The following is a 144179-nucleotide window of genomic DNA, read 5'->3' as shown; positions in this document are numbered from 1 at the left end:
AGGCCGTGTAGTATTCCCTGAAGAGCTGATTTATTGCCAGAGCATCATGGACAGGTTGGTCGTTATGGTCAAGAATAGTAGATATATGTGGGATAAATCTTTCCTGACCTATGAGGTGCGCTAGTAACCTACCCGTGCTATCCCCTTGTTCATAAATGCGGACTGTTTTAAGCTTAAGAGCTGATTGCGCACTGTTAACTTGTCTAAATTTAAGGGCGGAGAGAGCTAGTTGCCATGCAGAGTAGGATTCTGAGGTTTGGGTAGAGATATGGGTTGTCTCCGCCTTTTTGGCAGCCTCTTCCGCGTTAGTGAGCAACATTCTAGTTTGATCTCTTGCGTACTTGATGCCTGCAGTAAAAGAGCCTCTCACGACGGCCTTGTATGCATCCCACACCACACTCAATGTGGCGGATGTCTCGTTTTCATGCCAATACTTCTGAAGGGGAACCCTAATCACTTCTTCCACGAACATGCTGTTTAGCCACCTGGGAGAGAGCCTCCAGACGGGTCTGGATTGAAAGTTCTCCGTTCTAATTGCTAGCTCCAGGGGGGCGTGATCCGAGACACCCCTAGGGAGGAGCCTGAGACCAGACACCCCGGGAGCCAGGTCAGGAGAAGAGAGGAACATGTCAATTCGAGAAAGAGTTTGGTGCGTAGTGGAATGGCATGTATAGCCGCCTTCATCAGGAAATCTCTCCCTCCAGATATCCACCAGGCCAAGAGACTCAATCCAGTGTTTCAGTATTAGTGAGTCCCTGTTAGAGGGTGACAATCTGTCCTTCCGGGGAGAAATCACCATATTAAAATCTCCGCATAGCAAGGTCTTGCATGAGGGCCATTTGTTAATGTGCTCCAGTATATCTTGGAGAATCTGAATGTCAGCAGGGGGTGGGAGGTATAACCCTACTATGTTCATCTCCATGCCGTGTACCACGGCATGTATTATTACGTACCTGCCGAAAGTGTCTATTTTAAGGTGGAGTAATTGAAAAGGGCACTTTTTGTGAATTAAAATGGATACACCGCGTGCGTAATTTGAAAAGGTAGAGGAGTAGTATGCAGAAATGAAGGGTTTTTTTAATGACAATACCTTACTGCCGGTGAGGTGAGTCTCCAGAAGGACAGTAATGTCTGGTTGATAATTACGCATAAAAGAGAAGACAAGAGCTCTTTTTATCTTGTCATTGAGACCTCTGACATTCCACAGGATCACCTTTAGTTCAGCGGAGATCAGAGACATTGCATACAAGTAGGGAACCTTTGTACCAAGTAAAGTTTAAACCTTTGGGGAGGGAAAAACCCTGGGTGCTCTGAGCTGCTGCAGTAAAAGGGACATACACACACATATACAATAAACATAATATATACAGCCCATGAAGATCTGAAGATCATCTTCATTTCCCGAAACCCTATCCCACCCTGCCTCAACCTTCTAACTAGCTGAAGCTTTGGCCCCTAACTAAGCTATACTTAGGTAGCTTTGCACTTCCAAGGGTGCAGACTGGCCGTTAACTAAAGGCGGCGGTAAGAAGTGGGGGATAGACCTCGGACGTCTTCACTCCTTCACTCCTTGGGAAAGCAAGCATTTCGGCCGGTGAGGGAGGGGGGGGGGTTGCAGTGGTGCAAGGAGGGGGTCAGGGAATGTACACGTAAGGTGGCAAGTGTTCAAGTCCGTCCAGAGGCTGGAATTCGGAGAGGATTAGTCAATGTACTAGGCCCTGGGAACGGGGAATCAAAGGGTGGTAGCCTTGCATACAGTACTCACTGCGACCCCATCAGGTGTTAGGTAGTCGTGGGTGAACCTAGGCCGACAAGCCGGAGAAGCAAACTGCAGCACACGTTCGCCCGCATCAGGCAGGAAGGGTATCCAGCCAGGTCGAAACGGCCTCAGGGGTGTTGAAAAAGCGGGTGGTTTCCCCGTCTTGCACTCTCAGACGTGCCGGAAAGAGCATGGCATAAGGTATGCCTTTCTTGCGGAGCCGAGGTTTCACCGACTCAAAGGTTTTCCTACGCTTCTGAGTCTCCGGTGCGAAGTCCGGGAAGAACATCAAGCGGGTGTTTTCATAGAGGATATCTTGTAATTTCCTGGCTTCGCGGAGGACCGCATCTCTGTCCTGGAAATTGAGAAGTTTGAATATGAAGGGTCGAGCAGGAGAGCCTGGAGGTAGAGGTTTAGACGGTATGCGGTGCGCCCGCTCCACCACAAAGCACGAGGAGAAGAGGGCCTCAGGCATGAGGCGTCTAAGCAGGGTTGTGGTAAAGGACACTGGCTCGTCTCCCTCACTGCCCTCAGGGAGGCCCATTATGCGTATGTTACTGCGCCTGTTGCGGTTTTCGGAATCTTCGATCCTGTCTTCCAGACGCTTAACTTTTTTCACCAGGTCGGCTGTGGTCGCCTTCTGTGTGACACTAGAGTCCTCGATGTCACTTATGCGCTGCTCCGCTTGAGTTAGCCTGTTTCGGATGTTAGAGACATCTTGGCGCAGAGTCGTCATCTGAGATTGTAAGTAGTCAATTTTAGTGCCCAAAGTGTCGCTCGTAGAGCTGATTAGGTCTTTACATGCTGTAATGGCCGCCATGAGTTGAGTGAGGTCGGGTTGCTCATCTGCCGCCATCGGGGCTGGAGTTTGTGTGGCCTTCACTTTAGCTGAAGGCAAGATGGCGCTGGTTTGAATGCCGCGTGACTTAGCTGTTTTTTGCTTCCTCTCCGGCTGGTCCGCACCGGCACCTCCCTTCGGCATAATCACCTCACCGGTATCAGGGGTTGTTCCGCCGGCTGGCAGGGTATTATAGAGGGTGAAAAATAGGATTTTAAGCCGGGTAGACGAGAGGAGATCAGGAGCTCCGAGAACTAGCGACCGCTCAGTCTGCGTGCATAGCCACGCCGCCTGGCAAAACTGTTTACTGTATGTATTGGCAAGTTTTGTGTCACAGAGCGGGCAACGCCTCCTAGGCCTTGATGGGTCAGCAGATTCTGTGCCCTATAATGAAACACAGAAAAAAACCGAATGTCAATCCCTTGCCTCTAATTGCCGCTTATAAGGACACCCAGGTGTATGATTTCAGAGCGTGATTTTTATAATGTCTCCAACACCAGAACAGAAAAAAGGTATAAGTATAAGAATAGCAGTACATAAAACCTTTACTGAGGCTCCCTGAGAAATTTCAGAAAGAACAGGGTTTATCAAATACATAAACTGAGGTATGTGATAGCAACTAAGTAACACTAATGTCACACAACCTGCCCATATACACAACCTCTATGTATTCAAACCTCAGACAGACGTAATATATATATACATATGGATATACTCTGTTACAAATAGAGACCTCAGATCAGACGCTAAGCAGTATAATATGCCTTGCCTTAATTTCTATTCTCAGATAAGACCTCAGCATAGACGCGGCATAGGGCTCCTCGGCTCATACCATAAAGGTCACCAAGCCTTCCGCCCATCTTACCTTTCCTGGCTCCTGCTTAGCGTCCATCCTGCTCTGCTCGCACAATGAAATGCCGAGCTCTGCAGGCATCCGGCGTCTCTTCACTCGCGCCTTCCGGAAATGACGTCATGTATGGGCGGAAGTACGCACTCCGATCGCCGCCATTGAGGGCAACTCCACTGCCAGTCCCTCCGGACGCCCAGGTTTGCCCCACGTCACTTCCGGCGCGCCACAGCCTCCGCCACGAGTGAATCATGGACGCCGCTCGCGTCCTCGGAACCACCACCACCCGGGCAGCCATAACGCGTAGAAGAAGGTAAACCAGCACGCCTCAGACAGCTCTCCTCTCCGGGCCGGTCCACCATACATCGCCAACCAAAGGTCCCCAGCACACCTGGCTAGACGGACCGGCGAGCGACCTAGAGTACTCTTTCCTGGAACAGGAAACGTCAACTGAGGTTAGAGGGGTCAGTTGAAAATTTATAGAGTGCTCAATTGGTACGTTTCCTGTTCCTGGGAGGAGCCTAGGTCGTCTCATGGTGGACCTGTCCTGGAGGTTACTGGAAAAAAGGTGGGAGTTGCTGCCTGGAAATCTGGACTCTCTTGGGTGCTGGTCGTGGATGAGCTGGACCCTGACAGCGGTGGCCCATATTGACTGCCTCTGTAGCCGGTGTACATCTGTGATGATTGCCAGGTGGGCACCGCTGTTGGTTGTGGGGGTCTAAAAATTGGTGGTTGCAATAATGGCGTGTCCATGTGCTGTTTAATCACCTCCAGCAAATTGGAATGGCACGCCATCAGGTTTTGTGAAGGCACCTTTTCAAGATATGGTATTAGAGACATCACAGTGTGAAAACACGGGTGTGCCTGCAATTTCAGTAGTTCCTTGCTTTGTTGATGCATTTGCTGCATCATGTTCTGCAGCTGGCCCACCGACTGATGATGCTGCGCACGCAGTTGGTCGATTTCTCCTGTGTGCATCTCATGCATCATTTTAAGCTCGTCCCTGTAGTGCCCATGTACAGCGTCGAGCTCACATTGCAGTGTAGTGATGTGGGACTTGTACTGCTCCATGATATGGCCCCTGTCCTCATCTTGCAACTGCCGGGTTATGAGAGTTTGGTGGCTCTGAAGAATCCCGAGAAGTCCGGAGACAGCCCCGGACATCTCGGACTCTGTCTCTCTCCTTGTTGGGGGGAGGGTACCTCGACGCCTCACTGGTGTGGTGGTCCTCACTGGTGGTGTGGCAGCATCTTCCCGTCCTCTGGCCTGTGTCGGGGTTGCCCTGCGCGCTGGTTGTGCTGCAGTCTCTCGGTGCTCCTCACTTTGTTCTTGTTCCCCTGGAGCTTCCATAGCGGTCGATTGTGGAGGTTCAGCTTCTTCCACACTCGGTCCTGCAACCTCAACATCCAAGCTCTCTTCTGCCAAGTCATCATCAAAGGACGGAGTTGTGATTAAGGACTCCCTCCTCCTACTCCTCGCCTCGGGGCAATAGGTTACATCGGCGACGTCATCATCCACCAAGCTCTCCTCACTGCTGAACCGTGCCTCCTGGGTCGGTTCCTCTTGCTCCAAATTGTCTTCAGTCCTGTAGATAAAAAAAATATTTATTGGTGTGCCAAACAGCATGTGGCGTCAATTCACAGAGCTAGCAAGCACTAGCAATCACTTTATCACCAGTTTCTACCCAACATTTGATAAAGCTTGTGAGAAAAGTTCGCTAGCCATGGGAATTGAGGCCATAGCAATACATGGCCGAAGTCATGGTAATGAGCTCTCAGTTCCTGCCCACAGTAGTGGTACTTACAGTCTAGGTTCCAGGCTTGCATTGATGAAAGACAATTGCTTGGCAAATTGGTAGTCTTTTTGTCGCCTTCCCCCGCCACTGCCACTTCGTTCGGCAAGTTTTTTCTTCCGTAGCCATTTCACATATGCATCCCGTATATTGCGCCACCTTGTCTTGTACCTTTCTCCTGTAACGACATGAAAAATTGATTTCGATTATTTCTCTTGTAGGTACATCGCAACTGGACAAACATATACATCGCTACATGTCACATTTCGTATTGGGAAGAGCACGGTGGCAGGCATCGTCGTGAGGACTTCGAGGATCCTTTGGACGCGACTGAGGGCCAGATACATGCCTGTGCCGGACACCACGAAATGGGAGGAGATCGCCCAGGGCTTCTGGACCGAGTGCAAGTTTCCTAATTGTGTTGGCGCACTGGATGGGAAACACATCCGGATTCAGAAACCCGTGGGGAGTGGCAGCCATTATTTCAACTATAAAAAATACTTCAGCATTGTTCTAATGGCAGTGGCAGATGCGGACTACAAGTTTGTGTACGTGGATGTGGGGTCGTACGGTAGTTCCAATGACTCTGGAATTTTCCAGCGTACGACCCTTTGCCGGCTGATGGAGGAAGGCAGACTGCGTCTCCCCCGTGACAGACCCTGGCCTGGGACAAGGGCACCGGCCTACCCCTATGTGTTTGTGGGGGACGAGGCCTTCGCCCTGTCCGACCATGTAATGCGTCCGTACCCAGACAGGGGACTTGATGCCAGCCAGCTACACTTCAATGCTCGGTTGAGCCGTGCAAGGAGAATGGTGGAGTGCACATTTGGGATCCTGGTGTCAAAGTGGAGGGTGTTCCACACGCCCATGCTGCTGAAACCGGGCAACGCAGTTGTCGTGGTGAAGGCAGCATGCATCCTCCACAACTTTGTGCGGCAGGAGGAAAGAGAGACTCCGGAACCCCCGAATGTGCTTCCACTAATGCCCCTGCGGAGGTATGCAACCAGGCCAAGGGTAGTGTCACTGCGGAACAGGGACCAACTGAGACTTTATTTTACCACACCACCTGGACGAGGGTGAATGTTTGGTTTTTAATTTGTTTTGTTGAAATGTGTTTATTTTGGAGTTTCAAGTTTGAGTGATTTTAAATGTATTAATTTTTTACAATAAATTGATGTATAATAATTGGTCATTGTGTATGTTTTATGTGCACAGGTGGGGTACATCGCAGGTGGGTGGGATACATCACAGGTGGGTGGGATACAGCACAGGTGGGTGGGATACAGCACAGGTGGGGTACAGGTGGGTGGGATACATCACAGGTGGGATACATCACAGGTGGGGTAGAGGTGGGTGGGATACATCACAGGTGGGGTACAGGTGGGTGGGATACATCACAGGTGGGGTACAGGTGGGTGGGATACATCACAGGTGGGGTACAGGTGGGTGGGATACATCACAGGTGGGGTACAGGTGGGTGGGATACATCACAGGTGGGATACATCACAGGTGGGGTAGAGGTGGGTGGGATACATCACAGGTGGGGTAGAGGTTGGTGGGATACATCACAGGTGGGGTAGAGGTGGGTGGGATACATCACAGGTGGGGTAGAGGTGGGTGGGATACATCACAGGTGGGGTACAGGTGGGTGGGATACATCACAGGTGGGGTAGAGGTGGGTGGGATACATCACAGGTGGGGTACAGGTGGGTGGGATACATCACAGGTGGGGTACAGGTGGGTGGGATACATCACAGGTGGGATACATCACAGGTGGGGTAGAGGTGGGTGGGATACATCACAGGTGGGGTAGAGGTGGGTGGGATACATCACAGGTGGGGTAGAGGTGGGTGGGATACATCACAGGTGGGGTAGAGGTGGGTGGGATACATCACAGGTGGGGTACTGGTGGGTGGGATACATCACAGGTGGGATACATCACAGGTGGGGTACAGGTGGGTGTGATACATCACAGGTGGGGTAGAGGTTGGTGGGATACATCACAGGTGGGGTAGAGGTGGGTGGGATACATCACAGGTGGGGTACAGGTGGGTGGGATACATCACAGGTGGGGTACAGGTGGGTGTGATACATCACAGGTGGGTGGGATACAGCACAGGTGGGGTACAGGTGGGTGGGATACATCACAGGTGGGTGGGATACAGCACAGGTGGGATACATCACAGGTGGGATACATCACAGGTGGGGTACAGGTGGGTGGGATACATCACAGGTGGGGTAGAGGTGGGTGGGATACATCACAGGTGGGGTACTGGTGGGTGGGATACATCACAGGTGGGATACATCACAGGTGGGGTACAGGTGGGTGGGATACATCACAGGTGGGGTAGAGGTGGGTGGGATACATCACAGGTGGGGTACTGGTGGGTGGGATACATCACAGGTGGGATACATCACAGGTGGGGTACAGGTGGGTGTGATACATCACAGGTGGGTGGGATACAGCACAGGTGGGGTACAGGTGGGTGGGATACATCACAGGTGGGATACATCACAGGTGGGGTACAGGTGGGTGGGATACATCACAGGTGGGGTAGAGGTGGGTGGGATACATCACAGGTGGGGTACTGGTGGGTGGGATACATCACAGGTGGGATACATCACAGGTGGGGTACAGGTGGGTGTGATACATCACAGGTGGGTGGGATACATCACAGGTGGGGTACAGGTGGGTGGGCCACGGGTGGGTGGGCCACGGGTGGGTGGGCAACACGTGGGTGACACAAATCCATAGCAAAAGTTGAATACATCACAAGCTTAAACCACAAGCCCCCCCCAAAAAACTTCTAGTCAACATACCCTCTGTGCCTTGCTGTCTCTTGCTCAAGTTCTCAAAGTCCTCCACATACAGCTTGGCAATTTTTTTCCACAGGCCTCTGCATTTTTTGATGTTGCTGTGGTCCGCATCCCCCTTGTCCCACAGGGCTGGTACCTGCTGCACCTGTAGGATGAGGTCTTCTGATGTGTAGGGCCTCACCCCCTCGCTATCAGACAGATCCTGCTCCATATTGCTGCCAAAGAGCTCCAGCATGAAGTCACTGCTGCTCCACTCTGTGAACGCTGGTGCCATGTGGTCCCCATCCAAAATGGCCACCATACCATAGAGTCAGCATAGGAAGTGTGGTACAACATCCGGTTTTTATAGCCAGTGTGTTGTGCGCTCTCCGGTTCTCATTGGTTTCCATTGGCCGGATGCAACATTCCGGCTCCGGTCCGGATACGTCAGCCGGACCAAAAAATAGCGCATGTTGGAACGGACGCCGGAGTCCGGATCCGGTCCGGCTCCGGTCCGGACGAAACGGACGCATGTGAACGGTCGCATAGACTTTCATTGCTATGCCGTGCGTCCGTTTCGTCCGGTCCGCATGCGGTCCGGCTCCGGCACGGCGATTCCGGATAGCAGCCGCTAATGTGAACCGGGCCTTAGATGGTCTGTTTGTATTAAGGCATCTTAATGACGTATTTATGCTTGAAAAAAATATCTGTTTTCCCTTTTGATGTTGCATGTATATAAGCTGTCTGTACCACCAGCTTGCAAACTAACAGGATGTAAACCTGACGAAGGCTGCAAGGCCGAAAGCTTGTTTATTCTTATTCATTTGTAGTTAGCCAATAAATGGTATCATCCTGATTTAAAACTTCTTGCTATTCTCTTTCTTCATCCTTTCCCCCCTTTTTCCCTCTCCCCCACCATTTGTGTCAATCAGCAGACCTGGTTATGAGAAGGATGTGGTTTATCTGGGGTTTGAGATGGAATCATGTAGTTTATTTCGATCCAAATGGCTACACATGTTGATCTAGAATCACTCTCCATTATTTCACATAATGTCCAGGGCTTCAATGTCCCTCAAAAGAGAATAAAGGCATTTCAGTTTTACAAGTCCTGCAAGGCTGATATCGTATGCCTTCAGGAAACCAGGTTCTCGGCCTCCTCCCATCCTTCCTACCTTAGTTACCATTACCCCATGGTGTATCATTCATTGACACGTGAGAAAGTGAGGGGGGTAACAATAGTCTTTAGAAGAAGTTTACCTTTTAAATGCACAAAGAAAATCTCAGATCCTACAGGGCGATATCTTCTATTGACAGGGACACTGTATGATGCCACTATTACGGTGGTGTCCTACTATGCCCCTAACAGCTTCCAGGAACGCTTTCTGTCCCACTTGATCCAGGTCACAAACAGCCACTGTGAAGGGGCATTGCTCCTAGCAGATAGGTCACGTCCCTCTCCCCTAGAGGCGAACTCGCAAAACCCAGGGGCTTCCCACCCAAACGCAGTAGCAGATCTTTTTAAAGCACAAGGCCTCTTTGATGTATGGAGGGACCTGCACCCCAACACCCGTGACTACACTTTTTATTCTAACCCACATGATAGTTTCTGTAGGATAGACCATTTTTTCCTGCATCAGCCCCTCCTACCTAATGCCCACGTGGCCAAAATCCTTTCGTTAACCTGGTCGGATCATAATCCCTTAATGATTCGCCTTTCATCCTTAGTCCCCAGGAAGACCAGCTTTAGATGGAGACTAAATGATTCCCTTTTATCAGACCCACCCACCATGGAAAAGATTAGATCTTTCCTTACAGAATTTGCAGAGGATAACAGAGGGTCAGTAGAGTCACCCATTACTTTTTGGGAAGCCTTAAAGGTCACGGTACGGGGTCGGCTCATCGGGCTAGCTACATACCTAAAAAAGCAAAGCCTTCAGAAGAGACAAGACCTCACCCTAAAACTGGAAAGGGCGGAGGCAGATTGGAAAGCACAACCCACACTCGCGCTGAAACGAGAGAGAATCTCTTCGAGCTCAGCTTGACTCGGTGTTAACTGAGGCGGCTGAGAAACCTCTCCGCTGGCAGAAAAATAAATACTATAGATGGGCGAATAAATCCAACACTCTGTTGGCAAATAAGCTCAAAAACAGAATCTATAAGCCACCTACACTAGCTGTATGTCTATCTAATAGTCAGATTACGTGCAACCCCCAAAAAATAGCCCACGGTTTCCAAGAGTTCCTAAGTAACCTCTACAGTCGCCCTCCAGACACTCTGGCACCCCTATTAAATCCTTTCTTGATAAAATACCCCTCCCCACAATTCCAACAGACCAAATTGAGAACCTGGACCGGGCAATTACACAAGAAGAGACCCTGGTGGCTATAAAGTCCCTTAAAGGGGCACTATGGCGAAAAATTGTAAAATGTAAAATATTTGCAAACATTAACAAATACAAAGTACGTTTTTTCCAGAGTAAAATGAGCCATAAATTACTTTTCTCCTGTGTTGCTGTCACTTACAGTAGGTAGTAGAAATCTGACAGAAGCGACAGGTTGTGGACTAGTCCATCTCTTCATGGGGGGATTTTCAGGCATTTATTTATTTTCAAAAGCACTTAGTGAATGGCAGTTGCTCTGTCCAACTGCCAAAAAACTGTGTGGTGAGCAGGGAAGCTGGCCAGCATCATTGTTTAAATCCTTTTTAGGGAATATCTTTATAAAGAATAAAAGCCTTGCTGAGAATCCCCTATGAAGAGATGGACTAGTCCAAAACCTGTCGCTTCTGTCAGATTTCTACTACCTACTGTAAGTGACATCAACATAGGAGAAAAGTAATGTATGGCTCATTTTACTCTGGAAAAAACGTACTTCTTTTTTGTCTGTTTGCACATATTTACATTTTATAATTGTTCGCCATAGTGCCCCTTTAAGGTCTCCAAAACCCCAGGGCCAGACGGCTATTCAGGTATGTTCTACAAAAAGTTCAGCGAGGAGTCAACGCCTCTTCTGACCTCAGTTTTCAACGAGCTCAGGAAGGGAGTTTATCCTCATGCTGACTTACTTAATGCAAATATAACAATGATCCCGAAGACGGATAAGGAACCCCTGGAACCCCACCAGTTCAGGCCCATCTCACTCCTAAATATAGACCTTAAATTACTTAGTAAAATTTTAGCAACACGCGTGAATCTCTTCTTAGCTTCCATAATACATAAGGATCAGGTGGGATTTGTCCCAGGCCGGCAGGCGTCCCACGCGACCCTCCGAGCTCTGCAGTTGATAGAGTTGATGCATAGCAGGAAGATCCCAGGACTATGTTTAGCCCTGGACATCTATAAAGCTTTCGACACTGTCTCCTGGGAGTATTTATTTAAGGTTCTAGAGAAATGGGGTTTCAGGTAGTCATTTTTGACCGGGATCAAGGTACTATACTCTAGACTCTCGGCCAGGGTACATTACGCGGGCTATATGTCGGAGCTCATTCCCATTGATAGAGGAACGAGACAGGGGTGTCCTTTGTCTCCTATTCTGTTTATCCTAGCAATGGAACCCCTGGCTATTGCAATAAGACAGAGGGACGGGATCTCGGGATTGGAAGTAGCAGGTATAACACACAAGCAAAACTTGTTTGCTGATGACCTCTTGCTCTTTCTTACAAAACCTGATTCCTCGATTCCCGAGTTAATGTCCCTCTTGTCGGATTTCTCTAAGACCTCGGGACTACAAATAAATCCAACCAAGTCCCAAGTTTTGAATGTTACCTTGGGCCCAGAGTCCTGCTCCTCTCTCCAGTCTCAATATACGTTTAAGTGGCACTCGGATTCTATAGAATACCTGGGCATACAATTGTCTAGCTCATATAAGTCACTATTCAAACAGAACTATTACCCCCTGTCTCGTTCCCTCTCTAGATGGCTCTCACAATGGTCCACCTATAACCTATCCTGGCTGGGCCGCATTAATGCGATAAAAATGACACTTTTGCCCAAGATCCTCTATTACTTTAGGATGCTACCAGTGAAGGTCCCCCCTCACTTTCTCATAATGCTCCAAAACAAATTAGCCAAGTTTATATGGGCAAACTCTCGCCCTAGGATCTCTAAATCTATAATGCATACCCACAGAAGCAATGGAGGCCTGGTGGTACCACACCTAACCAGTTATTACCAGGCATCCCAGATAGTACACCTGATAGATCTATACAAAGGTGAGAGAATGCCCCTCTGGACTTACTTTGATATCCCAGCATCATTTCCTCAGTCAGTTCAGACTCCCATCTGGCTTTCTAAATCTCACCGACCTACTAACCTAAGTGCAGTAATGCAACACTGTCTAGCGGTTTGGGACTCAATCCGATATTCGAAAGGCCTGATGTCCCCTTCTCTCCCGCTCATGTCTTTTATCAACAATCCTTTGTTCACACCAGGTCGATATAACTCCTATAGCTTCAGGTGGTGGAGGGACCAGGGCCTGGAACAAATTCAGAAATTGACAGACAGCTCAGGTGTTCTCTCCTGGGAGGGGCTAGTTGACAAATTTAAAATCCCTAATGCAGAACGCTTTCGCTACATGCAGTTGCGCCATTGGCTCAGGTCCTTTCTGCCGCCCCAAACAACTTATCCGCTATCCCTTACCAGATTTGAACACTTCTGTTCTAAGGATCTCTTCTCCAAAGGGATTATATCTGTCCTTTATACTTTATATCTTTATACTATTTTGAATGAGCCCTCCTGTCCCCCTACTCATTCGTACATGGCCCGATGGGAGTCTGACTTACGAGGGTCTAGGCCCAGAGAAGGATGGGAGAAGGCTTGGACTCAGTGGCGTAGCTACAAACCTCTGGGCCCCGATGCGGAATCTGGATGTGGCCCCCCCCTCACGGCAACAACAGCCCCCCTCCCCCGGCAACACCCGACGCACACACATATCCAAATCCCTATAGCCAGCTATAGGTCCCCCCAGTATAGGTAGCCAGGCATAGGTAAGCCAGTATAGCTGCCCCCGGTATAGGTTAGCCAGGTAGGTGCCTCCAGCATAGGTAGCCAGTATAGTTGCCCCCAGTATAGGTTAGATAGGCAGGCGCCGCCGGTATAGGTTAGATAGATAGGTGCCCCCAGTACAGGTTAGCTAGGTGGGTGCCTCTAATATAGGTAGCCAGAATAGTTGCCCCCAGCATAGGTTAGATAGGTAGGTGCCCCCAGTATAGGTTAGTTAGGTAGGTGCCTCCAATATAGGTAGCCAGTATAGTTGCCACCTGTATAGGCTAGCTAGGTGCCCCGAATACAGGTTAGACAAGTAAGTAGCCCCCAGGTTAGATAGGTAGGTGCCCCCCAGTATAGGTTAGATTAGGTAGCTGCCCCCCAGTATAGGTTAGATGAGGTAGGTGCCCCCCAGTATATGTTAGGTAGCTGCCCCCCAGAATAGATTAGGTAGCTTTCCCCCAGGATAGGTTAGAGTAGGTAGCTGCCCCCCAGAATAGGTTAGAGTAGGTAGCTGCCCCCCGGGATAGGTTAGAGTAGGTAGCTGCCCCCCAGGATAGGTTAGAGTAGGTAGCTGCCCCCCAGGATAGGTTAGAGTAGGTAGCTGCCCCCCAGGATAGATTAGGTAGCTGCCCCCCAGGATAGATTAGGTAGCTGCCCCCCAGGATAGGTTAGATTAGGTAGCTGCCCCCCAGGATAGGTTAGATTAGGTAGCTGCCCCCCAGGATAGGTTAGATTAGGTAGCTGCCCCCCAGGATAGGTTAGGTAGCTGCCCCCCAGGATAAATTAGGTAGCTTTCCCCCAGGATAGGTTAGATTAGGTAGCTGCCCCCAGGATAGGTTAGAGTAGGTAGCTGCCCCCAGGATAGGTTAGAGTAGGTAGCTGCCCCCCAGAATAGGTTAGAGTAGGTAGCTGCCCCCCGGGATAGGTTAGAGTAGGTAGCTGCCCCCCAGGATATGTTAGAGTAGGTAGCTGCCCCCCAGGATAGGTTAGAGTAGGTAGCTGCCCCCCAGGATAGATTAGGTAGCTGCCCCCCAGGATAGATTAGGTAGCTGCCCCCCAGGATAGATTAGGTAGCTGCCCACCAGGATAGGTTAGATTAGGTAGCTGCCCCCCCCAGGATAGGTTAGGTAGGTAGCTGCCCCCCCCCCCCCCCAGGATAGGTTAGGTAGGTAGCTGCCCCCCCTCCAGGATAGGTTAGGTAGGTAGCTGCCCCCCCCCAGGATAGGTTAGGTAGGTAGCTGCCCCCCCAGGATAGATTAGGTAGCTGCCCCCCAGGATAGGTTAGATTAGGTAGCTGCCCCCCCAGGATAGGTTAGGTGGGTAGCTGCCCCCCAGGATTAGGTAGGTAGGTAGGTGCCCCCCCATAATGAAGGGGGGAGCCGCAGCTGCGGGGAGGGCAGCCCGACCTCTCCCTCCCTTCCTCTCCCCGGGCCCCCCCCTTAAAATGCAGAGTGCGCGGCGCACAGAAGCGCTGTAGTAGGCTGAACTCACCTCCGTCCCTGCGTTCCAAGCGCAGCTGATCTCCTCCCGCTCTGTATAGATGTTGTTACACACTGCTTCCTGTTTAGCCAGAAGCAGTGTGCAACAGCATCTATACAGCGGGAGGAGATCAGCGGCGCTTGGAACGCAGGGACGGAGGTGAGTTCAGCCTACTACAGCGCTTCCGTGCGCCGCGCACTCTGCATTTGAAGGGGGGGGCCCGGGGAGAGGAAGGGAGGGAGAGGTCGGGCTGCCCTCACCGCGGCTGCGGCTTCCCCCTCCCAATAGCGCGCACGGGCACTACAAAAAGACATGGGCCCCCCCGGGCCCCTCCTCCGCCTCTTCAGGAGCCGGGCCCGGTCGCCGTGGCGACCGTTGCGACCACTGGCCCTACGCCCCTGCTTGGACTGCACTCCCGAAACTATCAATCAACCTCTCAATAGTAGAATCTGCATATAAAGTATTCTTACGTTGGTACTGGGTCCCTACTAGATTAAAACACTTTTCAAGTGCAAACTCTGGCCTATCTTTCAGAGGCTGTGGGGCCCCAGGCAACATGGTCCACACCTTTTGGTCCTGCTCAATGTTCTCCAGATACTGGTCAAAAATTTTCAGGCTCTTCCACACCCTGTTTGGGGTCCAGATAGCAAAAGACCCTTGGGCTGCCCTTCTGCACTTCAGAATAGACACTCTGAACAGAGACCAACAAGTGCTAGCACATTTTGTGTTTGTAGCAGCTAAGCAGAGTATTGCTAGAGCCTGGAGGACACAATTTGTCTCCTTCCCGGAGATGAAAAGAAGAGTAACTGCCTTTATGATTCAGGAAAAGATGGCAGCCACCCTTGAAGACAGGGTGGACAGATTCAATAGAATTTGGGAACCCTGGCGACTGTCAGAAGGCCTCACCTAAAGAACTCATCTGTCAAGGCCTCGAAGGCCCTAAACAACACCCCTTTAGGACCTTTCTTTTTGACACACTTCCCCTCCCATCTCCCCCCCCCCCACCCTCCTCTCTTCCCCTTCTTCCTTTTCCTTCTCCTTTCTTCTTTCTCCTTTCTTCTCACTCTTCCTTTGTGGCCAACTGGCCACCTGTATACGCTCCTGGTCATGTTCGTGACCTAGTTGGAAAGTTTCCGTGAATATATTACGTTACTCTGATTGAGATGCCACGGCAAGACTAATGGAAACTTCAGTAGTTAAACTTACATAACAATCTATGTTGGTTCACGAGCTGTACCTTTGTTATAAGTTTGTCTGCGACCATACATAACTGTAATCGCTTTTCTATACAAAATGTAAAATTCAATAAACATGTTGAAACAGAAGATTTTATTTTTTGTCACAAGTTAGTGAAAAATGACACTTTGTGAAAAAAAACTATAAAAATCAATTTCCGCTAACTTTTGACAAAAAATAAAATCTTCTATGAACTCGTCATACACCTAACAGAATACCTTGGGGTGTCTTCTTTCTAAAATGGGGTCACTTGTGGTGTTCCTATACTGCCCTGGCATTTTACGGGCCCAAAACCGTGAGTAGTCTGGAAACCAAATGCCTCAAAATGACTGTTCAGGGGTATAAGCATCTGCAAATTTTGATGACAGGTGGTCTATGAGGGGGCGAGTTTTGTGGAACCTGTCATAAGCAGGGTGGCCTCTTAGATGACAGGTTGTATTGGGCTTGATCTGATGGATAGGAGTGCTAGGGGGTGACAGGAGGTGATTGATGGGTGTCTAAGGGGGTGGTTAGAGGGGAAAATAGATGCAATCAATGCACTGGGGAGGTGATCGGAAGGGGGTCTGAGGGGGAATCTGAGGGATTGGCCGAGTGATCAGGAGCCCACACGGGGCAAATTAGGGCCTGATCTGATGGGTAGGTGTGCTAGGGGGTGACAGGAGGTGATTGATGGGTGTCCCAGGTGTGATTAGAGGGGGAAATAGATGCAAGCAATGCACTGGCGAGGTGATCAGGGCTGGGGTCGGAGGGCGTTCTGAGGGTGTGGGCGGGTGATTGGGTGTCCTAGGGGCAGATAGGGGTCTAATCTGATGGGTAGCAGTGACAGGGGGTGATTGATGGGTAATTAGTGGGTGTTTAGAGGAGAGAACAGATGTAAACAGCGCACTTGGGAGGTGATCTGGCGTCGGGTCTGCGGGCGATCTGATGGTGTGGGTGGGTGATCAGATTGCCCACAAGGGGCAGGTTAGGGGCTGATTGATGGGTGGCAGTGACAGGGGGTGATTGATGGGTGATTGATAGGTGATTGACAGGTGATCAGTGGGTTATTACAGGGAAGAACAGATGTAAATAATGCACTGGCGAATTGATAAGGGGGGGGTCTGAGGGCAATCTGAGCGTGTGGGCGGGTGATTGGGTGCCCGCAAGGGGCAGATTAGGGTCTAATCTGATGGGTAACAGTGACAGGTGGTGATAGGGTGTGATTGATGGGTGATTGATGGGTAATTAGTGGGTGTTTAGAGGAGAGAACAGATGTAAACAATGCACTTGGGAGGTGATCTGACGTCGGGTCTGCGGGCGATCTGATGGTGTGGGTGATCAGATTGCCCGCAAGGGGCAGGTTAGGGGCTGATTGATGAGTGGGTTAATACAGGGGGAATAGATGCAAACAGTACACAGAGGGGGGGGGGTCTGGGGAGAATCTGAGGGGTGGGCGGGTGATCAGGAGTCCCCAGGGGCAGTTTAGGGAATAAAAAAAAATAACGTTGACAGATAGTGACAGGGAGTGATTGATGGGTGATTAGGGGGGTGATTGGGTGCAAACAATGGTCTGGAGGGTTGGGCAGGTGGGGTCTGAGGGGTGCTGTGGGCGATCAGGGGGCAGATCAGTGTGTTTGGGTGCAGACTAAGGTGGCTGCAGCCTGCCCTGGTGGTCCCTCGGACCTGTATAATACACTTTGTATACATTACAAAGCGTATTATACGCTTGGTGTACGGCAATCTGTGAGCTAGTAACCCGCCGGCGCTTCCGAACGGCCGTCGGGTTACAGCGCGAGGGGGCGGAGCCTGTCGCTGGTGGCTGATCGCGTCACAAATGACGCGATCGCTGCATAACTACGCCTGCCGCCGATGGGCGTGTTGCGGTCATTTGGGCCCAACCCTTGCCGCCGCCCATCGGCTGGGGGCGGTCCTGAAGTGGTTAAACTGATGTGTAATAAGCTAAACATAGCTGCATGTAGTACTAGTCCTACTAAGGAGTGAATTCTTTCTGTTTTGCTGCATTGTAAGTTAAAAAAATGAAAAAAAAAGAACTCGTAAAATATAGGTAATTATACATAATATTATACACACACACTTGTTTTGGAGAGGACAGATTGACAGTACTGAAAATAGTCACTGCTAGATGGTGCTGTTCTGCATATGTAGCCATATGTTTATGTATCTGTAGATAGATGGAACAAGATGCATGTAATGTGCATTCTGTATAACCCTAATTTATCCTCCTTGGCAAATTTTATCGCACAGCTGCTGCTTCTGGGACTTTTTAAGCAGGGTGTTCAATAATTTTTGATATACAGTTATGTATTCTTGCAATTTAGATGGCTGTATATTAAATAGAAAATTTTTTTTAATTCAGGAGAAAAGATTGACTAGTGTAAATAGGCCCTTAGTCAATCTTTTCTCCTGAATTTTTTCCCAAGACCTAATTTTTCATTTTATATACAACCCCCCCTTTTATTTAGCAAATTATAGCATGTTAAAAAGTAGTATCAAACTTACTTTGAGTACAGATAGGCCCCTACTTACTAACAGTGGTGCTCAGCAGAGCTCGAATATTCGAGTAGCTCGAATATTCGAGCTCTTTTTCAGCTATTCGAGCTCGGTATTCGAGCTCCGAATAGCTGCAGCTATTCGAATGGGCTATTCGAGTAAACGCGAATAGCCCATTCACTATTCGAGCTATTCGAGCAAACGGCGCTATTCGAGCTCGGGTACCGAGCTCGAATAGCGTCATAGCGCAGATTGATGTCCTTAGAGCCAATCAGAGGGCTCCCAGGCCCTCTGACGGCAGCCAATCACAGAGGGGGACCCTGGCCAGCCCCTACCCTATAAATAGTGGCCGCCATGTTAGGTTTCTCCGTCCTTGCCTGAGACTTGCATAGAGAGAGAGTTGCTCCTTTGTGCTTTGGCTTAGCAAGAGCTCTATTGTGGTCATTTACCTAGCGTTTTTGCTCACATACACCTCCTATACACACCTATATTGTTGTTAGTTAGATAGACATTGTATTTTAGTTAGTAGCTTTTGTGTTACATAGACAGAGACAGCTGCTGCAGGCAAGCTTACAGCTTTAGGCCTCAGGGCCTGCTTGTGTGGGCAGCTGTTCTCTCCTGTCCTCTGTTAGTATATTTCTCTCATCTATACCAGTATTTCTGCTGTCCTTTACTACTGATTGATTCTGTATTTAGTATTGTAGTTATACTGTACTAGGACACTCACTGTCACTGTTCATAGGCTAAGGCTAAGGCTACTAGCTCCTGCGTGTGTGCACTCACTGTCTTGTACACACACACTCTATTTCCTTCTGATTACTGATTGATTATTGTAATTAGTTGTACTTACTGTTACTACGTACTTACTCTTACTGTACTAGGAGTCTAGGACACTCAGTCACTGTTCATAGGCTACTAGCTCCTGCGTGTGTGCACTCACTCACTGTCTGTGTACTGTAGTGTACACACACACTCTATTTCCTTCTGATTACTGATTGATTATTGTAATTAGTTGTACTTACTGTTACTACTTACTCTTACTGTACTAGGAGTCTAGGACACTCAGTCACTGTTCATAGGCTACTAGCTCCTGCGTGTGTGCACTCACTCACTGTCTGTGTACTGTAGTGTACACACACACTCTATTTCCTTCTGATTACTGATTGATTATTGTAATTAGTTGTACTTACTGTTACTACTTACTCTTACTGTACTATAGGAGTCTAGGACACTCAGTCACTGTTCATAGGCTACTAGCTCCTGCGTGTGTTTGCGCGTGCGTGCACTCACTGTCTGTAGTGTACACTCACTAAATTTACTTGTGATTACTACTGATTATTGTAACTTCTAGTTGTACTTCCTGACTGTTACTACTTACTTACTGTACTAGGGACACTCACTCAGTCACTGTTCATAGGCTAGCTCCTGCGCGTGTTTGCGCGTGCGTGCACTCACTGTCTGTAGTGTACACACACTAAATTTCCTTGTGATTACTACTGATTATTGTAACTTCTAGTTGTACTTCCTGACTGTTACTACTTACTTACTGTACTAGGGACACTCACTCAGTCACCTCACCCACCAACCCACTCCATTGAAGTACCCCACTTTTAACCCGCCCTTTTAAAAAACTTTTGTCTTTACGCCCCAAAACATCGAAGATGTCTGGAAGTGGCAGCCAGCGCAGTTTGGGCAAGGGGAAGGGCAGCAAGGGAATCAGGAGGAGAGGGAGCAGCATTGTGGCAGGCCGCGGCCGCGCCACCATGCACAGTTCCGCAGCAGCAGCGTCAGTGGCTAACATTCCTCCCATAGCCACTGGCCGTGGACGCCTTGGGCGCCGCCCAGCAGGAGCATCTGCAACTCACGCTGCAGAGACACAGCAGCAGCAGCGTGTAGCACCTGCTCCGATTTTCCTCCAGCCGGGTCGGAAACGTCCCATTGAGGAAAAGCATGCAGACACTGTGGTGCAACTCATGACGGAGGATGAGCAGCCCGCCATCAGCTCTGCATCCGAGGCCTCCACCCTCACCACCACCACCCCTGTTCGCAGCAGCCGCCCAGCAGGGTCTGGGGAGGAGGCCAGTTCACGTCACAAGTTGGCGACCTGTCACTCAGCAGTATTTTTACCCCAGGCACCATCAGGGTATTGTCTGCTGTTGTTGGCGATTTGGAGGAGGAGATGCTGATGGGCACTTTGGGGGATGAGGGATTGGACAGCAAGACTGTGGCGACAGTCAAGCAGCCCATCCATGCATCAGGAGAGGAGTTTGGGGGGTCATCATCCCAGCAGGACATGTTTCAGGAGGAGGAGGATGAAGATGACCCGGTGACAGACAGAGACTGGGTGCCACCACCTCCAGGGGATGTCGTCCTCAGCAGCTCTGAGGAGGAGGAGGAGGATGCGCTTGTGGGCCTTGCAAGGAGGCGCATCATTGCAAGCATTGGCAGCAGTAGGCAGGTCCCACAGCCTGCTGGTGTCTCAGGCTCAGCAGCAGCAGCAGCAGCATCTGCCAGTACCACCACCAGCCGCACCCAAGCCCCCCCCCCAACCACCACAGGGAGACAGGCGGCAGCAGCGCTTCCATGCCGTAGGGGGATGTTTCTGTCACCAATCTGGCGATTTTTCACCATGCCCACTGTGTACAGCAAGTACGCCACTTGCAACCACTGTCAGCGGAAGTTGAGCAGAGGTGCAGACCCCTTAAAGTTCAGCACCAGCTCGCTCATCAACCACCTTGCTGCAAAACATTTCCACCAGCATGAGGAGTTCCAGAGGCTGAAGGCATCTGGTGCTGGCAGTGGCACCACACCCATCACTGCACAGCCTTCAGCTGCAGCAGCAGCAGCAACAGCAGCCACCCGCCCTCCTGCTCCTCCAGCAGCACCAGCAGGAGTGCGGAAACGCACTGCTCCTCCCCCCTCTGCAACTCCTGCCGCCGACACTGAGGCCTGTTCTGGCAGCCAGTCCTCAGTGGCCTCCTCCGCTGTGTCTGCTGATTCCCGTGCCAGCAAAAGGCCACGCCAGAGCCTTTTGAGCGAGTCCTTCCAGGGGGTGGTTAGGGCTCTGCCTCCCAGCAGCCGTCGCGTGCGGCAGCTGAACAGCTTGCTGGCACGGGCCATGTGCTCCCAACTCCTGCCGTACACGCTCGTGCAGGAGGGGAGCGACATTCGTGCGCTGCTTGCTTGCGCAGCCCCAGACTGGCAGCTCCCCAGCAGACACTTCTTTGCCCGCAAGGCCATTCCTGCACTGCACCGCTTTGTGATGGCCAATGTGGAGCGAGGGCTGGAGCACGCGGTTGGTGAAAGGGTCCACGTCACCATGGACTCCTGGAGCAGCCGCTTCGGGACAGGCCGCTACCTGTCCTTCACTGTCCACTGGGTCAGCTTGGTGGAAGGGGGTGAGGATGGGAGAGCAGCAGCGGGCACAGCAGCAGCAGCAACACAGTGGGTGGTGCCACCCCGCAGGGTCAGGGGAACTGCAGCAGGTTCCTCCGATCCTCTGCCATCCTCCGGCACACCTGGCCAAACCCCCCGCCTCAGCAGCAGCGTGAAGGCCCGCCACTGCCAAGCGCTGCTGCACTTGGTCAGCCTTGGGAAGACCAAGCTGACGGCAACCCATGTGTTGGCCAAACTCCAGGAGCAGGAGAGGATTTGGCTGACCCCCAGAGGCCTCAGAGTCGGAGAGGTGGTGGCCGACAATGGGGCCAATCTGGTTGCCGCAATAGACAGGGGAAACCTGACCCACATCCCCTGTCTTGCCCACGTGCTGGACCTGGTGGTGCAGAAGTTCTTGCGCACCTACCAGGGGATGGGCGAACTGCTGGAAACGGCAAGGAACGTTGTGCGTCACTTCCGGCACTCGGCTGCAGCCTGTGCGAGCCTGGAAGACGTGCAAAAGGAGCTGGATCTGCCACGCCATCGGCTGATCCTTGACGTTCCGACTCGCTGGAACTCCACCCTGGCGATGTTGGAGCGTCTGGTTGAACAGAAGCACGCTGTCAACCAGTACCTTGCCCTGGCCACTGTTTCCGCCGCTCAGAGAAGGGACAAGACCAGCAACATCCCGTCCATCGTCCCCGATGATGACTGGAGGCACATGCAGCAGGTGTGCTTAGTGCTGGCTCCCTTTCTGCAGGCCACTAACATGGTGAGCAGGGACCATGCTATGGTCTGCGAGTGGGTGCCCCTGGTTTGTCTGCTGAACAGGGCCCTCGATGCTTTGCTGGAACAGGGAGCGGCAGCCTTGGACCAGCAGGAGCGGCAAGCAGCTGCACAGTCCACCTCTGAGGGGGAGGAGGAGGAGGACTTGGTGGAGGTCCCTGACCTTGCTGCTGATGAGGGGGAGCAGCACAGTGCAGCTGAGTTGGTGCGGGGGTGGAGAGAGGATGAGGCTGACGAGGCAGAGGAGGAGGATGAGGACAGCAGCACTGCCGTCGATGTGCCAGCAGACGTGGCCCGCCTCTTCCCAATGGCAGCGCACATGCTGACGTGCCTGCGCAGGGACCCCAGGGTGATCCAGATGAAGCAGAGGGAGGACATCTGGATCAGCATGATGTTGGACCCACGCCTCAAGGGGAAGTTGAGCCAGTTCCTGCCGCCTGCAGGAGGAGACCCAGCGCAACAAATAAGGAGCTTGCAGCAGGCCCTTGTTGAGCGCTTGGAGGAAGCCTTCCCCCAGCCTTCCACCCCCACTGTCCAGCAGCCAGCACAGAGGCAGCAGCAGGTGCCTGCATCCAGCAGCAAGCGCCCCACAGACCTGCTGTCTCTCAGCCACGAGCTCTACAGGACTGTAGAGGCTCCGGCAGCAGTGACTAGAGAAGAGGTGCATGCAGCAGCATCCTCCTCCGGTCACAGCCAGCGCCTGACCCGCATGGTGGCTGACTACATGGGGTCCTACAGCGGGCTTGACAGCGATGCCCCTGTTGATCTCATGGAGTATTGGGTCAAGCGCCTGGAGATCTGGAGCGAGCTGGCGCAGTACGCCCTGGAAGTGCTGTCCTGCCCCCCTTCCAGCGTGCTGTCCGAGCGCTGCTTCAGTGCAGCTGGTGGTGTGGTCACCGAGAAACGCTCACGTCTGTCTCACAAGTCTGTGGACAGACTGACGTTTCTCAAGATGAACCAGGCGTGGGTGGAAGGCGAGTTCCTGGCCCCTGCTGTCGGCGAGAGGGGGACATGAACTGGCTAAGAACCATCGTTAATGTGCCTTACCACCCTTTACCACCTCCTGGCTCCTGCTCACTAAGCCAGCCTGGTTCACTTTGACTATTACGTCGCCTGCAGCCACACATTTTACACCTACAGTGGGCTGCTGTGTACTGCCCTTCTGCTGTCTGTCTGTCTGTGTTTCCCACTGCCAGGGTACACAGATTTACCTTCTGCTGCCACTCTGCCACCAGCTATTACGTCAAACAATAGCTATATATCTGTGTAATTTGTTTTACAAACAAAACCAAAAAACCATTAAAAAAAACAAAAAAAGGTTTAATTTTTCTGAGGTGCCCGGGTTGAAAACTGTGTTGTCCCAGTTGTGTATTGGACACGATGTGGGCTGCACGACCGCTGTCTGGGACCTCCTGTTGTGTTCATTTACGGCCTGGTATCACCGCTAGGTACCAGGGCTATTATGTCACGCTGCCTGCCTGCTGCCACACTCACACTACTCCTCCATTACTCCTGCTGCTGCTGTCTGTCTGTGTTTCCCACTGCCAGGGTACACAGAATTACCTTCTGCTGCCACACTGCCACCAGCTATTACGTCAAACAATAGCTGCTCACATTACTCCTCCATTCCTCCTGCTGCTGCTGCTGTCGGTCCGTTTTTCCCAACGCCAGGGTACACAGATTTACCTTCTGCTGCCACTCTGCCACCAGCTATTACGTCAAACAATAGCTGCTCACATTACTCCTCCATTCCTCCTGCTGCTGCTGCTGTCGGTCTGTGTTTCCCAACGCCAGGGTACACAGATTTACCTTCTGCTGCCACTCTGCCACCAGCTATTACGTCAAAAAATAGCTATATCTGTGTAATTGGTTGTAAAACCAAAACTACAAAACCATTACAAAAAAAAAGGTTTAATTTTTCTGAGGTGCCCGGGTTGAAAACTGTGTTGTCCCAGTTGTGTATTGGACACAATGTGGGCTGCACGACCGCTGTCTGGGACCTCCTGTTGTGTTTATTTACGGCCTGGTATCACCGCTAGGTACCAGGGCTATTATGTCACGCTGCCTGCCTGCTGCCACACTCACACTACTCCTCCATTCCTCCTGCTGATGCTGCTGTCTGTCTGTGTTTCCCACTGCCAGGGTACACAGAATTAGCTTCTGCTGCCACTCTGCCACCAGCTATTACGTCAAACAATAGCTGCTCACATAATTACTCCTCCATTCCTCCTGCTGCTGCTGTCTGTCTGTGTTTCCCAAGGCCAGGGTACACAGATTTACCTTCTGCTGCCACTCTGCCACCAGCTATTACGTCAAAAAATAGCTATATCTGTGTAATTGGTTGTAAAACCAAAACTACAAAACCATTACAAAAAAAAAAGGTTTAATTTTTCTGAGGTGCCCGGGTTGAAAACTGTGTTGTCCCAGTTGTGTATTGGACACAATGTGGGCTACACGACCGCTGTCTGGGACCTCCTGTTGTGTTTATTTACGGCCTGGTATCACCGCTAGGTACCAGGGCTATTATGTCACGCTGCCTGCCTGCTGCCACACTCACACTACTCCTCCATTCCTCCTGCTGATGCTGCTGTCTGTCTGTGTTTCCCACTGCCAGGGTACACAGAATTAGCTTCTGCTGCCACTCTGCCACCAGCTATTACGTCAAACAATAGCTGCTCACATAATTACTCCTCCATTCCTCCTGCTGCTGCTGTCTGTCTGTGTTTCCCAACGCCAGGGTACACAGATTTACCTTCTGCTGCCACTCTGCCACCAGCTATTACGTCAAAAAATAGCTATATCTGTGTAATTGGTTGTAAAACCAAAACTACAAAACCATTACCAAAAAAAAGGTTTAATTTTTCTGAGGTGCCCGGGTTGAAAACTGTGTTGTCCCAGTTGTGTATTGGACACAATGTGGGCTGCACGACCGCTGTCTGGGACCTCCTGTTGTGTTTATTTACGGCCTGGTATAACCGCTAGGTACCAGGGCTATTATGTCACTCTGCCTACCTGCTGCCACACTCACACTACTCCTCCATTCCTCCTGCTGATGCTGCTGTCTGTCTGTGTTTCCCACTGCCAGGGTACACAGAATTACCTTCTGCTGCCAGTCTGCCACCAGCTATTACGTCAAACAATAGCTGCTCACATTACTCCTCCATTCCTCCTGCTGCTGCTGCTGTCGGTCTGTGTTTCCCACTGCCAGGGTACACAGAATTACATTCTGCTGCCACTCTGCCACCAGCTATTACGTCAAACAATAGCTATATATCTGTGTAATTTGTTTTACAAACAAAACCAAAAAACCATTAAAAAAAAGGTTTAATTTTTCTGAGGTGCCCGGGTTGAAAACTGTGTTGTCCCAGTTGTGTATTGGACACGATGTGGGCTGCACGACCGCTGTCTGGGACCTCCTGTTGTGTTTATTTACAGCCCTGGTATCACCGCTAGGTATCAGGGCTATTATGTCACGCTGCCTGCCTCATTGACTGCCTGCTGCCACACACTCATCCTCCTCCTCCTGCTGCTGAATTTACCTCCTGCTGTCTGTGTGTTTCCACTGCCAGGGAGCACATACAATGGCGCTTCCAACATGCGTGCGCCACCAGCTATTTGTTACGCTCAAAAATAGCTGCATTTCTTTAAAAAAAAAAATTGAAAAGAGAAATAAGTGAAGAAGAAGACGATATAGAAGAAGATGAAGAAGATGAAGAAGAAGAAGATGAAGAAGAAGAAGAAGAAGAAGAAGATGAAGAAGAAGAAGATGAAGAAGATGAAGAAGAAGATGAAGAAGATGAAGAAGATGAAGAAGATGAAGAAGAAGATGAAGAAGAAGATGAAGAAGATGAAGAAGAAGATGAAGAAGATGAAGAAGAAGAAGATGAAGAAGATGAAGAAGAAGATGAAGAAGATGAAGAAGAAGATGAAGAAGATGAAGAAGAAGAAGATGAAGAAAAAGAAGATGAAGAAGAAGAAGATGATGATGAAGAAGATGAAGAAGATGAAGAAGACAATATAAAAGAAGAAGAAGAAGATATAGAAGAAGATATAGAAGAAGAAGATATAGAAGAAGAAGATATAGAAGAAGAAGAAGAAGATATAGAAGATAAAGAAGAAGAAGAAGAAGAAGTATATACAGTACTGAACAAAATTCTGGACACAACTTCTCTTTTCACCTTTTTTTTTTTTAAGGAACATCCCCACATAATCACTTGCTGTTGTTACTTGGAAAAAAAGATGTTTCTTGCATCATTCACCCTCAAAACAAGTGTAGGAAGCTATTTAAGGCCAATTCGAATAGTCAGCTCGAATAATGAGCTCGAATACCGACTCGAATAGTGAGCTCGAAGTCCGAGGTCGAATCGAATAGTAAAAATTATTCGACTCGAATATTCGACTGACCTCAAATAATTTACTATTCGAATTCGACCAAACTCGAATTTTGAAAAGGGGTATTTGAGCACCACTGCTTACTAATGACTCGCGTTATAAAAGGTCTCCAACATACAAAGCTGTCCTCGTATACAAGTATATTGTACTGCTTCATTACATATTTTTGTTACAGTATTGTTTGAAGCAAGCCTGAACTGAAATAAACATAATATAATTGGATGCGTAGTATTATTGGTGAATAGAACCTTAGTAACCTAGAACTTAAGATTGCATACATGATTCTAGCTAATTGATTTTTTTTTTTTTAAATAAAAATTGAATGCATTTTTTTTTTTTTTTTTTTTTAGATTTTTGTAAAAATCTAACGGATAGTTTTATTGGTTAAATTTTTCAAATTATTTAATTAAGTGTAAAAATTTGGTAAAAACAAAATGAATTGTGTATGGCCACGTTCCACAGTAGCCATGACAGTTTAATGTAAAGTCTTCTTCATACAACTGCAAAACAAACAGGGGTAATAATGACCCCTTGAACCTTTTTTTTTTTTTTTTTTACCCCTAAAATTTTTATCCCTAAAATTTTTATCAGCAATGTTTTCTCAGACGAATAAGTGATTTGCCATCTATTTCAATTCAAGATATGGGGCTATATTCCCCAAGCTGTTCCAAAGCTTAATTTGCATCACACGTTTCAGTATATATATATAACCCATTACTTACAAAACAACCTCACAAAACCGAACATGAGGTCTTAAAAGTTATTGTATTAATAAGGGGTTAAAATCTCTCCTGTGAGGAAAAAAAAGAAATGAGAAAATGTCAGTTAATACAACCCAAAAAGAGAGCTCTGCCCTTCCGGCCCTACAAAAGAAAAAATGGTCAAAAGTGAGACTTGAACAACACCTAAAGCGGACCCAAACCAAACATTTTTTTAATTCAAAATATGTAGTTGCACCACTCTGACACATACAAAGATAAATAAACACTCCTTCAAGCCTATGAGCATTGCAGTGCATGCTTTTCACCCTCCTCTTTGCATAACTAGGGTTATACAGGTGGCAGCCATTAGCAATTCCTCCTTTGCTGGACACTATCTACTCCACAAGTTTGCCGGATTATTTGCCGGCAATATGAATGGAAGGGAGGGGTTTCTCCAATAAATGCAAAATATTTTATATTTGTCATCATGCAGCTGAAAAAAAGGCTGCTATTTATTATTATTATTATTATTATTATTATTATTTAGAAAATAGATTTTATTTCTGAAATCTTGTATTTTTAGTTTGGGTCCACTTTAATTTGGAGGGGACATCACCCATGTTGTAGGAATACTATTCAGTCTGTTGCTTTAAGCTACGTGCACACGCTGGTTTGAAATCTGTAATGGTGGACGAAAAAGACCGCCGAGAATCTTGAAAGAAAACAGAATGTACAGCAGCCACTCGACTTCTTCTAAATATTTGGCTTTCCTCGATCTTTAGCAATCACCGTTGCCCAAGCCCTGTTCAATCGAATTGTTCTCCCCATTCGCCCATGGCAAACTCCTACATCACTCACTGCTTGTCCCTCCACCCCCTTCCCCTCCTTACATAGCAACACACATCACTAGGCTGGAGGCTAGAGACACATCTCTCCAGCCTCAGCACTTTACTGTGGCCCAAGGAACAAGTAATGCTCCCTGTTGGGAGACAAAAATGCCTAATTTCTTGTTAATGTGATGAAATTGAAATTATTTGATAAAAATCTAAAAATGTAATGAATTTGATGTCTTCCTTCCTAGACTATAACTACCTGTGACCTGTGACTGGTACAAAATAAAGTATAGTAGGAAAGAATTATTGTACACTTGGACAAAAATTTCACTAGGATTCTCCAGCAACAGCAACATACAGTACACATTATGCAAAACAGACACGTTCTGAAATTCCTAAATAAAAAGTGTCCCAGTCACACACAGACAATGAGGACAACATGGACATTATAGACTGATTAGTATTTATCACATTTTGAATTTCACGAAGAACAACATCTTTCAGTTGAAAGCATATTTCTAGTTCCAGTGTTACATGGTTAGGGCCATTAATATATTTGGACAGAGAACTTTTTTTTCCTGATTTTGGTTCTGTACATTACCACAATGAATTTTAAATGAAAGAACTCGGATGCAGTTGGAAGTGCAGACTTTCAGCTTTTATTCAGTGGGGTGAAAAAAACTACTGCATAAAGTTGTGAGCCAACTAAAGCATTTTTTTAGCACAATCCCTTCATTTGAGGGGCTCAAAAGTAATTGGACAATTGACTTAAAATGTCTTGTATTTACATATTAGCTGTGTCTGCTAAGGACTGCTGAATTTCTGTGCTGACAAATTACTTGTCATTACTTTAAGATGAGGAGGAATTAGACGACCTCTTCTTTTTAAAAACACACAGGGCTCATTTATTTCTGTTTTCCTTGTGTCCTGTGCAAAATGTCAGGTCCACTATAAAAGGAGAAAACAGCATTTGGCGATGTCCATGAGTCCAAGACTTCAGGCTGTCATTGCCAGAAAAAAAGGTTTTCCACCAAATACAGTATTAGAAATGAACATTTAAGTTAGTTAGCTTATCCAATTACTTTTGAGCCCCCCAAATGTGTGTGTGTGTGTGTGGGGGGGGGGGGGGGATTTTTTTGCTTTTTTTTAATGCTTTAGTTGCCTCACATATTTATGCAATAGTTTTGTTCACCCAACTGGATTAAAGCTGAAAGCCTGCACTTGTTGTCTCTGTCCCTATATTTATGGACCTAACAAATTAAATTCCCGGGAACTGTTATCCTACTTTTTCTTACTGGGCTGTATGTGGGTGCCTATAAAGAAGGAAGATGTTCTTTCAAAACAGGTTTCCTTAGCAACATCTTCCTCAAGTACATATGCATTAAAATAAATGGATTTGGGGACATGACTGTTCATCATCTTCACCATCAAGATAACCAGGTCTTCATTGCTTTTTGATAACGTCTCCTCTTGGGACAATACTTCTGATACCTGGCTGCAAATGACTCAGTGTAAATTTCCAAGTTCTACCAGCTTGCCTTGAATTTTCAGGAGTGTGTGTGTGTGTGTATATATATATATATATATATATATATATATATATATATATTTATTTATTTATTTTTTCAAAGATTTTATTAAGTTTTCAGTTTTCAAAAAATAAAAGAATACATTAAGACTAACAACAGAGCCAAATAATAACATAACAGTCAACGTAACGTTGGACAGTTGTCCTACAATAAAACGGATGATAACATAATCACAATGTAAACAAAGGGGAAATGCACATACAGAAAGCTTTATAAAGGTGTGCCCCAGAGGATCACGTCCAACTATCTAGGGCATGTATATGAATAAGGGGAGGGTAGTCCCAGCCTGAGGCTGGGAAAGACTGTGATCTCCGGTACCCGTCGTCCAGCGATAGAGGAGCAACCAAGAGGTCGCTATGACGAGCTCAACTGGGGAGTTCAAACGAGGAAGAAAGAACCAGAAGAGAGAGAATGAAGGAAAGAAGGAAAAAAGAGAGAGAGAGGAAGAAGAGGAGGAGGGCCATCCTGACTCATAGCCTCGTGATCAAGGAGCTCTCCATGAGAGGATGTTCTAATTGGATTCAGGGGTCCCAAATCTTCTCAAATTTTCTATGGGTATCCCTCAAAATACCGGTCAATTTCTCTCTCTCTCTATATATATATATTTAAATTTTTTTACAATTTAATACAATCTTACAATTCTGCACATTAATAGTATTGGTCAACTATATTTTATTTCAAAGATACATTTGTCAGGCTATACAAAATGTTAACTGCAATTGCAAGAGTTGCCATGTTATCTGAACAAATTCACATGCCATACAATATTAGATGTTTAAAGGGAATGTGAAGTAAGTGGTACCGTATATGGAGGCTGATATTTATTTCATTTTTTTTTTTAACAATGCCAGTTGCCTGTCCGTCCTATTGTCCCAATAGTGTCTGAATCACATGCCTGAAACAAACATATAGCTAATCTTGTCAGATTTTTGTCAAACATCAGATCTGCATGCTTGTTCAGGATCTATGGCTAAAAGTATTAGAGGCAGAGGACATAATGTCCAGCTCATACCTAAAGTCAGCTGGCCATTGGCTTTTTTGAAACCGTGTCCCGCCAGTAATGGCGGGTTCGTGATTTGCGAATGTGCGCACTGACACTGCAGCAAATTCCATCCCTATCAAGGAATGGGTTAATACCGGTACAATATTCTGATGCTGGATGAAGTATTTGGCAAATTCTCAAACTACTTATTACAAGCTATGATTTATCTGTGTGGAATTATGCCGCACAGCAGCCGTGAAATCTAGATGTGTCACTGGCTAGGTAAGCTTACAGGCAGGAGCTGGTTAAACAGGGTGTCCTGCCCCTCCCATACAAGGTTGCCTGGGAGACTGGACGTCAACAAGCTGCAGCATGGAGGGGGCTGAGCAGGCTCCAGGGCTGGGTGAGTGAGGATGAATCACAAGTAAAGCCTGATCTGTGTCATAATATGTGAAAGTTTTTAAAGTGAAAGTTTATAGTTTACTACTATGCAAAGTCAGGTCTGTTGTGGCACATGACAGGAACATGGAGAGGTGCCACAATATCTGATATCATCTGAATCATGTATTAGTAGGGACATCTGTTGCCTTTGTTTTCTTTTTAGTAATGCACAAAAATACCGTAAAAAAAACTAATAAAATATTCAGCATTGTTAATACTATCCATCAAACAGCTATTCTGCTGATTGTAATCATTGCTGTGGTTTCTATTTTATTATTATTACAAACACAAAGCTGCCATATGAGATTCAGTTACTTTTACTCACTCAAATGAAATAGTTATGGACGGAGAGCTGATCCTAACTCTTCATATACTTTTCTCAGAATGTTTATTGCGTAGTGTCAGTATACTTAAGATATACAGTATGTTGCAGAACTGTGCTGTAGTGGATAGCCCTCTTGCCTGGTTAGAGTCTTTGGGTTGGGATCTTGAACAGAACAATATCTGCATGGAGTTTGTATGCTCTCCCTGTGTTTGTGTGAGTTTCTTCTGGGCTTTCTGGTTCCTCACACATCTCCCCAAAATACTGGTTAATTAATTGGCTACAACTTTGACATGGTAGGGATTAAACTGTGTGCTCCTCTGAGGAATAGTAAGTGACATGTATGGTGCCATGGAAGAGAACGGTGTTCTATAAATATGCAATAATGATATCGTGCAAGGGTGAGAGCATATTTCAGCCTTCAAGGCAATTAGTGTAACTGTACCATCAGACTGCTGTTCTGCATCCTTTCTATAAAAGTAGCATTTTATATTGAATTTAATACTGGGGCCAAGTTGTGGGCCAAGCGCAATGTCTAAAGACCACCTCCCTCCCTTATAAAGCTCCCTTGTGACTAAAGCCTCATCCCTCTCCATCATCTATACAATTCCCTGGTGTCTAGTGGCCCCCTCCCTCTCCTATTCAGTTTCCTGGTGTCTAGTGGTCCCCTCCTACCGCTAACTGACTTGCTGTCTAGTAGTCGCCCCCTCCCCGCCGTACCCCTAAACTGACCTCCATCCCCTGTACTATTCCCTGGTAGCAATTTACCCCTCCATATGGCTTCCCTGGTGATCTAGGGCTTCACCCCCAATATAGATTCCCTGTCTTCGCAGTCTAGAGTGAGCCAAACATAATGCAAAGTGAGGAAACCATTTGAGGGCCAAATGTTATGGCTCTGTGGGGTAGAGTTTGGCATGTATGGCAAAATGATTGTCACTTTGTTATTCTTTTTTTTTTTTTAAATAATAATTTTCCAAAGCAAAGTATTAGCACTGAGGAAACACACACTGCATCCCATTAAAAACATAAGCATGAGAAAGAAAAAGGACGATCCAGTACCATTGGTACGCAACGTGTAATTCACAAATGCACAGATTAATATCTCACATATACCCAGTGCAAAATTATATATAGACATAAGAAGAAAAAACCTATTGCTGATATCACACATGGTCCCCATGTGCGGTCTTGAAAACATTCAGAAAATTCCCCCCCCCCCGCCCCCATATGTGGAAGAGGGCAAACTATAAGGAAGAAGACCCCAGGGCTCACTTTGCCATTATTCAGGATCTATTCTTTTATTGTGTCGCTTGCATTTATCCAATTACAGGGGTGCTGCTCTGATAATAGAATTGCTGTAACCCTTTAATGCACAGTATGTACATTGTGTATCCTGAAATAAAGCATTGCAACACTACCACAGCCTACCACTTCGATGTGATCCACATAGTGCAGCATACAGTACATAGACTTTATGCTTACACGTTACCGGGTAATGCAATGAAGGCAGTTTGTTGTTTTTTTGGGACGTAATGCACTGCACAACTACCCCTGTGAAAGGCCCCATCAAACTATAATTGCATTGTGTTTTGATGCAATTATATTGTCTGTCGCACTGATATGCTCCAGACATAATGTAAAAGGAGCCTTGTACTGAGTGTGATTACATTTTGAAAAAAAGGCAAATGCTGCTTTTTTCCTGCATTTGCAATTGATTGTATTCAATAAAAAGAAAATCACACAATGTGAAACAATCTTATACTAAAATTGAAACCGCTTTACAGTGCCTTTATGTTTTGCGATTTTCAATGTGAAAAGGCCTGGTATGTCATTTGAATGATGCTCCCCATAAAGCAATAATTAGCCTGTTGTATCTTACTATGTCAGGTGAGGCTGTGTCATTTGTGATATTATTAGCTTCAAATGGTTACTAACTTACACCTGTGTAGCAGCCCTTAGGCCATGCAGGCGCTGTTGTTAAAAGAAAGCCCACAGTGTTAATTTGCAGTTCCTAATAAGAGAAGCTTTACACTCGCTCTAAAAAGATGTAGTGGTATAGTAATCAGCAATTTGGCTGCTGCAGTCCATATGAATATAGGTTGTATCCCTTTAGGGACCTCCAACTGCAAAGCATTAAAATAAATCATGTGAGCTAATACAATATGGATACTGTTCCTCATCCATAGGTGCATCAGTGTAGCCTAACTTGATTGTTAACAGTAGGTCCACTTTATGGCCTCTTCCAAGAGTCAACTAGTGGACATGCAGAACAAGACCCTATTTTTTTCTATGGGAAAGCATGGAATCCTTCACGTATGTCTTACTCCACCATGGTTGGATTTGTCATTTGCAGTTCTCCAATGTACAAACCTGGCCTGCACAAATCTATTTATTCAATTTTTTAAAAAAATATATCTACCTAAATATAAATGTTACCTCAAAAGTAATTTGACTGGCTTGTGATGTAGCGCCTCATTGACTCTGGCAAGAACCAGGTAGAATGGAAAGGACTTGTAGCCAGAGCTGATGGAGACAGCTATAGTCCTGGAAATAGGGCAAATGAGTCAAAAACTTTACTGATGGTGTTAGGGTCATTTCACAGTACACAGTATACATGGTGAACGGTGGGGAAAAGTTGCATTGCACGTTAGAAGTGTAATGTAACACATGAAGTAAAGCATATAGTACATTGAAAGTAGGCTTCACTGCCACTTTAAACATGCACTTTGTCCAGTAAACGCACAGCATGCTCTCTATTACTCTGAGGCCACTAACGCATTTGTGTCCGCTTTTCAGTTACACAGCAATGTTACAGATGCTGAAAACCGGACAGAAGCGGATACAACTGCGTTAATAGGCTCAGGCCCTGACAAAACCCACCACACCCGGTGTGAATGTACCATAGAAATATAATTGTGTCACATTGTGATACGGTTATATTGACTGTTGCGATGGAGTGCAACGGGCGCAACATGAAAGGATCCTAAAGGTAAGCAGAGGTTTTAAAAAAAAATAAACGTATGACAGCAAATGACAGGTGATCGGTAATACAATGCTCAGATTTCTTAAGCTTGGAGTTCAGTTTAAAAGTGACCACATATGATACAATTTTTTTATATTTCTTTTCAATTCAAGAATTATAATAATTTTTTTCTGATTTATTGAAACATTTGAACAATTTGACCAATCACACACGTGCTTAATTTTTCCCTAATTATAAAAACAATTATTGCGAACTTTGATAAATTACTTGGGTCTATATATCAAGAAACTGACAATCAATTTCACATCATCAATTTTCATTAGAATTAACCAGAAAAATCAGCCACTCCTGATCTCACATACAGTACCTCAGGTTCATTTTAAACAAATAATTTTGGGATAACTATATTTCATTTTCTCAGGCTATGTGCTAGAAATCTCACTTGTCGAAAGCTAGAAGAGATATAGCATATCCTGGCTAGGTAGACTAGCTGCAGTAAAAATGGTGATCCTCCCTAAACTTCTTCAGGCTCTTGCCTGTGTCTATACCCTTGTCTACCTTCATCCACATACAAAAGCTGATTCCTATACATGGGAGGGGGGCACTAGACCCATAATTGCCAAACGAGCAATTATTTGTGCAACCAGGCGGCGCAGGTTGCACAACCAGGCGGTGCAGGTTGCACAAATAGCTTTTTGGCTCCAGAAACCCTCTATTATTTGCCACGACTGGTGCACCTGAGGACAGGCCCACCACATATGAATCTGGTCACCTCCCTCCTGATCACACCTCCAGCAGCGGTCTACACCGTCTTTGGAGAACTTAGCCCGTCTTGCCGGTGTAAAGTGCCATCTGGACAGTATTTTATATTGAGAAAGTTGACACCTATGATTGGGGTATTTCCAAGTAATCTGATAGATCTTATGCCATAATTCTTTTCCCCAATTGCTTCTTATATCCCTTTCCCATTTTATTTGCCACGTAAGGGGTTTCTCTGGCTTTCCCCCGAGGATAAATTTATATACCCGTGATAGTAATTTTGGCAGTCTTTCTTTAAAGAAAATACATTTTTCTACCATATTTATATTTTGTCTTATACCTGGTCCTTTCTTATCCAATGCTCTCAAAAAGTTATTAATTTGCAATCTACCCCATGGGCGAATATTATTCTCCCCTCCCAAATAGCCAGTGATTCTCAGCTCGTGATTGCCCATTAGATCCAAAATCCGCGTCTCACTGTCCAATCTGTTAGAGACAAACCAATTTCTTTGGTTACCTGGAGGAATTTCCATATTATCTCTCAGTGTGACCAGAGGGGAGACACCAGCTTTCCTATTCCAATCCGCCACCAGATCATGCAGAGTCCTAAGTGTTGGGCCGATAAGTGGGTGCGTAGCCCCATGTTTTATAGCCCGAATATTCCCCGGTATCCATGTAAATATAAGATTAAGATCTATTTCACCCTCTTCCGTCATAACCCATAATTTCTCCTCAGAGCCTATCCTCCAATCTATCACTCTTGAAATATGGATGCTTTTATAATAGGTTTCGATATCCGGGGCACCCATTCCTCCTTGTTCTTTCTCCCTCATCAACTGTGCATATTTAATTTTACGTTTTTTATTGGCCCAAATAAATTTTTGGAAAATATTGTTCCGATCCATAAACCAATGGTGTGGTAAAGCTACCGGGAGACATTGGAGCACATATAGAATCTTTGGCAGGATTAGCATCTTGATAATATCTATCCTTCCCAGGGCGTTAAAACAGGGGCGATCAGCTCCCCTTAATATCCTCTTACAATCCTTAACCAAATTGGGAAAATTATCAGAAAAAAGCATACTTGGATTGCTGCTCAATAGGATCCCTAGGTATTTGACAGAATCTTCGCACCATCCCAATTGATTTGTTTTTTGAATTGCTATTCTCGTCTTATTTGAACACCCTATATTTAATATCTTAGTTTTCCCATTATTAATTTTAAAGTTTGAAAACATACTAAATTCCTCCAATAATTCCCAGGTTTTCTTCAGTGAAGTTATTGGGTTTTTTAACGTCAGTAGTATATTGTCTGCATATGCTAATAATTTTAGTTCTGTTCCTTTTAGTGGCATACCCTCTATCTGGGGATCATTCTGAATCAAACTAATAATCGGTTCTACACAGAGATTGAAGAGAGCAGGGGACAGCGGGCACCCCTGACGTACCCCATTCTGTAATCTAAAGCTTCTTGCTATGCAACCATTCAGCTTTACACTTGATGACTGGTTCTCATAAAGTTTCTTAACTCTATTAATACATTTCTCTGTAAGTCCGTATTTCTGTAAGGTTTTAAACATAAATTCCCTGGAGATTCTGTCAAACGCCTTTTCGGCATCCACTGTTACAATTATAGCTTCTTCCTTTTTTTTTTACAGTCATGAATAAAGCCGATGGCTGCATAGATATTTTCCTGAATGAGTTTGTTTTTCCTAAAGCCGTTCTGTTGCTTGCTCATTATTTGTTCTGTGGCCGCCTCTAATCTGGAAGCCAAAATTCTTGAATAAATTTTTACGTCTGCATTAATCAGAGATATAGGCCTATACTGTTTACAATTTTCGGAGTTTTCCCCTTCTTTTGGGATTACAGAAATAAAAGCCATATTAGTTTCTTTAGAAAAAGTTATAGGAGATATATCCTGATTAACAAGGCTGCAGAATAGCGGAGCCACCTCCGTTTCTGGAGCAAATATACGCAAAAAAGCATATTTATAGGATGTCTAGAAGCGGTATTTGGAATTGTAGAAAGCGAAGAGAATATCCAACTAAAGGAATTAAGAGAAATTGGGAGTTTGGTAGCACGAAATATTTTAGCAAAACAATGGAAAGAGAAGAATCCACTAGATTTTGAGACGTGGCTCGCTGGGATGGGTTCCTTTTGGGAGGAGGTCTGTGAGGAGGGGACAAAGAATATAAGGGAACCAAATAAGATAAAGGGACTGAAAGACTTCTGGATGGACCTGATACGAAGGGAGGAGGTATCAACAGAAAACAGTAGGGATGACCTGGCTAAATAGATAAATGAGTGTGTTGTGGACTGAATGGTGAAGAAGAATGAGGGGGGGAGGGGATGGAATAAATGAGGGATGAATGGTTAACTTGGGGTATGGAGGTGGGTATGTATGTTTTAGTTCAAAGTGGAGTCTGTGAGATGGGGGAGGGGGGGGGGTGAGAGAATGCAGGAAGGAATTATGTGTTGTTTTACTTTGGGGCCTAGAGTGTACTCAGCCCTAGTAAGATATCTTATGATATTAATTTGGTTTACTAGATGGTTAAATAAAAATAAGACTAATTATCGAACTATGATGCAACTAATAGCCGGACACAAGGAGTCTTTCAATGAAGCCCAAATTATGGTCTGGCAAGGGCGAGGTCAAGCCAAGCTGAGTTCGAAAAAAAAAATAAAAAAAAAAAATAGCTTTTTGGCAAGCCAAAGACAATGTTCTCAAATGGGTGACCTTTGAAAGAGGAAAATGTCAGCCCGTCCAGCTGTCTAATCTGCTATGGACAGACTCCCAAGCCCGAAAACGAATACTAGATCCGATTATTGTACACTCACTAAAAATTTGGAATAGTGCAAAAAAGGGGGGAGTGTTGATGTCCAAACATCGGCCCTTGTCCTCATTTATAGGTCACCCCTTTTTCCGCCTGGGCTGTCAAACCCTGAAGCCTTTCAAAAATGGAAAGACAAAAACCTCACTCTCGTATACGATCTGGTTACAGACTCGGGTATTAAGGCATATCAAATCTTAGTTGACAAGATGCAAATACCCAATTCTGAAATCTTTAGATATCTGCAGATTAAACATTTTATTCCAAAGTTAGCCAAGGGGTCTGTGTCCCTACTTACACGCACTAGCTTCGAACATAAATGCTATCACAACCTATTCACCCTTGGTATGATTTCTTTGATTTATGCCTGTTTGGTGGCAGCCCCCAAAAATTATAAACCCCCATATATGCAGAAGTGGGAGCGTGAACTTAACACAGAATTTGACTCTGAGGAATTAAGCACATTATGGATAAATATACACAAAACTTCCATTTGTTCTAATGTCATTGAAACGAATCTTAAAGTTATGTTTCGGTGGTACTTACCTCCTAATAGGTTAGCAAAACTTAACAGCAAATACTCTGATTGCTGCTTTCGAGGCTGCCCTCAAGAATGGTCTTATCTTCATATATGGTGGAAGTGTGCTAAAGCTAGACGATTGTGGCACAGGGTTTACCAAATTGTGTACTCAGTAGCTGGTAACTCTTTCCCTCCCAGGAGCTACAACAAAACAATATAAACTGGCATCTCACATTTTTTCGGCAACCAAACAAGTTATAGCAGCAGCATGGAAGGCACCTGGTCTTTCATAGGACTCTGTTTTACAGCGCTTAGGTCAAGCTATGTTCTATGATAAATTGAATGCAATTGGAACTGATAAGATCACACAATTTGAAAATCTATGGGAACCATTGTATACTCAATACTAACATGTGCTCCCTCCACCCTCACTAGGCGCACTTTAACAGCCTAATTTCCTCCCCGGGGGAACTCTCTTTACCTCCACCCCTTCTCTCTCTTTTTTCACTTCCTTTCTTTCTACCTTCTGTACTTTACTTTTACTTGCTCTGCTCTACTTGGTTAAAGTGGTTAATGGAATGATCCAGTAATACTGTAGCCTTTCTTAAACAGGAACTCCAGTGAAAATAATGTAATAAACAAAGTGCTTCATTTTTACAATAAGTATGTATCAATGATTTAGTCAGTGTTTGCCCATTGTAAAATCTTTTAAATCCCTGATTTACATTCTGACATTTATCACATGGTGACATTTTTACTACTGGCAGGTGATGTAGCTGCTGCTGGCTTTTTTGGCAGTTGGAAACAGCTGTAAAAAGCTATTTCCCACAATGCAACAAGGTTCACAAACAGGAAACTGCCAGGAGTACCATGGTCCTCAGAGTTTCTTGTGGGAGGGGTATCACCACAATATCAGCCATACAGAGCCCCCCGATAATCCGATTGTGAAAAGGAATAGATTTCTCATGTAAAAGGGGGTATCAGCTACTGATTGGGATGAAGTTCAATACTTGGTCACGGTTTCTCTTTAAAGATAAGGGCAGCTGTAGTATAGGAGGGATCAAAAAGTCATAGGGGTGTGTTATTATCATACATTTGATTCATTTTTGCCAGATAGGGTCGAGTGGACTATCGTCCCATATGGAGTGGGATACCTTTTGAAGTCAAGCTCGTTCTTACCTGGCCCGTTGCCTTTATGTTGTGAAATTATTCTTTGTAATGCCATATTTTATGCTAAGATTTACCCTGGATTTGAAAAACTTGATGTGCCTTTGGAATATAACTTGAAATAAGTTGATGTACTGCTCTTGTTGTATATGCAAAACTACTTAATTAATAATAAAAATTATTGCAACAGAAATCTCACTTGTCACTTGATGATCTCAAGTACATTAACCTCTTAACGTCTAGTGCAGGGATCAGGAACCTTTTTGGCTGAGAGAGCCATAAACGACACATATTTTAAAATGCAATTCTGTGAGAGCTATTCAATATATTTCGAACTGGGACAGTGCGCATGCGCAGCAGAGGGCTCACGTCCTTGTTGCCATGGTGATGTGTATATAGTTGATCTGCCAGGTATCTGAAGTGTTGGACACGTCTTCGGCTTCTCTTGGGTTTCAGCAACATCAGCAATTTCCTCAAGAGCCAGACAGGAGAAATACCGACTAACAGCTTGTACAATTAGCTAGCTGACTTTGTCAAGTGACTGACTTTGTCAAGTGACAGACAGCCTATTGGGCCAATCAAAGTGCAGGGATCTCGTCCTACAAAGTCACTGGACCGACAGGGTCCAGAGTGGGACAATTGGAGCAGCTGTTAGTTTTGGGGTAGCGCAAGTAAGTTTAGTAGTGCATGCTACAGCAGTAGCGTGTACTACTTTAAAATTTTTACTTGCGCTGCCACACTAAGCTGCGCTGCTTAAGCACTGTAGCTTAGTGAATCAACCCTTACTGATTTGTCTGTGAGCCAGATGTAGCCATCAAAAGGGCCACATCTGGCTCCCGAGCCATAAGTTCCCTACCCCTGGTCTAGTGCCTCTGGACCAACCAACCCTGATTTCAATTTGCAGTTTTTGGGAACCATTATCCCCTGTTGGACTCAATCTAATCTAATATTTATATTGAACTTGTGTGTATGTGTTCATAGAGGGAGGTTTAGTCCTGAGTTGTACAGTAATTGTGCTCACTCCTTGTTCTCTCTTTTACCTGCTTCTAATTACCAACTGTCACCATTTCTAGTCTTGTGATATTGGAAACGGAATTAGTCTACTTACATTTTTGGGGACTTCTCAGGTTTGGAAGACCACTAGTAAATGAGGCTCTTATTAGCTAAATGGCCAAGGAAAATGTTCTCCTTGCATGGCAGCTATGATCAGTGCAGCAGGAGGCCACTAAGCACGTCCAGTCATATCTAGGTGGTAATCCCAGACCTTTAGTAACAGACTCTACACAATAGGGTTATAGCTCTGGAAGATCTTCAGCTGCCTTTTGCAACAAACATAAATGCACCCTGTACAAATTTTAAGAGTTTAGCCTGTGTAATTCCCCCTCATTTGTGTCTAATCACTAGTTGTAATTTGATCTACCCCGTTTTACATGACTGCCTATGGCAGATAAGCCCATATGTACAGGCTTTAAACAATATGTCTGCTTCCTTGAATCAGGAAGTAGAAACTGTGCTGGTTTATTTTAGGATTTGTATTAGCTGTAACAAAGATTTTTTTTTTGTTTAAAGGTTATTATTCTGTTGTGTATCTTTTAGAGCAGAGAGGAGTTCTGAGTTCAGGTCCACTTTAAGTGATTTCCATTGAGAAATTGATCAAAAGTTGATTGGGAAAAGTGGTATCAATCATGTGTGAGGAGGAGGGGTGGTTGATCAACAGCTGCATAGCTTTGTACTGTATCGGTTGGTGTAAGGCGAGCAATGATGACAATTATTATGCATATGTCTGCTAAACTCTGACTATAGGAGAGTAATGCAAGAGAGTAAAATGATTGCTATTCCTTAAACTTTACACTTTCTTACATGCTAACATATTGGTAATAAGGAAAAGTGGATCAAAAATACAATCTTTAAATATTAAGTATTCATTTGTTTAATTTCAGGTGCAGCTCTTTTCCCTCGAGTAATTAAAACCGTAAGAAGAGAAGGACAAATATCAAACACGCAACTGAAACCAAACCAAAATGAGTAAGATTGGGTTAATATTCACTAGTGGAAGCCTATTTTTATTTTTCTACCCAGTGTTGGTCCATTTTGTATTGTTTCTTCAGAATAGACAGGTGTCGAAGGGTTATGGTAATGTACATGTTGATTACATGCTAACAACAATGCCAATGAAAAGCCTGATTGAATGAATGCAGTATGTACAGCAGGGTTACTAAACAAAATTGATTACCATCTAGTAGTGTTTATGGAGTTATATAATGTACAATTCAAACTTATATCAGGAGGATTACTTGCATTAAAATATTGATCCAGCCTCCTTATGGCCCTATTGCACTGAATAAAGGAGGTTGAATGTAACTGTGAATTAAAGGCAATTCCTTAGTACTGCCTCTGAGGAAACATGCATGTTTCCTGCAAAACGTATAAGCTCTCAGCTGTCTAGGGGAGGGTCCCAGTATGACAGGGGCGTAGCTAGGGATGGGCGGGGTAGGACACGTGCCCCCGGGCGCTGGGTCCCTAGGGGCGCCCAGCTGTGACCTGTGGGTATTTTTTTTATTTATTTACCTGGTTACTACCACTGGGGACACCTATAGACCTGGTTACCTATACTGGGGGCACCTATTTTGGGGAAACTGCTGCCAGATTAACTGTATTTTGGGGAACAGCTGACAGATTATATGTATGTTGGGGGAACCACTGCTGCCAGATTGTGTCTATTTTGGGGGAACCATTGCCAAATATCTGTATTTTGGAGGAACCTCTGCCAAATTACATGTATTTTTGGTGAAATGCTGTCAGATTACATGTATTTTGGGAGGAAACACTATGGCAGAGCTCAAACTTCCCTGCCAGACCTTTTACACCACTGCTAAGGTCATGTATATTTGGCCCCACCCATTACCATGCCCACGCCCCTTTTTTGACCTCCTTACAGGGCGCATTAATGGTCTTTGTCCCCGGGCGCTGGAAGCCCTAGCTACGCCTCTGCAGTATGAGGGACTGGGTTGGCACATGTTTCTAACTTTAAGTGCTTTCCTATATTAATCTTTAAAGTGACCATTCATGCAAGATTATATGGGAGGATTTGAAGGAGTAAGTCACGCTCACTCCCACTCCACACTCCATATGTGCAGCTTATTATTATTCAGTCATATACTAATTGTAACTTAAGTTTTTTATCTCTATGACAAGCTACTTGATCTAATCTTCCCTTTGAGGACAGCATGCTGGGCTAAGTTAGTTGACCCGTGTTTCCCTGGCAATGCATGGTCAACCTCTGCCTTGACTCCAGTTGCGTGTGGTCCGGTATTAGTCATGGAGAGAATTCGAAGACATAACAACATAAGTCGTTTGGGGATGCCTTTAATGACTAACTGTACAAGATTTCTTTGCAAGCTTTTCTTCTTCAGGCATGTTTCAGAACTGGATCAAAACCATGGTTCTGATCCAGTTCTGAAACATGCCTGAAAAAGAAACTTAAAGGGAACCTTAACTGAACGGGGGGGGGGGGGGGGGGGGCGCGAAGAGTTTTACTTAACTGGGGCTATTCCCAGCCCCCTGCAGCAGTCCTGTGCCCTCGGCGCCGCTCTGGAATCCTCTGGTCCCCCGCTGTCACTTAGTTTCGTTTTTGACGATTTACCAGTCGCCGGCCGCAATGCGTATTATTGGACGCATTCACCAATGCAATTAGCGCTATTGCGGACTGCAAGGCGTACAAAAATACGCATTGGCGCATCTACGCGTGCGGAATGCGGCAATGCGTATTTTTGTATGCGTTGCGGTCCGCAATAGCGCTAATTGCATTGGTGAATGCGTCCAATAATACGCATGGCGGCCGGCGACTGGTGAGTCGTCAAAAATGAAACTAAGTGACAGCGGGGGACCAGAGGATTCCAGAGCGGCGCCGAGGGCACAGGACTGCTGCAGGGGGCTGGTAATAGCCCCAGGTAAGTAAAACTCTTTACCCCCCATTCAGTTAAGGTTCCCTTTAAAGTTTCGAAAGCTTGCAAAAAGCTCTTGTACAGTTAGTCATTAATGGTATCACCTAAACAACTTTTGTTGTTATGTCTTTGGATTTCTTGACTCCATCAGCTAATAGGGCACTGGGTACCCACAGTAATGGGCGAACCACTTACGCCTCACTCCACAAGCTGATAGCGCTTCTGGTTCTTCCTAATAATACAGAGAGGAGCACTTGTACAGAGGCTACACTCGCGTTACCATGGCAACTCGGCATTCGTAATAGCTTACAATTACTGACATGTGCGCGCCATTGACTCACCAGATGAAAGCGCGGACACGCCAAAAACACATAGTGAGGTCACTGCCACGCGAAAGTTTGGTGCGGAACCTTGTGTCTCATCTAATATCTGGACAACTTCCACTGCTAGCCAGAGTGGATAGGGAAGCTGCTCCAAGGACGATTTGATGAGCATCCAGCCCATGCGATGTGATTTTACCATTGGTTTCTAGTATGTACAATTGTATATTGTGTGTATTTGCTGTATTGAAGCGTTTTTGGTCTATGGCCTCCTTTGTTCCATTTCACTCCCACTGAGTGGAGGCAGCAAATCAGCAAGCACCTCTGCCCCAAATCCAATGTAATGCTTTGGAGCCTTGCACATCAAGCTCACCTGTTTACAAAGACCACTACAGAGGGTCTCTAAGTACTTGGTGCTTGGACTGCAGTAATAGACACAGCCAACAGTGGCTCTGTGCAAAATGAGGTCCTCACAATAGACTGAGTGAAAGAGTTTTTAGTGAAGCTGCATGGACCCAGAGGTCATGGGGCACTTGTGTGGCAGCATGTCAGACTGCTTGCTCCTGAATTGCTTAAATGCTCTGATAGAAGTCAACAATTCATAATATGCATTAATGTCCACAGCAGCTGTGACTGTGTCCCCACTGTTCCTCCCTTCCCATACACCATCACCTTTATGGGCTGCATCTGGCACAGCACAATGTGGATAAATCTTATTTTCTACCATCTTGTCCTTGTCCTCTATAAAAAGGCAAGCCACCTTCTTGTACCTTGAGTACTAAGAGTCCCTCTTCCCCACTACCGAGCATCCGTTCTCTCAATATGTACATACAATAAATTATGCAGGATACTGACTTTTACAGTGATTTTCCTGGGTTCAGCATCAGAAACACTTTGCATATCTATAAATTGCTGTATGTGACCACCACCCTCCCAGTGATGCTAAGTCTAAGCTGTTTAGCTATGGGGAATTTTCCTCCCAGAGCATTCCGGGAGACCAGGCATTATTTTCACTGTTCTAAGAAACAAACATTCCACGAAGCTGCACCTGACAGAACTAAAGATGTTGCCAGCTGTAATAAATTTCAGAATGTGAATCAGGGTGAGGAAAGATTTTACAAAGGACAAACACTGATTAAATCATTTACAGTATAAATAAATATTGAGAAATGGTAAGCATTTTTATTTATTACAATATTTTCACTAGAGTTCCTCTTTACTAAAACAGCATATACTGTACAGTATACACCATTTACCTGAACTTTTGGCTATGCTGAAAGCGAACCCGACCTTATGATCCAGAAGAGAGATGTCTATAATCAGACCATTCCTGTCAATCACACTGATATTTTGGGAAAGTGCCTGAAATAATATGCCAGCCTATCCATTTCCATAATCGGGTCAGCTCTGCTTCTGTCGTTTTAAAATAGATATCAGAATGCCTCTTTAGTTCACATAAGTTAAATGTGAGTAATACATTTATGTCTAGGAGCAGTTTTCATCTGTTCTGTATGGTAATGACAGCTGTTTTATTTTCCACGGTATAGAGAAAGTATTTCCTGGAAAGAAGAGTCTATCTGCCTGCCAAATTGGTTTCTAGAGAAATATTTAGAATCTTCTAACTACGAGACTGCTGGCCAATATTAATCATAAAATCAGATATCTATTATATGTGTCTTAGGTTTCTTTAGTTTGCGGATTTATTTTTACATCCCTGTTTAATGTTTACCCTGAATGTACTCTGCCAAATCCATAAACGAATGAATGAAGTTATTATTTGTGATGTTAGTCTTGTTAATACTATTATTATTTCTGCATTACCATTACCTTCTATGGCACTATACCCATATAATATTTTACAGACAAGTTACATGAACAAGCAGGCAGAATATGGATGCAGCACAGATATACTGTATAGCACACTTTGTACTAAAGATACAAGCGACAAGGTCATTAGATCAGATTGGCCCAATCGCAGCTGTCTAATCAGATTAGGTTGAGCATATAGGTAAATTGCAATGTAAGAAAAATGGCACACACCTGATTTAAAGAACAACAGTAACGAGAGTGATGTGGAAACTGCCATATTTATTTCCTTTTATACAATACCAGTTCTCTATCAGCCCTGCCAATTTAGCTGCAGTAGTGTCTGAATAACACCAGAAACAAGCATGCGGCTAATCCTGTCAGATCTGACAATGGCCCCAATTCACTTAGCTTATCTCCTGTCTTTAATAATGTTTCTATAGTTATCACCATGGTGACGAGGCATGTAGTATTCAGGAAACATTTTACCTCAGGCAAACCTAAAGTTAACTCTTCTGTCTTTAAGTTAACTCTTAAATCCTTAAAATAACTCCAGAATTCTAGACAGGCTGTTAATTAACTGCGTGTGAAAATACCTACACAGGAGGTAACTTAACTACAGAGGAGTTGATTTAACTACAGAGGAGGTAACTTAAGGAATGAAGAGATAAGATAACTCTCTCACTGTGTGGAGGTAAGTTTTCTCTTGCCTTATTATCTCCAGCATAATCTTAGTGAATTGATGCCAATGTCAGAAACACCTGATCTGCTGCATGCTTGTTCAAGGTCTACGGATAAAAGTATTAGAGGCAGAGGATCAGCAGGATAGCCAGGCAACTGGTATTGCTTAAAGGGATACTGTAGGGGGGTCGGGGGAAAATGAGCTGAACTTACCTGGGCTTCTAATGGTCCCCCGCAGACATCCTGTGTTGGCGCAGCCACTCACCGATGCTCCGGCCCCGCTCCAGTTCACTTCTGGAATTTCTGACTTTAAAGTCAGAAAACCACTGCGCCTGCACGCCCCTGTCCTCGCTCCCGCTGATGTCACCAGAAGTGTACTGCGCAGACACAGACCATACTGGGCCTGCATTGTGCGCTCTTGATGACATCTGCGGGATCGAGGACACGGCAACGCACGCGCAGTGGTTTTCAGACTTTAAAGTCTGAAATTCCAGAAGTGAACCGGAGGCGGGGCCGGAGCATCGGTGAGCGGCTGTGCCAACACAGGATGTCTGCGGGGACCGTTAGAAGCCCCGGGTAAGTTCAACTCATTTTCCCCTGACCCCCTTACAGTATCCCTTTAATATATATTTCAGCCTCCATATCCCTCTTGTTTCAGTTGTCCTTCAAGTATTCTAGTATTTAGGTGGAGAAATCCTATAGTCAAAGAGGCCTAATTGCAGCCATCTAGTAGACTGTATGCAGAGCATTGAACAGCTAGCTCAGGTCACAGTCATATGCAGTTGCAAATGTATATGAATCCGGAAATGAAATAGAAGAGACCAACAATTCCAACCCTTCATAAAGAAGTAAAACTAGCCCAATGACAGCCAGGTATATCAGTTTTTTGTGCAGAGAATTTAAAAGTCAATCCAGTTAGTGAAATGATGAAAAGTGGTCTCACCACAGATTAATCCTTGTATAATGTCCGTCCTCAGAGCACAGTAGTGACAAGACACAGAACATTTATATCGCGCTTTTCTCCTAGCGGACGCAAAGTCATTAGGGGGCGCCATCAGTAGGCAATAGCAGTGTTAGAGAGTCTTGTCCAAGGTCTTCTTACCACACAGGTGCTGGCTTACTGAACTGGAAGAGCTGAGATTCAAACCCTGCTCTCCTGTGTCAGAGGCTGAACCCTTAACCAGGGCCGCTAGTACACTATCTGACTACGAGAACACTGCACAAATATTGAATGGGTATCCTGGTAAATATCAATCAATCATATGTATATCATACTGTTTGTTTGTGTGAATCAACACAATAGGACAGGGAAAGGAAGTTGCTTAGAAACAAAAGAATCAAAGAAAGAGCCATCATGCATGTTTGATTGCAGATTGGGAAGGAAATTGGAAGAATTCACCAGCTACAAAATTGTATTAAATATGTTCATGTGTACTAGGCTAAAGTCTTCAGACTTGGAAATTGATAACTGGACACTATTGTGCTCTGTGGAGCTATCAGGTCTTTGCTACAGTGCAGCCAAACAAAGCCTCCTAAAAACTGGGAGTACCAGGCCCTATAGACTCAATAAAATATAACCTATGCATAATATTTACTAGATCATTAAAATAGGAACAAAGGCACAAACATACATCACAAACTCTGGGGCGGAAACACAGGAGGAATAGTATATCTGGGTTGTACTACCTGTGCTAGTGTGTATACAGTATATCCAATGAGAATTACGGTAATAGACTTACTAGTTCTATAACTGGTACAATGGAGCTGGAGCTATTGCTCTAGAAAAAGGGTAGGGGGGATCTGGAGGAACGAAGTCTCAATAAAATTGGTGGTCATTATGGATCCCAACTCAAAAGATACTCCCAGCCTCTCCAAAGTTTCCCATTGGCCGGAAAGACAAGCCCAACCCTATATACAACTGAAAAGGTGCCCAGAGTGTGCTCATGAAACTAAAGTAAAGTGAAGGTGCTGTATAACAAACTGCCCATAACAAGTGTTTTCCCCTGACTCCCCTCGCACAAGTGTTATTTAGCCTTTTGAGAACTCATGAAGTTTGAAATGAAGGTAGAGAGTTTTAAATATTCTCATTTATGATTATTCTCTTGATCAAAGTATACTAAGTAATTAACCTAATTTATACTTTGCCTCTAAATGTTAAAGTGAACCAGAGATGAAGCACCCTCACGTATTTACCATATATATCAGTGGGAACATTAGAGAAAACACCTACTCTGCTCTCTGTTTCATTCTTCACTGCTCAGCCTGCTTGTTATCAGCCTCGATAAAATCCCAGACTGAGCATTCAGTCTGGCTTTGCTCAGTTATCATTATAGCTAAGGCTGTCTTCTCTGATGTCTTTTCAAGCCTGTCCCCTGCTGGCTCTGCTATAATGACTCAGCTATAATGATTCCTGAGCAAAGCCAGACTGAATGCTCAGTCGGGGATTTTATCAGGGCTGCTAACAAGCAGGCTGAGCAATGAAGAATGAAACAGAGAGCAGGGTAGGTGTTTTCTCGAATGTTCCCACTGATATATATGGTAAATACATGAGGGTGCTTTGTCTCTGGTTCACTTTAAGTGCTCTGGAGTATGTACTGGCACTTCTACAATGCATTTCGTGGGTCTGGCACACTTCCTCTGGTATTGAGCCTATTTTGCTAGACCTTACAGCGATATGAGTTCCTCTTAGGAGGTGCTCATGTGGAGATGGAGGGGTGGGAGATCATTTTAAGTTGTGCTATTTAGATTGTCTTCTAATGAGGGTGACCTAGATAGCCACTTTAACCCATAGGAATCATTGCTGCAATTTTTGTAAGCCTCTAACCTACTCACAAATGGGGTTAAAAAGGTAAACATATCAGAACAAAAAAAAAAAAAAGGTAAACATACTAATGTATTGTTACCCAGGAATTCCCACTCCAAGTTCAAATAAGCTGGTGCTGTTGTTAGTGAAACTTCAAAGCAGAAGGATGGAACGGCCACTAGGAGACAACAATTAAATTACAAGTTAGCAGATAAAGCTTGGGAATATAGACATGCATTCTGTAAATACAATTTATTTTCAAAGCAGGATTGTGGAGCTTTGTTTTGTTTTTTAAGCTTGTTAATTTGATTTATTAGTATATTTGATTTTATAACTTGGCTGAATAAACAGGTGCTCCCTAGTGCAGAGAATACGTAAGCAGAATAGAAACATAAATGCTACAATTATTTTTTTTTTATAGCACTGGCAGGCAGAAATAGGGCTTAGTTCAGGGATAAGAGATGAAAGTAAAACAGTTAATTACACACATGTTGCATGCACAATATGAAATAAAAGAACATCAAAATGACAGAGAGTGGGATGTGAAAAACCTCAGCTACATCGGAAATAGACTCCTTCATGTCTAAGGCTGGGTTCACACTACCATAAAAAAAACCCTTCCCCTTGTTAGAATGGAGTAGATCTTCAGAAATGTAAATGGATCTATGCAAAGCAATGGTATTCATTCACATTTGCGGTGCACAATAATTCCAGACAATTAAAACAAATCGGAGGCTGGCGGACAACTTGTCATAGAGACAAGGGCAAAAACATTTTCACTGAACATACTGGTTATAAAATGGAAATCTGACCGGCTATTTCCCGTCAGCTCTATAGTATTTTAAATGCTGTATCACATTCCCATTTTTTACAATACTTTTTTTAAAAATGTATAGCTTTCAACCATAGTCTGTTTTTAGGAAGTTGGAGAGACAAGACAGCCAGCACTGCAAATTCCCTGGCTGCTATGGTGATTGCTATGCCATTGGTTGTGGTAGACAAAAGGGTTGCAGGCACTGAAAAATAGACTTGTGCACAAAAACTGAGATTACTGGGTCTCAACCTGGATTTTTGCAATTATAGCTTTAGCTTTATTAGCACTATATTAGCAGAAAACACATGATGTTTCGGCCACACAGCCTTTATTAGGTGTTCAAACACTTGATAAAGGCCGTATGCCCGAAACGTCGTGTGTTTTCTGCTACTATGGTGCTAATAAAGCTAAAGCTATAATTGCAAAAATCCAGGTTAAGACCCAATAATCTCTCTTTTTGTGCACAAGTCTATTTTTACCATCCTCTCCTGTCCGTTAAAAAACAGAACTAAAAAAAGTATGAAAAACTGATGCAGGCAAAGCTTACTGATCTGTTTGTAATGGAGAATGGATCAGTTTTTACAGGATAATTTTTTTTATCAGGTACAGAGTGAACCCAGCATAAGACATTTATCACATATTAAGCACTTGCGAATCCCTGCTATGCATATCTAAGGCCCTGTAAACTTCACTTGTGGATCAGGGACATACATATGCATATTTGTTTACTTGACATCGCCTTTTGCAATCCTGGCGTGCTCCTGTTCACTTTTATTGCAGTCCTGCCGTTCCATGATCAGTGAATGGAAAACGGCTCTTCCCAAACCTGATCACAATGCCTGTGATAAATGAAAGCCGGTGTCAGTGAGACACTGGCATTCATTTACAAAGTGAAAGAAAAACGTTACACGTAACAATTTTGTGTTCTGTTTACAGTACACAAGAATTAAATGTGGTACCATCTTGTTGCCAAAAAGTAAAAATACACCCACATACACTATTACATATAAAAATGAATATATTTTTATTATTTCTTAACTCCTTTCACCCCTACCTGTAGTTACCAAAAAAAACCCCCCAAAAAACACGTAAAAAATGATTACATCATTAAAAGAATACATAAATATTAGGGACCTTTTTAATATGTATATTACTGTTATTTTTGTAAATAAAGGCTTATAATTATTGATAAAATATAAATAGAAAAAAAATACACGTTTATTTCCAAATAAAAAATTATCCACATACATTGTAATTTTATTCTTCTTCCCTGTAAAATGCATATAGAATAAAATAATTCTTAGCAAAAAGTATGGCCCAAAGAAAGCCTGATTTGTCCCGCAAAAAAATGACATATAGATAATTTCGGTGTGATAAATAGGGATAAAGTTATTGGCGAATGAATGGGAGGAGAGTGATGTGAAAATTGCTGTGGTTTTTAAGGGGAAAAGACCTGTGGTTGGGAAGTGGTTAAGAGAGATACAGTAATCCTAGATTTTATTTAAACAGAGTGGTTCTGGAATACACATGCACAACACAGGTATGGTTGCCTCTCTACACAGGCATTGTATGTAGTGACACCAATACAACATGCATACATACTATATTCAAAGATGACATGGAAACTGTTAAATGGTTAAATTTACATTATTGCCACAATAACTATACTTGGAAAGGCATTTGTATCTGCCTTTCTGACCTGTAGTATTTAGTGCACTTTGTTTTGCAAGACTGAATAAAGTGTGGTCAGGAACATTAATACTTCCACCACTAAGAATCAGCACATAAAAAATCGTTTATGTCCTTAGCATGACTCATGTTCACATCATGTCAAGTAGTTTATTTGTTTCTCTGTGTGACTTGTTACTACCATGCTTGGGTAAAACTCATAATTCTGTATTAGCATGCATTGAAAGCTATCCACATTACGTCCATAAGCAGTTCATTATCTGCCTTCTGAAAGTTTCACGTAGGTGGACGAATGAATATGGACCTGAATTTGAAATTACACCTACACACAACATTAAATTACTGATTTATTTTATTCATTTCTACAGTACTGACAGTTTTGTGCAATGCTTTATAGAAGAAAAAGTCATAAACAGAAAAATTGTTTCCACTTACCATGTTCATAAAGTCGTCATGTACTAAAATAAAGCTGGGTTCCTCCAAGCTGTTCAAGGATTTAAGCCTTTTTATAATTGAATTTGAATCACATGGTAAATGGGACACTTTCATTAACCACTTCCGTACCTTTGCTACGCATATCTACATCCCTGTATACTTCACTTGTGGATCAGGGGCGTAGATATGCATAATGTTTACTTACCATCACCGTTCGCGATTGTCGGGCTGCTCCAATTCACCTTCGCCGCAACCCTGCCATTTTGTGTTCGGGGTATGGGAAACAGCCGTTCCCAAACCCGATCACTGTGCCTGTGATGAATAAAAACCGATGTCAGCGAGACAACGGCTTTTATTTTCAAAGTGAAAGTAAACAGATACATTTATTAGTTCCCGTCTTATTGGGAACTAAGTGTGGAGCCATCTGTGGGCAAAAAGTAAAAATACACGCAAATACAGTCTTAGGGCTCGTTCACACTGGAAGCGTTTTCTGCCTTTTTTCACGCGCAGGCGATTTTTAAAATCGCCCCCCAAATGCTTGTGCAATGAATGTCTATAAAAAGGTTCATATCAGCATGGGTCGAGCACTGTGCGGTCGTGGACCATTTTTGGGTTGATTCCCCCTTAATGGAAGGTATAGGAGAAACGCAAAACACTCACAAAATCGCTTTGTGCAGCGATTGCATTCACGTTTTTAAGAATAAATACATGGTATTTATTCTTTGTCTGGTCAAAGAGTTCACTTCCCGACTTGCCTCAGGGAGTGAATTAAAAAAACACTCGGAAAAAGCACTTAGAAAAGTGCTTTTAACAAAAACGTATCACCCACCAAGGCATCGGGAAAGGAAAAAAAAGTGCGTCAAAAAACGCCCAACGTGAACGAACACATGATCGGAACGCAATATGAACGAAGCCTCCACACTATTAAATAGAAAAATTAAATGCATTTTTATTATTTTTTTAAACCCTTTCACCCCTACCCCATAGCTACCAAAATAAAAGTACATAATTTAATAAAGAAAAAAAAAACATAAATACCTTAGGGACTTTTTTAATATGAGGGTATATTACTGCTAATTTGCAAATAAAGGCTAATTAGTGATATAATATTAAAAATCACTAAAAGAAAAAAATACATCTTTATTTCCAGATAAAATAAATATCATCATACATTGTACTGGGGACACAATTTAAATGTTGCAATAACCGGGACAAAATGGGAAAATAAAATATGTTGGTTTTATCCACAGCAGCACATTTTATTTTTAAAATATAATGTCTGAAAACTGAGAAATAATGATTTTTTTCTTTTTTTTTTTATTCCCTTTAAAATGCATACAAAATAAAATAATTCTTAGCAAAAAAGTACCACCCTAAGAAAGCCTAATCTGTGGCAAAAAAACAAGACATAGATCATTTCAGTGTGATAAGTAACAATAAAGTTACTGGTGAATGAATGGGAGGAGCACTGATATGTGAAAATTGCTCTGGTTCTTATGGAATAAAACCTGTGGTACTGCAGCGGTTAAACAGCAACTTTTCTTTTATTGAGGTTTAAAAGATTCCTATTTTAATATTAAATAACTCGCATAGTTTTATGAGGAGAACATAAGAGGTGCAGAGGGAAGTTCAACAGCCCATTCATGCTCTCAGCAGCACTTTATCAGGACCAATGACATTTAATACTTATAGACCAGACCAGGACCAATGACCATTAATACACCTAAAACTTGTCCTCAGGATACGTATTTACTATTGAAAATGCTCCCATGCTGCTGACCCAAACACCATAAAGTGTGACACATCTAGTCAGTGGTTGACATTAAATATGTATTCTTAACTACCTAACGACCGCGTCATGCCGATGGGCGTGACCGCCGATTGGCGTCAAGTCCTGGAGCTGAGCAGGGAACGGCCTGATCGCGGCTAGAAGACTGTTTAGTGCTGAAAGGGGAAAGTATTCCCCTATGTTTATGTTTGCACAGTGCTGCGATCTCCTGCAGCGCTGTACAACAGACACTCGGCTGTTCCCGGGATTGGGTAGGGAATAAAGTCCTCTCATAGGCTGATGCCTATGAGAGGCGGGTTTAAGTGACGATTACCATTCTATGGCGATTAGGACGGCACAGGGGGGAGGGAGCAAGAGGGAGGGAGGAAAAGCCTCCCCTTTCTCAATTAAAAAAAAAAAAAAAAGGTTGCAGCAGCGATCAGAAACCTCCGGTAGGTAGAGTGTCCTATTAAGAACAACAATAGGAGGGAAAATTCAGTTATGTGCTAAGTTGTAGGAATCTGCAGCAACCTGACCAATCTGTACAGCCCTGCATTGCGAGAAATGGCCTGGTCACTAGGGGGGTGTAGGCCTGAGGTCTTGAAGTGGTTAAAGAGGAACCGTTGTGCAAATAATGTAACAAATAAAATTACAGGTTTTTTTTTTACAATATATTACATTATAAATGATGTAGTCAGTGTTTGCACGTTGTAAAATCTTTCCTCACCCTGATTTACATTCTGAAACTTATCACAGGTGGCCACAGCTTTAGTCCTGTCAGGTGCAGCTCTGGGGAATGTTTTTTTTATGAGGATTCTGAAACCAGTGAACACATAGCTTGATAATAGCTAATCAGCCTAGTCTAAGCATCACTGGGAGGGTGAGACTACATACCAATATACAGCAATATATAGCTATAGGAAGTGTTTCTGATGCTGAAACCAGGAAAATCTCTATCAGGGCCCTTTTCCACCAGCGCTGGCTGAATCGCAAAACCGCAAACCGCTAGCGATTTTACAATCGCTACGGTTTGCTTTTTAACATAGGAATCGCGGTAGGTCATTTCCACTACCGCGATTCGCTTTTGTCGGGAACGCGAACGCGCGGCGGAGCGATAATTGCCGCGATTTTGCTATGCAGTGCATAGCATAGCAAAATCGCGGCCGCAAACGTCGGGGGAATCGCCGGTTTTGCGATTCAGCAATCGCTAGCGTTCAGCGTGAACGCTAGCGATTGCAGGTGGAAAAGGGCCCTAAAAGTGGGTATCGTGAATAATTTACTGCATTCTGCTATATGTCACTACAGGGCCTCTTTAAGGAAAATACGTCTAACAGATTTAATGCTAGGATCCTACCAGTGCTGAAAGCCTGCACTCCTTCTGCACTCACATGGTGATGGGAGCAAAGGGATAACACTTGTTTATTGCTAGTGTGAACCTAGCCCCAGGGTGCATTCACATTATACAATTGTATGAGTATGTTCACATGGAGCACTTCATCCAAACGCACGTTCCACAGTGGATTTCTAGATAATGTGGTAACAAGCATGTTAACATAGTAATTCTGTATACTATGAAATGTAATGTGCATAGCATGCAGTGTGTGTTACTTATGCCTTTGTATGTCGCAAGCCTTATGCAACACAATCAGTGTGAACTTAGCCTAAATGTTGTTAGAAATTTTCAAGGTTCTCCATTATTCTTGCCTAAATCTGCCACTCCTCTAAGCTTGCTTGCAGCGCCTTCTCCATGCTGAATGTAGTCTTCACCAAGCTTATTAAGGAGATGATTACCCCAGCCATGGGCGTCCGCAGAAAATTTTCCAGGGGGGGTAAAAAGTGCGGGGTAAAAAATTTGGGCTGGTGTTGTGTGGCGCGCCAAAAAATGGAGCTACGTCATGCGGCGCGCGTAGCGCGGCGCGCCGAAAAATGGGTGTGGTCATGAACCAGAATGTGGGTGTGGTCGTGGGTGGAGACAAGTTTACATGAACTAAGCAATGGTGGGACATTAGATTAGGACAGTGGTGGCGAACCTTTTGGAGGTCGAGTGTCCAAACTGCAAAGTCACTTTACTATCACAAAGTGCCAACAGCAATTTAAACTAAATACAAACGTTTTAACTCATACATGAACATTATGGAAAATTAAGTTGAAAATAAACTGTGAAGATAAACAATTTCATCCATCGTACTCCTGAAAAAAATTATTCATTTTTTTTAGAACCTCCCAGTTTCATTTTCTGTTTTAAAAAGCAGAAAAAGTAGGTTTAATGCTATTGTCTCATATGATGATGATTCAGCTTTTTCCATAGTCTCGCAGTTAGCAATCATGTGACCCCCAACAAGACAAATTCAGCAATCATGAGGCCCCCCCCATCAAGACAAATTCAGCAATCATGAGGCCCCCAACATGACCAACTCAGCAATCATGAGGCCCCCAACAAGACAAATTCAGCAATCATGAGGCCCCCAACAAGACAAATTCAGCAATCATGAGGCCCCCAACAAGACAAATTCAGCAATCTTGAGGCCCCCAACAAATCATGAGGCCCCCAACAAGACAAAGTCAGTAACCATGAGGCCCGCAACAAGACAAATTCAGCAGTCATGAGGCACATAAATAGACAGCTTTTCACATAAATAGGCAGAATGCCCCCTTAATATGTAGACACCTCTCACCTGGCAGCAGTTCCCCAAAATACACTCAATCTGACAGCAGTGGTTCCCCAAAAATAGGTAGCCCCAGGTCTATAGGTGTCCCCAGAATAGGTGGCCAGCGGTATAGATGTCCCCAGAACTGGTAGCCAGGGGTAGAGATGTCCCCAGAACAGGTAGCCAGGGGTATATGTGCCCAGTATATGTAGGCAAGGGTATATGTCCCAGTATATGTAGGCAGGGGGTATATGTCCCAGTATATGTAGCCAGGGGGATATGTCCCAGTATATGTAGGCAGGGGTATATGTCCCAGTATATGTAGCCAGGGGTATATGTCCCAGTATATGTAGGCGGGGGTATATGTCCCAGTATATGTAGGCAGGGGTATATGTCCCAGTATATGTAGGCAAGGGGTATATGTCCCAGTATATGTAGGCAGGTGTATATGTCCCAGTATATGTAGGCAGGGGTATATGTCCCAGTATATGTAGGCAGGGGTATATGTCCCAGTATATGTAGGCAGGGGTATATGTCCCAGACAGTATATGTAGGCAGGGGTATATGTAGGCAGGGGTATATGTCCCAGTATATGTAGGCAGGGGTATATGTCCCAGACAGTATATGTAGGCAGGGGTATATGTCCCAGACAGTATATGTAGGCAGGGGTATATGTCCCAGACAGTATATGTAGGCAGGGGTATATGTCCCAGTATATGTAGGCAGGGGTATATGTCCCAGTATATGTAGGCAGGGGTATATGTCCCAGTATATGTAGGCAGGGGTATATGTCCCAGACAGTATATGTAGGCAGGGGTATATGTAGGCAGGGGTATATGTCCCAGTATATGTAGGCAGGGGTATATGTCCCAGACAGTATATGTAGGCAGGGGTATATGTCCCAGACAGTATATGTAGGCAGGGGTATATGTCCCAGACAGTATATGTAGGCAGGGGTATATGTCCCAGTATATGTAGGCAGGGGTATATGTCCCAGTATATGTAGGCAGGGGTATATGTCCCGGTATATGTAGCCAGGGGGATATGTCCCCAGAAAAAGTGGCCATGTGTGCAGGAGGAGGGGAGCAGCGGAGAGAAGAGGGAGAGCTATGGGCACTCACCTTAGGGGGCTCTCCCTCCCTCTCTCGCTCTCCCCTCCGGAGTCCGGAATGAAGTGTGCAGCGGCTGGCAGCGGTGGGCGGAACTTACCTCCTCTCGTCGCACGCGCCGGATGGATTAGCCGCTACTCTGGCCTGATCCAGACCAGAGTGCGGCACCAGAACTTCCGGCGCAGGAGCGAGAGGAGGTAAGTTCCGCCCACCGCTGCCAGCCGCTGCACACTTCATTCCGGAGGGGACAGCGAGGGAGAGAGAGACCCCTAAGGTGAGGGAAGGGGGGGGAGACGTCCGCCCTTCCCCACTGTGCCCATAGCGCTCTCTCTCTTCTCTGCGTGTTCCCCTCCTGCTGGCTGCACGGGCACGCGGCCAGGGGGGGGCAGCGGGCGGCCAGGCTCGGGCAGATGCCCGGTTTTGCCATATGTGCGGACGCCCATGACCCCAGCATCTGTCCCCCTTGAGCTCTGGGCTCATTTGATGTAATACCGCTAGTTTCACCTACATACATCAATGTGGCTGGCAGCAAGGTGATGCAGCTGAGTTTCATCAGTGTGACAGCAAACTGAAATAAGCCCCAGTTGGAGCACATGTATGTGCAGGGGCTTAACTAGAAATCATTGGGCCCCCCTGCGAAACTAACCCCCAACCCTCCCCCCGGGCCCGTCGCTTTCTGCACAGGTAAACTGAGAACCAATGTTATTCAATTGGCTAGTGCACAATATGTTGTCCCTATGCAGATAAAAACAGATGGCAGTAAAGCACTGCACGCATTTTCTCTATCAATTACATTAGCTTCTGTGATAAATTGTGCATTTTTTCACACATACAGATACACATGGTGGCCAGAAAACGCATACAGAAAACCGACAGATGAGTGTGCTCCCAGCCTCAGCTTATTACACTCACTCTGTCCACCTCGCTCTGCAGACTTCTCCAGCATCACTACAGTACACAGCACTTGGGGATGGGTAGAGAGGATGGGAGCTGGGCGTTGTACACAAAAGCCCACTGCACACTGCATAGGTGCTGTCTACAAATATTTGTCTGCAAAATTTTGTATGATTCCTTATCAGTGGCTGAGCAGATGCAGTCATTAGAACAATCGTGCAGAGAGCAGAACGTTTTTTTTCCCTCTGTGTCCTTAGTTTTCAGTCTCTCAGGACAGGAAAAATAAACTTCTCCCCCCCCACAGGGCCCCCTGTTGCTTCTGGGCCTCCCTGAGGATGCATCTCTTGCAGGGCCTATTGTTACTCCCCTGTGTGTGTGAATTAGAACTCCTTTGGAGCCAAACAGCTTTGATTGCTTCCATGTACTCTGCTAAGCTCTGCATAATGTTGGTGTTGCTATATATAGATCAAAATCAAATAAACGCTCTATTTACAGCAACCATTTTGGATTTAGATTATACAAGAGAATAGATGTGTCAAAAGCCTTTTTTATTTCTTATTCTTTTTTTTATAATTCCAGTTTATGTAATGTTTTCTCCTAACATATTTTAACTTCTGTCACTTTCTATCATTGTCCTCTTTCCTGCTCTGTGCTGAAGCCCACAAGCCTGCCAGGAATCCCTGAGATTTATTTAGAGGCTCAGTTAGGATGAGCTTCATAGCCTTAATCCTTTCTCTAATAACTCACCTTATTTACTAAACATTTTTACCAAATCTATTTGTGGGAACTAATAATATCAGTAATATAAACTGTCTGTATGTAAGTAAAAGCTATCAGTAATTGAGCTTACCCCAGCCCCCTGGGTCACCTAGCAGCTCTGGGTTAATCTTTTATTGCATAATAACCAATATAAACGTCAGTGTTGCCTGTGAAATTCCTCAGCAGGCTCTGTATACAGTGTGTACATGCAGGCCTGGATTTACATCACAGTAGCCTGTAGGCAAAGATGTCCAGGCACCTTAGACTTCACCCTCCAGGAACCTACAAACCCCCCACCAAACTGCACTGTAAGTATTAGGTAGCCAGAGGCACCCTAGGTATTGAGTTTCTAGAGGTGCCCCCAAGTATTGGGTAGCCAGAGGTACCCTCAGTATCAAGTAGCCAGAGGTGCCCCCTGAAGGGAGATCTCATCAGTGGAATGCTGAGAGCCGGGTGAGTAACCTCTCATTTACACTCTCATCAGGACTCTGCATAGGGTAGGAGGGAGGGAGGCTCTAGGGGAGGGGAATGAGCTGCCTTTTCCTCAACAGGGGCCTGTAGGCATGTGCCTACAGTGCCTTATGAGAAATTCTTTTGTATATGGACATTTTGAAGAATGGACTGGTCACTCTTCTCTGAATACCAGAGCCTGGCTTGAGATGGGTCGATGACTTTCCAGCATTTTGGTGGGAAAGAACCAAATGTCCTTATGTACTTTTTGCTTTAGAAGCGTGAATCATTTTGTATAAGGGCTCATTTTCATATAGCGCGCTTTCAGGCGCGTTTATGGAAACACGATCGCAGGGAAAGCAGACAGTGCATAGACTTCACTATCTGCTGTTTCCATTCTTGTGTGACGATTCACCGCTGAATCACCACACATGGTTTGCTGCATTTCGGGGCTCTTCAGCTTGTGATCCCATTCAGTACTATGAATGGGATCGCAAGCTCCACCGGGAGTGAAGCACAGTGCTGAGCCACGGGGCTCTGCGCTGCATGGAAACGAACCCTAAGGGCAAGACTTTTTTTACCCTCTGCTTAACTACTTTGGCCTCCTGGACGTACTAGCTACGCCCAGGAGGCCATGTGCGCTGTTGCGTGCCCCCGCGGCCGATCGTGCGCGTGCACGCGCACTCCCGGCCCGCGGTTTGCTAGCCAGGCAATCAGTGAATCAAGCTATGGTGCCCGATCACTGATTGCTCTCCCCCTGAGAAAAACCGTCAGCTTCGCACGGAAGCTGAGGTTTTTCTGTTCCTATTTCCCCCGACGTCACTCTAAGCGTCCGTGTTATGCTTAGAGTGATGTCATTGTAAACAAACTCATGGCTGCCATCTTGTGGCCAAAAAGCCAACTGCATGAAAATGCAAAAAAAAATTAAAAAATAGACCAATATGTAAAAAAAAAAAATTGATTTGCATCCCACCCTCCCAAAAATACCCACATAAAATGTTGAATAATAAAAAAAAACAAAAAACATTACAATTAAAAAAAACAAAAAAACATAAATATTTACCTAAGGGTCTAAACTTTTTAAATATCTCTGTAAACATGAAATCTTTCTATTTTTTTTAATTATAAGCTTGTAAATAGTGATGGATGCAAAACGGAAAAAATGCACTTTTATTTCCAAGTAAAATATTGTCACCATACATTGTGATAGGGACATAATTTAAACGGTGTAATAACCGGGAGAAATGGGCACATACAATACGTGAGTTTTAATCGTGGAGGCATGTATTATTTTAAAACTATAATGGCCGAAAACTGAGAAATAATGCATTTTTTCCGTTTTTTGCTCGGATGCATTAAGTGAAAACGACTGAAGGCTGAAGTGGTTAAACGCAGGAAGCACATCCTACATTAAAAATACGATCCGCTTTTTAACTTGTTAAAAAACATGGATCCGTTCGAGATGAAACGTAGACTCCCAATTTGGCACATTTTCCCTGACTAAATGGGAAAAGGTGTCTAATGAAAGCCTATGAGAAGGGACACTGTCCATTCTCACTAGCCTAGTCGCCGCATCCGCATTGCTGTTTTGATCGCCGCCATGACATGATACTCACGTGTCCCATCGCCAATTGCTGCTGCTCAGACCTTTCTAAACAGCCCCGTGGCCGGTATTAGCATGGGGATCTTCACTGGTTTGCAAAAGACTAATGGGAATCCTCAGCAACAGGGAGAATTCTCATTGGTTCATGTTGCTGAGGAGAATTGGCCTGCTGCAGCCTATGGAGAGCCCCATGCTTCTGCTGGCCTCTAGGCTGTTTAGAAGGGACCAAGTGGCGACAGCAGGACAGGTAAGTGGCATTGCGTACGCACGGATGTGATCAACGCAGGAGTGAATAGGTGGACAGGCAACGCAGAATAAGGACGGGGTGCAGACGCAAAACGGATGGGTTTAATTGTTGCATGCGGATGCAAAAAGGACGGAACACATCCGCCTCGCGGATATGCTTACCGTTTTCATTCAGTATCTGCTCAAGTGAGATTATTTTTTTTTTATTTTCAATTTTTATTAATTTTTGCATTACACAACAAAGCTCATAATGCATAACAGTATAGTCATCAAGATAGCGTCAATCTACAAGTGTAGCGCATATAAGTCATAACAGTAAATGGTGGCATAAGCATCAAATCACACACAATACAATATATGCTGCAGCCCCGCAGGGGGAGAGTCAAACCAAACATTAACCATTCCCTGTAAGCCTCAGCAATTACTCCCTCAGCCAAGGCCCGGGTGTCTCCCAGTAAGAGTAGCCCCTAGCGAAGCAAACTAGGAGGATTATTTCCTCTCCCACCTCCTCAGTACCCCAAACAAGAGAGACACGATTTTCCTTTTACCTATAATACAGTATCAGTATATACAGTATAAGAGGTGTCATATTTGCATAGCTCAAACATTATCAAATGCATTTCTTGTTTGCAGCTGTTTTTGGTCGTTACTGATTGTTTGTGATTAGCACTGTGCTTCTACTGTGCTTATAGATTGATCGGGTCCCTGTTGCACTGGACCCGCGATGTGAGTGCTTGCTGTTACCTTTCTGTGTGAAAAATGTATGAATAACTCTGCCTTTGAGGCTGTGCCTGTGTACTGAACAGTTCTTTTTTACTTGCTTGGGTGATGGTCACCGTGTCTTGTGGGCACTGGTGATTACAGGTGGCTGCCTGACAACTAAAGAAGACTAGTGTTATGTGGATTGCTCTGAGATTTCTGGAAATACTTATGCTATCTATTGGTGGAATAGATCATCTTGGCTGCTGCATCTCCCTTTGTGGCATCTATTGGAAAGTGCTTACTACTTTTTTCTTGCAACTTATATACTGTACTTCAGTTTACTGTTTTCTAATTGTAGTTATATATTGGTGTGGTGATCACCATTAAGACTACAGTTCTGTTTCTCTATTTTTGATCCACTATGTATGTCAGACATATAGAAGGGATCAAGCATGTGTTGATGCTATTTCCAAAGGAGATGACAGGTATGCACTATTCCTAGCTCTCTGCCAAGAGCTTCCTCAGTATATAGTGTGGGCACATCTTACTGCATTCTCATCCAGTTTGAAACACTCAGTGATGTATCTAGGAAAGATGGCGCCCATAGCAATCACTGAAATTGCACCCCTTTGGGAAATGTGTGGAGTGGAGAAAGGGGGGGGGGTGGAGAGAGAGATGGGGATAGATTAAAGGAAAGGGAGACGTGATATGGTGGGGGAGGGAGAAGGGGAGGAGAGAGGGATACAGGGGGAAAGAAAGTGAAGATGGAGGAGTGGCTTGAAGGAGGAGGCACCCAGGGCACTAGCCATGCCTGCACGTCTCTAGATACGCATCTGAAAACACTATGACATCACCATGATATTGCCCATATACAAAACCAAGACTTTATACTGAGGACCACTAGCTAAGAACACTATAATAACACACAACCATCCCCCCTCTGCCCCCCCCCCCCCCACAGACACACGCACATACACACACGCTCACACACAATTATTTAATGATTTCTTATAACACATTTTAAATTATGTTCAGTGTATAAGAAGAAGCCACCACTTCTGCAATAAGTGATGGGCTTTTGAATAGCCCTGCCGTTCCTAATCTTAATTTCAAATACTCTGCTAGCCAAGGCAGAAGGGGGTGGGTTTAACTTACTGATGTCGCTGCCGCTCACTAGCGTTCCACGTCACTCCAATGCTTCCTTCTTCAAACCCGGAACCATTGGAGTGATGTGGAATGCAAAATTACGATTAGGAACAGTGGAGCTTTTTGCGGAAGCCCATCACTATCCACAGAAAGCAGAAGGTATTCTCCTACGGTTACATAAATTGTTATTAATATACAATGCAATGAGACATATAGTAAAACCTTGGATTGCAAATAACTTGGTTTAGTGCTTTGCAAGACAAGTAAAACATATTATGAAACCTTGACTTGATAAGCAAGCAATGTCTTGATATCCGAGCAAAGAACTTATACACTGTCATGTCATCAGAACTGAGACAGTGGTTCTCCCTTTGACGCTGCAAAATTGTACTTCATTTTAATGTAGGAACTTTTTTGTAAAATCATCAATAGTAGGCAAAAGCAACTGAGCTCAGCGGATCGCTCAGAAACAGCCTTATCAGTCTGCAGACAGACTGTACACACGCTCTACTATCGCTGGAACGCCCGCCCAGCGGGAGGGTCCGACGGACCCGTCGTTCCTGCAAATAGAGCGTGTGTACGCACCTTAAGCCCGATATGGCAAAGTGTTGCTGCCTTTTTGAAGAGACAGGATAAAGTCAGCAGGAGACCAGACTGCTAGACTTCGTTGGAAGCAAAGAGAAAATTAATGCTGTATATGATTTTGAGCCTGTTTAAGAAATACCGTTCATATGAGAGGTATGAAAGTTATCTCATTCTGCTGGTCTGGATCTGGTGAATATTTTAATATTAAATTGAGGCCACTGACATACCCAGAACCCGAGGTATTCCGGTACTTCGTAACCGGACATGCGACGGCAACCAAGTTTGATGTCATATGAAGTGTCATATTCTAAGGAATATGAATCTGTGACTGTTATGTGTGTGCGGGAAGCGTAAGCTGAGATATGGAGAATGTCATATTTGGTGGGCACCAGAAACCCACCCAGGAGGTTAACCGCACCCTGTCCAGCCCCTGGGCTGAACCTGAGACTCCACCCAAAAATGTAGGTCATTCAAAAGAACTTGCCAGGGGCTCCTCCTTTATTCCTCCGAATTCCATCTTCATGGGAGCATGCTGCTGCTTTGAAGAAGAGTAGCGACCATCTTGTCTGAACTTTGGCTCCTGAACTGAAACAAAGAACTGCACGTGTTTTCCCAGAAAGGACATATTTCCACATGAACTTATGTATTCATATTTTCTTCCCTTTTTATTTTTTATACTGTGCTATGATTGTCTCCATAATTGTTGATTTTAATTATTTTCTGTATATATTAATTATTTATATTGCATTTATAATAACCAACTAAAAGTCATTTATTTGTTCAGCTACCCTGCTATTCAATAAACTGAACCTAGCTTCTGAAAAGTCGCTACTACTGTTGATAGCTAGATAAAATAGAGTGTGTTTAATCATTTTATTTGCAGGTATTAGTTTCAGTGTAGTTAGGACTCCTACCCTTCTGTTGGAGTGGTGACAGTTATACCCTGAAATAGTGTGTAGTTTGTATTACAGTAACGCACAAGCTCCCTTCTAGTCAGTCTGCTGCCAAAAGTTTCTGCGCACTGATTGCGACCACAGATTGCATGGTCTGTGTGCAGAAACCGATTGGAATCCATTGTGCGGTCTGGCCACTAGGGGTGTGTGACAGTATATACATAGCTATAGAAAGGTGTTTTCAGGCATATTGCATTGCTTTTACTGAGCTGTTTTTCAGTAGCACACATCACTTGCTGCTGCTTCACTAGCGTAAGAGTTTTTAACACCCCCCTCCCGGGAAGTCCTGGTCCATGACATGGTGGGCTCTGCAAGAGGGGGTAAACATTTCCTTTTTTCTTGCACAACCCCCTTGCCTATATCAAGGACAATAGGTATATTGCTTAACTCTGTTGCTCAGAAGGTGGGGGTTAATTTATTTCTCATCACCATAGTATGTGGCACAACTTAATTCATGAAGCGGTTAAGACATGCTAGATTTCTTTATCTGGAATTCCAGCTGACTTTTGGGGCCAAAAACACCTACATTTTACAAAAGTAATACTACAAACAAGATAGTCATTCTGAAAGATATTCAGCCTTACCACAACGTTAATTTGCACACTTAAGGTGTCCTTTTACAACCAATTTGTCGATCCATCAAATTAAACTGCTCCATGCAGTTAAATGGATTCCTCTTTGTTGTAATAATAACCATGTCTCTCATGGCAACAAACATAATGGACTCCCTAAACACTAACCACTGATGTAGAAATTATTAGGTCACCAGTACTGTATTCACCTGTCACTGGTATAGCTGTGTTGGTAATCAAAGGAAACAAGTGATGTGTGTCTAATGATTTTATGCTGGATCTCAGATACAACATTACAGGTAACAACTGAATCAGGGCATGCTAACCCATAACTTCAATTCATTATGTCATATGAACAGCAACATCTCATTACCTGCACATAGCATACAGGGAGAATGCTCTAACCACATGAGTGGGCTCAGTGCAAAGAGTGACTTCATAAGATAAAAACACATTTTTGCAAATTTAGCAATGCATTCTAACTGTATGCTTGATCAAGAGGCAACAGCAGGGTTGCTTTATATGTAAACGTTGACTTACCCAGTTAGTTTGATACTTGCAGTTAGTGTTTAGTCTTTCAGTTTCTGTTACTCTCTTTTAATACATTTCTGAATTGTGTATTTTGTGTGTTTAAGCCCAGAAAGCACAGATACATCTTTGGGAATCTCCGTATCCCTCCAAACGGAAGCAAGTTGGCTACATGAGCACACTTTTAGTGAGTAGTTTCTGTTGTGTAATTGTGTAGTATTGTAAAATTCCACCTTTTCCCTTGACAGATATATTTATCCTTCTACAATGAAAGGACTCCAGTAAAGACAGTAAATATGTAAAATTGTTCCCTGACCCATCTAGATTATAATTTTGAAATCTGTTTTTTCTATCTGTCCTAACTAGGCTTGGCAATGTTTGACCTTCTGCAAATAAAGATTAAAGGGCTGTCACTCATAGGCTTCAATTCACTAAGCTTTATCAAACACTTTATCGAACGTTTGATAATTTACCTCATGAGTAAAATCTAATTTTGAATTCACTAAGGTGTTATAGATTTATCAAATGTTTTATCGATAAAATGTTCAATAAATCTATAACACCTTAGGGAATTCAAAATTAGATTTTACTCATGAGGTAAATTATCAAACGTTTGATAAAGCTTAGTGAATTGAGGCCATAGGGTTAGCAAAAATATAAATCCACCTTTATTGCAATTCACGTAACAAATCAACAGACTAGCCAATTAAAATCAATTAAGAAAGATTGCGCTCCCAACCATCCACCCACACACATTAAGCTCACTCACATCCCATTCAAGTACCGGTGCTAGTAGCCAGCATTTTAAGAGAGGAGGAAGGATAATATATAACTGTGCAGGGAAGTGAAGGAAGAGTGGCTCTTAAAGCTTGCAATGCGGTTGTATCAGCTTGGTATATCTCAATATTCCTTGTTACACTTGGTCAGGTAGTCCAGGTTAGTGTAGCTCTCATCCGCTTCCTCTCCATGGTTCTGCTTTACCTTCTGACATCCTAGTTAGGACACAGCTGCACATCTTCTGCCGAATCCTTTGCTGTTCATTGCTGTGGCTGTAACATGGTAGTCAGGGGTTTATTTAGGAAAAATAACACCTATTGCACAAACTAAAAATGCACCCCAAGGGACTGCTAAGGCCACCTGAAATGACGCATAGCCAGAAATGAAGCATGGCCAGTAAGAGATGTGGCAAAAGGCCCCCCCCCCCTTCCTAAAAAAAAGTGTTAGGTAACAATATATGCCCCAACAATATGTAACATCATGTTCCAATGAAACAAACTGACCCCCACTATACAACCCCAGTGGCAGTACATACACATGATTGATTGAACTTCATTATAGCATTTGGCAATCCCATGATTCACCCCATGTAACTGGTCTCAGAACAGTCTTCTACGTGTCTCCGGCAACTTCAGCCGGAGACACGTAGCTGCTACAGATCTCTCTGTGTACCATTTCTGTAAGTGACACCGTTTGTGAAACTATTACAAGAGAGAATTACTTTAAACCCTTTACTTTCAGCAGCTGAAAGCCCACAAAATGCAAGTCCTCTACATGCAGACCTGCCCGATCTTATGGATAAAGAAGATGGTAAGAAATGAATAGAAAAGAATAACTCTAATAAGATGTATTTAGACAGCATTAACCTTCAACTTTGTCTGCAGATTTATACTCCTCGCTTTCCGATGATCTGAGTGAGCTCAGCATTCTGTGTGACATGGAGGTACACTAATTTCATCCACTTCTCTTCTGGAAAATGAGGCAATCAATAATAATAATTATCAGCTCTTTTCTTCCTTAGTTCACTTCTGATTACAAGGCATTCTTTGAGGAACACTTGAAAACTTTGCCCAGTGTTGGACCACCGGCTATACTGGCATACAAGCGAGAATCATCGGAAAATGAGCGCCTTTTGGCTATGATGAAGGTTTGTGCCCTTTCCTATTAGAAGTTGTCTACATATGTGACAGTCTTTTGTTTTCCATAACAACACCATTCCTAAAACAGCTCAGATGCTGTTTAAAGTACAGATAAAAACAGAATATGGTGGTCTGCCATAAACCCAATATTTAGTATGAAATAGCACAATATAAACTGAGAAATGTTATTGTTGTATTAAAAATATATACAGTATTTTGAATTTGATGTCAGTAAGACATTTTAAAGTTGGGATGAGGCCAAGAAGACGCTCCTTAATGTACAATTTCAACAAATTTGGGCATTTCAATTCACCTTTTCTCCTTAGTTTTCTCCTAGGTGGTAGTTTTACACCTTATCAATAAAATGCCAAGCCACTAGCAAGCAAAAAATACTCAATAATATTGACCGAAATTTTTCACCTACTTTTTGGTTTGTTTTCAAGTGCTGAAAATGTATTTAAAACAGAAAATGGAAAATGATCTCCTATGAGAAAACTCAGGAGAAAAAAAAGTGCATTGGATAAGGGCCAAAGAGAAATCTCTATATCATTTTGAATGATTTATATAGCACTGTCATCTTCCATGGTGCTGAACAGAGTACAAAATGTACGTAGGTGCATGAAAATACAGACATTGGTACATAACGCAGTGTTGGAATACAACGCAAATGTTACGATTAAGGGCAGATGGTAGGCCCGATACACGTGAGTTGATCCTGTGATTTTATTGCCATGTCTGTGGATTTTTCTAATAAACTACAACCTTTTTATACTTCTACCTGGTCTGGCTTGCGGATCCTCCTTTTTTGTTCGCAAATGTTACAGTGACTGACACATTGCGACTAATAAAATATACAGAAGCTTGCAAGAAACAAGCCCTTGTGTGGTTTCAGTTTAAGGGAATAGGGAGGAAAAGACATGGACAATTCATAAGGTGTATATCCAAAAGCAGTACAATTTGACATCATATTTAGCAAAAAGCAAAGCTTAGTCAAAGGCTCCAAAAATTAATTGAATAGGAGCCATAAGGAGTGGTAAGTCATGAGTTAACAGGAAAAGGACTCCTATTTTCCCACTTTATCAAAATACCTTTTGAACCCCCAGAAAACAAGAACTACCAACTTTTTAGTACTATTTCAATTGCCAAAATGTTGTTTTGAAGATAAGATTAAAAAAATATATCCTGGGAGAAAACTCAGGAAAAAGGTTCCAAGGAGAGTTAATTCAAAAGATAAGTTTTGTGAATCAACCAGAGTTTTTAGAAACAGAAGGCCTTAGAATAGTCTCATTCACTTTTACAGATACTTTTTAATATGTTAGTATTCTGACTGCATTATTGAGTTATTTTGCTCAATGTAATATGCGAATTATTTTCTGGAAATACTCTTTCTCTCTTAGGTCCTGAGGGAGAGGTGTGGAGAACAGCAGTGCGAGTTTTGTGAAAGACCACTGAAACCATTCCCTGTAGAATATACCCTGAACAATGCCACCTCCCAAGAGGTAATGCTGCTACTCAGGGGCGGTCCAAGGCAGAGGCGAGAGAGGCTCCAGCCTCAGGGCGCAGTGTAGGAGGGGGTGCACAACTCGCTCAGCTATCATTCCCCTATTGTGTTTGAAGTAGAGAGAAATAAGAAAAGGGGGTACACAGCAGTGACTGCAAGCCAAATAACTAGAGATTAAGGTGTTGGGAGCCCTGGAGTGCCTCTTAGCCTAATAGCAATCAGTGTGTGACGGCTGGGGTGATAGGGATGGAGGGGCGCACTTTGGTGTCTCAGTCTTGGGTGCTGTAGGACCTTGTCCTGGCTCTGCTGCTACTTACAGCGGCTTGCAAAAGTATTTGGCCCCCTTGAAGTTTTCCACATTTTGTCACATTACTGCCACAAACATGAATCAATTTTATTGGAATTCTACATGAAAGACCACTACAAAGTGGTGTACACGTGAGAAGTGGAACGAAACTCATTCATGATTCCAAACATTTTTTACAAATAAATAACTGCAAAGTGGGGTGTGCATAATTATTCACCCCCCTGAGTCAATACTCTGTAGAACCACCTTTTGCTGCAATTACAGCTGCCAGTCTTTTAGGGTATGTCTCTACCAGCTTTGCACATCTAGAGACTGAAATCCTTGCCCATTCTTCTTTGCAAAACAGCTCCAGCTCCATCAGATTACATGGACAGCGTTTGTGAACAGCAGTTTTCAGATCTTGCCACAGATTCTCGACAGGGACGGATCTAGACCAAGTTGCCCCAAGTTGCGCCTGGGGCAAGGTCAGGTTTTGGCGCCTAAACTGCAATTCCCCATCCAAATTTTTCCGCCTTTTTAAGGATTCAACAAACTGCGCCTGGGGCAAGAGACCCGCTTGACAACCCCCCCCCCCCCACCTAGATCCGTCCCTGATTCTCGATTAGATTTAGATCTGGACTTTGACTGGGCCATTCTAACACATGGATATGTTTTGTTTTAAACCATTCCATTGTTGCCTTGGCTTTATGTTTAGGGTTGTTGTCCTGCTGGAAGGTGAACCTCTGCCCCAGTCTTAAGTCTTTTGCAGACTTCAAGAGGTTTTCTTCCAAGATTGCCCTGTATTTGGCTCCATCCATCTTCCCATCAACTCTGACCAGCTTCCCTGTTCCTGCTGAAGAGAAGCACCCCCAGAGCATGATGCTGCCACCACCATATTTGACAGTGGGGATGGTGTGTTCAGAGTGATGTGCAGTGTTAGTTTTCCGCCACTCATAGCGTTTTGCATTTTGGCCAAAAAGTTAAATTTTGGTCTCATCTGACCAGAGCACCTTCTTCCACATGTTTACTGTGTCCCCCACATGGCTTGTGGCAAACTGCAAACGGGACTTCTTATGCTTTTCTGTTAAAAAATGGCTTTCTTCTTGCCACTATTCCATAAAGGCCAACTTTGTGCAGTGCACGACTAATAGTTGTCCTATGGACAGATTCCCCCACCTGAGCTGTAGATCTCTGCAGCTCATTCAGAGTCACCATGGGCCTCTTGGCTGCATTTCTGATCAGCACTCTCCTTGTTCGGCCTGTGAGTTTAGGTGGACGGCCTTTTCTTGGTAGGTTTACAGTTGTGCCATACTCCTTCCATTTCTGAATGATCGCTTGAACAGTGCTCCGTGGGATGTTCAAGGCTTTGGAAATCTTTTTCTAGCCTAAGCCTGCTTTAAATTTCTCAATAACTTTATCCCTGACCTGTCTGGTGTCTTCTTTGGACTTCATGGTCTTGTTGCTCCCAATATTCTCTTGGACAACCTCTGAGGCCGTCACAGAGCAGCTGTATTTGTACTGACATTAGATTACACACAGGTGCACTCTATTTAGTCATTACCACTCTTCAGGCAATGTCTATGGACAACTGACTCCACTCAGACCAAAGGGGGCTGAATAATTATGCACACCCCACTTTTCAGTTATTTATTTGTAAAAAATGTTTGGAATCATGTATGATTTTCGTTCCACTTCTCACGTGTACACCACTTTGTATTGGTCTTTCATGTGAAATTCCAATAAAATTGATTCATGTTTGTGGCAGTAATATGACAAAATGTGGAAAACTTCAAGGGGGCCGAATACTTTTGCAAGCCAGTGTATACTAATCTATAGAAACACATCATTATAAACCTGCAGCTATGGTGCTGCATCATATTTCTTATTTGTTTTTGTAATTATTCTGCAGAATAAGGTATGGGTAAAGCTACAGAACACACAGGGAACATCTGTTGCCAGAAACTTTTGTTTTTGAGCCTTTCAAATGACATTCCATGGTTTATACAGGGCACTCTTCCATAACTGCTGCCTCTTTAACCCATTCAGGTCCCGTCGTTTTCACGTGAGAAATGTTCACCTCCCATTCATTAGCCTATAACTTTATCACTACTTATCACAATGCACTGATCTATTTCTTGTTTTTTCCGCCACCAATTAGGCTTTCTTTGGGGGGTACACTTTGCTAAAAGCCACTTTACTGTAAATGCATTTTAACAGGAAGAATAAGAAAAAAATGGAAAAATTCATTATTTCTCAGTTTTTAGCCATTATAGTTTTAAAATAATACATGCCTCCATAATTAAAACTCACGTATTGTATTTGCCCATATGTCCCGGTTATTACACCGTTATGTCCCTATCACAATGTATGGCGACAATATTTTATTTGGAAATAAAGGTGCATTTTTTCCATTTTGCATCTATCACTATTTACAAGTTTAAAATAATAAAAAAAAAATATAGAAATATTTCATCTTTACATTGATATTTAAAAAGTTTAGACCCTTAGGTAAATATTTACATGTTTTTTTTTTTTTATTGTAATGGTTTTTTTTTTATAGTAAACATTTTATTTGGGTAGTTTTGGGAGGGTGGGAGGTAAACAATAGATTTATAATGTAAATGTGTGTTAATTTGTATTTTTTTTTTCTTACAGGTGTAGTATTACTTTTTGGCCACAAGATGGCGGCCATGAGTTTGTTTACATGACGTCACTCTAAGCGTAACACACGCTTAGAGTGACTCATCGGAGAGGGAACGGCCAGAAAAGGCGCAGCTTCCGAGAGAAGCTGTCGCTTTTTCAGCGGGGGAGAGGAGTCAATGATCGGGCACCATAGCCCGATACATTGATTCCCTGGCTACCGAATACGCGGCCGGGAGTGCGCGTGCACGCGCGCGATCGGCCGCGGGAGCGTGCGGTAGCGCGCATGGTTCCTGGACGTAGAAACTACGTCCAGGAACCAAAATAGGTTAAAGGATACCCGAGGTGACATGTGACATGATGAGATAGACATGGGTATATACAGTGCCTAGCACACAAATAACTAGGCTGTGTTCCTTTTTTTCTTTCTCTGCCTGAAAGAGTTAAACATCAGGTATGTAAGTGGCAGTTCCTGTCTGAGGCAGGACTGGGTCAGACTACAGTGTGTTCTCACTGATAAGTAATTACAGCAATAAAACACTTTGCTAGCAGAAAATGGCTTCTGTGAGCAGGAAAGAGATTCAAAAAGGGCCAATATCGTAGTTCATAGATTTTAGCTCAAGCATACTTCAATGAATGACTCATTGAGCAAAAACATTAAAACAGTAAAAACGTAAAAAGTAGATTTAAATATCAAATAAAACTGTGGAATATCTTTAAAAGTCATTTTTAGGAGAAGGAGGATAGATAAAATTGTTTATTTCATTACTTTATTTTCACCTCGGGTGTCCTTTAAGAACTTGGCCATGTTGAAGTTATTTAATTGATTTTTATTATTTTGTCTTACAACACTTTCTTTCCCTCTCTATAAGGAAATACATGCATTTCAGCCAAGAGCTGAGCAAGCATATCGATACAGGGATTACAGATAAACTGTCACACAAAGCATTTGCAGTATTGATTCACACAACAGTAAACTATGCTATATGCAAGGTTTTAGAGTTTAGAGAAATGTTGTGTTGTAAAAGACTGTGGCGTGTTAAAGCGCAAATGGTGATAACTAGATATTGTTGGGCATAAGCTGGGGGTCGCTATTAATCTGTGCACATGTTCTGCATTCGTAGAGGGATGCCTTTTCTAGGGGGTACATTGCTCTGTCCATTCATACACTGGGGAATGGCGGACTGTGCCTAGACCCGGAAGCTTCTTGAAAAGTTTTCCATGGGCCCTGCAATTGTTAGCTACACATTTTTGCCTAAAGATAACAGTTAACAGTTAATTCTATGAGCCGACGCACTCATGCAATAATGTCATTCAGAATGTTTTTTTTTGATTGTTTGATCAGCTTTCTCCTCTACAGATCTGCTGCACGTGTTACTAAGAAGGCGTGTTACTCTAGAAGTAGGACGGAACACAAGAAAACATCAGCTGTGGGTTCCTGTGGCTTAAAAACAACAATAGCAATGGGGCGTAGTTTTGTAGTGTTTAAAAGAGTAATTGTAAAGGTGCCCAAAACCAACTGGTATGACTAGTTCAAGTGACTAAACCAACTTAGGACCAGCTGGCTCTGGCCTATTAAAGACTTTTTTTCAATATGCTTGTTTTGATCACTGTGATTGGCTCACAATGATCACCTGGTAAGGAGCCAATGAAACTAGCTCCTTACCCATCTTTATTACCAGTTTGTGGCCACAGTGAGCAGCTATCAACTTGGGACCTTGGAACCTGGTGGCGTAGAATCTGCGCTGCATCAGAGATGGCCTGCCGCAAGTGCAGCTTAGATTCTCACTTCTGCAGGCCCCGAGCCGGTTAGTTTGCTAGTATGTATGGACCTTAAAATGAAGCTGAAGTGAGAGTGATATAGAGGTTGCAATATTTATTTCCTTTTACACAGTACAAGTTGCCTGGCATTCCTGGCATCAGTAGTGTCCAAGTAACAACCCTGAAACATGCATATGGTTATCCTGCCAGACTTGAGTCAGAGCACGTGATCTGCATGCTTGTTCTGGGTCTATGGCTAAAAGTATTAAAGGCAGTGGATCAGCAGGTTAGCCAGGCAATGTGCATTGTGGAAATAAATATGTCAGCCTCCATATGTCTCTGAACTTGGGTTCCTTTCCCAAGTAAACAATGCCTTATTATCCTATGAATGTTTCTGATTACAGCCTATTGCTTTTCAGCTGTTTTGCTGCATACAGTTTAAGAACATGTACCAATACCTCTTTAAAGAGCAGAAGCAGCTGATACAGAACAATAAAATAGAACTGATTTCGGTAGCCCCCCACGGGCCTTATGGAAGTGAGGTCGAGAGGCAAAAAGCCAAAGAAAAGACTGCACAAAGGTAAACTATTTCCAAAGATCATGTCGATTTCCCATGTATTATTTTTATTTTCCTGAATTTTGATTGATTGTCATCAAAGGATTGTGTATATGGAAATGCTGTCATGCTAAGTCACCTCGAGGGAAAGATATAAATAAAAAGGTAGCCTGGGATCTGTCCCTTTGACAGTGTATTTGTTAAATCTCCATTTCCTGAAGAGTGCAGCGTACATGAACACGTTTAGCATGTCTTCTCCTTATGTTACTGTTCCTCCATCAAAAAAAAACATTGGAGGAAGGCTTTATGCTGGATTTCATATCTTTCTATTAAGCTACATATACATATTAAATTATCCTCACTCAGTATGACCGTTCATGTGATAAAAGAACAACAAACCATGTTTAGAGAACTAGGAAAGTGAAGCTTGGACATTTAAAGGACAACCGAGGTGCCATGTGACATGATGAGATAGATACATGTGGATGTACACTGCCAAACACACAAATAAATAACTTGGCTGTGTTCCTTTTTTTTCTTTCTCTGCCTGAAAGTAGGGTTGCTCGGGTAGTACTTTTTAATATCCGACCTTGCGGGTACCCGGATAGAATTCGGATATCCGACCAAATTACCCGCGGGTACCCCACCTATTCAGGTACCCGGATAGAAAAACCGGAAGTGCCCTTTAAATAACTTTAAAAAGGGTTTTTAGGATAAATGATGCATGTAGCATCATGTTTTTTGTAAAGGGAAACACTAATTTATTGTTTTGTTAACATAAATTGAAAAAAAAAAAAAAAAAGGGCCTGTAAATTATTAACATCAGAAAAGATTCCAGAAAGCGGTCGACGGTCGTGCAGCCCACATTGTGTCCAAAGTCCAACCGCACAATTGGGACATGACAGTTTTCAGCCCAGACACCTCCAAAAAATGACACCGCAATTGTGTTTTGGGTTGAATATAGGTGGTGGGTTCAGCAGCAGTGGCCTGTGGCACCGTGGCGGTAGGAGCCAGCGCCAGCTTGCTTCAGCCTCTTGAACTCCTCATGCTCATCCCTCCTCAAAACCCAGAACATCCTCCTCAAACTCCTTGCAGCTAACAGCCCTGAGTTCAATCGTGACGTCTGGAGCGAAAAGCTCGCTGACTGAGGGTAGGCTGCCCGCTGGGGACGACACTGACACGGCAGGCGTTCTGAGGGTGGCCGTAATGTTGCCCCCTGTCCTCTTGCCCTTGCTGCTCCTCCCCCGGATGCCGGTGCCAGCAGACATAGTACAACTTATATGTGATGATGTCACCAGATGATGTGGGGTACTTTTACTTTAATAAAATCGGGGTTGGACTTTAAATCAAATCAGCACGGAGTGACAGACCGCAGAGTAGAGGACAGACAGTGCACACTGTGTTATAGTGGCGGCCTGGCAGGTACACACGGTGCGTTCCCGCACTCGATTTCCCGCTCGATTCCCGTCGACTCGATTATTTCCGACATGTCCGATTTGCGTTTCGATGGATCGTTAGGTCAATTTGGCATACTTTACATGCGAATCGACCTAATGATCCATCGAAACGCAAATCGGACATGTCGGAAATAATCGAGTCGATAGGAATTGAGCGGGAAATCAAGTGCGGGATCGCACCGTGTGTACCCACCATAACAACTAACTGCAGTACTAACTACAATATAATAACACAGTAATCCTCCTATTCCCTATACTGTCCTGCTGGCCTGCACAGCACACACAGACACAGACAGGACCTAACTGAGTGAATGAAATCAAACAATTACAAGCTAGCTAGCTAAAAAAAACAATAGAACAATAGTGTATTGAAGGTGTTTAGCACTCAAAGCTTTAGGTTTATCACTGTATACAGCACTTGCTAAACAGCACTGGAGCAAGTCTGTCAGTGAGCAGCCAGCCAGCCACACAAGCAAAGACGATCTGTCTCATCATGCCAGCCCTCCTTACTATACAGGGGGGCTGGCCAGGGTTCCCTTCTGTGATTGGGTGCCAGGGCTTAGGCTGGGAGGCCTCTGATTGGCTCAATGAGGTCAGGGGGGGCTGGCCAGGGTTCCCCTCTGTGATTGGTTGCTAGGGCTTCTGCTGAGAGACCTCTGATTGGCTCAATGACATCATCCCTTTACTTTCACTACCCGGATCCGGATATCCACGGGTACCCGGGTTATGCGGCCAGATACCCGCAGATAGCTATCCGGATCTGGGCCCAGGTATCTGGATCCGGATCCGACCTGGATAGTGAAAAAATGGTCGATGAGCATCCCTGCCTGAAAGAGTTAAACATCAGATATGCAAGTGACAGTTTCTGGCCGGGTCGGAACTGGGTCGGACTGGGTCAGACTATAGCATAACCCTCACTGATTAGTAATTACAGCCATAAAACACTTTCCTGTCAGTAAATGGCTTCCGAGAGCAGGAAAGAGCTAAAAAGGTACAATAATTTATAGATTTGAGCTCTAGCATACTTCTAATGAAGATGTCATGGAGCAGAGACAATGAAACAGTAAAGACTTAAAAACTAGATTTAAATATAAAATAACACTGTGTGATATCTAAAAAAAAGTCATTTTTAGGAGAAGGAGGATAGATATAATTGTTTTTATCATCAGTTTATTTTCACCTCGGATGTCCTTTAGAGGCTGTTGTTATGACACCTTTTTGTCTAGAAATAAAATGGTCCAGTTCCCCAAAGCTCAGGACAAAAATACTTACCTAAGAAGAGGGAAGCTTCTGGATCCTGTAGAGATTTACCAGGTCCTCCTTGCTCCTGCTGCTGCTCGCTGGACCCGCCTGAAGATCCAGGCCATGCTCCTCTATAAGCACAAGTTCGGCCATGCTCCACCTGTGCGAGCACAGCCACTTCTTTGCAATAACAAGAGCGTCTCGGGCTTACTGTGCAGTAATTTGCCACTGTATCCACGCAGGTGCAGCACGGCTGTGCTTGTGCTTGAAGAGGAGCATGGCCTGAATCAGATTTCAGACAAGCCCTGATCAGAAATCTTTGGGCGGAACCGGAGGATGCTGTTGGAAGCCTTTACAGGCAGCATAGTTCCCCAACGCTGTCCTCAAGGACCACCAACAGTGCATGTTTTGCAGGAAAACACAAGCACAGACAGGTGAGGTAATTAGTGTCTCAGCAGAGCTGATTAACTGCCTCTGTGGATTTCCACAAAACATGCACTGTTGGTGGGTCCTGAGGACAGGGTTAGGGAACAGTGCATTACAGGATCTAGAATCTTCCCTTTTTTTACGTGAGTACTTCCTTTTTGCCCCGATCTTCGGCTTGGGTACACTTTAACCCCTTTCTTCCCTCCTGCCAACATCTTCCATGGCGCTGTACATAGTACAAAACAAGTAGTGGAGAGCAGGGCCGTTTCTTGGGAAGTATTGGCAGGGCGACCGCCCTGGGCGCATACCGGCAAGTAGAAGAAGGGGGATGCAGGCAGAAGGACATAACTGCTAGGGAGCTGGTTACGTGCTGTGCAGCAAGTCATCATCATGTCACCACCGCGGGATGACACCTGATGTCCTGTAGCGGTACTGCAAGCTGTCAGTGCGCGGCGCCCATGGAGGATTTGGTTTTCCGTGCTCTCTTTGCCTGTGTGTTCAGATCTACTTGTGATCTTTGGCTGTATAACTGTCCCTAAAGAGTAAGGGTTCTCGAGTCCATGGGGGTGGGCAGAGCTGGGACAAGGTCCTCCAGCACCCAAGGCTGAGACTGCAAAGTGCGCCCCCATTCCTCGCACCCCAGCCGACACACACTGATTACTATTACACTAAGAGGCACCCCAGGGCCCCCAACTCCTTAATCTCTAGTTATCTGGCTTGTAGTCACTTCCATGTATCCCCTTTTCTTATTTCTTTCTGCTTCAAACAGAATTAGGAATGACAGCTGAATGAATTGTGCGCCCCCTCTTACACTGCGCCCTGAGGCTGGAGCCTCTCCAGCCTATGCCTCGGCCCGGCCCTGGGGGTGGGGGTGAAGAGGGCGCAATTTTTATACCCTCGCTCTGAGTGCAATTTAGCCTGGAAACTGCCCTGGTGGAGAGCATACATACATGAGACATTTAAAACTCTGGACAATCAGGACATCGGGCAAAACAAGTACAAATACATACATAGCTGATGTTTGGTTTAACCACTTGCCAACCGCCCACTCATAACGTGCGTCGGCAAAGTGGTAGCTGCAGGACCAGCGACGCACATCTGCGTCGCCGGCTGCAGGCTCATTAATCAGGAAACAGCCGCTCGCGAGAGCGGCTGCTTCCTGTCAATTCACGGCGGGGGGCTCCGTGAATAGCCTGCGTGCTGCCGATCGCGGCTCGCAGGCTAAATGTAAACACAAGCGGAAATAATCCGCTTTGTTTACATTTTTCAACGCTGCTAACAGTAGCAGCGTTGTACTAGATCAGTGATCCCCAGCCAATCAGCGGCCGGGGATCGCTGTCACATGACAGGCAGGAGCCTGTTAGAGGCTGCACAGGACAGATCCGTTCCTGTGCAGCCTCCGATCTCCGGGGCAGGGAGGGAGAAGAGGGAGAGGGGGAATCCTGCCGTGGAGGGGGCTTTGAGGTGCACCCCCGCCACCCACACGCATGCAGGAGCGATCAGACCCCCCCCCCCAGCACATCATCCCCCTAGTGGGGAAAAAAGGGGGGCGATCTGGTTGCTCTGCCTGTTATTTGATCTGTGCTGGGGGCTGTAAATCAGCGCTGGGCCTTAAGGGGGGGGGGGGGGGGGGGGTAAAGGCTAAGTCCTGAAGTGGTTAAGGTGTCACCAATACTGGTACACGTTTATAGGATAAATTACAGCAGAATAAACATTTTATTTAGAATCTGTGGTTAGCAGACAGCATTTCTTCTGGTATAAATTATTAAAAAAAAATAATATCAAAATGAAATATACATGATTTTTACTTTTTCTCAGACTGAGGGAAAGACATATGGCAAGAGTCTTTGAATCAGTGGTGAATGAGCCAGCCGCTTTCACGGAATGTAAGTGCCTGTTAATTATACCATTCTGCCATCCGCTGCTCATGAAAGATGCTATTTGGTGTTCCAATCATTTCGAATCTAAATATATTCAGATGTTTTCTAACTCCTTCCCTTAACTCCAGAACAGAATTATACACAGATGGGAAAGTGCATAATATCATAACATTGCTAGATAACACTCTTTGAAGCGATTCACAGTAAAGTGCATTTATTGCCAGTCTTTTGGGGATTTGAACCTTTACTATAGAGATGTATTAGCTTGTTGGTGTGAGAACTATAAAGTACTGTTGTAGTCTCTCTCTCCTATTAATCTTAAGGTCAGATTTATTAGGGCTCATCCATGCTGTTGTGGCAACCCCCTATAGCTACAAGTGCACCAAAGAGGAAGAGCATCAGTGGGGGACACAATGCGGGGCAATGGTAGGTAACATTAGGCACATGCTGACAGCTTCCATGCTGAACAGGACTGCCTCCCACACACCTTTGTGTGTTTGAGCCCTTAAGGTTTTTCAAGGCTGGAAACACAGTAGAGCTTAAGTTATCCTGCAAACCTGGCTTCCAAGGTTTTTATTTTAATTGACCAATTATAATGCAAAAGTTAGCTATATTTACCTGGGTCATATCAGATTGTAGTTTGGACCACTTAAAGGTAAAGCAGCACCATATATTCAGTTGCAGTACCAAACACACACATCAGTACAATTGCATGGCTGCTCCTCCGCTAACCTCTAACAACTCTCTCTGGTCAGTTGTGATGCAGCCATGGATTGCAAACACTTGGAACCCAATAGCAGAAGCTGTTTTTAACAATCTTGGCCGGGTTTGTGACTTCACTTACGTGTTCCACTATTCTCTAACCTTGGAGAACCTAATAAATCAGACCCTCAAGCTGGCCACTAACTGTCCAATTTCTATCGAAAAATCGTTAGAGCGATCAGAAATTCTGAACGGAAGTGAAATATTGTAATAAATCGTTCACTACACCATCAACGAACTAATCTTTGCTTCCTATCTATCACAACCAACAAGAAAATCCAAATTTTGTTTCGACGAAAATTCATTCGGACGACATTTTTTTCACTCGTTCATAATCGATTGTGTCCACCAATGGAGATTATTTACAACCAATCCGATCAGAACTTCTGATTGCTCTAATGATTTTTCGCTAGAAATTGGACCATTAGTGGCCACCTTTATGTGTAATATTCCTTTGTATCTAATGGTGGCCACTAATGATCGAATCTTTTTCATCCAATCTTACCATTTCTATGTAATATAAGGGAACTGCCCAAATTATCCATTCAATATATTCACTCATTTTACCCTTATACTACTTAAATTTGGTAAAATTGGATGAAAAAGATTGGATCATTAGTGGCCACCTTCAGATCAATCTTATTTCCCAGGCTTCCCCTTCACATAATCTTGCTGCTTATCTGCATCTGCATATTTTACCTTTGTATTGTATTCAAATCTGTTACCTGCTTTGTATGAGATGATCTAATCCGTCTCACTTTGCTATTGTCACGATCGGTGAGCACAGAGAGTATCTGATTACCGGTGATCTGCAGTATCACTGGGAATACAGATATATACCAGATTATAAGTGATCTGCAGTCTCACCGATAATCCGATATACTAGCTAACCTCTGTTCACCTGAGTAGAGTGTAGTGTTTGGTGTAACAGTAACACTTTGAGGACTAGGCCTCAGTGCAGCAAGGAGTACTGCACAGATTCCTTCTGCAGACCTGAGCTCTCCAAGACGGGAGGAGTCAGACTGACAGTAGGAAGGATGTCTGGAAGTGACCCTCAGGAGGAAGGGTCGCTAACAGAGCGAGGAACCGCCTCTAACGGTAAGGTCGGTTCTCGAGGTCGGACAAGCCAGGTAGTACACACACGGACAGATAAAGTACAAGATCAGGAGGCAAAGGCGGAGTCTAAGTACAGGCAGGGTTCGGCAACGGGGTATCAGAAATATCGAGGTACAGAATCAGGAGGCTGAGGCGGAGTCTAGAAACGAGCCGGGGATCGGCAACAGGGTATCAGAAATATCGAGGTACAAGATCAGAGTTCAGAAGGGTAGTCAAGGCAGGCAAAAGTCATAACAGATAATCACAATCAAACTAGTACTTTAGCTATCAACAGAATCTAGCTAAGTGTAGGATTACAGCTCCAGCTGGTCCCGCCACACTTGCGGATCTGACTACGGATCTGGGTGCTCCCACATATGTGATCGCAACGCCAGACAAAGAGCAAGTGAACAGCCAGCAGTATATATACACAAGAACCTTTCCAGGACCTCCCTAATTGCTGGACCAATGAGAGTTGTGGAAAATGTCAGCTGACCCGCCTGGTCAGCTGACTCACTTCTGGCTGTTATTTAAACTCAGCCTCTGTGCGCGCGCGCGTGTCACTCTGAGCCTTGGTGGACTATCAGTCCAAGCCACACCAGTACTGTCTAGCAATGTATTTTGTGAACCGCTTGCGGGGGCCGCCTCCAATGCGGATTCCGCCGTTCCCAATGCGGATTCCGCCGCTCTGCCTAAGCGGCATGCGGCGGTTTTTCCGCGTTGTGACGCCGTGCTGGACGCGGAAACAGCCGCCTCACCTTGAGAGACGGCGGCTTTTCCGCGTTTCCTTACAGTACCCCCCCCTCCCCGAGGAGTGGACTCCGGACAACTCCTACCAGGTTTCTCGGGGTGTAAGGCATGAAACTCCCTCCTTAACTCGTCTGCATGCATGCGTGAGCCCGGTACCCATTGCCTCTCCTCAATGCCGTACCCTTTCCAATGTACGAGGTACTGTACCGAGTTTTGTACCGTGCGTGAATCTAAAATTTTTTCCACTTCATATTCGGGTTGGGCATCAACTAACACAGGAGGAGGAGGAGTGGGACCCACCTGGACTGCTGGTTTAAGAAGAGACACGTGGAAGGACCTAACCCCCCGCATGCTGGTGGGAAGGTCAATGGTATAAGTAACATCGTTGATTCTCCTGACTACCGGAAATGGACCCACAAACCTGGGACCAAGCTTGTCAGAAGGTTGTCTCAAGGTCAGGTGACGGGTTGACACCCAAACCAAATCTCCTGGTTGAAATTTCCACTCTAACGAGCGTTTTTTGTCAGCCTGACCTTTCTGACTCTGAAATGCTTTTACCAGGTTATTCTTAATGGTCCACCACATGTCCTTAAATGGCCTTTGCCAAGCCTCCAAGGCTGGAAATGGAGTGGACGCAATTGGCAACGGAGAGAATTTAGGTAGTTTACCGGTTACTATCTGAAATGGACAGAAACCTGAGGAAGAACTCTTTAAGTTGTTGTGGGCAAATTCTGCATAAGGTAAAAATTTAACCCAATCACTCTGCGCCTCGGCAACGTAACATCTCAGAAATTGCTCTAACGATTGATTGACCCTCTCCATCTGGCCATTTGTCTGTGGGTGGTAACCCGAGGAAAACGACAGTTTCATGCCCATTTGGTGACAGAATGCCCTCCAAAATTTTGAAACAAACTGGACTCCCCGATCGGACACTATGTCTTCTGGAATGCCATGCAGTCGGAAGACATGGGTGATAAATAAATCGGCCAGTTCCTGGGCTGAGGGGAGTCCCTTCAGGGGCACGAAGTGGGCCATTTTACTAAAACGGTCGACCACCACCCAGATGACCGACATGCCTTCAGACCTAGGAAGCTCTCCCACAAAATCCATGGACAAGTGGGTCCATGGTTCACTCGGGGTGGGCAAAGGCTGCAGAGTACCTACAGATGCCAGCCGGGAGGGCTTACTTTTTGCGCCCACCGCACATTCCCTGACAAACTCTTTGCAGTCGGCTGCTAGCGAAGGCCACCATGCACATCTGGCCACGAGATCTTGCGTTCTAGACGCCCCAGGATGTCCTGCATTTTTATGAGAGTGGACCATCTCCAAGATCTGGAGACGGAATGGTAACGGGATAAACAACACCCCGTCTGGTTTCCCTTCCGGGATATCCTGCTGGAAAGGACTCAAAGTCTCCTTCCAGTCCTCCCAAGTCTCAGTAGCGGCTAACACCACCCTTCGTGGGACAATGGTCTCGGGAACAGAGAACTGTGCTGTCTCCGGCTCGAAACACCTAGAGAGTGCATCTGCCTTGGTATTCTTACTACCTGGCGTGTACGTGATCAAGAATGTAAATCTCGAGAAGAATAGAGACCATCGAGCCTGCCGAGGGCTTAACCTTTTAGCCCCCTCGATGTATTCCAGATTCTTGTGGTCGGTATAAACCGTGATAGTGTGCTCAGCTCCCTCCAGCCAATGACGCCACTCCTCGAAGGCCAATTTGATGGCTAGGAGCTCCCTGTTGCCTATATCATAGTTTCTCTCTGCCGGAGAGAACCTACGGGAAAAATAGGCACACGGGTATAATCTACCCTGGAGACCAGAACGCTGAGACAGCACAGCCCCCACCCCGACTTCCGAGGCGTATACCTCAACAATAAACGGGAAAGAAGTGTCCACATGTCTCAGTATGGGTGCCGAGCAGAAAAACCCTTTTAAAGTAGAAAATGCCTGTAAGGCCTCGGGAGGCCAATGAGTGGTGTCTGCCCCTTTTTTAGTAAGGCTAGTGGGGGGGGGGCGACTACTGTGGAGTACCCCTTTATAAACCTTCTATAATAATTCACAAACCCCAAGAACCGTTGTAGCGACTTTAACCCCACCGGCTGCGGCCACTCCAGAACCGCGGAGACCTTGGCAGGGTCCATAGACAGACCTGAGGTGGAGATTATATATCCCAGAAAGGCAACCGACGTAACCTCAAAAATACACTTCTCAAGTTTAGCGTATAACATATTCTGCCTCAGTTTGTCTAATACAATCCTGATATGGGTTCTGTGTTCTGAGAGGTTGTTGGAAAAGATGAGAATGTCGTCTAAATAGACTAAAACGAACTTCCCTAACACCTCCCTAAAAACCTCATTGATGAGCTCCTGGAAGACGGCCAGGGCATTACATAACCCGAAGGGCATCACCCTGTACTCGTAATGCCCGTCAGGGGTATTGAAGGCCGTCTTCCACTCGTCGCCCTTTCTAATACGCACCAGATTGTATGCCCCCCGTAAATCTAGTTTTGAAAATATCCTAGCCTCCGTGACCTGTGTGAATAAATCGTCTATAAGTGGCAACGGGTAGCGATTCTTCACTGTGATTTTGTTAAGGCCACGATAATCGATACAAGGCCGTAAGCCCCCGTCTTTCTTCTTAACAAAAAAGAAACCTGCCCCAGCGGGTGACCGGGACGGCCGAATGAAGCCTTTGGCCAAGTTCTCACGGATATACTCCTGCATGGCTAGTTTTTCGGGGCCAGATAAATTATACAAATGGCCTCGAGTAGGCATACAACAAGAACGAAGGTCAATAGGACAGTCAAACGGGCGATGCAGGGGCAATTTATCCGCAGCCTTGGGACAGAACACATCAGCATAATCCGAGTACTGTTCTGGTACACCTTCCACCTGTACCCTGGTTTGACCCAATGCCAGCCTCCCCAAACACTGCTGGAAACAATGAGGTGACCATGCTGTTAACTGCCCTGTGGCCCAGTCTATCTGCGGAGAATGAATTTGTAACCATGGCATGCCTAGGATAATAGTGGAGGTTGACATGTGTAACACAAAAAATTGTAACTGTTCCCCATGCAAAACCCCTATGGTGAGCTTCACCAGCGGAGTCTGTGACAGGGTATGATTCCGTTGCAAGGGGGAATCGTCCACTGCCGTGACCTGAATGGGGGGTCTCACGGGAGTGAGTGGTAGACCCAACTCCTGAGCAAATTCGAAGTTCATAAAATTAGCCGCTGAGCCGGAGTCGATAAAGGCTTCAGTGGCTACAGACTTATCATCCCATGTGACAGTACAAGGGAGAAGCAATTTTCTTTCTTTAAGGGGTGAGGATTGTGTGCCCAGGGTGTCACCCCCCACTACTCCTAGGCAGACCCGTTTCCCGACCTGTTAGGGCAGTTTCGCACCCTATGCCCTGCTGCAGCACAGTACAGGCACAACTGTTCCGTCATTCTCCGCCTTCGCTCCACCTGGGTCAGTTTCGATCGCCCAATCTGCATTGGTTCGAGCGGAGGCAAGGCCAGAGAGGGTGAGACAGGCGGAGAGGGTGCTACTGGGGGTGTAGCAGATGGTGCCGCATAAGATGTCACTCTGACACGGTGACTGCCCCTAGTCTGCCTCTGATGGCGTAGCCTACGATCAACTCGAATGGCTGATGATATGGCCTCATCGACTGTCTTAGGCTCGGGTACAGTTAACATTAGGTCGGAAACCTCCTCCGACAACCCGGACAGGAAGTAATCCATCAGGGCAAAGTTGTCGAATCTGGCGGTGACTGACCATCTACGAAATTCTGCCGCATAATCCTCGACCGAAGCTCTGCCTTGCCGCAAAAGTTTGAGCTTCCGCTCAGAGGACGCAGCAAGGTCAGGGTCGTCGTAAATTACGGCCATGGCCTTAAAGAATTCCTCTACCGAGGTCAGAGCAGTATCGGTAGGAGGCAGGTTGTATGCCCATGACTGGGAGTCACCAGTCAGCAAAGTTTTAATAAAGGTGACCCGTTGGGTCTTAGTTCCCGAGGATCGGATTCTCAACTCGAAGTACGATAACACTCTACTCTTAAAATTCCGGAAGTCAGACTTGTGGCCGGAAAATTTATCAGGTACAGGCATACGTATGTCATCACTAGGAGGGGATCGCACCGAATCAACTGACGTCTGATGGGTTTGCACAGAGCCTGTTAGGGCATAAATTAAAGCTTTGTGCTGGCCCAGTGCTTGATGGATGGCATCCACCGAAGTGGCAAGCACAGTCAGAGGGTCAGCGCGTGCGTCCATCTGTTATTTGGTCTGGCGTTCTGTCACGATCAGTGAGCACAGAGAGTATATGATTACCGGTGATCTGCAGTATCACTGGGAATACAGATATATACCAGATTATAAGTGATCTGCAGTCTCACCAATAATCCGATATACTAGCTAACCTCTGTTCACCTGAGTAGAGTGTAGTGTTTGGTGTAACAGTAACACTTTGAGGACTAGGCCTCAGTGCAGCAAGGAGTACTGCACAGATTCCTTCTGCAGACCTGAGCTCTCCAAGACGGGAGGAGTCAGACTGACAGTAGGAAGGATGTCTGGAAGTGACCCTCAGGAGGAAGGGTCGCTAACAGAGCAAGGAACCGCCTCTAACGGTAAGGTCGGTTCTCGAGGTCGGACAAGCCAGGTAGTACACACACGGACAGATAAAGTACAAGATCAGGAGGCAAAGGCGGAGTCTAAGTACAGGCAGGGTTCGGCAACGGGGTATCAGAAATATCGAGGTACAGAATCAGGAGGCTGAGGCGGAGTCTAGAAACGAGCCGGGGATCGGCAACAGGGTATCAGAAATATCGAGGTACAAGATCAGAGTTCAGAAGGGTAGTCAAGGCAGGCAAAAGTCATAACAGATAATCACAATCATACTAGTACTTTAGCTATCAACAGAATCTAGCTAAGTGTAGGATTACAGCTCCAGCTGGTCCCGGCACACTTGCGGATCTGACTACGGATCTGGGTGCTCCCACATATGTGATCGCAACGCCAGACAAAGAGCAAGTGAACAGCCAGCAGTATATATACACAAGGACCTTTCCAGGACCTCCCTAATTGCTGGACCAATGAGAGTTGTGGAAAATGTCAGCTGACCCGCCTGGTCAGCTGACTCACTTCTGGCTGTTATTTAAACTCAGCCTCTGTGCGCGCATGTCACTCTGAGCCTTGGTGGACTATCAGTCCCAGCCACACCAGTACTGTCTAGCAATGTATTTTGTGAACCACTTGCGGGGGCCGCCTCCAATGCGGATTCTGCCGTTCCCAATGCGGATTCCGCCGCTCTGCCTAAGCGGCATGCGGCGGTTTTTCCGCGTTGTGACGCCATGCTGGACGCAGAAACAGCCGCCTCACCTTGAGAGACGGCGGCTTTTCCGCGTTTCCTTACAGCTATTAGTTATTTTCATCCTGAGCCACTTTTCTTTTTTTATTTTATTCTGTTCAATTCTGTTTGTTATAGTTTTTTTCTATTTTATTAATTTGCTTAAAGAGACTCCGTAACAAAAATTGCATCCTGTTTTTTATCATCCTACAAGTTCCAAAAGCTATTCTAATGTGTTCTGGCTTACTGCAGCACTTTATACTATCACTGTCTCTGTAATAAATCAATGTATCTTTCCCCTGTCAGACTTGTCAGCCTGTGTCTGGAAGGCTGCCAAGTTCTTCAGTTTTGTGGTTCTGCTATGAACTCCCCATTCCAGGCCCCTCTATGCACACTGCCTGTGTGTTATTTAGGATTAGAGCAGCTTCTCTCTTCTCTCTTATCTTTTACAAGCTGGATAAATCGTCCTCTGAGCTGGCTGGGCTTTCACATACTGAGGATAACAGACAAGGGCAAAGCTGTTTGCAAGAAGAAAAGAACAGCCTGAAACTTCAGTGCATGAGAGCAGAAGGGGGAAAGAAACACACAAATGATCTCTTGAGATTCAAAAGGAAGGCTGTATACAGCCTGCTTGTGTATGGATGTATTTTCTATGTGTGGACATACTGTACATCAACCTACTTCCTGTTTTGGTGGCCATTTTGTTTGTTTATAAACAAACTTTTTAAAACTGTTTTTAACCACTTTTAATGCGGCGGGGAGCGGCAAAATTGTGACAGAGGGTAATAGGAGATGTCCCCTAACGCACTGGTATGTTTACTTTTGTGCGATTTTAACAATACAGATTCTCTTTAAGTCTGAATTATATAACCAGTGAGCTTTCACAGGTCAAGATTTTAAATCCGTATGTAAATAATAATAGGCAGCATCTGAATGCAAGGAAATGCCCCTTCCTCAGGTCCCCAACTAGTCCTAAATGCAATGGAGTAGGCTGATAGGATAATAATAATAAGATAATCCCCCTTTTATTGAAAGACACACATCCAATATAAAAGGAATATCTAAAGCACACAATATAAATGCAGTTGTAAGTGCAGTAATAACATATAACTTTGCCCCAATTATCAAAAATTCCCATATACTCTCTCATATAAGAAGCCACGAGACCTGCGCATGCGCAGACAGGACCCGCAGGCTTCCTTTTCCGGGTCACAGCGTGACTTTAGTTCAGAGTCGGCGGATCCAATGTAATTAATAGCGGCCAGCCCGGGAGCAGGAGCACTTCTATAAGGGGCCAGTGAGTGCCTACTCTGTACCAAATAGCCGTAGGTATGCTTATATGCATGCCCACGGCTTCTGCTCAGGGTCCCTTGAGGTACCCATGGGGGTACACATATCACATGTTGAGAACCAAGGCCTTAGAGTACAAGGAGCTGGTGTCACATTGTCCCATTTACCTCTGTGTAGAGCTGGGCCATGACTTGCATAGAACAGTATTGAACAGGTTAGACTGTGCCACCAGTAGAGGGAGGTTTAGTAATACTGCAAGGAAGGAAGGCAGGGCTGACAATTGTAGTACTAATTAGGCAGTAGTTATGTATGGGGGTAGAGATGATTATGTGGCAGGCTTTTGTTGTTGGAGAGGACTGAGTAGGATGAGTCTTTTCACAGCAGCATATGTAACAGCTATATAATTTCTTTCACATTCATTTTTCTATCACAAGAAAACAACATGGGTTACCCAGTTCGGTTCATTTGAGTTTTCCGAGCAGATAAAATGCCGATTATTCAGATTTGCAACTATCCTGGGACCTGTGTTTTACCACGGACCGCTCTGTTATGCTGTGAGGGTAATTAATTTCATTACAAGTAATCAGCTCTCTCTGTAAATAAAATATGAATTTAAAGCTCTATATACATATTTGATTTGCAGACAGTGCTGATTGCTTGCAGATGCTCACAGTGCCAATGACAATAGTTTGAGCAATCCACTACTATACAGCAAGGGTAATTAACTGTTACACTCCCAACTATTTTTTTTTTATATATATAGCAACTGGCCTGTGCCAGCTACAGTATTTTGGCATACTGGTCATTGAATTTTTTGACAAGCTCTACATGTTCCACATTAGTCAGTAGGGATTGTTGTGTTTGAAAGGAAATAATTGAGATTTGATACAGAATTATGGTAATTATGGAAAACATGGGATTGGTCCATTCTCAAGATGGATAGATTTTCAACAACATTTGCATAATTATGCATGAACTTATTTGCATATCTCTAACCGAAAAAAAGTGCGCTAACCCCCAACTTCTTATTGTGGAGTGGAGTGAAGTACAATAAACCATATAAAGAAGAACTAGAAGAGCTACATCCATGAAGCTAATAGGCAAACATGCCTTTATTCTAAAAAGTAGAGAGCGAAAAAGAGAAAAGTGGAAAAACGAAAACAGAAAAATGGAAAATGAAATGTGGAAATTCAGCAGTTTGGGCGGAAAACGTCTTAAGACGTCATAGATGTGGAAATTCTGCAACGTCTAAAGACGTCGGGCAGGCAGAAGTTGTTTCAGCGGAAAACTTCTTTAGACATCCGCAAAGCATTTATGAAACGTCTATGGACGTTGTCGGCAGTCTGAGGGCCCTTTCACACTGAGGTGGTGCGGTATTTTTACAGCACCCCACCACCGGGCATTGAAAGTCTATGGAGACTTTCATACTTGCGCGGTGCGATTAAACTGAAGTGACATTTTCGACGCAGGTCAAGAACTACATTAACGCGGTGGCGATGCGTGAAGTTGCAGCAATCTGCATCGGCCCGGAAGTCATGTTATTCTATGGCGGTGCGTGGAGTTGTATAAATCGACTGAAGTGGTGCGCATGAGCGGAAGCGTATTTTACCAATACGCTTTCGTGCACTTCTGCATACCCGAAACAGGAAGTGATGGCAAGCGCGCATCACTGCCTGCTTGGCCGGTGGTCAGACAGGGAACACTGCGCAATTGTGTGGTGTTCCCTGAAGGCCTGTTTTTGTCAGTGTGATGCAGTGCGTCGGGCGCGACGTACCGCATTGCTGACACTGGTTTCCAGTGTGAAACCAGCCTAAGGGTTAAATATGGTGTTCAAATTTTATTTGAAAATGGAAGGTTTTCGGCAAATAGGCAGTTAAGATTTTTCTCTATGGCAAGTTTATAGACCGCCTATGTTTGTATCTTTTAATTTATTTGTTATCCTGTAAGTGTCTTTATCTCTGTGTCTATCTTCGTTCTCCTCTGGAAAAGCAATTGCCTGCACTGAATCAATGTGGGGAAGCTTCTGCCCAGATGAACATGTTGTTTACACTCTTGAGGTCTAAAATTAGCAGCGTTCTTATCCCCAGCCTGAACAGAGGCTGTATGTGTCCAGCTGTAGCCTTGTTTACTCGGTCACTCCATTTCTGACTATAAAAAAGCTTTATCCTCACTGCTTAAGATTACTTGACTATTATAAGCAGAACAGGCTGTTTACACTTACATTTATACTATCATTTATAGTCCATACCATTTACTAGACTTCCAATGACTTCACAAGCCAGCCCTGTCTAATGAGCCCATTGTGCAATAGTCTTCCAGTGCTCACCTGTCTGGACATAATTCAGGTGCTACATGGAATATTTATTCTGTTTGGTAAGCTGATAGATTGCTTCTCTCTCTTGCTTATGAATTTCGACTCACTTGCTTAAAAGGGTCAGAAAATCATAAATGATTTGTCTTTTTTTTAAATTTAGAGCTGAGGTTATTCAGTGCCGATTTTTCATGAATACACAGTATAGTTATTATCCGCTTGTGTAGTGCATAGTGCTTTTTCGCTACATGCATTCATTTTAATATATGTAAATTGCATGTTCAGATCACATGATGAAGCTGCTGCACCTGCCATTATTTCTTTTATTTCATGTACTGTAAGATAACTGCTCATAAGAATCAGCGTGTAGCCAAGGCGCTAAAATATTCCACTGAAAAGAGGCCATAGAAAGATAAGAGTGTCAAATGTTATATGGAAAGTGAAGGATAATAAAAGCATTAGCAATGGCTTGGTGCGTTCATGGCGGTATACCCCAAATGGACCTCCCTAAATATAAAGACGATGTCCATTATTAAGCTGCTGTTTAGTGGTCAGAGCCTATTTTTGATGGGGTTTTTTTTGTACCCTTACCCAGGAGAGCTGGATCATCTACAAGGCAACTTACGCAAGTGCCTAGGGCCTGGGTAGTGTCAAGGGTCCTGGCTGTGGCTCCTGGCCAGCAGGGACAGGCCAGAGGTGCTATTTTGCCTCTTGACACCTTAATCCACTCCTTTAACCCTGCTTTTTTTACACTACCAGTCGGGTCCTTCTCCTTCCTTGGCTGGAGTCCGGAAATCAAGTTTCTTAAAAATCCTACGGGTGTGTGAGCTCTCCTCTGGGGTCTCTCTAGGCTGTTTATATTACCTAATGAGGTATAATGTCCATAAGCATGTAGCCTAGAGATAATGTTCCCCAGCTGCCCGGGTAAGTGTTCGCTGCTCTCACATAAAGAAAACATTTTCCAGCTGTATTTACTTAAAGCAGGTTATAACAGCTGAGTGAAAGATATAATAACAACAGAAGAAGAAAAATAAAATCACTAAGAATAAAAGATCCCCCTAGTCCTACATCAGTACTAATAGAGCCAAATTTTGCTTTAATTGTCCGTTGCAATATTACCAAAATCCAACATTGCACATTCAAACTGTGTAATTTTTCCATGCTTTTTTTTTACAGAACTGTTTAATCTGAATTAAATTGGATTATGAAAACTGTTGGATTGCAATTTCAAGTCATTCCACAGAGTTTCAGCAGGGTTTAAGTTTGAGCTCTGAAAGGCATTCTCCTTCAGCCACTCACATGGTCTGTTTTGCTGTGTGCTTTGCGTAGTTGTCATATTGGAAAGTGAACCCTCTTCCCATTAACAACTTTCTGGCAAAAGGACAGCAGGTTTTGATAAAGAATGAGGGTATTTTGCCCTGTCAATTTTCTTTCTATCTTGACAATTATCCCGTTAGCTTGATGTGCAATGGAGAAGACTGGGGGGTTGTTTTATAATGGAGTGCATTCTGAGTTCTCTTTTTTACCTAGAGCTGTTAACTAGGCATATATTTATTTTTCCATTGGCAGTCCAGGTGAATTCCTATGGAGAAGGTCTCTCAGAGAAAATAACTAATTCCCTTATGCAAGACCAATCCACCTGCACAAAACATCTTTCTGAAGCTCCATAAGAAAGCAATATGATTATTAAGGAAGTTGTGAAATTTACTTCTACCAGCAGTTGGCAACATCAGATGCCAGTTACCAGGGTTATGGTTCCACGATTAAAAATCAAGCAATCCAAGTAAAGTAGAAGTTTTGCCCTGCAGAATGCCTTACAGACCTATCTTCTTGATTTGAAAAAGCAGATTGTTATGTTATTCCTTAACAGCACAGTGGTATTATTTTATATCAAGTGGACTGCAGAGCGAGGATCTAATGCAGGAAGACAGTTGTTTTTGGAACTAGCACAAAACCATCTTGCCAACTTCTATGCAATATACATACTGGGGAATACAAATCTCCAAACAGACAACCATACTGTTTCTGCTTCAAATTAACCCTTATTATTTATTAAAGACAAATATACCTACTCTTGAAAAAAAACAACAACCTTTGTATTCATTATGACAATGTTACATTGACTTTTTTTTTTTTTAAACGACAGTTGGAAAACCAATGAAAACCATTTCTTACCAGCTTTCCAATGCTCCACCGGTGGGGGACAACTGGACAATTATCCCTGAAGAAGCTGATTCCACGGACAGCACAAACGCATTGGAGGAGGAGATTTCTCTATGTGATTTTACTAATGAAATGGTAATCCTCATACTTTAAAGCAAAGCTGGGCTGGTTTCCCCTTTTATCACAGTGACTTGTTTTTGAACTACAGTGTGGCTTTTTACTAGAAAGCATAAGGTAGCCACACCTTAGACAATATTCACCCTGTCCAGCAATTTCCATCATCGGTACATTCATTCGATATTAGTGATCATTTTACCACCTTTCAAAACTTGATCTCCATCCGATTTTAGCAAAAATCTGTTTCAGAATCAATCAAACCACCATCAGCACTAGCTGATTCCTTTAATCAATTAGATGCAGGCAGAAGTGGCAGTGCCAGAAGTGACTGCATAGCTTTGTCCATGCAAAACAAAGCTACACAGTCACTTCTGACCAGGGCCGGGCCGAGGCATAGGCTGGAGAGGCTCCAGCCTCAGGGCGCAGTGTAGTAGGGGCGCAGAATTCATACAGCTGTCATTCCTAATTGTGTTTGAAGCAGAAAGAAATAAGAAAAGGGGATACATGGCAGTGACTGCAAGCCAGATAACTAGATATTAAGGTGTTGGGGAGGTTGTGGGCCCTGTGGCGCCTCTTAGTCTAATATCAATCAGTGTGTAACGGCTGGGGAGGCAGGGATGGAGGGGCGCACTTTGGTGTCTCAGCCTTGGGTGCTGGAGGACCTTGTCCCGGCTCTGCTTCTGACACTGACACTTCTCCCTGCACCCAATTGATTAAAGGAATTCTGAGGTGATAAACGTGTGTATGTACAGTGCCACCAATTCGGCTGTGTTCCTTTTTTGTTTATCTGCCTGAAAGGGTTAACATTCAAGTATGTAAAGTACACATCAGGCGATTATGGGCAGATTTAATCAAGAGACAAATCTCTCTCTGATCGAATTTGATCGGAGAGAGATCTGTCAGCTGCCCATACACAGCAGGCCTATTCCCGATCCATTTCAGCATGAAATCTCTCAGGAATCTTCCGAATCTACCTCCTTGCTGCTGCTTCCCCAGTGTATAAATGTATGTTTGTGTGCATTTATACATTACCTGTCCTGTGTCACTGTGCCTGTCCATCTTCCGAATCCGCTGCTCTTCCATAAGCCCTATACACGCCCCATGTATAGGGCTAACAGAAGAGTGGCGGATTCAGAAGACAGAAGGGCACCATGACACAGGACAGGTAATGTATAAATGCACACACACATGCACATTTATACGCTGGGGAAGCAGCTCTGGGAGTTTAGTAGCATTTGTCACTCGTCCTGATATCGCTCGCTGTTAGCACCGCACACCCAATCGACTACGATAGCCCGACATCTTACAACATGTCCGATCGACATGCTTGGCCCGAAATTGGTTGCATCATCGATCGGGCATGCACTTTGTGGCAGTGATTTTCATCCGATTCAATTATAATAAATTGGATGGTTGATCGGCCGCAAGTTGCCTGACGTGTGGACACCTTTACTCTCCAGTCGGGCTTACAGTCGGGACTATAGATTAACCCTCATTGAGAAGGAATTACTGACATAAAGCTCTTTCCTCACAGCAAACAGCTTTTGAGATCAGGTAATAGATAAAAAGGTTCAATAGTTTATAGATTTTTAGCTCTGGCGTACTTCAAGACTGTGTCATTGAGTGGAGACAATTAAACATTAAAAACTTAAAAAGTAGATTTAAACATAAAATGAAACTGTCATTTTAGGAGTAGGAACAAAGATACAATTATTTATCTCACCAGTTTATTTTTACCTCAGTATTTCTTTAAAAGGGGTATTTTTCTTATTAAATTGTGATCAATATATTGATTGATTACAGGTATTATTAACCACTTTACCACCGGGGGTGCGTGTATCTATGCCCCTTTTAACACCCTTTCCCCACCAGGGGCGTAGATACACGCAACCCCCACCGCTACCGCCCCTGTCCGTGCTCCCGCTCGCTTGTGCACCGCCCGCTCGCCCGAAAATCAATGAACGGGAAAAAACGTTCCCGTTCGTTGATCTAAGCCCCCCAGCAATGATTGGCTGCTTCTATGAGAAGCAGCGCGATCATTGTGATTTTCCCAGCCTCATTGCACTTCCTGTAAGCGTACTTCCTACGCTTACAGGACGCTTGCACAAAAAATTACTGTGGCCATCTTGTGGCCAAATAGTAAAACTGCACCCAAAAACATTTTTCATATATAAATACACAGGGCTTCATTCACAAAAGCCTATGACAGCCGATCACTTCCCTACCTCTGGAGGTGACAGCCGTGTCACACAGCTGTACCTAGTACAACGCTGCCTTAGATCGCAGTGCTGTACAGGGTAATTAGAAGGCGGTTTTGCCGTCTAACAGTCTCCTATCGGTGATCGCAGCTGGAAGACTGAAGGCGGAGCTGAGATCCACCATCCAAGCAGGGATGCGCGCGCGATCTCCTGCAAACCATGCCCCAAGGACCTTCCGCTGATCGGCATTAGGCGGCCCTGGAGTTGCCGCCGTGTCCACGCCCGTTGGCGTGATGCGGTCGGCAAGTGGTTAAGTAGCTAGAGGTGCTCCCAAGTATTAGGTAGCTAGAGGAACCTCCGTATTAAGTATCTAGAGGTGCCCCTGACTAAAGGAAGATCTGGTCAGTGGAATGCCGAGAGGTGGGTGAGTAACCTCTCATCTATACTCTCATCAGGACTCTGCATAGGGAAGGAAGGACGCAGGTGCTTGGGGAGGGGAGTGAGCCGCCTTAAAATCATCAGTGCCTTATGGTAAATCCAGCCCTGTTGGACATGTAAACCTGCTTCATTTGTATAGATTTATTTCAAAAGCCAAAGTAGCTGTTGCAATGCATACCTTCCATGTAAACACCTGTGGTGAGATGTATCGGTTGCTCTGGAACCTCTTAGGATGCATTTCCACAGTTGCAGCACTTGTGCTGATGCAAAATCACATCCGTATCGCTTTGCTGTCTCATGCACAGCTATATGGCTTCGGATGTGTGCTGCGGAAATCTGCAGCATGCTTCATTTTTTACCACCTGTGATTCCAAGGCTGCAATTGCGCATCCAAAATTGTGTGTGGGAAATGGCCGCGATTTCTGCCTTGTGAAAATAGGGCCTTAACAAAGTCCTGCAACAAATGCTGCTACTACTAGTGGCATACCTTCTAGATTTTTGGGATGAGAAAGATGCACACCTACAGGAGATTCTCTTGCCACACTCCCAATTACACTCCCACCACACTTCTAGTCACACTCCAGGTACATTCCCACCACACCCCTAGTCACACTCTCCCCACAACTCCAGTTACATTCCCACCACTCCCTTAGTCACACTCCCCCCCCCCTCCACACACACACATCTCCCCACACCCCCATCATACTCTCACCTCACCCCTAGTCACACTCCCCCACCCCTACAGTTACACTCCCACCACACCTCTATTCACACTCCCCCACTCCTCCAGTTACACCCCCACTACACTCCTAGTCACACTCACTCCACACATCCTGTTACACTCCCACCACACCTCCAGTTACACTCCCACCACACCCTCAGTAACACTCCCCCACACCTCCAGTCACACTCCCACAAGACCCCAATATATATGCCACACTTCCAGTCACACTCCCACAAGACCCCAATATATATGCCACACTTCCAGTCACACTCCCCTGTCACATTCTCCCCACAACCATAGTCACCCACCAGACCCCTTGTAACATCTATTTCACACCTCCTTTCACACTCTGCCCACACCCCTAGTCACACTCCCATCAGACCCCTAGTCTCAGCCCTGCCACACCTACAGTCACACTCCCACCACACCCACCTCCAGTCACACTCCCACCACACCCACCTCCAGTCACACTCCCACCACACCCACCTCCAGTCACACTCCCACCACACCCCTAGTCACTCGCTTGCTTGCACATTCAGTCACACTACACCAAGGGCTTGATTCACAAAGCGGTGATAACTCAGTTATCACGCCTAAAAGACTTTAGGCGTGATAACCTTTGCACCACTGAGTTATCACCGATTTTTGCTCTAACTCGCGCGAAGTTTCCGCGCGTACGCGCGTACGTGCGCGCGCAAAGTCCCATAGGGCTTAATGGGAGCTTCGCGCGAAGCGGGGACGCTGCGCGCGCGCGCGTGCGCAGTTGCGCGCGCAAAACTTTTCGCGCGGAAAATTCGCGCGAGTTGCTTCTTATCATGCCTAAAGTGAGTTTAGGCGTGATAAGGGGCTTTTCACTGGCGTGCAAACACTTTGCACCGCTTTGTGAATCAAGCCCCATATCCCTAGTCACATTCCCATCAGACCCCTAGTCACACTTCACACTCTCAGCACACCAATAGTCTAGCAACCATTGCATCTGTACATACCTGAATACTCTGCAGGTCTATCTAGAATTTTCATGTCTGTTGACATGCCCAGCAAAGTATCTGGCTGAGAAGTGTGTAATGCATGAAAAGTTATGGAAATACTTGACACTTGTTAGAGATGCTCTCTAAAGGCTGCCAATATAATGTGAGAAATAGAGTAGGGGACTATTATTCATGGCTGCTCCATGAAGCACATTCCTTAGATACAGCCTCAATGGCAGGTAAGAAAACGGTGAGCTACCCAGCACAGAATCTGTATAGAACTGTGATTTTAAAGGAAAGAACAGACTTCGTGAACTGTCCCATTGACAGTATTGCTCCTCTAGTCCTTCACATGTAATATGGATTGCTGATGTTATTGTTCAGATTTGTGCTTTATTTCAGATGGCGCCAGAGAAATTTGTAGAAAAATACTACAGAACAGGAAGGAAATTCCTCACAATGTTTCCAGATGGAAGTGCACAGATTTTGTATCCTTTGTATTTCAAACTTTACATTCCATCTAGTGACAGATGTCTTGTTTGTATGTGATGTCTTATTCCGTACAAAGAATAGTAAAGTCCCTGAATCGCTTTATTTTCTGCTTTGGCACGACACAGCGGAATTGATTTACGGATGTTTTCCTGAGCCGGAAGTCAGTGAACATAAGAGAATATAAATGATCCTGCTAACCTGGTCTGGGTTTATTGAATTACCCATTTTGTTGGGTTGCTAAATATTGGGGCCCTCCACTTAATCATACTGGAACAGAAGGTAATCGAATGAAAATAATGAATGTAATAGGAGCACTTGGTGTGCGAGCGTGTGTGTGCATGCGTGCATGTGTGTGTGTGTGTGCATGCACACGTGTGTGTGTCCGTACGTAAGTAAGATGGGGAAGCCATGTAAAAAAAATGGTTGTCTAATTTATGGTAGATTGATTGCATACCCTTGGTGGGAGTCAGCCCATGTATATTAACAGAGAGTTAAGGCCCCGTTCACACTTGCGTTTTTGGGAAAAACGGACCGGATGTCCGTACCGGATCCAGACCGTACTGTACCGGACCCGTACGGTTCCTATCCGGATCCGGTCCGTTTGCATAAGTTTTGAATCAGGTATGAATACGGCTGTGATCCGGATCTGTTTTTTTAAAGAGATAACACACTATATAAATTCCTGGGGTCTGGGAGGTCAGCAGAAGCTGCACCTGTAGAATCAGGTCCTCCGCTGTGTAGGGCCTCACCTCCACGTCCGACATACTGCCAAACAGCTCCAGCACAAAGTCACTGCTGCTCCACTCCAGAAATGCTGTGCCCATGTGTCCCCATCCAAAATGGCCGCTAGAAAACGCATAGGAAGTGGGGTAGAACGTCTGGTTTTTATAGCCAGTGTGTTCTGTGCTTTCCGTTTCCCACTGGTTTCTATTGCCGGACGGTGCAGTCAGGCTCCGGTCCGGGTGCTTCGGCCGGATGATCCGGACCTGAAAAATAGGGCATGTTGGAAAAGTATCCGGAGTCCGGATCTGGTCCGGCTCCGGTCCGTACGGAACGGATGCGTGTGTACGGTCGCATAGACTTTGCATTGCTATGCCGAACGTCCGTTCCGTTTGTACAGTATACGGTCTGGATCCGGCCCGGCGAATCCGGACAGCGAACGCTAATGTGAACCGGGCCTTAGTGACAGCACTGAGGTCAGCAGTCCAGAGTTTTACAGGCACTAAAGCTGGAATTTCGAACTCCAGTCCTCAAGGGCCATATCCATGCCAGTGTTTAGAATGGACTGAGATATGTTTTCTACTTTTCCTGATTCAGTCCCATCTATTAATCTGAGCGGTGCCAACAATGTGTGATGACCTCAACCCCTCAGGACTGGAGTACGACACCCCCGCTCTCTAGACTCCCTGTTGTGGTTTCTGAAGCCCTGCCTTGTGATGTAGCCCTAAACCTAATGTTGCTCATAAGCAGGAGGCACTATACAACAGAGATGTGCACATTGTATTACATGTAGTTATTTCCTCATCTTTCTCCAGCTATCCATCTGGCAACTTGGCTATTATAGTCATTCCAAGCAAAGTAAGAGAATCACTGTGTGTTGTTCAAGAGGATAAAGACCAGGATGCAGAAATTCTAGCAGTATTTGGATCTTCTGGGAAAGCTACATGTTATCACCCCAGCGGAATTGTATGGTATGTTTACACAACTTCCTGTAATGATTTCAGTTGTACATCTGCCCAAGGCAAGTCCGTGCTTATTCCTGTCTCACTTATTTTAAAACATTTTTTTCTGACAAATCAAAGCTTATGTTGCTTGTTTACTAGAAGGTTTTCTAGGTTTCCCACCTGAAATAGGTGGTCCAAGGTAGAGTATAGAATGTAGTCCCCCATCCTTATTAGCATAGTACAGTAATGTGATATGTCAAACTTTGAACACAACCAGCTGTCAGAGGAGAGACCCCTGCCACCCATGAGCTAGTCCTTGGTGAGGGGCAGATTGGGAGGGAGATACATCACTGTGTAGGCAGGGTTGGGTGACGTGTAGTCAAGCTTCATGTGACTCCTCAGATAGTCAAGTTTGCCCACAGTATGACAGCTTACATTGCTGCACTATACCAATATACTGAGAATAAAAAAGGGCATGATGTGTGAGTCCCCTCACCCCTCCATGTGGAGTGTCCTTTAGATTATGGACACTTCAGCTACACTTTGTGTCCGTGTTTACATGAGTGGTTATGCAACTGCCTTGAAAACAGTATATACTGGTTTTCCAGGCATTAGCAAGTAAGCTGTCAGCAGTTATGATATAGCTAAATTGGGCGGATCAGTTAATAATGGCGCACAGCGCTGCATTAAAAAGATACGCTTTTATCGCTATTTATCGTTAGTACTGCATAATAATGGCGCACAGGGAAAAAAGAAGAAAAACAGCACACAGTAACGTTATTTATCATTAGCACCGTTCATATGCCAAATAGCAGACGATATTGAGCACAGTAACGTTTATTATCAATAGCTAACCAACATAAGCCAAACTGCAAACGTTATTTAACTGCAAACAGGTAAATGGATTTAATGTAACACTGTGAAGGTTAGGGTTAGGCACTACCAGGGGGGTGGTTAGGGGTAGGCACCACCAGGGGGCTGCTTAGGGTTAGGCACCACCAGGGGGGTGGTTAGGGTTAGGCACCACCAGGGGGGTCTTAGGGTTAGGCACCACCAGGGGGGTGCTTAGGGCTAGGCACCACCAGGGGGGTGATTAGGGGTAGACACCACCAGGGGGGTGCTTAGGGTTAGGCACCACCAGGGGGGTGCTTAGCTTTAGGCACCACCAGGGAGCTCTTAGGGTTAGGCCCCACCAGGGGGATGCTTAGAGTTAGGCACCACCAGGGGGGTCTTAGGGTTAGGCACCACCAGGGGGTGGTTATGGTTAGGCACCACCAGGGGGGTGGTTAGGGTTAGGCACCACCAGGGGGGTCTTAGAGTTAGGCACCACCAGGGGGGGTCTAGGGGTTAGGGATAGGTACAGAGAGGGTTCTGTGTGTTAACGCTAATTTTCAATAAAATAAACAGAGCTAAATAACGATAAGGCTTTAACGTTAAATAGCGATAAGCGACAAACGGATTAGCGCCAACACCATGCGCCATTATTCGCAGGCGCCATTTTCAGATGGATCCAAATTGGACGTTTAACTTCTCCATGGTCCAAAGAGAAATGGATCAGCACCCAGTTGTATCCTATGGGAGGTAAGCATGCTCAAACCAGAATGACTCGGCTACCCTCCAGAGTCCACTCTCGCAGAACAATAGTAGTCAGAAGCACCGCTGCTATTAAAAGCTCTTTTATTTGTGTAAGACACACATGAATGGTAGTACAAACAGCATAGCTCACTGTTTTGGGCTGTATGTCTTTGCTCAAGCTGCTACAGACGCCATTAGCTTAAAAGCACTCTTGTGCATATTTAAATACCCCTCCAATGGGAACCAGTCAGATGACAAGACTGTGAGCCAATGAAAGCCAAATTGGGATATTCCATTTATCCTCTGTACCCTGAGTTGAGTAATACTGTCTTTGTCTATTAGTGGTAACAAGATTAGAAAGTGACTGATCCAGATTGCCCTATCTGATAGCAGATTTATGATAAGCTTAGTTGTTCTCTTTATTTTTGAGTCATCTTGGTTTATGTGCTGGTGGGCAGTACTGTGCATACAGGTTCATGCTTCCCATTCATGAGAGGATCTGTCTTGGTTTGATGCAGTTCCCCATCAGGTCAAGTAGTGACTGGGAGATGCTTGATTAGCTCACATTCTTGTCATCTGATTGGTTGGTTCCCCCTGGAGGGGTATCTAAATTTTCAAGCGTTGGGCGGTAAAAAGTACAAATATGGCCCTGGCTTCATGGCTTCCTGGTGGTAGAAGAGAGATGATCCTGTGTCCAAATCGGGAAAATATCAAGAGCTTCATGCGCAATGCTGTATTAGGCGGCGGGGGCAAAGCGTCAGGCAAAATCTTAATGAGAACCAAAGGCAAGTTAAGAGGGTAAGATAACACATACTTACTAAAGAAGAGGAAGTCTCTGGATACCGTAGAGGCAGTGGCATAGCAATAAAGGTTGCAACTGCATTGGGGCCCCTGGACCAGAGGGGCCCATCAGGGTCCATCCTTTATCCATCTTATTAGCTTTCCATTGATGTTATACTGGTAATGAACACCTCTATATGTGCTTTGCATAGTAGTAATCATTAACTAACTGTTTCCTTACTCTGGTAACACCTCTCTGACAATGAAAATATAATTGGTTGGTAGAGATGGCCCGAACCTCCGCTCCCACGAAAGTTCGGTTCGCGCGAACGTTTGCGAACCGCACTAGACTTCAATGGGGAGGCGAACTTTGAAAACTAGAAAAATGTATGCTGGCCACAAAAGTGATGGAAAAGATGTTTCAAGGGGTCTAACACCTGGAGGGGGGCATGGCGGAGTGGGATATATGCCAAAAGTCCCCGGGAAAAATCCAGATTGGATGCAAAGCCGCGTTTTAAGGGCAGAAATCACATTGAATGCTAAATTGCAGGACTAAAGTGCTTTAAAACATCTTGCATGTGTATACATCAATCAGGGAGTGTAAATAGAGTACTGCTTCACACTGACACACCAAACTCACTGTGTAATGCACCGCAAACAGCTGTTTGCGTAGTGACGGCCGTGCTGGACTGATGTGCAACATGGCCAGAGTGCAGGCCGTGGCAGTTTTCCAGCCCATATGGTCGCCGGACTGTGGTAGCTCAATGATAGAACAACAGTGACTGTCCAGCTGATCAAATTTGGTCTGTCCACAATGAAGCAACGACCTTATTATCTTTGGTGTGCCACCCCCCGAGACACTTATATAGCTGGCAGTAATTGCTTCATTGTGATACGCAAGCCCCTTCACCGTGGCAAGGTAATGATCACGAAGGGGAATGGGCACATGTATATGCCTTTTGTTTTGTTGTTGCAGCTGCAGTGCAGCCAGAAAAATTAGGCAGGCATGTACACGCACCAGAAAAAGTAGTATAGCGGCCACTTCTAGCAGCGGCCTTAAAAATTCAGGAATCCGCCTGGAGTCCTGGACCCTGTTGGTGGTGGCGAAGAAGGCAAGCGGCCTGCAGGCAGAGATCCTGTGTGGGAAGCGACTTAGTCTTGGGGCAGGCAGCCAGTCACACGGCGTGCAGGCAGAGATGCTGTGTGTGGGGACTGACTTAGTCTTCAGGCGGGCAGTAGCCCTCCCGGATCCATGCCTCATTCATTTTGATAAAGGTAAAATATAGAGAAACCGAGAGCCCAATATAGTGTAGTATGTTAAAACATAAACGAAGTAAGGCAAATCAGTGAGAAGAATATACTCACAAACGTGGGTTACCACACAGGCAACCACTGTATAAGCAGGTGAGGAGATTAGACCTGTCCTCACTCAGGGCTAAGAAGTCGCTCTCTGTAGATGAGAAAAAGGGGTAGATCACCCCTCCACCAGGGGTGGACACGATTTTGCAGTAGGAGAACAGAGGCGCCAGCAGAATAAAAGTGGATAAAACCTTTAAAATTTGCTTGGAGGAAGTGGTGGACTTACCTCCATAAAGCAGACACGAAAGACTGTCTGAAAAGTAGCAATCACATTTATTATATGGTACCCCAAAAGTGCAACGCGTTTCGCAGGCCGAGCCCGCTTCATCAGGCAATAAAGTGGGGACAAAACTGTAGACAAGAGACAGTACATTATGCTATAGTGAATTCTGCAGTTACAAGATGCATATTAATATATTACATGTCATAAAGCATACCATATGAAAAAATTGCTTTGTGGAGATAGCTTCAAAAGTTGCATATTAATATATTACATGTCATAAAGCATACCATATGAAAAAATTGCTTTGTGGAGATAGCTTCAAAAGTTGGGTGTACAAGTAAACAATAGGGGGTAGAGGCTATGGTGCTCATGATAGTAATGGGCTATGGGGTGTTTTTTACACAGATTTGCAATGAGTGGTATTGGTAATGAAAAAGGGTATGTGTCAGCAAGTGTAATGGGTAATAGAGCATTTAGAAGAGAACAGGGGGCCAGAAATATAAGGTAAAGTGTGCAAATAAAATAACATAAAGAACTCACCAGAATTCCAGCAGTAGCAGGTGTAGCGCCTCAGTGGAGTGGTGAGGATTCTCAACTCCTTATATATACACAGGTACTTGCTATTAGGGCCAATTAGATGTGTGGGAAGTGTTAGGTGGGCGGGGTTAGGTCGAGTGTGCGAGCAGCCAATGGGTTCTCGCCATCTGTGTTCAGTGAATTGGGTTTTTGGGAAGGGTGGGCGGGGTTAGGGCGGGCTTGCGAGTAGCCAATGGGCTCTCGCCACCTGTGTACAGTGTGTTGGGTAGTTGGGGGGTTGGATACAGGTATCATGGTTACTAAATGTGCAGCTGAGTCCAGTACTAGCTAAATAGAGTACTAGTTAAGGGCACCGCCTTTGACATGGGAGACCAGGGTTCAAATCCCGGCCAGGGGATAGTTAATAAGAAAAGCTACTGCTGGAATTCTGGTGAGTTCTTTATGTTATTTTATTTGCACACTTTACCTTATATTTCTGGCCCCCTGTTCTCTTCTAAATGCTCTATTACCCATTACACTTGCTGACACATACCCTTTTTCATTACCAATACCACTCATTGCAAATCTGTGTAAAAAACACCCCATAGCCCATTACTATCATGAGCACCATAGCCTCTACCCCCTATTGTTTACTTGTACACCCAACTTTTGAAGCTATCTCCACAAAGCAATTTTTTCATATGGTATGCTTTATGACATGTAATATATTAATATGCAACTTTTGAAGCTATCTCCACAAAGCAATTTTTTCATATGGTATGCTTTATGACATGTAATATATTAATATGCATCTTGTAACTGCAGAATTCACTATAGCATAATGTACTGTCTCTTGTCTACAGTTTTGTCCCCACTTTATTGCCTGATGAAGCGGGCTCGGCCTGCGAAACGCGTTGCACTTTTGGGGTACCATATAATAAATGTGATTGCTACTTTTCAGACAGTCTTTCGTGTCTGCTTTATGGAGGTAAGTCCACCACTTCCTCCAAGCAAATTTTAAAGGTTTTATCCACTTTTATTCTGCTGGCATTTTGATAAAGGTGAGGTACTGAACACTTTTGTGACTTAGGCGACTTCTCTTCTCAGTGACAATGCCTCCAGCTGCGCTGAAGGTCCTTTCTGACAGGACGCTTGAGGCAGGGCAAGACAGAAGTTGGATGGCAAATTGGGACAACTCTGGCCACAGGTCAAGCCTGCGCACCCAGTAGTCCAAGGGTTCATTGCTGCTCACAGTGTCTACATCCACACTTAAGGCCAGGTAGTCAGCTACCTGCCGGTCCAGGCGGTGGCGGAGGGTGGATTCCGGAAGCGCTAAGGCGAGGCGTTGGACTAAAGAATGTCCGCATGTTCGACATCACCATGAGATCGCTGGAGCGTCCTGTCCTTGCATGCGTGGACATGAGAGAAGGATTACTGGCAGTGGTACCTTTATTGCGTTGTGCTGTGACATCACCCTTAAACGCATTGTAAAACATAGTTGCCAGCATGTTCTTATATGTGTATCCTTTCTGCCTTCTGGTGAGTTGGTAACATGTCCGCCACTTTGTGCCTATACCGAGGGTCTAGTAGCGTGGCCACCCAGTACAGCTCATTCCCCTTGAGTTTTTTTATACGGGGGTCCCAACAGGCTGGACAGCATAAAAGACGACATCTGCACAAAGCTGGATGTAGACGTACTATCCATCTCCTCCTGCTCTTCCTCAGTGACGTCAAGTAAGTCCTCCTCCTCACCCCAGCCCCGAACAATACCACGGGAACGTCGAGCAGCACAAGCCCCCTACGACGCCTGCTGTGGTTGTTCTTCTGCCGCCGCCTCCTCATCCTCCAAAGAAACACCTTCCTCATCATCCGAGTCTGACTCCTCTTCCCCACACGACTCTTCCTCCTCCTCCCCCTCTGTGCTGTGCTGCCGCAGGTGTTGAGGAAACATCTGATTCTGATGTAAATTGCTCCCATAACTGTTCCCCTTCACGCTCCTCTACAGCCTGATCCACCACTCTACACATGGCACGCTACAGGAAGCAAGCGTATGGGATCAAGTCGCTGATGATGCCTTCACTGCGACTCAACAGGTTGGTCACCTCCTTAAACGGCCGCATGAGCCTGCATGCATTTCACATCAGTGCCCAGTTCGGGGGCCAGAACACCCCCATCTCCCCAGATTGTGTCCTTCTACTGTAATTGTACAGGTACTGGGTGACGGCTTTCTCCTGTTCTAGCAGGCGAGTGAACATGACCAGGATCAAATTCCCGTGAGTCGGGCTATCACATATCAAGCAACATCTCACTGGCAAGTTGTTTCTGCGCTGAATGTCCGCAAAGCATGCCATGGCCGTGTAAGACCGCCTGAAATGCCCACACAACTTCCTGGCCTGCTTCAGGATGTCCTCTAAGCCTGGGTACTTTGACAAAAATCTTTGAATGACTAGATTCAGCACATGTGCCAAGCAGTGTCAGCTTTCCCAAATTCAACGCGGAAATGAGATTGCTGCCGTTGTCACACACCACGTTGCTGATCTCCAGCTGGTGCGGGGTCAGCCACTGATCCACCTGTTTGTTAAGAGCAGCCAGGAGAGCTGGTCCAGTGTGACTCTCAGCTTTGAAGCAAGACATGTCTAATATAATGTTGTGACACCGTCGTACCTGGCATGCAGCATAGGCCCTGGGGAGATGGGGCTGTGTAGCTGGAGAGGAGATCACAGCACCAGTAGAGTTGAATTGCCACTCAGCCAAGGAGGAGGAGGAGGATGATAGTGAAGAGGATGTTTTAGGAGGATAGGAGGTGGCAGGAGGCCTGCCTGCAAGCTGTGGAGGTGTCACAAGTTGGTCCGCTGCACAGCCACGTACTCCCTGCTTGCCATCGGTCACCAGGTTGACCCAATGGGCTGTGTAAGTTATGTATCTGCCCTCACCGTGCTTGGCAGACCAGGCATCCATGGTCAGGTGGACCCTTGACCCAACGCTGTGTGCCAGAGATTACACCACTTGCCTCTCAACTTCACGGTACAGTTTGAGTATCACCTTTTTTAGAAAAATAATTGCGGCCTGGTATCTTCCACTGCGGTGTCCCAATGGCCACAAATTTACGGAAGGCCTCAGAGTCCACCAGCTTGTATGGTAAAAGCTGGTGAGCTAACTGTTCCGCCACACCAGCTGTCAGACGCCGGGCAAGAGGGTGACTGGCAGAAATTGGCTTCCTTCACTCTAAGATTTCCTTCACAGACACCTGGCTGGGTGACTTTTCTTTTGTGTGCTGCTTTTGCTCAGGTGCTCTTCCCATTGCACTTTGTGCCTTTTCTCCATGTGCCTTCGTAAGGCACTTGTCCCTACGTGAGTGTTGGCCTTTCCACGGCTCAATTTTTGGAGGCAGAGAGAACAGATGGCATTGCTCCGATCTGAGGCAGACACAATAAAAAATTTCCAAACCGCTGAGCCCCCCTGGGGTGATGGCACTATGGTGGCATCAGCAGCTGACATTAAAGGGCGTGTTGGCTGGCTGTACATAGGTGGCGATGCATGGCGCCGGACACTGCCACCAGCTGTTTCTGACGACGAGCTCCCCCTGCTTCTTTCAGGAACTCGTCTCCTCCTACTCCTCTCTGACTTCCCCTCTGAACTGTCCCCTTGGTTATCTTGTCTATTAGGAACCCATGTGGGATCCGTATGATCATAATCATCATAATCATCCTGCCCAGCTTCGTTTGCCTCAGACACCTCCAAAACTGCACCAACAACAGGTACTTCATTATCCTCCTCCTCACACAATTACGTCCATGGTGTCGTCGCCTAACTCAGACATATGAGGTAGTGTAACTTGCTTAGCGCCCTCATCTGGTTGTAACAATAATGGCTGTGAATCAGTTAATTCCCCACCAATTAACTCTTGCGAAGTGTCAAATGCAACGGATGTGGTGCTTGTAGTAGCGCTGGTGGCTGCGGAAAATTAGGTGTTCTGTGTTAAATAGTCAACCACGTCCTGACAATCATGGGAGTTGATGGGACGTGCCTTCTTTTGAGCACTGTACTTTGGGCCAGGGTCGCACAAAATCACATCAACACGACCTTGCACAGACCTGCCTTCCTCTGGGTCTGCCTCTACCTCTACCTGTTTTGTCCCTTGTGTCCATATCGGGGGGGATGAAGTGAAACGTATGCACTGACTTGACTAATACAATGTGCAGTTACAGAGGTGCAGTTAACAGGTATGCACAGAGTGGTATATCACACTGCGTGCACTCACGTAGGTAGGTGGGTGCACTGAACACAACAGGTAGGTATGTGCAGTGATGAGGTGGGTGCACTGAACACAACAGGTAGGTATATGCATTGATGGGTATTACAATGTGCACCTGTCACACACAGACAGGTACTGGACACGCACAGTAACACTGCGTGCGCTCAACTCATGTAGGTAGGCGGGTGGGTGTACTGTGAACAACAGGTAGGTAGGTATATGCAGTGATGGGTATTACAATGTGCACTTGTCTCACACAGACAGGTAGCGGACAGGCATAGTGACACTGTGTGCGCTCAAATTACGTAGGTAGGTGGGTGGGTGCACTGTGAACAACATGTAGGTAGGTTACAATGTGCACCTGTCACACACACAGGTAGTCACTGAATGTGCTGGGCCTGGCAGTGGCACACACACAGTATGAATTATCAAGGCGGTCTATGCAACACAAGTGTCAGTGGGACACATAGAAAAAAAAATAGATCACAAGAACAAGATTAGTTCTCAAAAGAGCTGTTGTGGGGTGCTATTTTAGCAATAAGAATCAGCAAGGAGCAAGCTAACAAGCCTACAAGAGCCTAACTACTCTTTCCCTATGAGAGAGTCTGCAGCAGCTGTCCCTTCTCTATTTACTGCAGGCACACGAATGAGTAAAATGGCCGGCAATGCCTGCCTTTTATACGGGGGGAATGGCTCCAGGAGGTAGTGTAGCCTGATTGGCTACAATGTGCCTGCTGACTGTAATGTAGAGAGTCAAAGTTGACCCTAATGGTGCACTATGGGGGCGAACCGAACTTCCACAAAAGTTTGCGGGTCTCCGCGACCGCGAACCCCCGGAAGTTTGCCGGAAAACCGTTCACCGGCAAACCGTTCGGGCCATCTCTATTGGTTGGTTTTGGGGTTACATATCGGCAGAAAGCTTGGGGCCCCATGTAAAACTTACACTGGGGCCCCAAGATCCCCAGCTACACTACTGTGTAGAGGCTTCCTAAATCCTCCTCGCCGCTGCTTGCCAGGACCCTCTGGAACTTTGGGGCTATGCTCTTCTTCTGGCACAAGCACGCAGTACAGCTGTGCTCCTGCCTCATTCCGACCAGTGCTTATTGGTAATCTTTGGGGGAGGGGGGGGGTCTGCACTTGCCAACAGGGAACTGGAGGACAGCGTAGAGAGCCTCAATAGGATTCAAAGGCTTCCCTCTCCTTAGGTAAGCATGTGTTTTTATAAGTGAGCTTCACCTCAGACACACTTTAAGTTAAACTGTGGCGTGCTCAGCAACTAAAATGAGATGATAGCAGTGTATCACATATGAAGAAGCAACTCAGGCACAGTCATAATTGGCAATATATAACTCAAGTTATTGTGCATATGTATCACTTACAAGACCAGAGTCCAAAGCTAGGATACTAAGCGGAGACATAGTCAGGCTGGCACTAGGTGAAAACAATAGCTGACAGATGTTTCTTGTCTCCATTCACAGCAGGTGCCAGTGAGCAGACAGTCCACTCAGTGCTGCTGTTCAATCCAGAGCTGCTTGTCCAATACTCACGACTCCTAGGAAGCCACCCTCATGGTTTGGATAAAACTTGTGGATTTCAAGTAAAGATGCTTCCGTTATCAAAATCATGTGTATCTCCAGTGGCATAGCTAAGGAGCTATGGGCCCCAGTGCGAGTTGCTGCCCCAAGCACTCTATACATAACAATTGATACGGTGCACCAAAACCTGCCATGGATAACCACAGTGACAGAGGAGGAAGGGGATGGGGAACAGCTTGTTAACAATTATTATCATTCAAAGCTTCTATAGAACTAATCATTACAAGCACAGGACCAATAAAGAGCTAATACTGTGGTTGAGGGAGAGCCCTGCGAGCCCCTCTGGCCCAAAAGCCCTGATGCGGTCAAGACCTCTGCAACCCCTATTGCTATGCCACTGTTTATCTCTCAGCAGTTTCCATAGTGTATGATCTTTAAGCCATATTTAAAACCCATGAGTATTTGCAAAAACTCTCCAGATGAATGCAAACTTCACTGGAATATGTATTGCAAATACCCTTAGCTTAGCTACCATAACATAATATACTTAACAGTGCCATGCATTTTCTCCAGTTCATGTTCTATGTGTACTGGTGACAGGTGCACTTTATTCCTCTTCAGTATTAGAAGAGGCAGAGATTTGCTGCCAGTGCTGAAGAACTCTTCATGTTGATGAGCGCTGTCTTCCTGCTGACAACACACTGATTTGCAGTACTAGTATGTAGCTAATATTAGATGAGCTGCCACTTTTCACAAACTTAATAGGTGCCTTTATGTAGCTGGTCAGGCTGGCAGGCCCATGACGTCTTCTTGAAATGTTTTTCTTAGAGCTAAGCTTGGCGTTTTAATCACCGCTCACCCATGTGCAGTTTTTTGTACGGCAGATTACACTTGTCATGTTTGATTCTACAAGGCGTATTTTTACACATTTGTTTGAAGCTTCTGTAGATTTTACTCATGTCCATGTCGCCAGAATTTCTGTCCCTTCTCCTGTTCTGTTCAGCACAGGATTTCTTTCTATGTGTATTTTTTTATTTTTAACTTTTCTTCGCTTTGCCACACATGCAGGGCCTGTGCAGGGCAATCATTAAGGCAAGGGGGGCAATTGCCCCCAGGCCCCAGATTCTGTAGGGCCCCCTAACGGGTCTCCTATTTTGCCCCAAATTGTAATCGTAGGCACTGCGGCTGCTCTGTATCCTTGTGGTGGAGGTGAGGACTGTAAGGTGGCAGCTCAGCAGGCAGGGGCAGGAGGCGGGGATTCATACTTTACCTGCTTCCGTCAGCATCACAGTCATCATGGTTCTCTTCCTGTCTGCTGGACCGCAGTGGCGTTCTCCCCGACATGATGTCACATGCCTGCAGCACATTGGGGAGAGCGCCGTTGCGGTCCAGCAGACAGGAAGGCAACCATGGTAACTGTGATGCCAACGGAAGCAGGTAAAGTATGAATCCCCGCCTCCCGCCCCTGCCTGCTGAGCTTCCACCTTACGGTCCTCACCTTCACCAAAAGCGCTCCACACAGTAAGTGAGATGCTGCAAGAGAGGGGGGGGGGGGGACGATATTGCTGACCGCGGCAGGGCCAGTAGTACAGCAGCAAGTTTGGGGGCCCAGAGGGCTGATGTTTCTGGGTGGGTATAGTGTAGGGGGGCCCCAATTTACCTTTGCCTCAGGGCCCCCAAGCCTCTTAAACCGGCCCTGGGCCTGTGCTATAGGGGCAAACTGGACATTTGCCCAAGGCCCCAGAGCTGTCTGCATGGGCCCACAAGGTTTTCCCTTTCTTTATTCGGCCTCTTCTGTCTCCATTCCCAAGGTGTCTCTGACCTGTTGACCTAGTGTCATGTAAGGTACCCGTTTAAATGGCGCAGGATAGTGCTAGTAGAATATCAGTAAATTTACAGATATTCTCCTACTTCATCCATATAATAAAATATTAGTAATATTTTAGTGCGACCTACACTCTGCCTACTCTCACGCAGGCCCCTCCCCTGGTGGTGCCTATTTTTTTATTTATTGTATTGATAAAGCGCCAACATATTACGCAGCGCAGGACATTAGTTATGGTTACAGACAATATTTAGGGGTGACATACAGCAATACTACAATACAGGAATGCATGCAAACCAGATCACGCAGCACAGTATGTGTACATTAGTGTCCGGCAAGCTTGTTGCAACACCAATTTTTATCCAATTCAATAATAATTAGGCTGATAAATCGCTAGATATATGGCCACCTTAATGGATGTAGAAAGTGTAGATCTTTGAAGAATGTTCCTTTACCCATGTTTATAATTAGGGATTCCTTATTTGTGTATATATCCTTACCTGTCTCCATTCACAGCAGCTTGTAGCTCACTGTATCTTCATTTATGTTATTTGTTCTAGCTCTCGCCAGATCAACATAGCAGCTATAATCAGTGACATAATAGCATCCTGTATTTAGTGTAGATACAGTGATTGAGGAAGTATTGTCTAGTTAGCCATCAGCAGTCTGACTGCTTGACTTGGCTTGACTTGATCTGAAACTGGTTTGAAATAACGAGTTCCAGTATCGGCCAGTTATCCTTTTACTGCTACCTTTTCTGAAAACCAACAAAACCAGTGCTTCTCTGTTATAGAAAGAGTCAATCATACATGACCAGCAGCAGTCTCTAATATTATTTATATTTTTAGAAAACGTGGGTACCATAATTTGTTTTTTACTTCCCAGCTGCCAGAATAACTCAGTACATATAGAATAATGTTTATCTGCCTTGGTAAACTGTTGGTACTGCAGGTGTTACTTGCATTTGTTACTTGCTTTCTGGGTGCTCTGCTACTTGTTCTCACCAGCTAGGGACCTTCCAATAGGCCTTTTGAAGATCCTGCCTGGCTACAAAAGTCCTTTTGAGGACTGACAGTGACATTGACCCTGTTGTACACACACAATGGCCTCAATTCACTAAGCTTTGTCAAACACTTTATCAAACGTTTGATAATTTACCTCATAGATAAAATCTAATTTTGAATTCACTAAGGTGTTATAGATTTATTGAACTTTTTATCGATAAAACATTCGATAAATATATAACACCTTAGTGAATTCAAAATTAGATTTTACCTATGAGGTAAATTATCAAACGTTTGATAAAGTGTTTGATAAAGCTTAGTGAATTGAGGCCAATGCGTGCTGTGTTACTCCTAAATAGCATCACAGCAACACCTGTGTGACTGACTCCACGATGTTATCAGTGATATCAGTGTGCCCCCCCCAAAAAAACAGATTCACAGATAGTTGTGACAATATCGCTGGTCACTGCCTGCTGTGTGATCAACATCTGTGTGACTGTACTGTGTGTAGCTGCGTCACCATTATAGCCCACTGTCACTGGGCAAAAGTGATTTAGTGTCTGATATTTGGGATACACCATGGGCTTGATTCACAAAAGAGTGCTAACTGTTAACACGGCCATTTCCGCGTGAATTTTTGCATCGCGCGCGATTGCGAATTTTCGCGCGAAACGATAAGTTTTTGCGCGCAAACGAGAATTTTACCGTTTTCGCGCGAAATTTCGCGTTTGCGTGCTAAAACGTTATCATTTCGCGCGAAAATTCTCGATCGTGCGCAATGCGAAAATTCGCGCGAAAACGGCCGTGCTAACAGCACTCTTTTGTGAATCAAGCCCTAATGTGCTGTTACCCCCACACAGTGCCACAGCAAGAACTGTGTTACTGACCATACTGTGTTATACGTCATATCAGTGTGCCAAAAACAAAACAGTTTCACAATACCCCTAGACTGGTCACTGCCTGCTGTGTGATCAACATGTACTGTTACTGTGCCACTTCAACAACTGACTGTACTGTGTGTTGTAGGCAATGTCCAAGTGGCAAAAAAAAATAGATGTGTGACAATACCCCTTGGCTGGTCGCTGCACACAACAGTGTCAATTACTTAAAGGATACCTGAAGTGACATGTGACATGATGAGATAGACATGTGTATGTACAGTGCCTAGCACACAAATAACTATGCTGTGTACCTTTTTTTCTTTCTCTGTCTGAAAGAGTTAAATATCAGGTATGTAAGTGGCTGACTCAGTCCTGACTCAGACAGGAAGTGACTACAGTGTGACCCTCATTGATAAGAAATTCCAACTATAAAACACTTTCCTAGCAGAAAATGCCTTCTGAGAGCAGGAAAGAGATAAAAAGGGTCAAATAGTTCATAGATTTTAGCTCTGGCATACAATTAATGTGTCATTGAGCAAAAACAATAAAACAGTTAAAACTTAAAAAGTCGATTTAAACATAAAATAAAACTGTGGAAGATAGATACAATAGTTTATTTCATTTGTTTATTTTCGCTTCGGGTGGCCTGTAATTACTTAGCATTTATAAAAATGAATGGGGCGTGGATCTATGGGGGTTACATTACATTACCAATGTGTAATATCATTGCATGGCACACAGTATGTCATTTGGTCCTACCTCAGTCTGTTGTACCTCCCCCCCCCTTCCCAAAAAAAAAAAAAATTACCTTGTTGCATGGCAGTTACTTCTGGCCTAATCTCCGCCCTGGCCACAGGCACAGTTACCCTGCACCATCATGGCACACGGTATGTAATTTGGTCCTACTTCTGTTACCTTTACCCCCAAAAAAATGATTATTATCCTGACCCATACCTGTTGCTTCTACCCTAATGTCTGCCCTGGTCACAGGCATAGCTATCTGACACCACTACCAGCACGGCATACAGTATGTCATTGGTCCTACTTCGATTGGCTGTACTCCTGCCAAAAATATTATCATAGTGCATGCCTGTTAGTTCTGGCCTCATGTCCGCCCTGAGTGACCACATGCACAGCTATCCTGCTCCACCAGAAAAGCACATAGTATTTAATTTGGTCTTACTTTAGTTGGCTGCACCCCCCCAAAAAATATATTATTAGCCTGGCACATACTTGTTACTTCTGGTTTCATGTCCCCCCTGTCCACAGGCACAGCTATCCTGCACCACCACCAGGGAAGCACACAGTATGTAATTTGGTCATACTTCAGTTAGCTGTGCCCAAAAGCAAATATTAATATTGTTAGTTTCCCCGGTGCATGCCAATTACTTCAGGCCTCTGTCTCATACAGAGGCTGAAATTCAAATATTTATTTGGAAGTTAATTGCCCAATTTTTAAGGCCACTGTCTTAAAATGGGGCTGAAATTCAGATATTTATTCAGCAGGTAATTGTTCAGTTTTTCTGGCTTCTGTCTCATACAAAGGCTGAAATTCAAATATTTATTCGGAGGGTAAATTACAATGTTTAAGGGCTCGTTTCCACTGTTGCGGTGCGGAATCGCCTGGATTCCACCGCAGAAGAAATCGCATGCGGCTGCGTTTCCGCATGCGGATTTAGCCGCGATTTCGCATGCGATTTCGCATGGCAAGGAGCCAGGCGAATTTAACCATGTCACTGCCTGAGTAAAGCTCCATAGCAAACCATGCGAAATCGCACGCGAAATCGCGGGGAAATCCGCATGACAAAGCCGCATGCGATTTTTGCCTATTAAATGCATTAGCGGCGATTCGCCCACATTCCTCCCGCACGCGAAATCTGACGGCTCTGCCGCGCAGATTTCTGCCGCACCGAAAAACGCTCCCGCCGCCGCACAAGTGGAAACAGCCCCATCCACTTACATTGACTATGCGAATCCGCATGCAGTGCCCGCATGCGGATTCGCTATAGTGGAAACGAGCCCTTAGGCATGTAATTGCCAAAAATGTAAGGCCTCACATACTGTGGCTGCAATTTAAAAGTTTAGGCAGATAAATGCTACATTTTTTAGGCATCTCATTCTCAGACACTGGCTGCACATAACACTTTTTAGGCAGGTACACATGGCACTTGAAGAACGAAGAATTGAGAATAGAAGAATAATTGAGTGCTACACAACAACTGTAGTGGCTGCCAGAGTTTTTCCAATGCACAATGGAACAGATAGGTAAGTATGTATAATCCTCGGCGCTGCTGCTGCTGCTGCTGCTGCCTGCAGACACTCGGTGCTCATAGACAAGATGTGGCCACCACCCAGGGTAAAAACTACAACACAGGCTAAGTTTTAAATGCAACAGGAGGTTGTCAATTTATTTGTGAAACCAAACCTCAATGAAAACAGAACAACTTACATTTAGGGTCCATGCACACTGGACCCTTACTGCATTAAATTGCCTATAAGGACTCTGCACTGACATCAGTCATATGCACCTTAAATAGAAGAAACAGTTTCTGGTGTTCTTAAGAATAGCCCGTCTCTTTTTCCCGACCAGGTTTCGGCTATACACGTCATCAGTAATCACATGGACATCTGTATGGCTGATATTGTGGTGAAACCCCTACCACAGTGTGATGCCATGGCCATGGTCCTGACAGTTTTCTGTCTGTGAGCCATGTTGCATTGTAGGAATTAACTTTTTTTTCTGACTGCCAAGCAAGCAATATCTCTCTCTCTGTGCTTAGAACTCTTAGTACATTCCGTACAGATCACCTGGCAGAACTAAAGATGTCGCCACCTGTGATAAATTTTAGAATGTAAATTAGGGAGAGGAAAGATTTTACAATGGGCAAATACTGACTAAATCATTTATAAATGAATATTGTAAAAAATAAGCAGTTTTATTCATTATGTTATTTTCACTACAATTCCTCTTTAAAGAGACTCCGTAACAAAAATTGCATCCTGTTTTTTATCATCCTACAAGTTCCAAAAGCTATTCTAATGTGTTCTGGCTTACTGCAGCACGTTCTACTATTACCATCTCTGTAATAAATCAACTTATCTCTCTCTTGTCAGACTTGTCAGCCTGTGTCTGGAAGGCTGCCAAGTTCTTCAGTGTTGTGGCTCTGTGATGCATCTCCCCCTCCAGGCCCCTCTCTGCACACTGCCTGTGTATTATTTAGATTAGGGCAGCTTCTCTCTTCTCTCTTATCTTTTACAAGCTGGATAAATCCTCCTCTGAGCTGGCTGGGCTTTCACATACTGAGGAATTACATACAGGCAGAGCTGTCTGCACTCTGCAGGAAGAAACAGCCTGACACTTCAGTGGAAGATAGCTGCAGGGGGAAAGAAACACACAAATGATCTCTTGAGATTCAAAAGGAAGGCTGTATACAGCCTGCTTGTGTATGAATGTATTTTCTATGTGTGGACATACTGTACATCAACCTACTTCTGGTTTTGGTGGCCATTTTGTTTGTTTATAAACAAACTTTTAAAAACTGTTTTTAACCACTTTTAATGCGGCGAGGAGCGGCGAAATTGTGACAGAGGGTAATAGGAGATGTCCCCTAACGCACTGGTATGTTTACTTTTGTGCGATTTTAACAATACAGATTCTCTTTAACATCAGTATTGAGGAAAGTCAAACCAACACATGTATAAAAGAATGAATGTGAACAGTTACAAAGAGCCTGATTTAACAACAGTATTGAGAAGGATGAACCATGTGCCTTTGCCAGTTGTCAATTATGTTCTATATTTATCTACTTCTGTATACACATCGATAATGCCTCTTCAGCTGTTTCTTGTACATTAATTGGCTGTAATCAATTTGAGAGGCATTCAGAGCACAAAGTGGCTGTTATTTTGCACAATATACATTCCTAACAGGGACAGATCAAGACCAAGTTGCGCCTGGGGCAAGGTTAGGTTTTGGCACCTAAAGGTCAGATTTTGGTGCCTAAACTGCCATTCATTTTGCTGACTTTTTAAGAATTCAACAAACTGCGCCTGGGGCAAGATACCCGCCTGCCCCCCCCCCCCCCCCCCCCTAGATCCGCCCCTCATTCCTAATAGTAATAGTCATGAGCTAATTCAAAACTGATGAAACAAAACTGATGAGAAAAACAATTGTATATATCCTCCTTCCCCTAAAAATGACTTTTTTTTAAAGATATCCCACAGTTTTATTTTATATTTAAATCGAGTTTTTAGGTTTTTACTGTTTCATTGTCTCTGCTCAATGACACCTTCATTGAAGTATGTTAGGGCTCAAATCATTGAACTATTGATCCATTTTATCTTTACTGCTCTCAGAAGCCATTTACTAACAGGAAAGTGTTTTATGGCTGTAATTTCTTATCAGTGAGGGTTATCAGTCCGACCCGATCCTGACCGGGCAGAAACTGTCACTTTCATACCTAAATTTTTACCTTTTTTTAGGCAGAGAAAGAAAAAAAGGAGCACAGCATAGTTATTTGTGTGCTAGGCACTGTACATACAAATGTCTATGTTATCAAGTCACATGTCACCTCGGTTGTTTAACCACTTCTCTACCACAGGGTTTTTCACCTAAAAACCACAGCAATTTTCACATTTAAGGGAGGCAAGGGTTAATGGGGGTATAATTTATTTTAAAAAAAACCTCACTGATGCTGATCAGTCACTAATGCTGTGTTAGTTATCTGAGATCCTCTCACGAGTGATCTCAGTAACTGTAACAGCATAGAGACTGATGCAATGTTTACACACATTCTGCATGAATGAGCACGTCATTGGCTTTGTGAACACATGTTCACATCAGCCAATCACAGACCAGCGGGTGCCCGACGCGTATGCACATCCGCGCGAACGCGCACGCGATCGTGGACGCGATCGCGCACAGCAGCAAAATAAACAGGAGTTGCCTATCTATGCCCCTGGGACTCAGGTGAAGTTTAAAGGGGCGTAGATAAGCGTGGCAGAGGTTGTTAAGTGGTTAAAGAGACTCTGTACCAAAAATGTCATCCTTTTTTCTACTATCCTCCAAGTTCCTAAACCTATTCTAATGTGCTCTGGCTTACTGCAGCACTTTCTACTATGACCGTCTCTATAATAAATCAACTTATCTCTCTCCTATCGGATTTGTCGCCCTGTGTCTGGAAGGCTGCTAACTCTTCAGTGTTGTTGATCTGTTATGCATGCCCCCCTCCAGGCCCCCTCAATGCACACTCCCGTGTGTGTTATTTGGATTAGGCAGCCTGTCTGCTCTCTTGTCAGTGAGAGAAGAGAGCTGCCTGCCTTTTACAAGCTGGATAAATCGTCCTCTGAGCTGGTTGGACTGTCACATACTGAGGAATTACAGACACAGAGCTGTCTGCAGGAAGAAACAATCAGCCTGTCACTCTTCAGTGGATGATAGCTGCAGGGGACAGAAGGTAAACACACAAATGATCTCTTGAGATTCAAAAGGGAGGTTGTATACCACCTGCTTGTGTATGGATGTATTTTCTATGTGTGGACATACTGTACATCAACCTACTTCTGGTTTTGGTGGCCATTTTGTTTGTTTATAAACAAACTTTTTAAAACTGTTTTTGACTACTTTTAATGCGGCGGGGAGCGGCGAAATTGTGACAGAGGGGAATAGGAGATGTCCCCTAACGCACTGGTATTTTAACAATACAGATTCTCTTTAAGGTAAAGTGAGATGAACAACATATACTAAAAAAGAAACAAAAGAAAAAACACTAACTTAATGCCAATAAAAAAACACAACATTGATGCCATGACAGTTGGATCCTCATTAGGGACTACTTATCAGGAATGACACAGTGCCACACTTGCTGAAGGTGTGCCATGCATTAAAGTGAGAAAGGGAATAATGGTGGGAACTAGAATTAATCAATCTAGGCATTATCTTACCGGTAGATCCCTCTCTGATCGAAAGCCGCTCTACAAGCCCAACTGGCAGGCGGCTCAATTGCCTGAGGAACAAGCAGTTGTGCTCCCTGTGGAAAAGAGGCCTAAATGACTAAGGGCTGGTTCAGATGGACGTCCGAACCAGCTTCCTCTGGCAGCCCGGCGTCTTGTTTCACTGCTTTTCTTCAAGCATGCAGAAAAGCATTGGCGGTGTTTCCCGACATGCAGCGTTTTTCATCCCCACAGGGAAACACGGAATTGTGGCTATAAGTGATCCTGGAAGCAAAATATTGCTTTCAGGAACAGCTAAGCATTGGGCAGATGACAACGAAAATTGGTATCAAAACGCGGTGGTTAGTCATAGTACCGACAGCTGTCCATTCATCTGAATGCATTAAAGTACAAGCATTCATTCATTTAACATTGCAAAAACGTCTATATGCATCAGCCCCTAAATTACTGCTTATTGACAAAATTTGGGAATAGCATATACCGGTAACACAAATGTAGCTAAAGTGCTGCTCCCTGTAGAGGACTGAGCTCAGTAGCGGGGTCTTCTGTGACTATATTTATACTGTGGATTAAATGAATGTATGGTTCAGCTCCTAGGGCTCAGCCACAGTATAAGCGCTTTTCTGAGAGCTTGTGATTGTTTAACGCTTTCTGAGCACTTTTTAAAAATTGCTACCATTCTCCTTCATTAAAATCTCAGTAACAATCGCCACGATTTTTCGCATATGCGATAGCGGCGATTTATACATCGAATTTAATAAAAGTGTATGAGAGTGATTTTAAAAAAGCGCTCAGAAAGCACTAATCAATCACAAAGCGCTCAGAAAAGCACTCCACTGCATAGCTGAATCACAAAATCGCTAGCGATTTTTTAATCGCTAGGGTTGCTACTTTATCATAGAAATCATTAGAAGTATTTTCCACTATAGTGATTCAATTTGGAAATCGCAATCGCTTTCTGGAGCGATTTTTAGAGTGATAATGCAGTGCAAATGAAAAATCGCATAACAGAATAAGTAAAAATCACTGGCAATCGCTGGCGTTTGTGATTGCGATTGCTAGTGGAAAAGGACCCATAGTGTGGCTGAGCCCTTAGGGCCCTTTTCCACTGTGAGTGTTTGCTGAATCGCAAAATCGCAAATCGCTAGCAATTTTTTTTAATTGCTAGGTATTTTCCACTACCGCGATTCGATTTTTACCAAATCGCGATTTTGCTATGCAGTGCATTGCATAGCAAAGTCACAATCGCAAACACGCAATAAAATTTGGGACTTGCTGTATTGCAATCGCTAGCGTTTAGAACAAGCGCTAGTGATTGCTAGTGGAAAAGGGCCCTTAGTGTGCTCCTGGTCTCTGTCCTGCTCCTGAACTTTAGCTGCACTAACCTCTTCAAAATGAAGTATTAAGAGTGATTTATGTCTTTAAATCCAGGGTAAATATAAATCCGGTGGGTGGACAGTACTCAGATGAAGCAGGCAGACGAGTCAGAAGATGGAATTGGAAAAGTGATTCCAGCAAGTCCTGTGTGCAGTTCAGACCAATCTTTATATCCTTGAATCACCAAGTAGGCGTTCGAATATTTGCACAGAACAAGATTTATGTTTCTTTTCTGGCCCTGGGGAAGCAAGCCAGATTCAGCGTTGGAAGGAAAGAGCTGACAACATCACAGGTAAGACCATAGAATACCTAAGACAAAATGCGTATGATGGCAGAATCACCTTTATCTCCCAGAGCTGATGCAAATTTTATGGTAATTGTATGCAATATATGCAGCTTGAAAATGGAGTAATTAAATACATGCTGCAAGCTTCTTATCACTTCAAATTGTGGTTTATTATGCAAAATGTTACATTTTTTTCAAACTCACACCATTCACTGAATCAGGGTTGAGTAAAGTTATACAGTAGTCTAGAGAAAGACCAAATGACTCCACATAGATACTTGCAAACAGGAAACTATGCTTATTCTCAGAAAAGTCTTTAAAGAGGCAAAAGCCCCATGCAGGTTGGCACAGCCATCCTGTTTATACCAGCCAGTATGTGTGAGAAACGGTTAAAGAAAATTTAAGGGGGAAGGGGATGCCAATTTCTTTTTCTATAAATAATGTAGTGTCCCCTCTTTTCTAAAGCTTTAAAGGGAACCTAAAGCGAATGAAAGAAAAAGTTAACTTACCTGGGACTTCTACCAGCCCTCCGCAACCGTCCTGTGCCCACGCCAGTCCTTAACAATACTCTGCAACGATGTATAACAGCACGCACACCTCAAGTTCAATCATTCACACAGTTCAAAGCAGTAGGCAGTGCGCTAAGTATGCTCAAAACAGTCCAAAGTTATTATTATAAACACTTCAGCGCAACACAGTCCTTTCCTTGGGATACTATCCTCTGATACACATTCACTGTATTTCTTTCCACATTAACCTTCACCACACCCGATAATAAGGGGACTCACCCTTTGAGGAGACCAATAGATTGGTCTGATAGCGCCTTGGGGTTATTCCCTGGTCACCCCCGACCACCACGATCTTAATGCCTTTGTGCAGGGATTCACCTTTCTCTGTTTCCCTCTTCTGTTTAATATACTCTGTTCCCCCGCCACGCTTTTCTTTCGTTTTCTGGCAACTGGGATCGACGGCCCTCGCTATGCGTATCTTTGTTTGGGTTCCCGTCCGCAAGAGCCTCCTGCGCATGCACAGGTCGCAGTGTCCCGCCGATCGGTGGAGAAAGAAACTAAACCGCAGCGGGGGAACGGAGGATCGTTAAGGACCGGTGTGGGCACAGGACGGCTGCAGGGGGCTGGTAGAATCGACAGTGAAACTCTTTTTTTATTTCATTCGCTTAAGGTTCCATTTAATTAACCCCTTTCTACCCAGGCAGGCTCAGGCTGGTGCATGGGGCTCTGCCATACTAGGCATACCAGTCCACATGGTATATGATACGGGGGGCTTTGTAAGAGCCTAATCCTCTCCTACAGAGTTCTAGTCCATATTATGGACAAGGGGGTCTTCCCCACCACTGGTAGCCACTGTATATGGGCATTGATTCTTTAGGCTTATGTTGGAATCTGGGAGCCCCCTTTAATATCTTTTGACCATATACCTATTTAGTGTTAAAAAATGGAATAGTAAACTTTATTAGGGGAAAAATACTTCTCTATTCTTCCGTTTTTCATCTGTCACGTCTTTATTTTTTTTTACTTCTTTATTTTCCTTTCAGTCTTGATTGAAGTATCCTCCCTGCCACTGCCTGTTTCTACCACCCGTCGCTTATCCGCAGCCTGAGGGCACACACTGCTCCAACTCTGGCTGCTGGGACACACACTGCTTCTCCACCACTGGCTGCCAGGACACACACTGCTCCTCCACTGCTGGCTACCGGGACACACACTGTTTCTCCACCACTGGCTGCCAGGACACACACTGCTCCTCCACTGCTGGCTACCGGGACACACACTGCTCCTCCACTGCTGGCTACCGGGACACACACTGCTCCTCCACTGCTGGCTACCGGGACACAGCTCTACTATTTAGGGAGCCCTAGCAAAGAATCTTTGAGCCTCCTGATGGGGCTCCCAATAAGTTCAGGGTTTCAACCAATGAAAATCCTCCCTGAGAAGCATTTTCATTGGTCCTCTAAACGGACCAATGAAAATCTTCAGGGAGGATTCTTATTGGTTAAAAATCTGAACCAATGGAAAGTCCTGGGGGAGGCTCAAAGATGCGTTGCTGGGGCTCCCTGAACAATATAGCTAGAGATCCAGCAAGCGTGCAGCCACCTGACTGCCAGCAGTGTGTCCTGGCCACCAGCAGAGAGGAGTGCATGTGTTAGTGGCCAGTGGTGGTGGAGCAGCGTGTATCCCGACAAGCAGCGGAGGAGCAACGGGTTTATTTATTTTTCCCACTAAATAGCTAGAGAGTCATTAAAGGATACCCGAAGTGGCATGTGACATGATGAGATAGACATTGGTATATACAGTGCCTAGCACGCTAATAACTATGTTGTGTTCCTTTTTTTCTTTCTCTGCCTGAAAGAGTTAAATATCAGGTATGTAAGTGGCTGACTCAGTCCTGACTCAGACAGGAAGTGACTACAGTGCGACCCTGTTGTCACTTCCTGTCTGAGGCAGGACTGAGTCAGCCACTTACATACCTGATATTTAACTCTTTCAGGCAGAGAAAGAAAAAAAAGGAACACAGCATAGTTATTTGTGTGCTAGGCACTGTACATACACACATCTATCTCATCATGTCACATGTCAGTTCGGGTATCCTTTAAAGATGCGCCTATGGGATCTCCATAGTAAAGGAGACTCCCAGATTGCCAAAGAAGCCGGGTGAAAAGCTCTCACCTATGTTTGACGAGAAGCATTGCTTCCCGGCGCATCTAAGTGACACTGCATAAGGGGAAACAAACTCAATTAAATAGTCCAAGTGAGTTTTTACTAGGTAATAATTTACACTGAATTAGGCGACGGTACCATCATCTAATTTTAGAAAAACAAAAGTTTGCTTTCCTGAAACAGAAAGAATTTGTGATAATTCAGGTTAGAGTGAGCTCGAGATGTCTCCCAGGCACCACTGCTGAATATATGCAAATTAACCATTGTACCCTTAGAAGCTAAACACACCTCCAGAACCGCTGGAATGCAATGATGTGTCAGCTTGTTAATGTGTACAGAGCCATAATAATTTTAGAACTTGCCAGTGCTTATTGCTGGCGAGTTAGTGAATTGCGCATAAGGCCCATAGTGTGAACCTAGCCTAAGACTTGCCAAAATTATAATTTGTTTTTCAACCACACTTCCTTACCCTTATGTGTTTTATTAAAAGGTGGAAGAAGTAGATGCTGACATGCAAAGGAAGAAAACGTCACTAACATCTCCAGAAGATGAGCTGATCCTTTTTGCCATCAAGATCAAGTTCCTCAGCTTACTGAATAAATGTTCCCAGTGTTTGCATTATCCATCACAGAAGCAATGGGACAGGGTGAAGTCTCCGGCATTTATCGTGGCTCAGGCACAGAAACTCCTCTACCTCTGCAGCGTGTATGACATTAGCATAGATGTCCGGACTTCCATACAGGATATCCTTGTCAATCATGTAACCTAGCCAATTAGAAATGTGTTCAGCATTTATTTCATGCACTGTCTTTCTAGAAAATACCTTGACCTTCCAATGTAAAACATAGATGCTTCCACAACCCTTTCCCTGATCTAACAATTTGATGGTGATCATACATTCAGAATTTGAAAGCATGATTGGATGGAAGTTTCATTTACATACCAATCTATTGTAACCGGATGTTCTTGATTACATGTAAATGTATTCTATCAAATCTCAAAGCTCTTGATTAGCCAAAGGTAGAGATTTGTACTTTATCCCTCTTGCTGTAACAGAGCCTACCTGTGCTGATATCTCTCCTGCATGCGGATGGGTAGACAGTTACAGCAGAGCAGGAGAGATTAGCGTTAAGATGCCCATAAGATCAAAGTCTGTTCAGAGAGGGATCAAACAGACATAGATAATACATTTCAGTATGAAATCTATTAAAAATCTATCGCATTGCAGCATGGCACTGCTTGATGTAGCGTAATGCTATGGGCCATCAGTCAACCATTGCTCATGACCTGCCAATGGTCAGTCGATATTTTCTGAAAATACATTGAATTATTGATCAGGCGGTACGTTGGGACATCGATTTCTAGCAAATTTGATCAGATTGATTGAATCTGTAGGTAATCAATGGAAAGTGTATGGCCATCTGTAGAAAGGAATAAGGCTAGGTTCACGCTGTGCCCCATCGCAGCATCCAGTGAATGATTAACACTACCTACCATTGTGCATCCAGCCTGCCACTGCCACCGTTGTCGCTGCTAGGATTTGAGTCCTCCGCACTGGTAACCCCTCTGCTGGGCTTGCGGAGAAGCGCTGGCAAGCTCAGAGGCCTGGCAGAAACATAGGGCTTCATTGTACAGATCTGCAGCCTACTTAGCAACAGGGGAGGTTCTCATTGGTCCACCCTCACAGCCCTTAAGAAAATCCTCCCTGGTGCTATGGAAGATTCCTATTGGTCTTTTGCACTCCAATGATAGCCCTATGGTTCTGCCTGGATTACGATATCAGGGCTTGTTCTCAAGCCCAGCAGCAGTCAGTGCATGTGGAGGACCTCTATGAGGACCGAAGACAGGTTAGTAGATCTGGACCGGAGGGGAAACACAACCTAGTGAGCAGGGCCGGATTTAGAGCTGTGGAGCCTATAGGCAGGGCCGGCCCGCTCATGAGGCGGGGTGAAACTTTTGCCTCAGGCGGCAAAATTCCAGGGGCGGCACCCGCCCGTCCGTGGGTGCGGGGAGCCGGCCGCCGAGCTGGAGGGGTAGCTGGCAGGACGGGGGTATTGGGCCTAGCGGCGGGGAGGGGGGTCAGACCCCCCCCTCCCTCGCCTGGGTCCCCCGTGCTCCGCTCCTCTCCAGCCTTAAATACAAGCAGCCGCTATGTGTAAGAGGCACGGGCGGGTAGGACTCACCTCTTCCTCGTTCCAAGCGTGCGCTCCACTGACGTCACTTCCTGCAGCATTGCAGGAAGTGACGTCAGTGGAGCGCACGCTTGGAACGAGGAAGAGGTGAGTCCTACCCGCCCGTGCCTATTACACATAGCGGCTGCTTGTATTTAAGGCTGGAGAGGAGCGGAGCACGGGGGACCCAGGCGAGGGAGGGGGGGTACGACCCCCTCCCCACCGCTAGGCCCAATACCCCCGTCCTGCCAGCTACCCCTCCAGCTCGGGGGCCCCCCAGAGCGCGCCCCCGGGTGGCGGCGGAAATTTTTTTTTTTGCCTCAGGCGGCAAATAGTCTAGGGCCGGCCCTGCCTATAGGCACAGAAAATCTGGTGCCCTAAACTCCGCCCCTCAGCACAGGCCACACCCCAAGTCACACCCCCTTGTTACAAAATAAAACTTCACAAGGCATTGAAATAGCGGCAGAGTGAAAATTTGGGCAACCACGGTGCCCGATAAAAAGCAGCCTAGCCAGTACACGATATTTATTGGGTGATCAAATTACTCCTCAATGCCGCTATTTCAATGGGCCTAGGCAGCACCCGAAAATTTACGTTTTTATTTTCTGTTTCTGTGGCCATTGATGGCGGGGGTGCGGTTAAGGTTAGGTGTCAGGTACGGTGTTTGTGTGGGGGGGACTGGGCAGTTAGGCATCAGGTAGGGTGTTTGTGCGAGGAGGGAGACGATTAGGGTATGGTGTTTGTGTGGAATGGGTGGTTAGAGTTAGGTGTCAGTAAGGTGTCTGTGCAGTGTGGGATGGTTAGGCGTCAGGGGGGAGGATTCTGTGTAAGAGTAAAGGGAGGTTGAGCTATAGTAAAATATCGGTATTTAATACCGATATTTTATGACCCTTCTTTACACTTTAATAGTAAAATATTGGTAAATTTACCAATATTCCACTATCAGCTTGCCAGGGCATCCACATTTTTAGGTGCCCTTTGATTACATACACCACCCACACATACACACACAAAACGATCACACAAACTCACTAACACACAGAGATCACACAAACTCACTAACACACAGAGATCACACAAACTCACTAACACAGAGATCACACAAACTCACTAACACAGAGAGATCACACAAACTCACTAACACAGAGAGATCACACACACTCACTAACGCACAGAAATCACACACACACAAACACACTAACGCACAGAGATCACACACACACAAAGATCACACACACTCACTAACGCACAGAGTTCACACATGCTCACTAACGCACAGAGATCACACAATAGCACACACAGATCACACACACTCACACAGAGAGAACACACACACACACACACACACACACACACACACACACACACACACACACACACACACACACACACACACACACACACACACACACACACACACACACACACACACACACACACACACACACACACACACACACACACACACAGAGTCAGCCAGGTGCCTCTCTTTATCAGGCTGGAGCCGAGCAGCAGGAATCCATCTGGGGAGAGGACAGCAGCAGCTATGCTTTACACTACACTGCAAATGTATGTGTGCCCCCAGCATGAACCCTTCTCCCTCGTGTGTGTCACAGATCATAGGGGAAAGATCAGATACATCATGCCCCTCAAGTCCCCAATAGTACATACACAGGGGAAGGAGCTGTAGCCTATACAAGAAGCCACAAGAAGCCAGGGCCTTAACGGCTGTTTCGTCTGCCCCCTCCCTGCCTGTCACAGTATCACTCGAGTACACATGCTGGCTGCTAAACAGGATAGGAGAGGAGGACAGGTCGGAGATTTTTGCCTACCTCCATTAGAGTTGTCACTATCTCTACCCCTCGTTCAGGGCTCTGGCAGGCTAGTTTCACAGGAGGTAAGCGATGCCCGCTCAGCCCTGGCCACCCACATACTTTCTCCAGTCCCAGCAGATAGCGGCAGCAGAGGCTGACAATCTTGCTGCCCGCTCCCCCCGATTGCCTATGCACGCAGCTGCTGCTCACTAGCAAGTTGCAGCACTGCGTGCAGGCATGAGTACAGCAGAGGGTGGGAAGAGCGTGACAAGCTGTGAGTTGTTGACTAGCCGCCCTCAGCCTGGCTGTCACTGTAGTTGCGGGCGGCCGCCGAATTATGACGCAAGTGGGCGGGGCAAGTGGCGCTGACACAGGAACGCATTTTTAGGTTTTTAATTATAAAGGAGACAATTTAAACCCCGCCCTTGCCCAATCAGGCGCCTGTAGGCACGTGCCTACAGTGCCTTATGGTAAATCCGGCCCTGCTAGTGAGAATGGATACTGCTTCCACAGGCATGCCCTGATTCCATGAGCATCCACAGCATATGCAGGCTCCATATGAACGTGTGTTCTGCTCCCGCTCCGCATCATTGTAATTAGCAAGTGTAAATGGAAATAACATAGAATCTATATTCATGCGCTTCCACCCAGCTGGATCAGAGCATTTTTTGTCCAAATGTGACCCTAGCCTGAAGGCTGAGACTACAGACAATTCCATAATTTCTAGTATGTATTTCTTCTCACTGAATTTGTAAGTGAACCTATGTTTGCTTCTACCCATCTGAAAATTCAACAGTATGTGCAGCGGGTCTAGGCCCTGAAAATATGAGCCTAGACCTGCTACACATACTGTAGAATGACTGTCACCCTCAGAGTGTTCTACCAAATTCCTGCTTCAGAATGAGACATTCCAAACACAGCCAAGTTTACTTTCTGCCACCTTAGTTAGCCATTAACTACTTTAGGACCTTGATGATTGAAATCTACGCCCTGTTTTGATGGCTACCTGGCTGCCAGGGTGTAGGTTTCACGTTCTCGCCGCTTTCGTCTCTCCTGACGATCTCGCCGCTTTCTCCCGCCGCAGATCACTCGCTCTGCCGTCTCTATAACGGCAGAGCCCTTTGAGCGGGTCAGGAGTTGATTTCATTGGCTCCTGACCCAGTCTACGTAAGCGGCTCCTATTGTCTGACATTGATAGGCAGGGTCAGCAGCCAATGAAAAAGCGGCTCCTGACCGGCTCACAAGAACTCTGCCGTCATAGAGACGGCAGAGTGGGTGGCCCAGGTTCCCCACGTGCGGCGGTTGCGGTGGGTAAGTGCGGCGATTTGTTGATATTCATTGCTGTTCCGCCGTTTCTTGTACCAGCGGTCTCTGGTCCTTAAGGTGGGAGAGACCGCTGGTACTTAAGTAGCTAATTAGTGAGTAGGGAAATAATAGTACTTGCTCTTCTTTACACAGAGTTGTAGGAACAGTTTGCAAAGCCCAACCAAACCGGGACATGAACAAAGCAAATTGTAAAAGAAATACAACAACAAGAAAACATTTGTAAAGTGTTTTCTCCCGTAGGTCCCAAAGAGGATAAAATAAATCATGCTGATGATTAGAGTAAATTAATAAGTTTACCTTTGGATATTCACTTTTCAAACTGAAAAACACTTTGAGTAGGTGTGCTTGTTGCAGATGTACACCTATCCATACAGGCTTGAGACCTCTCCTGCTGGTTACTTCCTGTTTGCAGCGTTGTGAAGAAGTGAGCTGTATTGCACTGGCAAGCACCTGTGAAACAGATGTTCTGTACATCGCATCGCTTTGCTTCTGTACACTTAATACTCACATCTCCTGATTGCTATTACAATCTGCCTGCTTTAATTTTTGGTTTAGATTGTGGAAAGAAAAAAAGTTCTGCTTTATGTCTCTAGCACATTTTTGATACTGATGCTGCAATCCATTGTTTTCACTGTCATACCTGATCTCATTTTTAAAGGACAAATGTAGCAAGAAGGGTATGGACGCTGCCATGTTTATTTACTTTTAAGCAATACCAGTTGTCTGCCTGTCCTGCTGATCTTCTGCCTCTAAGGCCTGGAACCCACTAGAGCGGTTTTTGGGGTGTTTAGGGAGCGCTTTCAATTACTAGCGATTTCCCTAAACGCACTGCCAATGTAAATGGGTGGGACAGATTTCACTAGAGCCATTGTGATCAAAGGAAATCTCAATTGTACAGCATGCAGCATTTTGGGAGCATTTACATTCTAATGAATTGTATAGGAGCAGGGAAATCGCTCCCAAAATCGCTTGCAAAATGCTATCACAAGTTGCTAGCGATTGCGATAGCGCTTTGCACTTTCTAGTGGGTTCCAGGCCCAATACTTTTAGCCATCGACCCTGAACAAGCATGCAGCAGATCAAGTGTTTCTGACATTATTGTCAGATCTGACAAGATTAGCTGCATGCTTGTTTCTGGAGTTATTCAGATACTACTGCAGCCAAATAGACCAGCAGGGCAGTCAGGTAACTGGTATTGTTTAAAGAGCAACTATTAGCCATACTATGCCAGGAAAAAAACACATATGTAAGTAGATAAATACTTGTTCTCAGGGGCGTCTCTATCCATTTTGTCACTCCAGGCGAGAAATCCTGTTGCGCCCCCCCGTGATTGCCCCCAGTCCCATACCCCCCACCCCTTGTGGGGAACACCACTCCTGTGGTGAACCCCACCCCCAAGACCCCCGAAAATCATAATGCAGCAGTGTTTCACCAGAAAATACACTTATTGCGGCATGGGTTCACCAGAAAATAGTTGTAATGCAGCAGAGCGTTTCACCATAAAATATACTTATTGCGGCATGCACTCACACACACCACACACAGTACACACACACACTATACACACACACACAGCACACACACACTATACACGCACACACACACACCGCACACAACATACACACTATACAGAGTACACACACACACACACACACACACACACTTTAGACACGCACAGTACACACACTATACATACACACACACTACACTATACACAGCACACACAGAGCACTATACACAGCACACAGTAGACATACACACACACACACTACACTACACTACACTACACTACACTACACACACACATACACACACACAGAGCACTATGCACAGAATACAGTAGACATACACTATACACACACACACACACACACTACACTATATACACACACACACAAACACTACACACACACACACACTATGCTGCTACCAGGGGAGTACTGGGACCTTCTGGCCTGGGGGGAAACACAGACTAGAGGCCTGTTATCATGGCAGCCTCAGCCCAAATTATGTCACACACTCACCCCATGTCGTATATGCCAGTAATCACGTGGAGCGCCAATGCGGAAATACAGCAAGGACACTCTGTGAACAGTGTGACAGGAAAAGTACAGGCATCAGGGGGGCACAATACATTTTGAGGGACAACGGCCGGGGTTTCTGTCTTGTCTATAATTCGTGGTTATCGCACTCCATGATTATCGCACCTGACAACCACATTGGCCCAAGATTTCCACCCAAAATGTTTTATCCGAATATCAAAACGGTTGGTCAATCGGCTGTCAAGTCAACAGAAGTATGGCCACTGTAATTCCCTCAAGGCCAATCCCCACACATACACCTACCTATGTCCTCCCCTTCACCACCATCTCTACTAATCCCGGTTTTCACTACCTTATAGTGTGTCTGATCCCTTATGCACAGAAATAATGAGGAGAGAAAAGCTGAAAGAGAGGGAAGAAGATATTTGCCTCACCAGGATTGCACTTTTATTTAGCTTTGCTGTATGACAAGAAGACACAGCCAGCCAGCACTAGGGAAAGAGGGAAACAAAGGTGAATGAAGGAGGCTGGTGCACACCAAGAGTGCTTCAAAGCGCTTTTCAAATTTACAGCGATTTGAAAACCGCTGGGCTAATGTTACCCTTTGAGGGTGTTCCCACAGCAGTGTTGTGACTTTTTAAAATCGCAAACATGCTGCAGGTAGCATTTATTGGAGCGATTCTTTCGAAAATCGCTTCACAAAGTCGCACTGGCGAATTGCTAGTGATTGCTATTGCGATTTTGTCATGCACTAGCCCAGAGATAGGAGGAGTGGAGTGAGACTGAGAATAGCCTGAGATGGAGCAAAGAGCTTATCTGTATTGCAGTCCCACATTACACAGAGACTAGTTGCTGGTAATAGGACTGCTGTCCCTGCCAGTCTCCCACACAAGTCAGCAAGCAGCCCTCCTGGAGCCTAGGGACTGTCAAAACTTTTCAACCTGTTTAACACCTTATCTGCACATGCAGCCATTTTAACAATGGGAAGAGACAAGACAGATTTTTTCCCATGGACCCTCCTCTGCATCATGCTGTGTATATTTACCAGCTTGCCTGCACTCTAATTGCACTTTTATCAGCTAGCCTAGTGTTTTACAATGCCTTACATCAACAAACCTGAATACAGCAGACACAGGGCCAACCCTAAATCACTGAATGAAAGGTGGCCTGGGGGGCAGTCAATGCCTGGCTGCTACACAGTCTCTGCATCCACACAGTTACCAGTAGCAGAGAGAGAGAGGGACTGAATGAATCTCAGGATTTAGGAGCTGATGCTGTACTCGGATCCCTGACTAGGATGAGTGCCTTCTCTCACTGACTCATTAATTGCTGTGGTTCTTTGAATCATTGAGCTGAAGGAAATGAATGAATCAGTCAATGAATCAGTTATGACGAGTCAGGCACTGCTGCTGCTGCTGCTGTGTAACCTGATACCTGAGTGATCTGAGAGGCATTTCTTCTCTCACTACTCAGTGCAGAAGCGCCCTTCCCTCCTCCTGTCGCCCTAGGCAAGAATTTATAGCTGCCTAATGGCTCAGACGCCTCTGCTTGCTCTATTTACATAACAGATATATTGCACTGCCCACATTTTGATTTCAGTGAATTTTATATAATGGAAAAGAAAGCCAAAAAAAGGTCTGAATGGCAATACATATATTTAGTATAGGCACTGTGTACAGTTAGATGAACATATAAAGTTTACATCTGGTACATCATATTGGATAGAACAGACTCACATTTATATCTGTAAGTAGCACTTCCTTATTCCTCCTGAAGCTGAAAGCATTGTGCCCACCTCTTCAGCCTAAGAAAATCACACTTTATCATGTGTGAGTTTATATATCTTGGCAACTTATTAGGTTTAAAGCAAATTGTAATTTATAACTTAGGTACTCTTTAAGAGACAGCTATAAACACATACCAGTGCTCACATGTCTTTTTCATATGATACTATCTTTTAAAAGTATCTTCCCATTTAAAGCCAATGAAAGTAAACTTATAAGATAAGAATTAGTATCTGCACAACTAATCCTAAATAGAACTTTAGTCCCTACTATGTAGCTACAGCACTAATTATTAATGTGGTATGAAACTCAAAAATACACTTTTGATTTAAAACATTAAACACAACAAAAATAAATAAGAAAACAGTAAAAAGTATAATATGTCACTTGAAGACTTTACTCTTCACCTAAGATGAGTGATAACATTGCCTGTTGCAGGGAAAAAATACCAAACTGTCTTGGAATTAAGTAATTTCTGGGCAAACAATGCAGAGAAAGTTATCTGCTTCTTCCTGAAAACAGCAGATTTTCTACATTGTTCACACATCTTAGAATAGAATTAGCTTCTAAGTGAATTGAAAGTTTCAGTATTAACCCTTTCAGTAACTTGGAAACCATTTATATATAATTTTCTTTTAATTTTAGCTTTGTTTAATGTTTAAGTTTAGACTATAGATGAGATTTGATTTTCATGCCACTTTAAACCTTGCAATAAAAAATAATCAAAAAGGAACATAGGCAGGGCTGGTGCTAGGTGTTCCCATGTTTATCTTGTCATGCCACGTCACTTGAGTTACCCTTTAATTTTGAATCAGCTAATAATTTCCAAAATTGTCCGTGAAATCAAATTATGTTTCTTTGCAAACATGAAATATGTACTCTGTTTGTTAAATAAATTCCCTAGAAATATTTATTTTCCTACTGTACATTCTCATCAGAGAATCTCTGTTAGGCACACTATGGAATGGCTGTACAAACACAGTAAGTCAAATAAGGGGATTTTACTTTTATCTGTGTCTAATTTACATTACTTTCAAATAATTTCCAAATTTTGATTAAACACAATATCCCAGATCGCCCATTTTTTTCCATTTAGGCCAGTTGTACTAAGAAAAACATTGTTAATACAATTGCTTATGTTTTACAATATTACTTTATACAATTACGGTATTTAGTCAGTGTTTGTTCTTCGTAAAAATCTTTCTTCCATCACCTTTTACTCACCGTTTTTCAACTCACTTTTTCTCCTAATTTTTCATCTTTTTAAAATAACTTTTCAGCACCCTGCAATTGAAAACCTACCAATGACTATCTAGTCTGGACTTGAGCAGCCTTTGTGCATTGAGATGGACTTTACAGTGATAAGACAATATACTCTGTACAGAGTAAGTAAGATATTGGTGCTACAGTATATAAATACTAAATAATAATATGCTGTATGAATTTTAATTCAAAATAAATTTTGAATAAATCAATCCTGAAAAAGACAGAATCATCCTAGGACTTACCAATGTGTGTCTGGCAATATTGCCAGTCGTCAAAACCTCAGTTTCCATTAGTATTCACTAAACTGTGATAACTCAAATATCGCACCTTATCAAAGATCACACCACTGGCGTAACAATAGGGGATGCGACCCCTGTCCCCGCTCGGGGCCGTCTTGGGGGGCTGGAGGGGTCGCAGCATGAGGGGAAAGCCATGCCCACAGTCGGCAGGGAGGGGGGACGGTCCCCCCCCCCCCCCCTCCCTCACCTCGGGGCTCTCTCCTCTGCGCTCCCTTCCAGCTTAATGAGTGTCCAGGCAGCGGCGGGCAACGGCTGTTACATACCTTCCGTCTTCCATGCGCTCCAACGTGCGTTCCTCACTCTAGTCTCCGACGCAACTTCCTGTATAAAAGCTCAGAATTTCTGCAGGGGGGCCCGGTGGGGCCTAGTTACGCCCCTGGATCACACCTTATGAAAAGATATCACACCTTATGAAAAAATATCACACCTTATCAAAGTTAACACGCTGTATCAGAGTAGCATAGCGAGCGCTACAAACTTATGCCTGCTAATTGGCATTGGCACTCGGATTCGTAGGGCTCACTATGCTACTCTGATACGGCGTGTTAACTTTGATAAGGTGTGATATCTTTGATAAGGTGTGATATCTTTTCATAAGGTGTGATATCTTTTCATAAGGTGTGATATCTTTGATAAGGTGTGATATTTGCGTTATCACGGTTTAGTGAATCAAGCCCATAGTGTGGAAAAATGCTTGTGAGGCATACTCTGTGTTTCCCATAGACACAAATGTGATCCCTTCCATACTGTGTGTTCTGAAGCCAGTAGAAATAATACCTGCTTTCCCAGAATGCTCAAGGAAGGGAATTCTGTATATCTAAACAGCCTAAAGTTCTATTTAAGATTTGTTGTGCAGATACTAATTCTTATCTTAACCACTTGCCAACCGCACACTCATACCGTGCAGCGGCAAAGTGGTAGCTGGAGGACCAGCGACGCAGATCTGCGTCGCCAGGTGCCTCCCTAATTAATCAGGAAAGGCCGCTCGCGCGATCGGCCGTTTCCTGTTAGATCACGGAGCGGGTCTCCGTGAATAGCCTGCGAGCCGCTGATTGCGGCTCGCAGACTAAATGTAAACGTAGGAGACGTATGTCTCCTTTGTTTACATTGTACGGCGCTGCTGCGCAGCAGCGCCATAAGGCAGATCGGCAATCCCCGGCCAATCAGCGGCCGGGGATCACCGCCATGTGACAGGGGACGTCTTGTCACAGGCTGCACAGGACGGATAGCGTCCTGTGCAGCCCCGATCACCAGGGGGCAAGGTAGGAGAGGGAGAAGCGGAATTTCGCCGCGGAGGGGGGCTTTGAGGTGACCCCCCCCACAACAATACAGCCAGCAGGAGCGATCAGACCCCTCCTGCACATCATCCCCATAGGGGGGAGAAAAGGGGGGCGATCTGATCGCTCAGCATACACCCTGATCTGTGCTGGGTGCTGCAGAGCCCACCCAGCACAGATCACAAAACACAGCGCTGGTCCTTAAGGGGGGGTAAAGGCTGGGTCCTCAAGTGGTTAATCTAAACCAAAAACTAAAGCAGGCAGATTCTAATAGCAATCAGGATAAGTGAGTATTGACATCACTGGGAGTGTAGGGCTACATACCAATATACAGCAATATATAGATAGAGGGATCTGATGCTGAAACCAGGATAATTAATCACTACTGTGCCTCTTTAAAGAAACATTAGTTGTGCTGGTCTATTGAGCTACAAACTTCTGATCTGTCGAAAGTGATTGTACAAAGGGTTCCTGGCCAGATATATTTTTTATTGTTCATTGGAGAGGGGAGGAGGGATTAAACAAAACAGCCCAAAATGGTGCTGTAGATTTAGGCACCACTATAGGCTGTAATGTGAATTACGGCTATAGCGGCGCTCAGACAGTAATTTGGGTGCTGTCAAAAGACGAAGCCCAAATTACTTTAAAAACAGCGTAATTCAGCCGCCGCCGCCAGCTGAATTACGTCTTTCCCCTAAGTCTATTGCGGCCTGAAGTGGGATTAGTAATTAACGCCGCCTGGACTTTTGCAGGAGCAGGGTGAGACTTTTTCGGCTTTGCCCTGCACCTGAATTTCCTGCCGGAAGGGCAGTGCACAAGAGAGCAGCTTCTATTGGCAGATAAAGTCCTCTAACAATGTGTTCATTCCTCATCATCATTTAGTGGTCCGGAGAGCTGGATTGCTACATGGCATTGTAGGACAACCTGTACACAAGCAAGATTGTCGGCTGAGACCTCACAGAACGATCATACACACCACATTTGTTCTAGCATATGTGCAAGCCTAATGTCTGCTCCACTTGACATCAGTTAATTCTAACTTTATGTTTAGCTCTAATCAAGTTCTGCCACCGAGTATCTAGACTGGACTTGGTGGCCTTTGTGCATTGAGATGGACTTTACAGACCCCTTCCCCAAAACTCCTACTGACTGACTTCAGCATTTTGAAGATTTGAATTCTTATGCCAAGGGATTTTTCACATATGCTGTGTGAATTTTCATTTGAAATGAATGTTGGATAAATCGATCCTGACAGCACTGCATCATCCTAGAATTTACCAGTGTTTGTCTGGCAGTCATAAAAACCTCAGTTTCCATTAGTATGAGCATCAGAAGTTATTACGGTACTGCTTATTGTGTACTCACTGTTTTCAGTTAATATTATACAAGACAACTAACATTTATATTGCTCATTTCTCCTGGCGGACTCAAAGTGCTTCAGGGCTGCAACCTCTTAGGGCGTGTTCACACTGCAGGCGTTTTTGTTATTTTTTAAGCGCGGGTGATTTTTCAAAATTGCCCTGAAAGCACTTACACAATGATTCTGTATGAGATAGTTCACATATGAGCGGCTTGTTTGCGTTCTGCTTTGTAAAGAGGTGCTTGAGCTATTTTTGGGGCGATTTCGCCTCAATGGAAGGTATAGAAAAAAACGCAAAACGCTCACAAAACCGCTTTGTGGAGCGATTGCGTTCGCATTTTAAAGAATAAATACGTTGTATTTATTGTTTTCTGGATCGAAGATATCACTACCAGACTTGCATCAGGGAGTGAATTACCAAAACGCTCGGGTAAAACGCGTCGGAAACTGCTAACCACAAAAACGAATCGCCCACCCAAGCGCCGGGAATTGGAAAAAAAAAAGCCTCAAAAAAAGCCCACCACGGACGGACACACTAGCAGAATAAGGCTTTAGGCAACCAGGATCATTATGGAGCCTTTTACTGTTTTACTACTGGCTTGAGACAGGATTCGAACCCTGGTCAAAGACTCAAACCCTGCATCAAAGGCAACAGCACTCAAAACTGCTCTGTGCATAGCTGCAGTACCAAGGCAGTAATGGCCAGGCTGAGCTCAGCTGTATCAGCTTAGCAGTGACTTGCTCCATGGATGTATTTGTATGTTTGCAGGACACATAGGTGTTCACAGACATGTCACTGTAGACAAAGTGTGGAAATGGTAAATCATTACAAGCTTTATTTTAAAATCAAAACACAGAAGCCCTGGTTATGCAAGCCCTATACACTAACCAGAAACACCATACAGCACAAATGGATATATTCCAAGTTGAATGCATCATTGAAATGTCAGCTATGCAGAGCTGGCTTCTCTTCAAAGTAAACAAAGTGTCAGCCTGGAAAGGTATCCAGCACAATCTGCAGCACCCTAAGCTGCCTGGAAGGCTACTTACAGCTGTGATTTGTAGAAAAATTGTAGTGAAAATATAGCACAAAATCCTGAGATTATAGAAAAAGCTAAATTTGCCATCTCTGGTTCAGGAATGATGCTGTACAGAGAACAGGGCAACACTACCTGCCTCAGCCTACATTACAACCGCGATTTCATGCTGGGTTATTTAATGTCGAAAAGATGAAGGCAAATGAGCTCATTTAGCTAAGCAGAGGGCAATGTAAATAGTGCAGTAATTGTATCAACCAACCACTCAGGATTCATTCTCTCTGATAATGACTTCAGCACACTTGCATGTGGTTGCTATGGGTTCCTGTACTTTACACAACATCATTGCTCTTTGCACTAACACAAATGAGCTAGAATAAGGGCTTCCAGCAAATGGGCAAACAAACTGCAGGGAACAGCCATCTGAGGACTCCCAACTGTTATCTGAGGACTCCAACTGTTATCTGAGGACTTCAACTGTTATCTGAGGACTCCAACTGTTATTTGAGGGCTCCAACTGTTAGTCACCTTCCTGGCCATTGGCTGGAAGGACACTACGCTTGTCTCTATGGATGTTGGAGAGCAAGAGGTTATCTTAGCCTCAGCCTGCATTATATATATGTATGGTACAGAATGCAGGTTGAGGAAAGGAGTCAGAACAAAATACATCCCTATAGTGTTCTTTTATAGTATGCAGTCACTCAAGTCGTGCCTTTGCTATAGTCATCAGAAGCAATGAATAAGGACATATTGTGGATACTGTCAGCAGAGGTCTGTGCCATGGAGGACTCCTCGGGTATAGCTTCTGCTCTGATGTTGGCGAACTGGACCAAAGCTAGACCCTGGGGCTTGACTTTCCTACTTCTACACACAACGTGCTTGTAAAAATAGCTCCTGATGTCCGAACAATAGAACGTGTAAATGATTGGGTTAAGAAGGGAGTTTGCCTCCCCTAAGAGAAATAATATGTCCTTCAGCAAGTCAACAAGTTTGCAAGATGTGCAGGTGGCCTGAATGATTCCAGTGATGTAATAAGGACCCCAGGAGAGGGTAAAGCAGACAATGACAATAAGGACTGTCCGGGCTGCCTTAAAGTGAGATGAGTGTGCTGTGTGGTTGTTGGGAAGTCCACTAATGGCCCGGGTCCTCTGAATCCGTTTATGGTGGGCATAAGCAATCCTGCCCACGGCTGTGTGGAGACACACAATAGTAAATAAGGCTGGCACAAAAATAATAAAGCATAAGATATAAAGATAGTCACTTTTAGCTGCATAGAAAAGTCCACACACCCCCGTATAGTTGGTATGCTGCAGCGAAGGGGTTATCAAAGGCATGTGGCCAACCAAGAAGGACACCAACCACAAGACTGTTAGGGAAATGCCAATGCACCGGTTGTTCATAATCTTCATATAATACAGAGGCATCTTGACGGCCAGGTACCTGTCCAGAGAAATCAAGAGCAGAGTCAGCATGGATCCAATACAAGGAGTGACAGTGAAGCATAGCCTCAGCAGGCAGAAGAACAAATTCCGGTCAAAATCCCCATCAAACATATCATCCAGAGTCTCCAGGATGCACATGAGTCCCACCAGAAGGTCTGCAGCCGCCAGGTTGAGGATGAAGATGTAACTCTTGCAGGGTTTCTTCTTCAGTAGATTGGACAGGATAACAATGACCAGAATGTTGGCAGTGGGGATGAGGATGCTGAGCAGAATGTGGAGCGCAGCATAGACGGCGTTGGACATCATTTGAGAGCTTTAGAACCGTTGCCAGTGTCAGCCTGGAAAAAGTCTGCAAGTACCAGCTGTTCCCATTATCCCTCAGCCAGTTTTAACCCTTTTTTTCAGGTCCCCTCTTACCAGACATCGTTGGAACATTTTGTTTCTCCAGAGATAAGTTTCCTTTCATAAAAAGTGTGTCTGCAAGATTCATCTGCATAAACGTTCCCCGTCACCCTCCACTGCTCACTTTGATAGCAGAATGCGTAAAGCAGCTCAATATATTGAATGGGGAGGAGTGGCTTCTCGGGGAAGTTGTGCTTCACTATTGCAGCTACGGGAGATAGATAGTGCGAGGGCCCCGGCTAATAAACACCTATTAATCCCTCACTGGAAGAGAGGTGACAGCAGACTATACACACTGATATAATCAGGGACAAGAAACGATCCAGGCATTCAGCTTTTCCATATAAAGCTGAAGCAGTAATCCCAGGCGTTTTATGCTGTCACTTCAGCACCTCGGACAGCAGCAATTCAACCAGCAGCAACTCTCATCCTGATACAAATCAATGATGTTACACAGAGTCCAGAACCCCGCAGCACCCACAGCATGAGAGCTCACTGATGTCCTCTCAGCCAAAACCAATTCTATCCTGTGCTCAACATGAATATTTGCTGATTGCCTTCATCCATTTCACCCATGCATTGTGTGAGATGCATAGAGACTTGAAAAGGCCATCTAGGATGAAGTGGATGGTAAGTGGAGGGCCAGGGCTGCATCTTCAAGCTAAAGCTCTTCAGCCTTCTAAGAAGTCATTATTAATTTGTAACTGTACAATGAATTCTCACGCTTCAGCAAGAAATTGCACTGGGTCTCATCTGCCTGAATCCCAGTTATAATAATATACAGTATTTCTGGGCATCCAAGTCTATTTTGACTTCATGGAGGGCTCCATACACAATGGGTTAAAGTATAAATATAAGCATTTACTGGTAAAAAGTGCAGACAATTAGCTGTGGTTTAGAGAAAGGGGTTTTTATTTTTAATTTGTGTGTATTTGCATGCATTGTCCTCTCCATATCCTGCATTTATAAACCTTTTTGGTAATATACTGCAATGCAAAATGGCAAACACTTTCATTAATTTCAATGGCAAATTGCATGTCAATAACACGTTAAAAACATGAACAACATTGTATACAATGTCTCCTTAATACTGTAAACAGAAAGTGCTCTGATAAATAGCTGCAGTTTTTTTTTTCCATAAGAAAAATTTACCTCTGCTGATCAACTTATTCCTATCAGCAGGGGCGTAGCAATAGGGGGTGCAGAGGTAGCGACCGCATTGGGGCCCTTGGGCCAGAGGGGCCCTGAAGGGCCCTCTCTCTACTACAGTATTAGCTCTCTATTGGTCCTGTGCTCATAAAAATCACTTCTAAAGATACTTTGAATAGTGATAATCATTAACAAACTGTTCCCCATCCCATTCTAGCACCTCTGACACTGTAGTTGCCATTGGCAGGTTTTGGTGCGCCGTATTAATTGTTCTGTATAGAGTGCTTGGGGGGCCCCACTGTAAAACTTGCATCGGGGCCCACAGCTCCTTAGCTTCGCCACTGCCTATCAGCCTTATTTTATTACATTTGGGGGTAAATTAATAATATAAAAAAACAGAACATTGTAAATGTAAACAACTAAATAAAATAGACTAACCCTAGCTCCAATTTTTTTTCCTAATATAAAATGATCCATACACTAATTACTGTATTTGAGTGTGATACATTATGCTATCAAAATCTGGCAGGCTGGGAAAAAAGGAGAAAGCTGAAAGCTTTTGATCAACTAATGAAAAAATATTATGGGCTGTCAGTTCTAATACATTTTTGCAAGTGGAAACACGCGCACATACACATCTAATATTGCCTGCCAGTAATCCTTGGTATCTTCTGTGTTGATCGATGTCCCCTCTTCTATACGGCAATCTCTGGTATATTTGGGGGTTGTATTAGCTTGTCAGAAGTCTTTTGTAATCATAGGTGGCAATATGTTCTTTGAGGAGATATCTGGACTTAACTGAAAAGCAGTGGCCCAATGCATGGAAGTTTCTGCTATTTCTCCATCTCCTTTCTTCCACTTTTATACCACACCGGTGCTTATATTTATCTCTGTCCCAGCAGGATTGGGACAGAAGCAGAGCTTTATATAAGCGGATCGTGACAGAGGGGGTTAACTCACCCTTGTTGCCACTTCTGGCCGCAGCACTCCACGCCCCATTCCATCACTCAGATGCTTCTTTCTTCCAGTATCAGCGTGATGGAATGGGGCATGTAGCACAGTGGCCAGAGGTGACAACAAGAGTGAGTAAATCCCCATACTGCGGCCCACATGTATAATGCTAGATACACACGATACAATTTTCTGACAGGTTTACTGTCAGATCAATTATCTCCAACAGGTTCCGATTGATTTTCCGTTCACTTCTATGGAAAATCGATCGGAAATCAGATCGGACCTGTTGGAAATAATCAATCTGGCAGGAAGTCTGCCAGAAAATCTCATCGTGTGTATCTGGCATAAGGTTTTGCCTCTGTTCTGACTCTGGAAAAACAGAGATTCATGTTTGTAATCTCATCCATAAAAAAATAATTCCTACTGTCCTTATTGACCAATGATGTCACTGGCGTAACCCATGTACCTATGTAAATATATAGGCCACCACTGGCACTCCTTTCAATTTAATGCCTGACTTAAAAGAAAGTAGACCATTACCTCACGGCAGAGATTTCAGCAAAGAGTCACCACTCTTCCAACAAGTCCAGTAACGTACTAAGGGAACATGTAGAACCCTGCAATCAAAGCAATAAATGTATCCCAAGCAGGGGAAAAACTGCAAATCAAAGGCCCACCCCACAATCCTTCCCCTACACTCCTGTGGGGATCTCTGCCATTAGGCATCCCACTGGCAAGGGGTCATACAGCAAGTGTGGCCACTATTACCTACCTCCCATAGCAGTACTCTTTTTATAGTTATCAGTCATGGTGCATGCTGTAGTCCCATTTATCCCACTCTCCAAGCACTTTTCCTCACATCCACCTCTCTCTCCCACAGTGAAAACTTGTGTCATGGTACAGGAGCATTGTCAGAAGATGGATGTGAGGAGAAGAGGATTGCAGAGCAAGGCAGGTGTGAACAGAGGATCTACAACATGTGCCAAAACAGGTAACTATATACCAGCTTCCCTGCCCAACTCTGCATGACATTGGCCTCTATTAACTTAAATCATGCTGAGAGATAGAGAGAGACTGCCTGATGTGTGTGTACACAAATGATGTCTCTCTCTCCCTCTCAGAGTGCCTGTGTGTACCGTAATTATTTTGTGTGTACTGGGACTCCTGCATAAAATGCAAGAAAATTAACCAAATTGTGCTCAACATCATCCATTTACCAGTCTCTAATAACACTCTGCTTAAAGTTACTCTGGAGCGAAAAAAGTTCAGGG

At 44.8% G+C, this 144179-nt stretch overlaps 2 protein-coding genes across 5 annotated transcripts; one reads left to right on the top strand and one right to left on the bottom strand.

The window, feature by feature from the left end:
* The first annotated feature begins 31226 nt into the window (after positions 1-31226).
* Positions 31227-125693, top strand: ERICH6 (glutamate rich 6). Of its 4 annotated transcripts, none has more exons than XM_068279261.1 (14): positions 31227-31282; positions 41843-41927; positions 66465-66544; positions 67879-67944; positions 68019-68077; positions 68156-68281; positions 69671-69772; positions 74881-75041; positions 79961-80028; positions 93725-93876; positions 98589-98674; positions 100214-100369; positions 121679-121916; positions 125076-125691. In XM_068279261.1, the coding sequence occupies exons 1-14, from the start codon at positions 31252-31254 to the stop codon at positions 125352-125354; spliced, it is 1689 nt and encodes a 562-aa protein (XP_068135362.1). In that variant the 5' UTR covers positions 31227-31251; the 3' UTR covers positions 125355-125691. The 4 variants fall into 4 exon arrangements, with proteins under 4 accessions (XP_068135362.1, XP_068135361.1, XP_068135364.1 ...); XM_068279260.1 differs by having other exon boundaries at positions 67876-67944; positions 125076-125690; XM_068279263.1 differs by lacking the exon at positions 31227-31282 and having other exon boundaries at positions 41842-41927; positions 66470-66544; positions 125076-125693.
* Positions 125694-139662: 13969 nt separating this feature from the next.
* GPR119 (G protein-coupled receptor 119) lies at positions 139663-140706 on the bottom strand. The gene has a single exon (XM_068233303.1). It carries the CDS (start codon positions 140704-140706, stop codon positions 139663-139665), a length of 1044 nt encoding a protein of 347 aa, XP_068089404.1.
* Between the last annotated feature and the right edge of the window lie 3473 nt (positions 140707-144179).

The sequence above is a fragment of the Hyperolius riggenbachi genome, chromosome 4 (assembly GCF_040937935.1).
Source record: "Hyperolius riggenbachi isolate aHypRig1 chromosome 4, aHypRig1.pri, whole genome shotgun sequence".
In the NCBI taxonomy this organism is placed as follows: domain Eukaryota; kingdom Metazoa; phylum Chordata; class Amphibia; order Anura; family Hyperoliidae; genus Hyperolius; species Hyperolius riggenbachi.
Note: the sequence above shows the minus strand (reverse complement) of the source record. Positions and strands in the feature narration are given on the sequence as shown.

Excerpts from the sequence above, each read along its gene's own strand:
- ERICH6 (XM_068279260.1), top strand. The coding sequence starts at position 31,252 with ATGGAGGGGGCTGAGCAGGCTCCAGGGCTGG. Across the intron at positions 68,078-68,155 it reads GCATTCTGTGTGACATGGAG|TTCACTTCTGATTACAAGGC; the intron begins GTACACTAATTT and ends TTTCTTCCTTAG. Across the intron at positions 69,773-74,880 it reads ACAATGCCACCTCCCAAGAG|CTGTTTTGCTGCATACAGTT; the intron begins GTAATGCTGCTA and ends ATTGCTTTTCAG.
- GPR119 (XM_068233303.1), bottom strand. The coding sequence starts at position 140,706 with ATGTCCAACGCCGTCTATGCTGCGCTCCACATTCTGCTCAGCATCCTC.